Source organism: Pituophis catenifer, unplaced genomic scaffold, assembly GCF_029215685.1.
Source record: "Pituophis catenifer annectens isolate HBS135680 unplaced genomic scaffold, rPitCat1.0.hap2 SCAF_4, whole genome shotgun sequence".
NCBI lineage: Eukaryota > Metazoa > Chordata > Lepidosauria > Squamata > Colubridae > Pituophis > Pituophis catenifer.
This window is the reverse complement of record NW_027256884.1, coordinates 71224492-71346387: the sequence shown is the minus strand read 5'-3', so window position 1 is coordinate 71346387 and position 121896 is coordinate 71224492. Positions and strand designations below refer to the sequence as shown.

General features: G+C 39.9%; 1 protein-coding gene across 2 annotated transcripts; it reads right to left on the bottom strand.

Moving 5' to 3' along the window:
• Positions 1-378: 378 nt before the first annotated feature.
• LOC139316630 (amine oxidase [flavin-containing] A-like) lies at positions 379-51346 on the bottom strand. Of its 2 annotated transcripts, XM_070943454.1 has the most exons (16): positions 51227-51297; positions 50956-51024; positions 37055-37149; positions 35567-35704; positions 32899-33003; positions 29030-29121; positions 26591-26732; positions 12907-13056; positions 10569-10728; positions 10004-10100; positions 8198-8251; positions 7300-7357; positions 5072-5169; positions 3113-3224; positions 2350-2412; positions 379-1224 (listed from the first exon to the last, which is right to left on the bottom strand). In XM_070943454.1, the coding sequence occupies exons 3-16, from the start codon at positions 37145-37147 to the stop codon at positions 1072-1074; spliced, it is 1515 nt and encodes a 504-aa protein (XP_070799555.1). In that variant the 5' UTR covers positions 37148-37149; positions 50956-51024; positions 51227-51297; the 3' UTR covers positions 379-1071. The 2 variants fall into 2 exon arrangements, with proteins under 2 accessions (XP_070799555.1, XP_070799554.1); XM_070943453.1 differs by lacking the exon at positions 50956-51024 and having other exon boundaries at positions 51227-51346.
• Between the last annotated feature and the right edge of the window lie 70550 nt (positions 51347-121896).

Sequence of the window (121896 nt, the reverse complement as noted above, 5' to 3'; positions counted from 1 at the left end):
CGATGGGTGTTGCCATGGGTGAAATGAGCATCAACCCCCATTTCACTCATGGCAACAGTCCAAATCCTTTACACAAAATAAAAGGGAAAGTAATTCTGGAAACAAAATTGGACATATTATATCATGCCATGATGGGTCCTTGGCATTAGGACAAGCTTTTAACCTAGGTTACTGTATCGGGTGCAATATAATGAAGAATCCTGATAATATTCATAGTGACATGATGCATTCAGTATCTTCATCTGCCATAATAACCACATGCATTAGAAATCCAGCTACAGACAAGATAGAGAGAATGCTTTCATTGTACATAGAACAAAGACAAGGAAGAAAACACATGTGAGTTGTTTACTGCCAAAGAATAAGGTTATAGAAATGTATGAGAATATTTGTAAATGTATTTGGATTACAGAATTTAACACCACAGCCCACAACTCCCTTTTTCACATTTTGTATACAAGGTTTTATACAAGGTTTTGAGGGAATGTAATCCTAGCATAAAGCAAGCAAGTCCTTTTTGCAGCATTTACTTTTTTAAACAGAAGCATATGAAATTTAGCAGGCCCTTGACAGAATATGAAGGCAGTTTAACAAGCCACAGAGTACCTACCCATTCCCCACCTCTAGAGCTGAAGGATGTGTTGGCTGCATTTCTCCCTTAAACTACAACAGCACAGAGTGCAGTTCAACACAACCAGAGGACATAAACTGGGGGAAGGGAGAGTTGGAGTAATCCTTCAACAGTAATTTTGTTCGTCCTTAGATTTTGGAAACATGAAGATAAGTGAAAATTTTTCAAAGATTATGACAAGCTTGCTTTGTTCTCATTACAGTATATATTACACAGAAAGATATGATGAGAGGTCTTCATATCATGCCAACTTTTAAGCAGGAAGTTACTGAGGAAAGAAAAGAGAATCTTTTCTGCCTCCCTTTGTGTTTTAAAGGAAGATGAATTAAATTGGCTGGGATGTGTTAACCCAGGTGTTCCAAAGGGCATAAAAGATGGCTTTTTCAGAAACAACATTCATAGCATGAAAGAAATAAATGGAAAATTCTGGCTCAGATACATTATCGGGAAAGAATCCCCTTTTTGTAAGCAAAGAATCCAATTGTAGCCAATGAGGTGATGAAAGTAGACCCTCCAAGAAAGCACAGCAGTCCAGGAACAGATGGCAAATTTCTCTCCCAAAATGTAATGGTAATTGGAAGTGCCGGAACCTCCTAGGATGAAACATATTACAGTAATTGTTAGAGCATGTCCATCTGAACAGCCTGAAGCTGCAGCATAGTGCAGTTTTATCAGGAAGTTACCCTACCTCAATTCAGTGGTATTTAATTCTATGAAAACACATATTTAAATATACTTCTTTTTTTTCAGAAAGTGCATAAGTGCAGTTGAGCACCTATTGTCCACTTCTGAACTGATGCCACCTAAAAAAGTTGGCTATCAATTCCTATGCTTGGTTTATTAATGCAAAACACTGATAAAATTAAAATAAACATTTCATTGAATCGTATTTATAAGTATGGCAAATAGCTTGGATCATCATCACCCATCATAAAAAAAACACACCATTGAGCTTTGGAATACCTGCTGATAAAGATAAATGTATTCATTTTCTATTAATTGGGTTTATTACATCCACACGTTGTGTATTGGCTACCTCATTTAGCAACTGTTGTCAAATATGGTAATACATGGCAGTAATAAAATCATTTTCCAAACAATGTGTGCACTTACAACCAAATTTTGTGTGCTTCACAACAACACACACCAAAGTGAGAGTCATGCTGGCATAATTGAAAGAGAGTAAGAGAACTTTATTTAAATGAGATGGTAGAAACTAGATTTCTTCACAATGTCCCTCTCTTTCTGTATGTCTCTTTCTCAATTACATATTCACTTAGTTACCATTACTCTTTCAAGCATCAGAAATATTGTCCTAATAATCACCCTAAAAACCCATTCAGTTTTTAGGGCATCTCTAGGAGAGTAGAGATAGTCCATTTTACTATTATAATGCATTGTGCACAAGTTGCAATAGTTTCATAAGCACTTAGAGTTACTTCAAGCTATGTAGTTGTATTCATTTTCTATGTATGTGAGATGGTGAAAAAAGTAAAATCAGCAAGATTTTCAACTTTTTTTTTTAAACAGTTTAAACATTCTTTAAATATATTCTCAACAAACTGGGCTAATCAATTTGTTCTTAAGTCTATAGTCAAATTTTTATTAGACAACTTCATCTTCCATTAGGCCAAAACAGGAGTGATACAGTCAAATACACAGGTAATATATGGAGAAATATTCAGAGTTCTTAGAATATCATTTTTGAACACACTTGCCTTTGATTCTGGTTCTGTTACCCAAATTTCATTCTTTGAAATTTTTTCCATGCTGTACAATATCTGGAAGAGAAAAATTATATTCTAGTAACAAGTATCCTTTTTATATCAAGTGCATCATGCAATTGGAATAGAAGAGATTAAAAAAAAACTGTCAGAAGGTCATTTGTCTATAGTATGGACAATACAGGTATTTGTCTTGGGAAATTCAGTCAGGTATCAAAATAGAATCACAGTAACTTGGTATATATAGGGACACGGTGGTGGCTCAGTGGCTAAGATGCTGAGTTTGTTGATTGAAAGGTTGGAAGTTCAGCGGTTCAAATCGCTAGTGCCGCATAATGGGTGAGCTCCCATTACTTGTCCCAGCTTCTGCCAACCTAGCAGTTCAAAAGCATGTAAAAAATGCAAGTAGAAAAATAGGGACCACCTTTGGTGGGAAGGTAACAGCGTTCCGTGCGCCTTTGGTGTTTAGTCATGCCGGCCACATGACCACGGAGACATCTTCGGACAGCGCTGGCTCTTTGGCTTTGAAACAGAGATGAGCACCGCCCCCCTAGAGTTGGGAACGGCTAGCACATATGTGCGAGGGGAACCTTTACCTTTTAGCTTGGTATATATTTCATTGTTCTTTGGTCGTTCTAATTTTCTTTGGTGCAACAATATTGAAAATATCAATGCCAAGTTCCCAGATCATCTTTCAAATAAAACTAGTTTATTTGGGTATTTCATGAAGATGGCCAATAGCAGCGATTCTGTTTACCTCTCTAGCAGCTCTTTCTCCAGCCTGCACAGCTCCTTCCATATAGCCACTCCACTGGGTTGCTGTCTCAGTGCCAGCAAAGTAGATTCTACCAGCTGGCTCACGTATTATTCTTTAAAGAAAATACATACAAATAAAATAGAGAGATAGTAATTCCACTTGTAGCTAATATATTTGTATGAACAAAAAGAGGCACTATCCTACATTTTCTGTGAACTTTGTAAAGTTTCGTTTCCAGGAATGCAAACATTTTGCAACATCCTTCTTTGTGTGGTTCATTTTTTTGTGTGCTTTTCACACACTTAACCAAACTGTATACCAAATATGGCAGTGTTTAAGGAGTAGAAGGAAAGTGATACATCTTTGCCATCCATTTGTTTAACCATGCTGCTACTTGCACAAGTAATAAGACTTTTACCACAACTCAATTCTGTTATGAATAAACTTTTAATCCCAGCTGCCCCTGGGATGCCAGCACTATTGAATACCTGAAGGGTAAATGTATTACTTCCAAACTCCATTTGGAAGAGAGTGAAGCTTTCTATTTACCGTATTTTCCGGCATATAAGATGACTTTTTAACACATGAAAATCTTCTCAAAAGTCGGGGGTCATCTTATACGCCGGGTGTCGTTCTCCTGTAACCAGGCAGACCAGCCCGAAAGGCTCTGACGAGCCAAGCTCTGACCATCCCAGCTGAGTTGCCTGCTAATCAGGAAACTCAGCTTGGATCGCCAGAGCCATGTAAAAGGAAAAAAGTTTTCCCCCTCCAGCTTGCTTACCTTAGCTGCTAGTCGCAACGCTTGCCTTGCTTCGCTTGCCTGAATCCATTCCATCAGCAAGCAACTCCCTGCCTGCAATCAAGCAGGCAGGGAGTTTTGGACTTCAACTCCCAGAATTCCTCAGCCAGCAAAGCAAAGCTGGCTGAGGAATTCTGGGAGTTGAAGTCTACAAGTCTTAAAGTTGCCAAGGTTGGAGACCCCTGTTCTATTGGGTAAGTTTTTTTCCCCTTTGGGAGCTTTAAAAAAAATAGTTAATTGGGGTTTTTTTTAGTTGTTCTTTTTTAGACCTAGCCATTTAAAGTTTAGGAAGTTTTAAATTTAGCTTTCATATAAAAATAAAAATAAAATAAAATAAAATAATATTTGTGCAGCTTTCTGAGATTTAGTGTGTTTCTGTAGTGTTTCACTCTAACTACACAAACACACAAAATCTCACAAAGCTGTATGTGGAATTTTGTGTGTGTAAAGTGTGAAAGTTGAATTTTTGGGCTTTTTGTGGCTGTGTGAGGTTCCTGCTTATTGCAGGGGCCATTTTGGGTCTAGCACAGCTGCTTTTACATTGTGGGTGAGACAGATGTGTGTGTTGTGTGTGTGTAAAGTGTGAAAGTTTTTTGGGGGGCTTTTTGTGGCTGTGTGAGGTTCCTGCTTGTTGCAGGGGACATTTTGGGTCTAGCACAGCTGCTTTTACATTGTGGGTGAGCCAGTTGATGTTTTTTAATTTTTATTTGGTGTGCGTTGGAAGAGGGGTAGTCTTATATGGCGAGTATAGCCCAAACCCTATATTTTAACAGGAAAAGTCGGGGGTCATCTTATATGCCCAGTCATCTTATACGCTGGAAAATACGGTAACTTCCTTCCTTCCCATCTTTATTTTCCCAGAATAGCAAATATGCTACCCTGAGACATTACCACTTGAACAGTTTCCACATAATTCCAAGATCATATCTGCAATTAATAATCTGTAATTAAGCCCTGATTTTACATTTAACTTTCTTCTATTCAACAGTACTAAAGTCAAAGACACAAGCTGCAACTTTATTATTGCCAAATATAGGTTTATATTTTTTATAAATCTTTCTTTCAAATATGAGATTAGCTCATTGTTCTGGTACTTTGTCAAATATCCAATAATGTGGGGAACAATGCCAAGAAACAAGAACATTATTACTTTGTTTTACCTTCCATATTGGGACATAATGCCTGGTGGAAAATATGCTGTATAACAGCCTCCAGAATATTGTTCTGTACACCAATTCTTTTCTTCATAATGCACTGGCTGTAAGAATAAACCAAGATGAGAAATAAAGCAAACTTTCAAAAAGATGTTGGCAGGATTAAAATTGGGATTATTAAATATTGATTACATAGAAGCAGATTCATATCAACTGAAAAGTACTAGTTAAACTTCATAGGCTGCTTGCTGATAGAATTTATCTGAACAATTTGGGTCAGTTAGATGTCATGTTTCTTGGCTACTGAATAAACAAAAGCTTTATTTGGCCTCCCCCCCCGCAAGAATTGGAACATAATGTTTATTGTTTTAACTTTTTAATTAAGCGAATCTGTAATTTTTCAGAACTCACACTCTTTTCACATATTATAGTCCTATGGTGAGGAATCAGAAGTTATATTCAATAAATTCAGCAAGTGTTATTTTCCTCATTAGGGTATTTTGATTTTGAAAACAGATTATCAATGAACAACTTAATCTGTTGTAATCTGAAACCATATTTATTTTAAAAGTAAGCTAGTCTTGTTCAGTGAGTTCAAAAAGAGTAAATAATTCTAGTGAGTTCCCATAAATGTGAGGAATTGTAGACAGGGGGTAAGTAACAAAAGAGAAAGTAGACATGAATAAGCAAGAAAAAGAGGACGCATTTATTGGCACTTTATCTTGTAAATACCAAAATAGCCCAAGTTCCAAGAAAGAACTATTTCAAATAATTCAAAGAGACTCCATCATAATGAAATCATTGTAAATGAGATTGGAAATTCTTGCAATTTGCAAGATTTGGTATTTGCCCTGCCAGAAAAGATACTTCACTGAAGACTGTTTAATTCTAATATCCTGTACTTGCTCATCTCCGAGATGCTTTACAACCAGCAAATGGCTTTAGGATTTTACTGCAAAATATATAATCTCAAAGAGAAGGGGCAGAGATTTATGGAACAGTGAGGAGGAGTGCTATGGACAGAATGTAATTTTGGTGCAATTCATAGCTTTGGAAATGGCATGAATATTACATTTGTTCAACAATATAGTATTGTCCCATATTCTTAAAAGTTTTAAGTATTGTAAAATCCAGGAAAGTTGCTGTAGGATTTAGCTCCCTTTGGAAAGTAGGCAAACTATATTTGATTTGTTCATCAATCTTTATAGAATATGATGATTCACCCAGATTAATTTAGTCAATTTTTGCATAGAATGCTATGAAACCATGAATCCAAAACAATATCAGGGACAATCAAGAAGCAGTTTGAACCCAAACCTTATCAGGGCATTTTTGACTCAGCCAACTACTCTCTAGTCAGCATTTCATGTGAGATGCAGTCAACTAAGGAAGTTGACAACTTAGCGAATCAAACTTCCAGGAAATGAGATGGAGGTGTATAATGATGGAAAACATAAGGCGCTACATTACAAAATGTGCTGCTGAATCCCAGTAACAAAGAAAATGCCTCCCAAACACCTTGGGGCTATGTTGTGCAATGGGGAAGGAACAGTTTATATAACCAAGTTTGGCACAATCCTTCCTAGGGTAGGATTGGAGGAAATGAACAGAGCTTGCATATTTTCCAAAATTACAGCCCTCCACATAGCTCGCATGATTATATACTGCTATGTCTAGGGACAGAGCTATGAAAAAGCTAGTGGCTGACTTAAATATGCTGTATGAATCCAGTCAATGGATGCAAAAAGAAATAGCAAAATGATTAGATAGCTCTCCAAGCTCAAATGCTATCTCCAATGGCTACCTCTCATTTTCAGCAGCCTAGCCAAAGCTCACAATTTTTTTGTCAAACTCCTGTCTCTAAGACATTCTAGACACCACACTACTTTGGTTAAGCCCTGACTTTTTGTTCTAAGTAGGCTTAGTCAATTATCAAAACCTCATAATAAAAAGTTATTCTTTCTGGCTGTCCCAAAGAACCAGTACTTCATTTTTTTGGTCTGCAGCATTAACTTCAAATCCTTCCCCCACTTCTCTATCAGCCCACATCTTCTATTGTGTATATGATGCTTGAGAAAAACATTGCTGCATTACTAGTTCAGGATTTTATTCAAAAGGCTGTATTAAATAGTTTAAATATATTAGGAGCATGCATCCTAAAAATTCATATGGTCTGACCACAATATTGTAACAATCAATACTCCACAAACTTTATATATGTTCTTCTTCCTTACATGTAAAGCTTCTTCTGATCCTAGCACTTTAGCGTACAATTCAGAGATTTTTTTCTTTCTGCGGGAAGAATGAAATGTTTAAACTAACCTAAATTCATAATTAGCTTTTAAACTAACAGCACAAGGCATTCAATTTGGGATTATAGAAATGAGATGAACAAATCATACAGTTAAGCCACAATAGAATACAGTACATAATTCCAGAAATATTTATTCTAAACTACAGCAAAATTCACACATACAAGTAGCACAGTGGTGGGTTTCAAAATTTTTTACTACCGGTTCTGTGGGTATGGCTTAGTGGGCATGGCACGGGAAGGATACTGTAAAATCTCCATTCCCACCCCACTCCATGGGAAGGTTACTGCAAAATCCCCATTTCCTCCCAATCAGCTGGGACTCAGGAGGCAGCGAATAGATGGGGGCGGGGTCAGTCAGAGGTGGTATTTACCGGTTCTCCGAACTACTCAAAATTACTGCTACCAGTTCTCCAGAACTGGTCAGAACCTGCTGAAACCACCTCTGAAGTAGCAGACTTTCTATCATCTTGAGTTGGAGTACTGTTGGGGAGGAGTACATTAGAAACACTTTTATTTTGTCCTCTATCTCTTTACTATAACTCTATGGTTAAGTAGTGAAATTCAGGATTAGGGTTAAGATTAGGGTTAGGATTAAGGTTCTCCAAAAATTTCCCACCATTTTACCTCTTGATCTATTCTGATTCTCTAAGTTTCCTTTTTGGAAACCTGGATTAATAGCTTGTTATGAAAAGTTATTGTCTTGCAAGAAAGGTAGAAAACACTACTTTACTGCTAGATTAACACAGAATTAATTAATCTCAATGAATGAAAAACAAATATTTAAATTAGAAAAACTTCCAAAATCTGTTGATTCTTACCTCTCTTCTTTGCTAATGTTTGCTAGTCTAAAGGCTTTTCTTGCAAGAATAAATCTAAATATAAAAAGAATTTTCCATCAGTGTTACATAAATGAATATAGATCCCCATGGAACACATATGAACAATATTACTGCTCAAAGAAAAAAAATACTGTATCTTGAAAATATCACCAATCTAGTTTTTGCCTGGCACTTATTCAGCTACATATATAGCAGAAAGTTAAATGCTAACCATTGTAGCTGGTGTTCTCAAACTGTATAGTGAGACTCTTCCCCTTTTCCAGGATAATAGACAAATAGTTTATTTGGGCTTGAACACATCAGGTTAAAATGGGTGAGAAGAGAAGAATCAATTCAACATCCATGGTAGAAGGCATCCTTCAGTTGCACCATCCCACTTATGCCAAGCAGCTGCAGAAGGATAGTGGGTTGTGCACATTCCTTTGAATAATAGGTATACAACTGTGAGAGTGAAGTGCCACTGCCAGGATCATGGGTCCTTCATCACTGTCTGCAGGTAGAACCTCTTGCCTCACAGTGGAGCAGCCTGGTGGGTTATGGCTACCCCAATGGTTCTTAACTGAACTTCCACCTCATGATCCCATTCTGGGATCATGAGGTGGAAGAACCTCCATTCTGGGATCAAGACCAGTGGAGAACCTCCAGCGGCTTAATCCAGCAGTTTAATCACTGGAGGCAAGTCAGCAAGACTTTGCAAATCATCCCCACCCCCGCCACTAACACCTCTGAGTCACACAGTCACAATCAGCAAAGGAGTGGCAATTTAGCCAGCAAAGGAGAAGAGGAAAAGAAAGGCCTTCTTCTTTATATCTGTTCTATGGGAGGCCTGTTCTACATACAGTAGCAGTTTTCATGGGGTACTGACTTTGTGCTGCAAAGCAGGGACATCTCTTTGTGCATGTGTGGGATGCATATGCAATGGGAAGGAAAGAAAGTGGGAGAGTCTACAGGGAAGAAAGTGCATACAAGAAGCAGTGGCCTCAGTATCTGGAGGCAATGGTGTGTCTGATTTACAAAGAGACTTCAGAAGAATACCCACTTGAGGGTCCATGATCTCAGCAGCAGAGACCTGTAAGAAGGTGCTACTATTTGGCATGGGGTTTAAAATGATGGTGTTCATTCTGAAAGGACTGTAACATTAGCATATGTATTTTCCCCACTTCCTATGGCATTGATACAAAGACAGATATTTGGAAGCTCCTGTATCTATTTCAGTTAAATATAGCCTATCATGGCTTCAACATCCAATGCACAGTAGCTTAATTATAGTTTGGAACAAGGAAGGTTCAAACCATGAATTATGATGTTGAGTAGTGTCAATAAACCACAATTAAGATTTAGAGTATAATAAAACATCTTTAGAGTTCCTAATCAAGGATAGAAGGAAAGCAAGTGATTAATCTTCTCTATAGGGAAAAAACTAATAAATGCCACAGTAATGTCATGGCATAACATCATTTTGCAGCATGACATGAAATATATATTCATTTCCCCAGCAATGTTAGGAATGGAAGTAGAGAACTTTCTCGCAGGCAGCAGAACAGCTGTTGTATGTTTTATGTAGAGTTCAATGAGTCCAACAAGTGGTAAAAGCTAATATTACTGAAGGAAAAAAGACAGAACTGAGAACATGTATGTAGGAACTGAAATGATATAAATCTGATTTTTTTTTAAAAAAAAAATCAAGATTCTTTCAAGTTTTGTAGGACTCACAGCTATAAGCAAATTTTCAATACAACTTTATTCATATTTGGTAGCCAAACACATAAATCCTGGATTTCTTACCCCATAAGAGCAGGTATGGATCCATCTGGTTTAGTATCATCTAACGTTACTGAAATGGGAGCATCATCATCCAGAATAATTGTGCAACCACAGAAACCTGATAGAAAAATAAAAGGAGGATAACCAACACAAAATTTCAATCCAGAGCATAATTTCTTGGTAAGCATTTTCAGTGGTCCTTTGCAAAGTTTTATTTTCCTTCTTAGCAAATAAACATTTAGAGCCATCCTGCCAAATAACCTTCCAAGCGATTTGTGAAAGCAAATGGGGGTCATTAATCTGATGAAATATAACTAGAACTTATACTGTAATTCATTACATCTTGTGTAGGGAAAGAGTATATTAATGCTGATATTTGTAACTCGTCCACAAACCAAGTCAGGCCTATGTAAAATAATCTCAGTTTATTAGACGTACATTATAGTTTGTCAGATGTTTTGGTGATTAATCCCCTCTACCATTTTTTGCAACAAAACCCATTTTTTATGACTGTTCATATTATGTGGAGTTTGATCGGAAGGTATTAAAATATTCTTAACTGTCATAAAATAGATTCCGTACATACCTAACTTCCTCCAGAAGGCTTCTTTGTAGTACATCATGCATTTAATGACAGAACCCATCGGGAGGCGCTGGATTAATTGGTTTCTTATTGTTGGCAGTTCCGGAGTGAAATGAATCTTTCCAGTCAATATCGGTGGAATGGCACTAATGACATACTTGCCCTGTTAAATACAACAAAGGCAAACCTTTGACACATTTTGAAAATCATTTCTATATTTCAATTTATTTTGAACCTTTTCAAAATCTATAGAGTTTGTAAAGGACTTTAAAACAATGAAAATAAAATTGCAATTCTAAGTAAATGAGCTGCTCCTCCTCTTTCTCTTTCTCCTCCCCCCTCCTCCTCCACAGCCCACACTCATTCTGTATTTAAAAAAAAAAATCCCAACCACTTCCGTATTAAAAAATAAATAAATCCTGTATCAGGCAATGATCTCATATACTTTCATCCTTTCCTTTCTCAGTCTATCTTTCCTAAAACAAAGCCTCAAGTACCAACCAAATTCATTTATTCCTTTAAATAAATTTATAAAGCTGCAACTCACTTTCAGTGGCTTCGGGTGGCTTACAAAGATAAAAACCCAATATAAAAAACAATAGCACCAATGACCCCCTACCTCCCTAGTAACAACAGTTAATCAAATAAGCCATTGGATGGGCTCTATCCCATTTTCCGTTCCCCAGGCCTATTAGCAAAGCCAGACCTCACTTGTTAAAGTGAGGACCAATCTTATCTCTGCAGGGATAACAGAATAACAGAGCTGGAAGGGACCTTGTAGGTCATCTAGTTCAACCCCCCATCCAAGCAGGAGACCCTACACCAGTGATGGCTAACCTTTTTGCTATCGCGTGGCAAAAGCGGGGGGAGCACGTGTGTGTGTGTGTCACACATGAGTGTGCCCACATCCATAATTCAATGCCCCCACACCATGCCCCCCCTGCATGCGCGCATGACCCCCATGTGTTCCCCCATGCATACAGACACGACCCCCTGCACCCTAAAGCCCCTGGAGGCCAGAAATGGCCCATTTCCAGACTTCCGATGGGCTCCGTAGGTCCATTTTTCACTCTCCCAGGCCCCAGAATTTTCCTGGAGCCTGGGGAGGGCGAAAACGGCCTCTCCCACCCCCTGGAGGCCCTCCGGAGGTTGAAAACACCCTCCTGGGAGGGGAGGGGCAGCATGGGTGGGGCAAGACAAAAATCGGCTGGTGCACGCATGCACACTGCAGCAGAGCTAGGGCAATGGCTCGTGTGCCCGCAGATATGGCTCCATCTGCCACCTTTGGCATGCATGCCATATGTTCGCCATCACGGCCCTACACCATTTCTGACAGATGGCAGTCCAGTCTCTTCTTGAAAGCTTCCAGCGATGAAGCTCCCACAACTTCTGAAGGCAAGTTGTTCCATTGGTTGATTGTTCACACTATCAGAAAATATCTCATTTCTAGGTTAAATCTTTCTTTGATCAGTTTCCATCCATTATTCCTTGTCTGGCCTCCAGGTGCTTTGGAAAATAGCTAGACCCCCTCCTCTATGTGGCAGCCCCTCAAGTACTGGAACACTGCTTAGTTTTTCTTGCAGACATTTCATTACCCAAACTAGGTAACATCATCAGGGCTAGAAAGAAGAGGGGTTTGTTCTCAGTTTATAACCTAGTGGCTTGCCCTATCAGTATTGGTGGGAGTGGTCTTAGAAATTTTTTGGTTGGGCTGTTTATTGTTAACTTGTTTGGCAGTTTCTTGACTGGGGTATTGTTTATTTGATTGTTGGTCTGATGTTATTCTTGGAGTTAATCTATGCTCATCTGGGTGCTGATTGATGGTGGAGAGGTGCTTGAGTCTTTTTGTTCCCTTTCTGGCTAGTTGATTGCCTCTTCTGCCTAGTTTGTTGTTGTTTTTTGCATAAATGGCTTCTAGAAACACTCTGACAAATTAGCCATCAATAGATACATAGACATAAACAATACCTATAGACAATGCAAAAGTGACAATCAACTAGCCAAAAAGGGATCAACCAAACTCAGAGAGTAACAAGGATCCCCCATATTACAGCTTTCTGGATATATTTATTAAAGCTTTCATTAATGCAATATTTATACTAGTATAGAATGAAAGCTACAACTACTGTACTGATAATCCAGTGGTGGTGAAATGTCAGAAGCCAATTACAATATCACAAAATCTCTCATATATATATCAATAAAAGCAACTTGAAAAGTATCTTGAGTAATGTGAAATGCAGAGCAACATACAATAATGGGGCCAATTACATTGGGCTAAAAGCTGCATCAAGCATGTTCTTGTTTACATGCCTATGATGCATTTATGCTATTCAATTACCTTATATATCTCATGGTTCACTGTCTTCACAATGATGTCATCACCTGACTGGTCAATATGGACTACAGGACTCTTGAGCTTAACTTTATCTCTGAGTAGTTCCATTATCTTTTCTGTAATTTGTCCAGAACCTCCGATAAATTTTCTCTCCTAGGAACAACAAAGATATCAGCAAAATAAGGACACAGTGTTGAGGCATATAACTGGTACAATTTAGCTGAGAGTAAGATATCCATTAAATAAGATTTTCAAATAACCATTTTAAGGGACTGGACCGCAAAATATAATTCTCTAGTCCAGTGGTGTCAAACTCAATTTCATCAAGGCTGTGGTTGTCCTTGGGGGGGGGCCGTGGCTGATTGGCTGGGTGTGGCTAATTGGCTGGGCATGGCCAGCTTGATGCCATTCCCCAAACTGCTGGCATGTTTCCTGTTTGCACTGATTAGACCAGGCCAAAACCACGCTGGCCTGATGTTTCCTCTTCGCATTGGGTAGGCTGGGCCGAAGTGACGCAGGCCGACCCCTTAAATTTTCCAGGACGGCCTCGCGGGCTGTATCTGACCACATCACGGGCCATATCTGGCCCGCGGACCTTGTGTTTGACACCCCTGCTCTAGCCTATACTAGAGGAATTACAACAAAGAAGTTCTTATATTTTATCTTTGCTTTTATTTGGATATGATTGTTTTTGATATTTTAATACCACTTAGAGTCCTTAGGTGGAGTAGAGAGAAGTATGGTTGGCAAGTAAATAAATATGGAATGGGATATGGGATGAAAAGATATCTATTTAAACCTATAAGGGTGATGAGCTATTAAATTTGTTTATACTTGTGATGAAGATTGGAGATCACTTCGTATATTTCTTTATTATATGGTATTATTTCTCTTTCTTTTCTTTCTCCCCCCCCCCGTATTTTCTATTCTTTCTTTCCATTCTATTTTCTAGCTCCACATTTCGTTTGCATTAGTTTTTTTTTTTTTAAAAATAAATTTTATTAATTTTTTCAAATTACAATCAACACAAAACAGAAACATTATTTATACATACAAACAAAAACCATACATTCCCCTCTCTCCCTCCCCCATTCATAACACTAAACATTAAAAAAAACACACGTCTATCCCGGCAGATATTATTCCTGCCCTCATTAGTAAATAATTATGCCCACAACACAGAATAAGGTAAGTAATCCCCAAATGTGATTTTCATACAATTATCTTTCAATTTACATAAGTATATCTCTCTTCATATTAACATAGACCCTCACTTCATCTCAATTCTTTTATTCAACCACCGATATTAACTGTCTCAACTTTGAAAAAATTCAGAATCCTCTTTTTCTTTCAACATATACATCATTCTATCCGTCTCAGCGCACTCTAATACTTTGTTTATAATTTGGGCACTAGTTGGTATCTCTTTTCTTTTCCACTGTTGGGCAAACACTATTCTAGCTGCGACTAAAATATGTAGACTGAGATACCATTTTTTCTTGCTCAGCCCCTCTGGGCAAATACCTAGTAAATATATCTCAGGTTTCCATTGGAGGTCCACATTAGTAATGTGGCACCTTGTTTGTGGGGTGCCACAGGGGTCGGTCCTCTCACCCCTTCTGTTCAACATTTATGTGAAGTCGCTGGGCAAGATCATCCGTGGTTTTGGAGTGGAATTCCATCAGTACGCTGACGATACTCAGCTGTACATCTCCACCCCAGGCCATCCCAACGATGCCTTGAAGTGATGTCCCGATGCCTAGAGGCCGTGCGGGACTGGATGGGGAGAAACAGGCTTCGACTCAACCCTTCCAAGACCGAGTGGCTGTGGCTTTGGGCATCCCGATATAGCTAGCTGATGCCATCGCTGGCTATTGGGGGTGACTTACTGGCCCCCACGGAGAGGGCTCGCAACTTGGGCATCCTCCTGGATGCACGGCTGTGTTTAGAAGAGCATATGACGGCCGTGGCCAGGGGGGCTTTTCATCAGGTTCGCCTGATTCACCAGTTGCGTCCCTTTCTAGATCGGGACTCCTTATGCAGTCACTCAGGCACTCGTCACTTCCCGCCTGGACTACTGCAATGCTCTCTACATGGGGCTTCCCTTGAGGAGCACCCGGAGGCTCCAAGTGGTGCAGAATGCAGCTGGGTGGGGGATTATGGGAGCGATGGGGTGCTCCCATGTGACACCCTCCTGCGTGAGCTGCATTGGCTTCCGGTGGTCTTCTGGGTGTGCTTCAAAGTATTGGTTACCACCTTTAAAGCGCTCCATGGCATAGGGTCTCGGTACTTATGGGACCGCCTTCTGCTGCCGATAGATCTCCCACTGGCCAGTTCGCTCCCACAGAGAGGAACTCCTCAGGGTGCCATCAGCCAGGCAATGTCGGCTGGCGACCCCCAGTCTGTGGCAGCACCTGCTCTCTGGAACGACCTGACCCTGGAGATACGTAGGATACCAGATCTCCGTGCTTTTCGCCGTGCCCTCAAAACTTTTCTATTTCATCAAGCTGGGCTGGCATAATCCCCCCCCCCTTAGATATTTTTAATTGTAAATGGATTTTAGTCGGGAGGTTTTAAATTTTGGGCCAAAATTTGTTTAATTCTTTTAAAATTTTAAATTTTGTATTGGGATGTTTTTTATTCTAGGCTGTGCACCGCCCTGAGTCCAGCAGGAGAAGGGCGGTATAAAAATTTAATAAAATAAATAAATAAAATAAATAATTTCCTTAATCCAATTCTTGTTTTAACAAATTTTCCCCCTTTTTTACCCCCTCCTCCCTAACCCCCCCCTCCCCCTCCCCTCCCCCTGTGACTTCTTCATAATAAAACCCAAATTCATAACAGATTATATAATACTTTACCATCCCCTTACTCCATCCCCATATACTGACCCTTTATTTCTAATAAAATTATCATATCCCCCTTATACTATACATTTCAAAATGACATTCTATAACATTATATAACTCCTAATTTAGCATAATAATAAATCAAATCTTTTATGTATATTAATCTAACATTTCAAAACAACCTTCCGCTATAAAACTATATAATAAATCCTAATTTAACATTTATTCAGTTCATAGTCTACCCATTTCCTTCACCCTCCTCATTATATCTCTTAACTCAAATCTTTTACATATATTCATATCTAAACATAATATCCCTTTTCTTAAACTAAACAATCAATAAACTAACCTGTCTCCACCCACTTTCCTACAAGACTACCATACTTAATAAATCTTAATATCTTTATTCTTCTGCCCACTCCCCTAAAAATTATTCCCTTATGTAAATAAAATCCTCGTAAAAAGACTTTAGGCTTGTAATCCATATAATATCTTCTGTAATGTCATTCAGCTGGATTGTAAACTCCATCACCCATGTTAGGGTAACATCACATCCTAATTCCAACAGTATGTTCGGTATCTTCAATTACCATCTGCCCCCATCAATAGCAAATATCTTCATATTTAAAAAAAACAACAACCACCCGAGTGACTTTATATTTGTATTCCATATAGTGTCTGTAGAGGTGTCTTTTATCCAAATTATTAATTCCAACCACCGTAATAGGGTAACAACCAGATCTTCTGCATGCCCCAATCCCATAACTCTCTTGCCTTGTAACTCAGCATAAACGTAGTATATTTATCAAAGAATCCAAAAAAAAAAAGATAGTTCCAATCCATTCAATTTAAGGCCCTTTTCACATCCCAAAAGTACAGCACTGCAGAGGTCTGTCACTCTCCTCAGGATAAAATAAACCAATACTTTGCCAATTATCTTTTCATATATTCAATCATCTCTTAAATAACTGGCATTACACTGTTGTTTAGTTTAAAAGTTTTTGTTTTTGTGAGACCTGCTTCTTCTTTTCTTGACTTTTTGTGGGTTGGATCTCCATCCTGAATTCCTTTCTGTAAATTGTATATCACCTATTTGGTTTTCATGCTGATCTATAACTTGATCTTGTTGGTTTTGCTTTTGTGGCTTAAATCTTTCTAGTTCTATAAATTGTATATCAACTGATTGATTTCCATGCTGGTTTGTGACTTGATAAGTTGTTACATTAGAATCCGGAACCGCCTCTCTTGTATTAAATAGTCCAGCTGAGACCTCTGAAAGAGAATCCAAAAGCGGCTCATCTGTAGAGACCTCTGTAACTTGTTGTTTCTTCATTACTTCCATCTCCTTCTGCTTTTCTTGAATTTCTATCTCTTGTTGATTTTGCTTTTTAAGGACCTTGTAGTAAAATTCTTCCGCTTTTTCAACAGTATTTAACTGATAACTTTCTCCTTGATATCTCAATATTATACCCACTGGAACATCCCACCTGAATAAAATATTTTGTTTTTTTAGCTCAGTCACCAAGAGTCCAAATTTCTTTCTATCTTTTAACATCTTAGGCGGCAGTTCTTTATATATCCAGATTTTTCTCCCATACAGTTGTGGAGTAGAATTAAAGGATTTTTGCACAATATCATTTCTTATTTCTTTATCTGTAAAATAAATCACCACATCTCTAGGCAGTTGCCTTTGCTTTGCAATCCAAGAATTTACTCTATAGGCCTTGTCAATTTTACAAGATATCTCCTCAGGATGAACCTTTAAAATCCCAGCCAGAACTTGAGCAGATATTTTTCTTAGATCATCTCTGTTATTTTCCTGTTATTTTCCCTCTCATTCTGACTGCAAATTTTGTGAGCCTGTATTGTATCATTACAACTTCTCTTTCAATCCCTTGCTTTATATCTTCTGCATTGTAAGTCTCGTGACCAGCTTCCTTTTTAGACTTTACTTCTAAACTATTGTCTTGAATATTTATCAAATCATTTTCAATTCTTTGTATTTTATTGTCCAAATTATAAATCTTATCATCAACTTCCTCCATTTTAGACTCTAATAATTTGATATTTGTATCCATCTTTATAACAACTTCTGAAAAAGTTTTAAAAATGCTTTATAAGCATCTAAAAAGAGAAATGCCATCTGTTTGTCCGGATAGTGTTCATAAAACTCAAGAGCATTTAATATTACTCTCAGATTATCTCTCAGTAATCTATGTGGTAAGAAACCATTCTGATCTCTATGTATAAACTGATTTTAAAAAACCTGTAGTCTTTTTGCTAGGATGGATGCAAACAATTTATAATCAGCATTAAGCTAGGCTATTGGTCTGTAATTCGTAATAGAGGTCGTATCGGTCCCTTCCTTAGGAAGGAGAGAGATATACGTCTCTTCCCAAGATTCTGGTATTCGTCCATCATTCAACACTTCATTAAAGACATCGTGCAACTGGTTCCCAATCACTTCCCAAATTACCCTATACACCTCTACAGGCAGTCTGTCTGTTCCAGGGGTTTTACCACTCTTCTGTTTTTTCAGACTTTCCTCTATTTCCCCCTCTGAGATATGTCTGTTTAGCATATCTCTTATCTGATCTGGTACCCCTGTTAAGTTCTCTAGGAAACTGAATTGCTTTCGACTGGTATCTTCTCTTTGATACAACTCCTGAAAAAATTCATACGTCATTTCTTTTTTTCCCCCATTACTGGCCACTAAATGGCCCGATTTATCCCTTAACCATTTAATCTTTCTACTTTCTAGTTCCTTTTTCAATCTGCTTGAAAACCATCTTCCCGCTTTATTGGCATGTTCAAAGTAATTTTGCTTTGCTCTCTGAATTTTTTGCACTAACTCAGCTTGGTCCAATAAATTCATATGGTGTCTCACCAATCCTCTTGCTTCTTTCGCTATCTTATCTGTTGGATCCTTTTGTAATCTCGTTTCCCATTTCTCCAATCTGTCTGCCCACTCTAGTCTCTCCTGCTTATCTTCCTTCTATTTTTTAGCCATATATTTAATCACAACCCCTCTCACCACTGCCTTAGCCATGTCCCATATTATTTGTAACGATGTTTCCTCTCATCTATTCTCCTGGAAAAAGAGAGCCAACTCCTGTTTTAACAGCTCCACAAAATCCTTATCCTTGCATAATTCTGCCCTCATCATCCATCTTCCTCTGCTGTGCTCTCCTTTCCAGGCAAGCACTAAAGGGTTGTGATCTGCCCAACCATTCTCTAAAATTTCAACCTCTCGTACCATTTCTACTAATTCCAACGACATCCATATCATATCAATGTGGGACCATGAGTTATGCCTGTGAGAGAAAAAGGTAAACTGTTCCCTTGTTGGATAAAAGTTCCGCCACATATCCTGTAATCCAAATTCTTCCCTTAATTGATTCCAAGTTACCGGCAACGTCTTCCTACCTTTCTTTTTCACCCCCCCTTTCCAGATTTGTAATCCTTCTCCCTATCCATTATAGCATTAAAATCCCCCATAATACAAATGTGTTCGTATTCTAATTCTACCAATATTTTATATATACCCTTTTATAGAACTTCCTTTGATTACTATTAGGAGCGTAAATATCCACCAGCAAAATACGTCTACCATACATTATTACTTCCACCATTAACAATCTTCCCTCTTCATCAGAGTATATCTTTTTCGATTCTATATAATGTCTTGCGACAAAAAAGCCTTCATTACAGCATTGTAGCTATCTATCCCTTGCGTTCTTTCAGGCAAAAACACCAGTTTCACCAGCTCTTCTCTCATGATGTCACCAACAGCATAACACAAAATTACTGCTAGCCTTACATAATTATTTACATCTGTGTTTTCATCCAAGCACATGGAGTAACAGGCTGCCTTTTGTAAGTCAGTGGTGAGCTGCTGACCAATATCACTTGCCATGCGCTGGACTCTATTTTTAACAATATTTCTGCTAAGTGGCATCTCAGAGATGTGTTTAATAATTTTATCCCTGTTTGGGAAATCATGAAAAAGGGAATTACTCCCAGACAACATGGCCGTTTTGATAATATCCCCATCAGAGAGGGGCTTACCATATTTTGCTATGCACAGTGAAATTTGAAAACTGGCAGCTGTCAGATGATTTGTTCTGGAAAGATACAGTAGTTGGAAAAACTAAGAGACTGGGAATGATATTTCCTCAATTTCCCTTCAATAAACTCTTTGTCAGATCCCTATCGTGATACTGCCATTCAAGTGGGGAGGGGACCCTGGATCCTTTTAATCACTTATTACTCTCATCCTGTTTTCCTATGTATCCTGTAATTCCCTAGTTTATAACTTTTACCCTGTCACCTATTCTGCCCTGTGCTTTGATTTACCTTGGGGGATGTACAAGGTGGGAGGGCCATCTGTTTTCTTTCAGTTTGGAAGCCTCACAGAAGAAACGAATCCTTATCTCTTTCTCAGGACAACCGTTTCCACAACATCTTCGCACCTGTGGATTGGCTCATTCAACATCAAACTGAGAGGAGGGGTTTCTAACCCCTTTATCCTAATGGAATTGCCTGGGGGGAACTCAGACTCTGCTTTTTTTTTTTTAAAAAAAAAATGATCTATATGGCGCCCTTCTCCGGAGACTCAGGGCGGTTTACAATGCGTTAAGCAATAGCCTTCATACTTTTTTTTTGTATATTTATACAAAGTCAGCTTATTGCCCCCACAAACTGGGTCCTCAATTTACCTACCTTAGAAAGGATGGAAGGCTGAGTCAACCTTGAGCCTGGTGAGATTCGAACTTACAGTAATTGCAGACAGCTGGTGTTAATCACAATGCTTTCAGTCTGCTGAGCCACCAGGTTTTGCTTTGTCTTGCAATCACTCGCTTTCAATAAAAGGTTCCTTTTATTGAAAGGACAGTACAGTCCTTTCAGTATTGAAAAGTACAGACTCTTTCTTGATTGGGGAGTAGAGGCAGGCCCTTAAACTCTTTTCTTTCAGTTGCACCAAGTTCGGTAACACTTCTGTGGTTGGTGTCAAAGTGCCATCTGAGACTTGATGTGCAACACACAACACTTTCATTACACATAATACATAATGCTTTCCCACTGCATCCAATCACTCCAAATGACTTTGTCCGGGCCTCTTGGAATGATCTTCCACTATCTGTTTTTGCTGCACTCATTCTTGGGTATTCAAGGCTTGGAGTCTACAAAAACAAACACACACACACACACAAAAAGAGGCATCTAATACAAATCTATCCCTGAACCAAAAGTAGCTAACACTATTAGTTAACACTAAAGAAATGGATATTCCCTGACTCAACCAATCTACAGCAGTGATTCTCAGTTGGGGATTCCTTTTTAATTTGCTGACCACCAGTGCCAGTGGGAGTGGGAGAAAGCAATTTCACAGAAGAGGGGATGGAGAGGGCTGTGGGACAGTTTGTCTGGGGAAATTCAGACCCTCTTGGGATCAACCAGGACACCTGCAGCCCTCCCCTGCCTCCTCAGCTGTTGGAGCATGTGTGTGTGTGTGTGGGTGCTTTTCAAGGAGCAACGGGGGGGCTGAGAGCTGGTTTCTGTCCCAAAGTAAGATTTGGTCCAGAACCAATCCCAACATGAAGGTGTTTTATTTGCTCCTTGTACTCCATGTCTTTGCATTTTTATCAGGTAAGAAATTAAATCTTTTTTTTTAAAAAAAAAATATTTTATTTTATTTTATTGAAAAGACAGTGCCATGTCAGGATAACAATACAAATAAAGAAAAGCCAGAGAGAGATCAATGGTAAATCTTAACATGTATGCTAATAATGTTAACAGTAATTTCAACAATACAACAACAACAACAACAACAACAACAACAACAACAACAACAACAACAACAAAAAGAAATAAAGGAAACTTCAACTAAGTTTCTACCTACATTAGCTTATTTACAAATTTTTCCATATTATATTCATAGTTTTATACATCTTTGTTGTACTGACATTCATAAACTTCCCTTTCATTTCTACCTCTTGTCTCTATCCATTCATAAAATTTATTCCATGTCCTGTAATATTTTGAGTTTTCTTTATCTTTAATTTTTAAAGTTAATCTGTCCATTTCAGCACAATCCCAAATTCTCCTAATTACGTCATCATCTGGTGAGGTGTTCACATTTTTTCCCAATATTTAGCATATATAATTCTAGCTGCCATCAATATATGTAACATTAAGTAAATGGTTGCTTTATCATAACTTTCTGACAATATACCTAAGAGGCATGTTTCTGGTTTGAACTCACTATATTGTTCAGTTATCATTTCTAGCCATTTATGGCTTTTCCCCCTTGCTTTCTTACATGTCCACCACATTTGGTAGTATGTTCCTGGAATCTGATTGCATTTCCAACAATTTGCGAAGGAGTTCTTATACATTTTGGCAAATCTTGATGACAGCAAGTGCCACCTGTAAAGGATTTTGTAAAAGTTTTCTTTATATGCCGCAGCCATCGTTAGTTTGTAGTTTCTCTCCCAAATTTTTAACTATTTTTCTAATTCTATGTTGTATCCAAAATTCTTTGCCCAGGCAATCATTGTTTCTTTTTTTTAATTGGTTTTTTATTATGAAACATAGTAATACAATTCAACATTATTCGGTTCCGTGGTGTTAATATATAAATACATGGGAGACGCTCCTGGTAGGCCTGCTTTCAAAGAAACTCTATCAGCTTTTTAGTTTCTTTCTCCCATATATTTCTTTCTCCCACATATTTCCCCTGTGAAATAATTTAAATAATTTAAACAATTCTGAAAATAGAAGATAGCAAAGAAGTGGGAGTGGAAGATAAGCCGCTGTTTGGAAAGGAGTTTGGTTTTTAACTCCGTGGTGCCTCAGCTGAGACCATCATCAAGGCCTACTTTAACTGCGATTGCCAAAGGAGGATAAATTGTTGCGATATTTAATTTTGCTGAGAGATACTGGATCAATTATCTACCAAAAAGGTAAAGAAAAGTAAGAGGCAGAGATCTTACTCTCTCTCCCCAAAATCTATGACAGAGTTTAACTACTTCAAACCTCTTAAACAGTTTAAATTGGACGACTTTATGGAGAGGTGTAATCCAGAACCCCAAACCGAACTTCGAACTTTGTCTCCGTCGACTGTATCATTGGGAGAGGGAGATACAGAAAGGGAGCTTTTTTCCCGGATTTCAGATTTAAATTCGCCTGCTAGAATGGATGATTTTTCAAGGTTTATCCCCTCTCCTACTTCTAGCTGTTTAAGAGAAGTTCCGACATATTCAGACCTCAGAGAGATGGTCTGTACTCAGAGCATGTTAACTGCGTATACAGTAGATTCAATATATGACCTACTGACATCGATCAAAAGAGACATCGAGAGGATCTTTCAATATTTAAATAACCCTCACCCTGCAGCTAAGGAAGGTGAAATTGCACACCTTCCCAATGCGCGGAGAGAGTGGAAGGATTTAAGATCTCAATCCAGACAACAAAGCATTCCAAGTACTGATGTCAACCCTCATCAAGGAAGAAGGTTGTTAAAGAAACAAATTGCTTTAAGGATAAAGAAAATCCCATGCAATAGAGGACGATGGACTTCAAAGGAAAGGATAATTCTCTCACTTGCGCAGCTATTGAAATCTGATCCTTTATTAACAGATCTACTCAGATACGAAAAACTTCCCCAGCATAGCAATTGTGTTCGACTAATACTGCATTTTGACAGCAATACTATTCTGAATGCTGTAATGAAAAGAAAAGGATCCCTGCTCAGATTTGAAGTCATTCCTACAAGAGTCTTCTCGAGTGGGTCTATTAAACCGCTTTTACAAGGACTCAACCAAACATCAAAAATGGTATCTAGGAACCACTTTGCTACCTCCAGGGTCTTTCCTCTAGAATCCGGAGAAACTATGGAGACAGACCAGACCAGGGAGGTCCCATATATGAAGGCAAGTACCGATAAGCCCGAGGATGTTATAATCAGCAAATTTGTCTCCTTGTCTCCAAAGGAGCATACTGAGCATACGTTATTTTTGCTGCTGTCGTTATATGTATAATTAGGTACTTTTTTTTTTTTTTCATATTCTGTTTTCAGGATTCCCAGGAGAAAGATTTTTGGTTCAAAATCGATATTGTCTTCTATTATTTCTGTGATCCATTTCCAAATCATTTTCCAAAATTTTTTCACTTGGGGGCAAGTCCAGCAACAATGGTAGAAAGTGCCTTGATGATGGCCACATTTCCAACAATTGGAACTCATGTTGGGATAGATTTTGGCAATCTTGGCAGGGGCTAAGTGCCACCTGTACAGCATCTTATATTGATTTTCCTTATAAGCTACCGCCCTGGTCATTTTAAGGTTACTCTTCCAAATTGTGTCCCATTCGTTTAAACTTATGTTTTGTCCAATATTTTTAGCCCATGCTATCATCTGATCCTTGACCACCTCTTCTACCATGTCGTATTCCAGCAAGTAATTATACAATTTGGCTAATATTTTGTTCTCAGTTCCCATCCATATCTTATCAAATCCGTTAATGCCTATCTCTATGCCAAACTCTTCCTTGTCCAGGCAATTATTGTTTAACTATCTCTTCCTCCATTTTATAATTCAGTAAATAATTATATATTTTTTAAATCATTTTTTCATCCATCCCCATTAAAATTTTGTCCAATGCTGTTTATTCTTTGTTTATACCCCATAATGTAACATCTTTTTCGTGCCTTGCTTGGATCTGCAAATACAGCCACCAAGATAAGTCCAACCCCTGCTTCTGCAATTGTTGTCTGGATTTAAGATCACCCCTTTCATCTAAAATATCCTTGTAACATACAATTTTTCCCCAATTTATAAGATTTGGATATATTATTGCCTCCATTGAGAGAGAGCCAGACTGGTATTTCCCTATAGTGTTGTAGTTTAATTTTTTTCCCAAATGTTAAGTAATGCATTCCTCACATAATGCCTCTGGAAATATTTGTGCACCATATTTCTGCCACACCAGAGAAAGGTATGCCAGCCCAATTGTAAGTTGTGCCCTTCTAGTAATAATAGTCTTCTGTTATTCAAGTTTACGCAATTTTTTAGCCAGGTGAGAGCTGCAGAAATTAAATTTCTGATGATGTAAAAATAGCTCATAATTCACCTTTCTAAACAGCTAGTATCATGTCTAAAAGCAAGATACTCTTCTCCATCTCTTGTCTAGAGTACCATTTAATCCAGAGCCTTTTAATTCCAGAAGTCCAAGTTTAAAGAATGGACTTCTGGAATTAAAACTCCATTTTTTAGCTAAAACTTAATTCACACCTGTTAGTTTTGCTTTAAACAATATAGCTTTGAGCAGTCTGAACGATTGACAGTGTAAGCCTCCAAAGGTCTGAAAAATATATCATTGATTTTTCTTGGCATTTAAACTAGATATCCAATGTAAAAAACTGCATCAAGGAGGGACTGGAAAGCTAATTCATACTGAACTGTATTGGGTTTTTTGTTGTTATTTGAATAAAATGAAAAGAAATCCACTATTTGTACCTAGTGTGGAAAAAGAGATGAAATGGGCCATTCTCAACACATACATTCTCTACACTTAAAATGTCTAGATATTTCATCTCTTTTTCCACAATTCTGTTTCTAGATCAGAAAAATTAGTTTTTCCCATGTACCTGCGGGTGCAGCGCCCTGAGCGAGCTGCTGCATTGTTAAAAGCCACTGGGCAGTACGAAAGCAGGCAGGTGAGCAAGGGGTGCCAGCTCCTCCTCCTCGTGCCAACCTTATGCTCTGGGCAGCGTACAGCCAGCCAGCGATGCCTGCCCTCCCCTTGCGACAGCCCACGTGGATCCCAAGCAGCACAGCTTTGGGGCCTTTCCTGGTGGCAGTGTTGTTAAAAGCCACCGGGCGGTGCAGAGGCAGGTAAGCTGGTGCAGGGGAGCGACTGGTGGCAGCGCTCCTGGCTGGCAAGGGGGCGGATGTCCCGGGCTGCATGCAGACACTGACGGCAAGCAAGTGGGAGAGGAGCAGGAGCAGGTGGGCCTGGGCTACGTAGTCCGGGTGAGTGATGACAATAAGCAAGCGAGGGGATGTGTCACACAGTCACACAGACAGCAACTTTCCCAAAATTAGGCAGGCGACGCAGTCAAGCAACCGAGGAGCAGGAGCAGTTGGGCCTGGCCGCATGGTCTGGGCAAACGGCGATGGCAAGCAAGTGAGGAGTGGGTGCAGGCAAGGAACCAGAGAGCAGTCAAAGAACAGTTGGGTGGCGGGTGTGGCTCTGGTGAACAGCCAACGCGGGCAAGGTAAGATAAAGAGGGGTGAGGCAGGGTCAGCCAGTGGTGCAATCAGCCAATTCAATGAACTGGGCAAAAAGTTAAACGGTTCATCCATTTTTTTGCAAATGGGATGGGGGAGGGCAGTGTGATCTATACATGAAGTCTGCTGTCAGCCAGAAAGCAACTTGGCATGGTGAAGGCACATGTGCCCACAGAGAGGGCTCTGCACACCACCTCTGGCACATGTGTCACAGATTTTTGCCATCACGGGAGTAGAATAAGAGTTGTTATATTATTAATCTAATTTCAGGAAAAATCTAAAAATACTGCCAATAAATAAAAATTTCATTAATTATTCCAGATTGAGATGTCTGCAGAGGGAAGCCAATGAAACTCAAGATAGCAGTCACCACTAACTTTTTTGACCTTCCACAATGGGCACCCATTTCCACAACTGAAAAGCTGCTCTAACTGTTGTGAACGTATTCTTTATTATACTTAAAAGCTCTCCCTATTACACAAATGCAGAATCACATTCATTCATTTTGAACTCTCAAAAGAAAGGACAAATGAATCACTTGCTTTACCTGCCCTCCGTTGGTTATAGTAAAAATCCTGGTGGTTCCTCCACAAAGCTTCACATACCACAGGAACCAGAGAGCAGAGACTTCATGTGTCTCTGACGTGACATTGATGTTGACAAAGCTTGCAGCGAAGTCCCTGGCAGCTCTGTATACAATCCAAAGGCAGGCACAACATATTAATTTTATCTTGTTAAGAAATGAAATAAAATGAAAAACCATTTTAAGAGTGCATTTCCTTAGTTTGACAAGGCGAGATATGTTACATAAATGACAGTTTCCGTTACACACTACTTGTGCACTGTCTAACTGTGTAATGGGTGTTTCACAGTATATTGCTGTTACTATATCCCGAGATGCTCCCATTTTGCTAAATGTAGAAGGATTCATGATTCAATGCTTGGGGACACTTAAATTACAGCAGCACAAGACATCATGCAGGAGTAGGTGATATCCCAAGCTCATTCTCCTCTTGAGCAACTGGTTTGTGTAGTAGCAAGAACCCAGAAACAATGGATTCTGCATATACTGTATATTCAATAGCTGCAGTATGCAATGCTCTTTGCTTTGGGGAACATTCTATTTTATATTATTACCAAATAATTATTCTTCTTTTTTCCAAGTGGAGCCTTATAAAGCTTATCATGAATATCATTAGTAGGTGAAAACAATTATTGGCTTCTTCTTGGATGGGTAGAAGAATGCTAGTAAGAAATCTACCATCTTCCTTGCTGAGAGTGCCTCTATTGGAATAGTGTGATATTTATTCTAGCACCACCCTCTTCTTGGTCTTAATGACTTTTTGAACATGGCATGCTGTTCAAAGGTCAATTTACACCTTACACCTTTAGCTTACAGTTTACACCTCCACTGAAAGTTCAATAACTTGATTTAGACCAATCCTCCAAATTTGATTATGATTATAATTTTCCATTTCCATTCTATTTTGCTCCATGTTTAATCAGGTTGCAAACTGAAAAAGTGATAGCAGCTAATGGTTCCTGACTTTTTAATAAAAATGTGTGAATATATTCGGATATTATGGGAAATGCAGCTTTTTATTTCTACTTTGAGTCAGCTTCAAAGTCCTCAAGACTACAGATCTGGAGAAGCCTTATTATTACAAAGGCCCTAAGGAGTTCAACACCCTATATCAAGGTGTGAATAATTATTAGGCAGCTTCTTTTCCTCAGGCAAAATGGGCTAAAAAGGAGATTTAACTGACTCTGAAAAGTCAAAAATTGTAAAAAGTCTTTTAGAGGGATGGAGCACTCTTGAAATTGCTAAGATATTGGGGCATGATCACAGAATCATCAAATGTTTTGTTGCAAATAGTCAACAGGTTTGCAGGAAACGTGTTGAGAAAAAAAAATGCACCTTAACTGCCAAAGATGTGAGAAGAATTAAACATGAAGTTACCAGAAATCCATTATCCTCCACTGCTGTCATATTTTAGAACTGCAACCTACCTGGAGTGCCCAGAAGTACAAGGTGTTCAGTGTTCAGAGACATGGCCAAAGTAAGGAAGGCTGAAATCCGACCACCAGTGAACAAGACACATAAGTTGAAACGGCAAGACTGGACCAAGAAATATCTGAAGACAGATTTTTCAAAGGTTTTATGGATGATGAGATGAGATTGACTATTGACGGACCAAATGATGGGACCATGGGTGGATCAGTAACGGGCACAGAGCTCCACTTCGACTCATGCGCTAGCAAGGTGGGGTACTTGTATGGGCTGATATTATGAAAGATGAGCTAGTTGGACCATTTTTGGTTGAAGATGGACTCAAAATCAATTATTTGATTTTGATTTCGGTTTAACTCCTAAACCTACTGCCAGTTTTTAGAAGACACTTCAAGCAGTGGTATAGAAAAAAGTCTGCATCTTTTAAGAAGACCATGATTTTTATGCACGGCAATGTTCCATTGCATGCATTGAAGTACTCCACTGTATGGCTAAGCTAGTAAAGGTCTTAAAGATGAAAGAATAATGACACGGCCTCCTTCCTCACCCGACCTAAACCCTATTGAGAACTTGTGGGCTCTTCTTAAACGGGAGATTTATGGTGAAGGAAAACCTCTTTGAACAGTGTCTGGGAGGCTGAAACTCAGTAGCTAACTAGATATATAGAAAATCCAATCTATTTTATTGAATAAAGTTATATTATAAATTAGTAAGGGTTGTTTCATTAATCAGGAGTTTTCTTTCTTTCGTCAATGGAAGACCAATGCAGTTACAATGTTATCATCATTTAAGTTTGTATATGCTCTAACATTCTAACATATGATTGGAGATACGATTGTAATACAATTGGTTATCTCCCACTTGAGAAAAAAGAAAATATAGAAAAACCAGTGAAGCATGTTGTATGCATGACATGCAGAAAGCTAGAAAATGGGCATATAGTAGTAAGATTATAACTGAAGATGAATCACTTACTTTGTCCAACAATGTTTGTCAATGAACTGTTTCATTGAAATTTTGTCCAACTCTTTAGCATGTGGTGCATCCCATGGTGCTTCAGCAGGAATCTAAAAACAAACCAAGTGTTGCAAATATGCAGAGTTTATTTGCTGATTTTCTTTTCATGAATCAATAGCCTCAATCCATTGTCCTTGCAATATGGTCATAAAAAGAAACAAGCCCAATCGTGTTGCAAAGTTAAATCACCTATCTCTGCTTTTTTTTTAACAGGGAGAGAGAGAATATTGCATATGAAATGAATGAAATTGTAACACAACAGTTTTTTTTTAAAAAAGGCACAATCATATCTTCAAGCTAATCCACCCTTGTAAGCAACTTGTTCATGAATTGCAAGTGACATCAGGACTTCAACCCACTAATTGGGACCATATAATTCTCTGTCCAATAATGAATAAAAAGTTTTTAGCAAAAAGAAAGCATGGAAAATGTATTTTCATTGTCCATCAATATTCCTGAAATAAATATGTACTGCAATAAGATTTGTACATTCAAAAATATTAAACCTTGTCACAAAGCCCTATATTCAATTACTTCTTCTAGAACATAATAACTTTAAGACATTGCAAAACCTATATTTATTGAAGCATATTTTCCTTGCAACTGTAGTGATTTTCTCATTTGTTTTCTGTACAAAATAATTGGTCCAATGCATCTGAAATATGCTTTATTGATTGAGCTATAATCTAAGATGTACTGAAGATGTTTGATAGTGATACTAAAACAGTTTCCATAGTTTAGACAAAATAGCGATATCTAATTTTTTTTTCACTCAGTTTTTAAAGTGTGTATATCAGAATTAATAATGACAGTTATTTAGAAAGACACTTTTTTTGTCTTGGAAGATTTAAGAATAATTTAAGAATAAGAATAATTTTATTTCTATACCGCCCTTCTCCCGAAGGACTCAGGGCAGTGTACAGCCTATTAAAACAGAAGACAACATCAGTTAAAATAGTTTAAAATTATTAAATGAATTCGGCTCAAATTTAAAATTTAGTGATCATGCTCTTTGAAGCTAAAAATCCATTTAATTGGTTAAATTTATATCCAACCAAGGATCTTGCTGTGATCAATACAAATAATTGATATGTCCAATGAAGATAAATGTTTTGGAATATATTACAAGGCTATATACGCAAGCAAATGCATCTATATTTAATACAAAGTATATTTTTGTGTTGATTACAAAAATCACCTATAGCTGAATTTTTTTGTTATTTTATAAATACAGATGGTCCTTGGTTACTTGGTCAGCCTCAGTCAGTGACCATTAGAAGTTGAATGGAACTGAAAAAATAACTTCACGCGCCCATATCTATGAAGCAGCATCTCTCAGCCATGGGATTGCCATCACAGTCAGTTTTTCCTGTGCCTTACTTGTTTTTCTTTCCGCTCCCTCCCTTGCAGGGTGCAGGAGGGGATTACAAGAGAATCAGCAGACACACAATGGGAAACATACATCAAAAGCAATTACTCCAGGCTTTTTGCATCCTGTGCTTATGGCTGCTGGCCCCAGCACATTGCTTTCAATGCACATTCCTCACTGTGTGCTTTCTTACTCTCTTGAAATCCCTTTTACAGAATAACAGAGTTGGAAGGGACCTTGAAAGTCATCTAGTTCAACCCCCTGCTCAACAGGAGACCCTATACCATTTCTGACAAGTGGCAGTCCAGTCTCTTCTTGAAAGCTTCCAGTGATGAAGCACCCACAATTTCTGAAGGCAAGCTGTTCCATTGGTTGATTGTTCTCACTGTCAGAAAGTTCTCTTCATTTCTAGGTTGAATCTCTCCTTGATCAATTTCCATCCATTGTTCCTTGTGTGGCCTTCAGGTGCTTTGGAAAATAGGCTGACCTCCTCCTCTCTGTGGCAGCCCCTCAAATACTGGAACACTGCTCTCATGTCATCCCTGGTCCTTCTTTTCACTAAACTAGCCATGCCCAGTTTTTGCAACCATTCTTCATGTTTTAGCCTCCAGTCCTCTAATCATCTTTGTTGCTCTTCTCTGCACTCTTTCTAGAGGAGGGGTGTCAAACTCAATTTCATTGGGGGCCACATCAGGGTTGTGCCTGACCTTAGAGGGCCCGGGGGAGGCATGGCTGGGGTGGGCATGGCATCGTGGGTGTGGCTGAGAGTAGACATGGCATGGCAGGCATGACACAGGACTCGTGTAGTAGGCACCTGTGGTGGCCAAGTGCTAAAGCAGGACTTATCTGAGACCCTCCTTCACTCTCATTATAATCTCTTTCCTTCTTTCCTTCCTTTTCTTCGTTTTCCTTCCCTCTTCATTCTCCTTTCTTCTTCCTTCCCCTCTTTCCTTATTTTTCCTTCCTTACTCTCTTCCCATCTTTTTCTTTTCTCTTTCCCTTTCTCCTTTCCTGTCCCTTCTTGGATGCTCAAATGCAAAACGGGAAACATTTCTCCTTTTGTTTTTCTGTTAGTTTGTTTTGATAGCCCTCTGCCAGCGAAAACAGAGTGCACACACTTACCCCCCGAGCTCCATTTTCTCTGGCAGAGGGCTTCAGAAGGCCATCACAGCTGAAAATGGGGCGTGGGGGGCTGCACACACCCCCAGGCTCCATTTTCACTGGCAGAGGCACAGCGGGCTGATCCTTTGTTGTTTCCAGATCTAAGCATCCCGTGGGCCAGATCCGGCCCACGGGCCTTGAGTTTGACAATCCTGTTCTAGAGTCTCAAAATGAATTTCATTTTGTTAGATAGCATCCAGGTACAAGTCTGCCAAGATCCACCTGGATTTTGAGCCTATCATCTAGGGTGTTGGCTATTCCTACCAGCTCAGTACCATCTGCAAATTTGATGAGTTCCCCTTCTACTCCCTCATCTAAATCATTTCTGAAGATATTGAAGAGTACTGGGCCTAAGACAGAACCTTATGGTACTCCACTGCTTACTTCCCTCCATGTAGACATAGTATCATTAAGGAGTACCATACTTGTTGAGTATAGTTTGTCAGCCAGTTACAAATTCATCTGGTGATGATGCTAATCTATCCCACTTTTTTCTAGCTCACCAAGAAGTATGTTGTGGTCCACTTTGTTGAATACCTTCCTGAAGTCTAAGTAAACTATGTCTACAGCATTTCTCTGGTCTACTAATTTAGTCACTTTGTCAAAGAATGGAATAAAATTGGTTTGGTATGATCTGTTTTTAACAAACCAGTGCTGACTTCTAGTTAATACTTTATCTCCTGTCCAATGATTGTAAATTCAAACAAACTCCATTCTTATTAATTATCCCAGTTCCAGGATGAGCATTCCAAAGGATGGGTGAGTGGTTAAGAGCCAAACAAAGTTGGAAGGTGTGAAACTGATTAATCTTGTCAGTTTTGAACTGGCTATCACAGTGCCACAGAGATGAGCATTTCAAAGGGCCAGGGGATGGGGGAAAGGGAAGCATAATCAGGGTCATGTAATTTCTCACTTAGTAACCAATCTGCTTAGTGATGGAGTTGCTGGTCCCAATTGTGGTTACTAAATGATGACCACCTGTATAATCATTTAATAATCTTCCTATTTAAAAAGTAGAAGAATGGAGGTGCTATATCTTACAGAGAAGGAAGGACTAATGTAAATAATTCCTCTATAAAACTGTATGGGACATTGTAATATGTCCGTTAAACAAAACCTTTTCACTATAAAATTGGAGATTTTAATATCTGCACTAAAGGTAAGTAAAAATATTTCTGCTTCTTGAATACTTTTTGTCAGTGATATAAACATTTTCCTTGTAAGCTTTGATGAAACAATGCAAATTTTTATTTATTGTTTCAGTCAGTTGCATACATATTCATTATTCCCAGCATACCTCTTTTCCCAGTCTATCCATTGTTCTCCAGAAATTGATGTAATCTAGATATATGAAAGGGTTCCATGTGGAAGGAAAGATATCATACATTGAATAGGAATTTCCCTAAAACAGAAAAAATTAACAAGATATAACTGAATTGTTGATTCTTTCCTCTCATATTAGTCTTAAGTTTCCATATGTAATAATTAATTTGTAATTATAGTAATTGCAGTCAAATGTCTATTAGAAATACATTCATCAGGGTTTTATATGCAAATCTAGAAATGAATCTAACACATACAGTAGTTACTAAAAAAATGAAAAAATGAAATGCAGATCTTGACTTCTTCATTACCTTTCTTTTCCAAATTTAGAAATGCAAATATAAACTAAAGTGCAAAGTAAAATTTCAACATTAACTTCACATTTTCTTTTACTGCTGTCCTTTTAATTCATTAAATTATAATTTACTTTTATCTGTATTGGAGAGAAAGACATACATTGAAAAAAGAGCATTGAACCCTCATACAGTTGTTATAGGAATTAAAATAAGTGTGGCCCCTTGAATGTTACCATTGCTTCAGAAAAATCAGTGCATTAATTTAATTGGCTATAAATACATGTCTGATCATAAAGCAAAATTCTATGATTACATGTTTCATTTCTATCTATAATCTATAATCTCTCTCTCTCTCTCTCTCTCTCTCTCTCTCTCTCTATCTATCTATCTATCTAGATGAAACATGAATCATGTAATCATAGCATTTTGCTTTATGATCAGACATGTATTTACATTACAGATAATGCAGTTCATCACTTCCACCCTCCAATTACTAGGGAATTGGAGGGCAGAGACATCCTACACTTGCTGTTGAGTAGAAAGGAGCAAAGGAGTAGACAGATATACAAATGACTTGAGACAGAATTGCTGAAAAGCAAAACAGAGTTCTCTTTGAGGATTAGCTTGTTGCACAAGACAAGGTGCTTTTCTGATGTAGATTTTGTAAATTTTGTAAAACCTAAGCAGTATTTTTCTTTCTATTTTTCTCTCTATACTTTCCAGTTAAACTCTCTTTATCTCCATCTATTTTTCCTCTATTCTTCTTTTCTTTTTTCCTTCCTTCCTTCCTTCCTTCCTTCCTTCCTTCCTTCCTTCCTTCCTTCCTTCCTTTCCTTCCTTCTTCTTTGAAACAAAGACTGTGCTGGAAGTGCTTCTCTCATGTGTTAAAAATCCTTTAAAGAATGGTCTATACCACACTGGAAAATAATACGACAAGCCATTCCAGCATCCTTATGACATAAAAATTCAGAAACAAATATACTAACCAGGGAAGCCAACAAATATTACATAAACTATGACAAAAGTCAATTTCCCTTTGCTATATGTCTTCAGATTTTTTTATAGTGTTAAAGAACTGAATGTCTAGCATTTTATAGATTCTCATTCAATTCATGTTGTTCATATATGAACACTTTTCTTCTGAGTCAAATGCAACTGCAAGCAAGAATTAGAAATTCATCAAACTTCACTCATAACATCAATTTAGCCTAGCCTTTTCCAAATCAATGCTTTCCAGAAATGTTGGAGTATACTCTCATCATGATGAAAGTTATAATCCAACAGATCTATCATAACTATATAAGTGTATTACCAAAATAAATAAGGGTCCACTTATTCTAAAGAGATAAAGATTATTGGTATAACCTTCATACAGGCTTTAATCCAAAGAAGCTTGGTCACTTCTGGAGTGTCAAATGAATTTCTTCGCGGGCCGGATCAGCATTGTAGTTCTCCTCCACGGGATGGGGTGGGGAGATGGGACAGACACCTCCTGCAGCATCCTGCCAGCCAAAATGGGGCAGGGGGCCTCACACAGCCCTCCCATGCCACATTTTGGTCAGCAGAGTGCTGCAGGAGGCTGTCCAGGCCAAAAACGAGATGCTGAGGGCCTCATGTGGCCCCCCCCCCGCACCCCATTTTGGCTGCCAGAGGCACTGCGGGCCAGTCCTTTGCTATTTTCAGGCCATCCCCATGGGCCAGATTTAAGCACCCCACGGGCCGGATTCAGCGCACGGGCCTTGAATTTGACACCCCTGCTTTAAGATGTTCATCCAGCTAAAATAAGCAGCAACCAATAACACAAACAAGTCTGCTGATTATATTTTAGATCATAATCAATTTAAACAATGGTGTTATCTATCATATTACTGTATCTGGCCTGCAAAAATCTGGAAGAATTTTCTGTATCTCTCCAATGTCATCAAGTGGTCTTCTAGATTTTTAAAGCCTGGATACAAGAGCTGCAATTTATCCCCCCTTTCTTTTTCTACTCACAAATAAATCTATGAGTCCCAGTCTATAGTGGGACGATGTATACAGGATGTCTTAAACTCTGATTATGGTTGCTGTTGAGGACATTAATCATGCAACGGAAATCCAGAACCACAACTATTAAAATATAAAGTTTTATAAGAAATGGTATATATTTTAACATAATTTTTTTTGTTAAAACATCCGTGAAACCATATCACATGGTTTATTATCATTCTGTATCACACAAAGCTAAATACAGCATGCAATTGGAATAAATAAAGTCCAGCCTAAGACCTAAATCCCTCACAACATAATCCACTCAGTTATGTACTGTATGTTTCCAGAAGTAATCAGAGCAAATGTGATTCTCACCCTTGTATGTAGGAGGGTAGCCTCACGTACATTGACTTTGTAAGTTTCTATGCCAAGTTCTTTAGCCAGTCGCAGAATCCGATTCTGTGTAGGTCCCACATAGGATCCACCAACATCGACATACTTCACTTGCTGGTTCTGCCAAAACAAGAAAAATCATCAGAAATAATAATAGATGTTCCAATCACAGAACAAAAATGCTCAGTCAGGGTTCCGACCGATGCCCTAATTAAATCATGAGCCTCAAGCCAAGTTTCAAAAGAAATCCAGTTATTTATTAGGAGCTTCATGTCGGCATGGACCAAGTGAAGCCAACTCTGACCTCACTTAATTCACACCCCGGCTCTGACCCTATTTCCCCCTTTCCCCTAAGGTGTGTGATCAATCACATTATCCAACAAAGCATTTTCACAGGTTGTAGAGGTCCCTCCCTCCGGCCACTGTGGGTCTGCGTGGAGATGATCCTGAAATGGTTGGCTGGAATGCGCTTTGTTTTGACTGAAGTGCAAGTTCCCCAATGCAGCTGCGATGTTCGATTCCCCATCCCACTGTCTATGGCAACTTGAGAGCAGGTCAAGAATGCTTTGCGAGTTGCAAACTGACACGTTCATTATAAAAAGATGGCTGAAATTTACATTGGAGTCTTCAAGGTATGGCCTATGTTCTATATTATTAAATTAACTTAAACACACAGTTAAATGCCCCTCAGTTCTGCTGTTCCACCTCATTGTGGTGGGCATGTTCCATGGAAGGAGTAGTGAAGACCATTCGGAATGTATGACAAGAGTATATGTTCTCAGCAGGGTCACCCAAGGCACGGAGGACACTCCAGTTGCCCACCCAAAGTAAGTAAGGACCTATATAGGGCAGCAGGTTTTTTTTTTAAAACATATGGCACGTATTAGCCAGGGATCACTGAAGCGGCTGGCTGCCTCTGTGAAATAATTTTTTTCAGGTGGTGTTACCTTACCTGAGGGATGCCTGAATGTCAGTAGGGCAGCAGTGATATAGGAAATGCTAGGGGCAGACAATTACGTAGTGACAATGGCACCAATTCATACTGTATGGGATAAGACAATGGTAAAACACTCCCGTATTTTTACTGAGCAAATCACATAGATGGAAAATATAAAATGCTTGACAATATTGTGCCAGATAATGGGCCGCTCAGCTCAGATGGTACTCACTATGCTACTGTGAAATTTCTGAGGATCTTTCAGAGTACTAATGGTGTTTATGGCATGGCTAGATTAAAGCCCTTGGGACGATGAGTTGCTCAAGTTGCAATACAGAACTACAGTCCAGGGAGTCCTCGCTTGACAGTAGTAACTTAAGTCACCAAGTGTGGCTGTGCCAATTTAAAATTGCAGTTCCAACAGTCCCAGTTAGCATGGTTAGGAGATTAGCATCTCTTTCCAAAATGTTGCAGACTAAAAATTACAAAACTTAATGATTGGTATTTTAACATTTGTTTAAAAAATTACTTACTCTAATGGTGAAAGTCCTTCCCCCAACTCTGTCACGAGCTTCTAAAACCACCACACTAAGTCCAGATTCAAACAACAATTTAGCTGCTGACATGCCTAAAATAAAGATGAATTCATTTTAATTATTTGTTTTACTGTCAAGATTATCAACTGAAATATTTATTAGCAGATAAGCAGCGCTTTCAAATTAACATCCAATCTACAGTAAGCTGAATACATAACAATGTGTTCCTTATACATTTCAATTTTTTAATCTTTTCAACAGAAGTATTTTTACTCTGTTTTTAAAGACAGGTAGTCCTTGTATGGTGAAAATTGGAACTGGCAAATTAATTGTTAAGCAAAACAGTTGCTAAGTGAAAGATTACAATTTTAAATTTTATTTCAGCTTTCCTACACTTTACAGATTGCAAAGATCATAAATGCAAGGATTTTTCACAAGCTTATTTTTTCATCTGGGTTGTAACTGAATGGTTACTAAATGAATCCGTCGACTACCTGTGCGGTGCATTAAATCTGCATACATGTGAACTTTTTATTAATATATGCATTTATTTAATCACTAGATCTACTATAGGCAATTTTCAGGCATTAAAATAACAATAAAATATATTTTATTTTAACAACAAAATTTTGATAACCAAAATCAAATTATTATATATATACAATTATACACACATACACACAGAGAGAAATACACACAAATCCCTCTGAATCTCCAGTCAGTCCCCAAGAAAAAAGCCAAATTCTAAATACTGTATTTTTCAGAGTATAAGACGCACCTTTTCCCCCCTAAAAGGAGGTGAAAATTTAGGTGCATCTTATACACCGAATGTAGCTCTGCCCATCTGGCCCCCACCCTTTGGCCTCTGCCTTGCAGCAGTTACCTCCTTGCAAGCAAACAGCAAGAAAAAACAGCTCCTTTCAGCTTCAGCACAGCCTAATTAGCACAAGTTGATTGGATCGGCCTCCCAACTCTCAGCTGATTTGCTCTCAGCTGTTTTGCGCAGGGCTCTGCTGCTTGCTGCAAAGCGATAAATTGCTGGAGCAGATTTTTTTTCCTTGTGCTAATCAAACTTTGCTGAAAATGAAAATGAAAGTAAAGCAGGCTGTTTGCTGCAAAATTGCTCAAAGGCAGAGGCAGATCTCTTTTTCTTGTTTTCCTCACCAAAAAAGGTAGGTGTGTCTTATACTCCGGTCGTCTTATACTCCGAAAAATACGGTAAGTATCAGGAAAAAAATCAATAGTTGAGTGAATTCTGACAATTAATTCAAAGCAATAATTTTGGAGGCAAGAGAGGTATCCCTTCCAGAATGCCTGATCAAATTTGAAGTCATGTTATCTGTGATCAAGTTCTCAAGGTTATTCTATACTAATGACTGAGCAAATTATTTGGATGGTTTGAGCAAATTATTATCAGTGTAAGAGGTAAGATCCATGCTGAATGAACTAGTTTCTACTATAGAATACAGACATTTTAAAAATTAGCAGGTAATTTGTATTCAGTACTACTTACATCCACAAATATTCAGTTTGTGTTCCACTACAACTGGAAGTTCCTTTTCACATGTACAATTTCTAAGTCAAATATCCTCATCCTATACTTCTCCATTTGATTATATTTGGATATTTTATTAAATTCTTCCATTTCAATTGCATCTTAACGCATCGTAAGCCGCCCTGAGTCTCCGGAGAAGGGCGGCATATAAATCAAATTAAAAAAAAAAATCAGAATGAAAAGATGCAATTGAAATGGAAGAATTTAATAAAATATCCAAATATAATCAAGCCTTATCTTTTTAGTACTCCTAGGCCACAACTGCTGCTTAATATGTTACTTTGTACTTCTTGATTATCACAAAGCACAGTAAATTACAGTACAAGCTGCCTATATTAATGTATCTGTTACATTAAATGTTTACCAAAGCCATGCACAAATTTGCTGTGATTTGCTTACACTGCTTCACTAATGGAAAACCTAATTACTTCTGTGTTCCACTGAGAAATGACATTTGGCAATAGCTCTCAGTTCTCATTAGTCAAATAGAAATCTCTGTGCAGAGAAGTTAATGCAGAGCTGCCAAAATAAACCAGATAACATTTCTTCTATACCCTCAGGGATAAATGTTCCAGCCCATGATTTCCTTTCCCAATATACAGTTGACTTTTAATGATATTTTGTTAACAACAAGAAATAGCAACTGAAGTGTACTTTTAGGGTTTTTCCCCAATATTTCTTCAAACATAAATCCAATTCTCAAAATCTTTCTGTTCTCTGAATTATAATTCCCAAGATCATATTTCCATGAAGACATAAGGAAGCTAAGAAGAACACAAGAATTGTCTGCAGAACCTTTGTGTAATACAGGTAGACCACATTTACTGACTCCCTCATGCAATGATCATTTGAAGTTATGATGGTGCCAAAAAATAACTTTGCAACCAAGGCATGCATTTGCAAGCTTCACAGAGACTCTTTCTCAATCATGTGTTCACCATTACAATCAATACACGTTGTCCTGGCCTTGGCCCATTTTTTCCCTTCTCCCAGAACAAAGAGATTGTTTAAACAAGTGATCTCTTCCTGAACTTTTCTACAGTATGCTTCCCTGAAAAGTGTTGGCCACAAGTTTAGAAGCTCAATTCCATTTCCCAACTGCTGCCTTTAACTGACAAAACTTTAATCACTTTAATACCTTTCACTTGTTTGCCTCCTAAACTGCTCAGGGCTCCAAGCATATTAGACAAACAGTGGATGCTAGTGCATCTTTTCAATATATATTCCTCATTTCAGGTCTGCTTATTCTTTTGTAATCTCTTCCTTTCCAAAGAATGTAAACACAAACATTAATTATCTTTCTTCTAATTATCACAGTTTTGGGATGAGCTGGTTAAAAATGTAAGCACAGTTGCAATCACATGATTTCCCCGGCAGTGACTATGTCACTTAGTAATTGAGTTGTAGTGTCAATTGTGGTTACTAAATGAAGACTACATGTATAAATAGTCACAAAGTTAAGCAACTGTACAGTATGTAATTACTTCAGTAGAGACAATTGCTTATCACACAGCAATAAATGAAGGTCAAACTCAATTTGACCTTTAACATGCACATTTCAAAAACTGGAAGGGGAATGATTAATCTTATTTTCTTATCTGTGGCAATCTTAATGGCACTCTTCCTAGTAATAATTTACATTAATAATGGGAGGATTTTTTAAAAATGTAGTAAATAAATACAAACATATATTTGACAACACTTTTAGTTTGGACATGAAGAGGCCACTGGTGAATAGATGTGATGATAATAAACATAGATATAAGACAAGGTTTGCTAAATACTTGGATCAGGGTTTAGATCCATATATGTTATTATACTGAAATTAATTCTGTCCCATGTTTCCAATTCTAAGGACAGCACTAGAAGCAACGAACATTGCTAAGAGTTACCTCCTGAGGTCCGGACCATCCCCACCCTATTGGCCTTCCGAAAAGGTGAAGACTTGGCTTTTCCAGCAGGCCTGGGGCCGTTGATCTCGCTCTTGTGATCCGGCGAGATCCGGCCATGAATGGTGTGAATGAGTTTTAATGTTTTTAATTTTTAAATGTTTTTTATAATGATTTTAAATGCATTGTGAGCCACCCTGAGTCTTCAGAGAGGGGCGGCATACAAATTGAATGAATGAATGAATGAATGAATGAATGAATGAATGAATGAATAAATAAATAAGAAAAATAATACACTGGGAAACATCGAATAAAAGCAAATGTAAATCAAATCTTTAAAGCAGAAGAATAAATAGTTTCAATCCCTTTCTTTAACTACTTACTACATTTTGTAACAACTATAATATTGGTATTTAAAGACTGTCAATAAATGTCATAAGGCTACTACTAATAAAAACCTTCATAACAGTTTATCTGCCTCTGATAAGTCCCTATTAAACATCAAATGTGGTTTTTTTTTACAATGTGATTGTACAGGTTTTAAAAAACAATGACTGGTATTAATAGCTTATGTATGTGGGAAAATACAACTATTGGTTTCTAATGAGGAAATATATTGCAGGTAGTCCTTGCTTAACAGCCACTATTGGGACCAATAAAGTGGTCACTAAGCAACATAGTTGCTAAATGGAAAATTACATCACCATGATTTTAAGTCCGCCTTCCATTGTGCTTGTCACAAGTGAAAATGCATGCTATTTGAAGTACACAAACAGCAATCACATGACCGAGGAGCTCTGTGATGGTCATAACTGAGGAGATTGGTTGTAATTTTATATTAGCACTTCAAATGATTGATGCCCAAGACAGTTGTTAAACAGGGACTATCTATATTGAAATATATTATTAAAGCTGGCTGGTTCTTCATGTCTGGCTTAGTATCCTATGAATCTCATAAACTAAATTATAATGATATGCTTTCTGCAAATGTCAGTTTCCTTCCAGAGTGTATTTTCTTACTTTAACTAAGCTCAAACAGGTTTGGTTTGAAATGAACATACATAAGATTCCAGTTATAAACACTTAACTGTCCACTTTAAGTCTATTTACTTAAGCCTTGGATACAGGTTTTGCTGGAATACATCCAATATTTGACACATTGGCTCTTGAAATCATGCCAGAATCTCTCAAGCAAAAACATTTCTTTTCCTATGCTATGGGCAGAAGGAAAACCTGTTCCTAAAACTATCCTGAAAACCATCAATCAGTATCTCTGTACTTCTGGGCAACTATCAGACAAATGCAAATGTTTTCCTTGTGATCATCACCAGTAGGGTTGCCAGGTCTGCTTCCAAAAAATAGCGGACAAGCGGGGGGGGGGGGGGGGGGTCTTGAAAAAGTACGTCCACTTATCAAGAGATGAATCGCCCTGCAGATGAATATAAACTTCTTCTAAGGCAGAAATTTCATCGAAGAGAGTGTTGGGTGGAAGTTCTTCTCGCCATGGTGATAATAACCAGATGTTCGTCATTTCTTCTAAAGTTGGAGGATTATTGCGATCAATTAGATTGAAACAATTTAGCGTCTCATACTGAATCAGTGAAATTATACCACTTTTCTAGGTACACTATGGCTCTTTGATACACGTTGATGGCTTCTTTCTTGAACTTTTGCACGGCATTCTCAGGCAAATGTTTTTTACGTAAGGCAAATAAAACTTTCATTCCAAAAAACTGCTCATCGTATTTTTTTTGCAAAGAATCACGCAGCTTACACATGATAATGTGAAGATCACATGCAAGAATTTTCTTGCTTTCCAGCTTCAGTAGGGTGTCTTGCATTATTGACATGAAGAAGTGCGTGAAATATAAATACAATTCTGAAATGGTTGGTTCATCATCCTTTGCGAGTTCATTTTCCTCATCCGAAATAAGGTTCCAGATAACCTTATGGCACTCATCAGATCCAAGAGAAATAAAATACGATTTTAGAGGTATCTAGTTTAAAAGAAGTCTTTCGACCACTTTAAACAAACTTAACCAACGTGTTGGAACATGGCGCAAAATTTCATGGAATTCTGACTCACAAAACTCAAAAAATGATTTCAACTCTTCTCGTTTCTTCGCAGAATTCAAAAATTCAGCAAAAACCTTCAGCACTACATTTTCGATATCAAAAGATAACTGCTTTAATGCATTTTTTGCGCTGTTGTGTAAAATGTGATTATTGCAATGAGCAGCTACAATATTGTCATTTTCCAGCAATAATTTTTGGTAAACAGATTTGTTCACTCCATAATTGACCGATGCATTATCTGCTGAGTAAGCTGAAACATTATTTATTTCCAATTCATTATCACTAAGAACTCGACACAGCTGATTTTTTATTGATGTAGAATCTTTGAAAGAATCCTCATAAAAGTCTAAAATTTTCACACACAGTCCTTCTTCACAAGTAAAATATTGTGCAACAACGGGATACATTTTGCGATTTCCCTTGTTTGATGCGTCAGTGGAGAGAGAAAATGGAATTCCAGTTTTAAGATCATTGAGAACCAACTCAATAGAAAAAGGATACAAAACCTCATTGACAATAGCTGATGATTTGGTTCTTCCACAAGACATCTTTTTTACAATTTCTGAATCATCAAAAATTTGCTTCATTAACTTAATACCGCAATCTTGAGCCAGGAAAGAAATATGGTGTTTGATCCCATGGTAAATTTCAGCCATTTCAGCTACAGTCATTTTCTCACTGAAAGAAGAGTCTTTAACAATGAAAAACGAATTGATTCGCTTGTTGCTGGAAGCTATTTTCTCCTTATCTAAATGATTTTTTATGCTTGCATGCTGTGTGACAGCTTTTATACCATTATATTCAATTGTGAACGATTTCTGACACAATTTACAGTAGGCCGTCATATTTGTTCTGTCGGTTTCGTTGTTGGTAATCCATGCAAAAGTAGCTTCCCAATCTTTGGTGTATTTGTACACTCCTCTCTTTCGTTTTAAAGAATTCGAAATCTCGCCGCTGTCACTCTCATCACCCGACGCCATTTTAGTCAGTCGACACAAGCTACAATACATTTTAAAAATGTGAACTGTACATAATTTTATAATATATTTTTATTTTAATCTCATCATTAATTTTTTCGGAGAATCGAGTTCAATGGATATTTGATCTTTGTCTCATTCTAACTTATGAAAAAAAAAAGACAAAATGCGATTCTCCTATCTTTATTTTCTTAGACTGTACAGCTTTAGATTACGTACCATTTCATCATAAAGCTTTTGAATAAAAAAAATGTCCACTATTTTGTGAAAAAAAATAGTGAACATAATGTGAAAAAAGCGGACTGTCCACTCAAATAGTGGACACCTGGCAAGGGTAATCACCAGACATATGAATACTTCCTGGAATAAAAATAATTATCTTGCTCCTTAACCATTTTGCCTTTAATAAAGAAAAAGGCAGGAAGCACTTTTATTTCTCACTGTCACTAGCAAATCTGAGTAGCCACTTACTTTGACAACAGAATGCTAAGGCAATATAGCAGTAGGGGTCATTTGGAAAATTTGGAAAATCAAAGTCATCTTCATCAAATGAGAATGACTATCAGTAGTAATTATGAGCACAGATGAAAGTTTGTGTACCTGAGATTGATTGAGAGAGATGAATTCAATGTTCTTTTTGATGTTTTCAACCTCTAGTGCACAAAAATCATTAATTTTTTCGGAGAATCGAGTTCAATGGATATTTGATCTTTGTCTCATTCTAACTTATGAAAAAAAAAAGACAAAATGCGATTCTCCTATCTTTATTCTCTTAGACTGTAAAGCTTTAGATTACGTACCATTTCATCATAAAGCTTTTGAATAAAAAAAATGTCCACTATTTTGTGAAAAAAAATAGTGAACATAATGTGAAAAAAGCGGACTGTCCGCTCAAATAGTGGACACCTGGCAAGGGTAATCACCAGACATATGAATACTTCCTGGAATAAAAATAATTATCTTGCTCCTTAACCATTTTGCCTTTAATAAAGAAAAAGGCAGGAAGCACTTTTATTTCTCACTGTCACTAGCAAATCTGAGTAGCCACTTACTTTGACAACAGAATGCTAAGGCAATATAGCAGTAGGGGTCATTTGGAAAATTTGGAAAATCAAAGTCATCTTCATCAAATGAGAATTACTATCAGTAGTAATTATGAGCACAGATGAAAGTTTGTGTACCTGAGATTGATTGAGAGAGATGAATTCAATGTTCTTTTTAATGTTTTCAACCTCTAGTGCACAAAAATGATCACAGCAGCTTGACCATTATTAAAATTGTCTATGATTGAACTCAGATCCTTCTTCACTAGCATTAATCAAAAAGTACCCGCATTCAAATCTTCTCTACCCGAAACAAGGACTTGTTCTTAGGCTATTAAGTGCAAAGAGAGAATTAAGGAAATGTTATTAGGAAATAGATGAGAAGAGTTCTTCAGCAGTAATAAAAATGAAAATTTCTTTTTTTATCTTTCCTTCACAAACTGTTACTCCTTAAAGTTGTAACATTGAGTTGTGACAGATTTAATTTAATATCCAATTAGAAAACATACAATAATTGCAATTAATTAATTTTATTAAGAATACTGGTATGTCAAAGGAACAATGTGGAGAAACTGAGGTTCCAATGTCATTTCAGCTATATTTCCTGTTCATCTTATTAGACTGTTGAAGAGACTATGAAGCAAATGCATGGGAACTTGGAAGTAATTGAGTCCTGAAAAGGCACCACATAGCTAAATGCAATCTCACTTGTTATTAATAGAGATGATCCTTTTCTTCTAATACAGGCTTTCTTAGCCTTTAAAATATGCACTACTGGGAGACAGGGATTTTGAATTAATATAGCACCTCAGCCAACTGCAATTTCCTTCAATGAACTGATACACATGAGGAAAAGTAGGTGAGACTTCTCCCTGTCTTGGGGATATCTGAAATAGTATTAATTTTCCCGATTCTAATCTGCAGATGTTTGAGCTGGCTTTAGAAAAGGCCAAGAAAGAAAGAAAAATTGCTGATGCATGTTAGATCATTGAGAAAGTCAAAAATTTAGAAAAAGAACTCAATACATGTTTCATGGATTGTAGAATTGCAGGGCCATTGACTGGGTCAACAGTATCAAGCTGTGGGATGTGCTTAAGAAACTGAGAATCCCAGAACATTTCATTGTATTCATGCAAAATTTATACTCAGGTAAGAAAGCTACCCTTTAGACAGAGAATGGTGAAACAGACTGCAGGTTGATAAAAGAGTGAGACAAAGCTGCATACTCCCCCCTTGCTTAGTCAACATATATGATGAATATGTATTAAGGGAAACTGAATTGGAAGAAGATGAGTAGGGTTTTAAAATTGAAGGAAAAACATTAATAACTTGAAAGAGTATTGACATTTTTCAAATTTGGTGTTCTGGAAATACCATGGATAGCCAAGAAAAAAATGGATTAATGACCTATTTAGTCCAGAGTTTCATTAGATGCACAAATGACCAGGGTCAAATTACCATACTTTGGAAATATTGTGCAAAGATCTAGCTCTTAGAAAAGGCAGAAGGAAAAAAAAGAGGACAAACAACAGCAAGAGGGATGGACTTAGTTACAGTGGTGATGGGTGCTGGAAGACCTCAAGCACAAGGTTATGACAGAACATCATGGGGGAAAAAATCTATCGACGTGGTCATTAAGAGTTAACACTGATTTGATGGCACACAATCAATTTAGGCAAATGCCATTTTTGAATATAAATTAATCTGTGATTAATTTTCAGTATTATCAAAGATATTGTAGGTTTACTCTCTGTTCTTACACAACACATTGTTCTATCTACCCCTTTGTTGGGAAAAGTTTAATTTTTCAAAAAAAAAAAAAAAGAAAGAGAGAGAGAGAGAGAGAGAAAATGTACACTTTAATAGTCATTTAAAAATAAAATGTCTGAGTATACCTTTTCTAAACAACTTTGGTTATTTATTTAGTGTTAAGAGCATACTTTTTTAAAAAAGAATTATTTTCCTTAAACATATACAATGGCAAAATAACAATTATTGAACTTTTTGGGTGGGAGGGACTAAACTCTAAATATGAAGTTGGAAGGAAGAAAGGAAGGAAGGAAGGAAGGAAGGAAGGAAGGAAGGAAGGAAGGAAGGAAGGAAATCTATATCATGAGTATACTTCACTGGTCTCTTTCAAGAGTGAAAAATGAAAACTGGGGAAATATCAAATAATACTATATTGATCCTATATCTAAAATGTAAACAAGTGGGGCATTCTAACTTGAATGTTTAGTGGAAAAACAGTCCTTTTTTTTAAAAAAAAAAATCTAAACAGCTATAACTCTACTTAAAAAGTGCTGAAAGGTCCTAATACGTTTTTGTAAAATACTGTCTCCAGCATAGTATAGACATAGCCTGATCTTTCTTAAATAATGCCATATAATCCTTAATTTTTAGAAAGCAAACATTGTAAATAAAATATTAATAAAAATAAATATTTGAAATAAATTTTTTCCTGCCTCCTATAGTAATATCCCATATTCAGCTATGATTCACTGCAAGAAAATTAAATCATTTTTTTTGCTGGCAGTTGTACACATCCCAAGTGTGCTCAAGACAACAAAGGACATTGCAACATGCTCACATTTGTTCTGCCACGAGTTTGGTTTTGTTTCACTACATTTTACCTGACATAAACTCTGAACTTGCATTCCTCTAACTGCACATTTCTATTAAGTGCTTTAAAAAAAAATATAGATTGGACATTCTTTAAGAGTTGCTTTCTGGCCATACCCAAAAGCTAGAGGACAAACTCTTTTATTACCTGTTCGAAAGCTTGTTGTAATGATGATGATGATGATGATTCAGAAATCAAACTACTACCGTGTTTCCCTGAAAATAAGACCCTGTCTTATATTTTTTTAAAGCCCAAATTAAGGGGCTTGGCCTTATTTTCGGGGATCTTATTATTTTGGGGCACAATTTGGGGGTGGCAGGTGGAGAGGGATGGAGATGAGAAGCAAGGGGCAGGAAGCCCTGCCATGCCCAGTGAGAAAAGAGACAGCAAGAATCATGGCTGCTTTTCACCCACTTCGTCTCCCTATCTCTGTGTGTGTGAGCGACAGAGAGAGAGAAAAAGAGAAACGGTGCAGGAGGATCGGGTAGATGAGAAGTCGGGCAGTGAGGGCAGCGTCCGTCACCTGCCACGAGTGAAGCACTGGGTGGAAGTACCCACTGTGCAGGGGCGGCTGAGCCTGCATTGTGCGGCTGACTGTGGCAGGCACAGCTTCTCAAGTGCGAGCCTTTTCCGGTCGCTGGACACTGGGCCCTCCCTGCCCTCCACTTCTGAGCAGGGAGGCTGTCCTTGGTGGGCGGAGTGGCGGCTTCCTCCTCCTCCTCCCTGAAGGCCTGCCTCTCTTAAAGGCCCAGCGTGACACTTCCCCTAGCCTGGCCACCCGTTTCCAAGCGCTCCGATCGCGCACCCTCCCCACCCCTCAAGCTAAACCAGTCAAGAAGCACACACAAATTTGCTCACAGCAGCGAGCCGAACCCATCCAGAGCCTCGCCACTTTTGATCACTGCCTCCCTGGCCAAGGCTGCATGTTGCAAAGAAAAATGAAGCAAGGCAGGGGTGTGTGTGGAGGACAAAGCAAGGCAGGAGCTGTGGAACTGCCCCAAGGCCCATATCGGCTTACCTGAAGGCCCTTCAGCCAGGCCACCCATGCCAAACCTTCCCCCTCCCCCCCTCCCAGGGCAGCCACATCCCTTCACTAACCTGCTTTTCAGCTCTGTTTTCTGCTGTGCTCAGTCTGTTGGACTATGGTAAAAAAAAAATACCAGTAGTTCAGACCTTCCAACTTCTCATGAAGAAAAAAAAATCTCGCGAAGCTGGAAGGTGCTTTTACCATAATCCCACAGACTACTTTTCTTGCCCTGCATGTGATGGTGGAGAACGGAGCTGGAAAGCAGGTTAATGAAGGGATGTGGCTGCCTTGGGAGGGTTGGGGGGGTGAGGGACCTCTATGTGTGTGTGTGAGAGAGAGAGAGGGAGGGAGGGGAAAGGAGAGAACATTGCTGCCAATGGATAACTCTCCGAGGTTGGATTGGATCTCTCTCTTTCTCTCTCTCTCTCTCTCACACACACACATACACACCATTCTTTCTTTGGATTGCAACGTAGACACCCCTTCCAGGATTGCAAGGTTAAAGGCTTCGGATGGAGCATTTTGGGGATGTGCATCTGTGCTGCGATCCCAAGTAAAGAAAAATCGGCAGGAAAAGTGGGAGGAGGCCGGCAGTGGGGGAGGTGCTCTGGAGATCTGGATCGAGTTGCATAGTCCTCGCTGGCTCAGCTGATCAGCGGGCAGCAATTAAGGGGCTGAACCTCCAGGTGGTGACCTGGGAAGGGAAGGGCTGCCTCCTGTGCTGGCCATGCCCACCCCTTTACTAGGGCTTATTTTTGGGCATAAATATACACTAGGGTGTATATTTATGCCCACCCCAAAAATCAGGTTTGGCCTTATTTTCGGGACATGTCCTATTTTCGGGGAAACACACTATATTTTATATAATATATTATTACTGTTTATGACTAGTATAGTAATAGTATTTATTACTAGCATTTATGACTGGCTTTCATTATTGTTAGAGAGCCCAACTTTTAAAATTAAAATATCTCTATGTCTCTGAACAGTACATCTGTTTACTAGAGCTTTAATGACACTGAATTGTAGAATGGTTTTCCGTATTCACTGATTGTGGCAATCTTCCAGAGTGGTGTGGTAGCCTAGTGGTATAGATGCTCACTTCCCATTCAGAAGGTTGAGAGTTCAATCCTAGGCTGCAGCAGATATTTCTCTCTCAGGGCACAAAGAGAAAATATTTGCTGCCAACTCCACACCTGGGATCCAGCTGTTAAACACTCAGCTCTGTTCGTCACTCTGATTTTACACGAATTAAGGGATTAAAGAGATGTAAAAAGAAACTGATTGTGGCAATTTTCAGAAAATAATATTATGTTTTTATCCTGCTATTAAAATACAAAGTTGACAGTAATGTTTGTGATCTGGAGGGCTTATGGAAAATGATGAAAATTAAAAGCTGAAAGAGGATTAGTTAACTAAAAAGAATTTACAATTCAATTTCAATGTTTTATCATTTTTTTTTGAGGTTAAAAAGTGTTAGTAAGTTAAATTACTTTTAAAATTAACTTGAAAATATTTTTAAAAAACTGTTTAACTTTTGGGTGGACTACAAGCACAATTAATAAATAAGTCTAAAATGGACTCTCTTTAAAAATAGTGTGTCGAAAATTGTAAATAGTGCAATTCTATGAACTTTAACTCAGAGGCAATTTCTACCAAGTTCACGAGGATATACCCCTACAATGCACAGCAGCTTTCCACAGTCTGTGACCCTGTAGATGCACTGCAATTCAATTTTAGAATTTCCAGTCTGTACAGCTTGTGAAACTGAAGTCCAAGACATCTAGATAGGAGCATCCATAGCAATCGCCAGTGACTTTTCTTTTCATTGCTCTTTTAATAGTTTGCTCCCATTTCAATATTGCCATTGCTGACTTTAGTAAAACTTTATAATTAATAACTAAGAAACAAATAAAATAGAAATTCATTTCACTTGTTTGAACAGTTCTTCAATAAAAACTTTCAGAGCACTGCAACAGAAAACAAATATTTAAATAACCCACAAGGTCTGAATGGCACATGGGTTTTTCTTTGTTGCAACTATCATGTTTGAATATTTTTGAAAACATTATATAGGAGCAAGAGGCAAGCAGAGAACAGAAGTCTTTGTGCCTACACTTAGTTTTTGCAACCAAAGGCAGAGGTTACTCAACTCTGACAGTACATTTCTAAATGACACCTGTGATTCTCCTGAATGTTTCATGAATTTGATACGGTCAAAGGAACAACTCCAGAAGAGCATAGGATGTATTAAATGAATTTGTAGAAAGAGGTCTGGTAATGAAATATATGTTAGCAAACATGTTTTATCTCAAACTGCAAGAATGTGTCTTATATATGCTATTCTTAGATAAAGAAAAAACAAACTCTATAGTTTTCCTGAAAAAAAAATGTACCAAGACAATATATTTAAGATATGTAAGAGTCCAAGAGTCCAAGGTAAAAGATAAATGAAATCAAACGGCCCAGTAGGCAATTCACACTTTGTATTCTCTCAATCTGAAAGAACTTTGGCAAACCTCCCCCCCCCCTTTTTTTTTTCTGGCAACATTCCTGCAGTTTTCTGGCAAGGTTTCAGAAACCGTTTGCCCTTGCTTTCACCCTAGGGTCGAAAGAGGGTGCCTGACCTAGGTCACTCCAGCTCGCTTTATGCCCAAAGTGGGACTAGAGCTCGCGGTTCAATTAACCACTATACCAGGCTGTCTCTGTACCTCGGCAATCCAGCAGAAGAAAATCCTGTCCCTGCGATCTCGTCCTGAAATCTATCCTCCGTTGTCATCCTGACCAGAATTTAAAAGCAAAACAACACAACATATAACGAAACAACACGAGCGAGCGAAGTTCCCAATCAGGCGAGCGCCCGAGTCGCAGATCTGCTCGCCTGAGCCCCCCGTCCAACTTGACGGAGAACTTTGCCGCCTGTTGAGACGGGGAGCGAGAGGGCGTCGGGGTCAGCAGAAGGTGCCGCGGAAGCTCACTGACCTGAGATGCCTCCCCCAACCACGATCACGTCGTAGCTCATAGCTGCGCTATCGGCGGGGGCGACTGCCGTGTCTTCCATGCCTCTGGGCTAACTTTGCCGCCAGTTTTGGGCGTCCGACGGCGAAGGTGCTATTTTCTCACTGGCCAGCTGGGCGGTGCAGCAGCACATTTCCCAGCTGGGTCTCCTGCTGAGACGCCCCGCCTTGCCCTGTCAATCATCTCCGTTAGAGATTAGGAAGCTGGCTGCGGAGACAAATCGGGCGAGGCAAGAGCTGGAACGGGAGGAGAAGTGCGCAGGTCGGAAAGGGCGGGTTGCGTACAGTCGAGAGCCGGGAGGAGAAGAAAGCGATGATATCCAGATTCATCGTGGCGAGAGGCAGCCCTGCTTCCTGCTCGCGTTGGCCAGGTGATGGCAGGTCACCTGGGAGAACACAATGCGTGGGAATTCATTATTCCGTCTTGAATCTTCCGAGATCACCTCCGCCGAATAGGTTGATGAAATGGATCAAGGCATTGGGGGTTGCTGGATAGCTGCAAAAACCAGACAAATCCCAGGATAATTCAGCAACGAACTATTAACTTTATGTGGAAGCTAAATTTTGGTCCCAGGTTTTTTATGTTTATGGCAGGGGTCTGCAACTTTAAACACTCAAAAGAGCCATTTGGACCCGTTTCCCACAGAAAACAAAACACCGGGAGCCAATAATTTTTAATAACCGGCGTGACTGGGTGGATGTGGCCAACTTGAGGTCACTCACTCCCACCCAGTCATATGAACACACCCAGCCACACCCAGCCGGTCATTAGGGCAGAGAACTGCTTGTTAAATTATTGGCCCCGCCCGGCACCGCCCCACCCCTCCCAGCCAACTCTTGCCACACCTGGCCTCGGGTGTGTTGTTCATCTCTTGTCTTTCTGTGTCTCTCTTTCTGTGTCTCTCTCATCAGGGGGAGTGGGCCAGGGTTGCATTGTGGCTCCGCATCATAATGGGCTTCAGGAGGAGGTGGGGACTCCATCTCCCCCATTGTGAAGTGCACTAAATTTCACTGAGGTACTGTGAGAGCAGCAGGCAGGCCATGGAGGCAGCAACAGCTCCGAGCCTGAAGCAGCGGGAGGCAAGGGCTGCCTTGAGCGCAAATGTACCGCAAAGAAGGCCAAATGCTGTTGCCGTGCAAAGGCAAGTACAGGGGCGCTTCGCTTCAGATTTGGAACATGGAGTGAGTCTCCATCCTCCGCTGTCGCCCTTACCTTCTCAGGCCAGGTGAGGAATGACTGGGAGGGGAGGGGCGGGGCCAGCCAGTGGTGGAATCAGCCAACAGGGAGCCACAGCAGAGGACCGAAAGAGCCACACGTGGCTCCAGAGCTGCAGGTTGCCAACCCTTGGTTTATGGTTTTAATAGGTATATGTATTATGTGTTATTATTGATGATCTAATTATTGGTTGGGAGCCACCCAAAGTTCAGTATAAGACAGGCAGCTATATAAAGATTTTAAATAAAATAAAATAATAAATAAAATAACTGGTTATTATTATCATAATGACCACTTCATGAGGCAGCTTCTTCTGGGCATATTTTGGTGTGGCAGCTCCTACTGCGGAATGCCTGAAATCCAATTGAAGTGGGACTCAAAGAATCGGGGAAATTCATCTTTGAAGTGGAAAATTTTTCATTTGCTTAAACTAAAAATAAAAATATTAATAAATTTTAACCAGCTAATCAAGGGTTTTAAAAAATAATTTTTAGTAGAGAAAAGGAAGGTAATTAAAGATAGTTGTTTTAATTTCCTTAAGAATTGACTTCAATCAAAACTGCATGGTATTTGAAAGCAGCTAGAGCATCAGTTGCTGACTTGAATGTAATGGTTCTTGGCATGTGGCATTTAAAAAGATGAACTGTATTTGATTATCACTAAATTACAGCAGCAGCTCTATATTTCTGGTTTATCGAAGTTCCTGATAATTATTCCTTCAGGCTGTCCTCTGATAAGTGCCTAGGCCAGCAGGAACTGTTTGCAAAACTGCTGTGCTTCCATTTGGTTAAGCTTGGTTACTGCTGGCCTTTTGCTTCAGCAAGAAGGCAGAATAGAATTCAAATGAAATGAAAAAAACAGCACCCAAAGAGCTGTTCACATTTCCCCTCAAAGGTAGGACCTTTGGTCATATGATTCAGAAACTTTCCAGATTAAGAAGACTACTATGTGGTGACCTATCAGTAAGACTGGATTGCATGTTACTGTTTGTCCTGATAAGTTTTGAAAACTCTGTATATCATCCTTGCTTGGTATTCAGTGTTTTGTCATCATGCACCAGTTCCTGGAGTAAAGAGACAGAGATAATCATGATGACTGGCTCAGAGAACTGGATATTTTAAATAATAGCTGTCCCATAGTTCAAGTATCCATCTGGGCCTCTGATGGAGGCTAACTACCTAAGAGCAGTTTTCAAGATCATGATCAAAGTCTGCTTGGAAAAGTGCAGTCAACAGATCTGTCATCCTAAGAAATGCCAGTTTTATATATGGAGTTTTCTTAGGTATACTATAGTTCTGGATTATACTGACTTGTGCCAAGCAAAATTAAATTACTTGAAGCATTTTTTTCTTTGAGTTACTGGCTTGATTGTACTATGTTGGTTCCATCAACGTACTTGATTTGATCTTAATGTTATGTATATTTAACAACTTTTGTAACCAAGAAGGGGAAGTCAGATGCAAGTTGTACCATTGTAGGATATTCTTTAATTAATGAAAGCACAGTGACTATAGGGCTCATCATAGTTCTATAAAGGACATTAACTCATCAAACACAAAGATTTTCTTTAAGACCTTTTCTTCAAGGCAATTGATGTGATGTCTGTATGCACAGTTCTAATTATTCATTTCACCCCTTGTTTTTAGAAAGTTTTCACTGTTAATATTATTCTTCATTGCTCCTCCTTTTGTACCAAAGAAATCAAGGTTTTACTAAAGACTGCTAAACAACACTTACAGTATGCATTTGGATTTTTTTCTTTATTTATAACTAGGATGATTATAGGAGCAACCAATAGCAATTTGTTAAAATAAAATAAAGGAGATCCATTTGCCAGACCTATACTTGAATACTGTTCACCCGCCTGGAATCCTCACTGTATTTCAGACATTAATGCATTAGAGAAAGTCCAGAGATATTTTACTTGAAGAGTATTCAAATCTTCTGCTCGAAATAACATTCCGTATACCATCAGGCTTGAAATTTTAGATCTGGATAGCCTCGAACTATGCCGTCTATGTTCTGACCTATGCTTAGTTCATAAGATTATTTACCAAAAAGTCCTATCTGTAAATGAGTACTTTAATTTCAACCGTAATAACACAAGGGCTATCAATAGATTCAAACTCAATGTAATTCGCTCTAATCTTGATTTTAGGAAATACGACTTCTGCAATAGTAAATGTCTGGAACACTCTACCTGATCCTGTTGTTAGTTTCGCTAATCCCCATACCTTTTACCTTAAAGTGTCTACCATGGACCTTTCATGTTTCTTAAGAAGTCCCTAAGGGGGTATGCATAAGCCCACCAGCGTGCCTACTGTCCCTGTCCTACTGTCCCCATTTAGCCCACACCCAGATAATTAGAGATTAACACCAGACAAGAATCAAGAAGAAAAGGGCACCGGGGTGGGGTGTGTCGTGCACGCCTTGTATTATAGTCATCACTGCTATAGATGCATTAATACACCATTTTCTAGGCTATTTAGCAATTCATTTCTGTTTTTCTAACCCTGTAACAATTAGTAACTTCAATTGAGTTAAAAGAGCCATAGTTGTTCTTGCCACTTTCTTGGATCTTTGGATTTCATTAATTGGTTTAGATGCCAATGCCTGTTTTATATTTGAAATCTAAAGCTAGTTTAAAATAGAGTGCAGGACAAAGAGACCCAGTCATGTTTCTGCCCTTTGTGCAAACTGAACTGGGATGCAAGATTAGAAGCAAAGAACAATGTTTCTTTCCCCCTAGATTAGATTAGATAGATATTCCAAAGTAGTTACATACTGTGGAAGCTAGATGTCAGCCTAGTGGGAGGCTTTGGAGGGCCATATTAATTTTTTCCTACTTTGGTTGCAAGCCATTTCTATTGAGACCTTTGCAAATTGCGCTAAAGAGACACTTAAAAGAGCCATAGTTATTCTTGCCACGCTTTGGATTTCATTAAACACTGCTGGAATTGGTTTAGTTGCCAATGCCTGTTTCAGATTTGAAATCTAAAGCTAGTTTAAAGTAGAGTGCAGGACAAGGAACCCCAGTCATGTTTTTGCCCTACAAAATATAAAGTTCCAGGACATTTCACAAGCTTCATATATGCAGTAAAAGATTATCTGTTCTAAAAGAAGTATGTCATGTGACAGTGGAGGAAGGAAGGGGACTGTTGAAAAAATCTAGTTCAAAAGTCTTTTGAATACACAAACTGATTGTGTACTTCTTTGGATCCTAGCCAATAAAATTGCTGGTCATGCTAATGACTCAAACTGCTATCATACAACAGGCAATGGTACAGTGCCAACTTGAAAGGCAAATCCTATCTTGCCTTAATTCAAAACTGGCACACTGAACATTCAGGGAAGGAAAACAGACAAGGATCAAACAATCTGTTATAAGAAAGAAATGCAAAGTTAGGCTGAAGCTGCAAATTGATACTGCAAATTTGGACATACTTTTTAAAAATAATTATTTGTGTTTGCATGCACACAATTAGTATGCAGAAAAAGGCACCATTCTTAAAAGAGCTTCATTTTTATTGTGTTTTGCACTCCTCATATACAATCAATATTTTAGGCCATTTAAGTGCATCTATGAAGTTCCTTATTCTATTCAACAAAACATTTATGCAATGCTATTTCAGAACAAACAGACTGTACAAAAGCATAATATATTCAAGAGCATTATAAGAATAGCAATAGGAACCTAAGTTAGAAACATAGGGTCTTTGTACAATCATAATCTGATGATAGATATAAAATTGCAGACCAGGAGCACTATTCAGGTGACCCTGAGGACACCGATAAACCTCCAAGTGCTTCAACAACCCTCTGTCATAGGAAAATTCTAATAAAAAATGAAGACAAACCACAAGCAATAAATCTTACTTTAAGGTCAGAGGTTTATTGTTTCTAATAATTTGGAACAAAGACAGAAGCAAAAGATATAATAGATATAATAATAGTGCACTTATATTAACAAGCTATTGCAATGGGGTCAGTGGCGGGTTCCTCCCGGTTCGGCCGAACCAGTAGCGGTGACGATATGACATCACCAAACTGGTTCTGCCCCCCGCCCCCGCGTTATTCTTACCTTTTATTTGGCCTCACCCCCAATCTTTTGCTGCCTCCTGAGTCCCAGCTGATAGCTAGAGGGAAAAAAAACTGTTTAAACTCTTGCCGCGGGGCTTCAAAGGGCCGCCCTACAGCTGATCAGTGTTAAAAGAAAACAAATGAATAGACCGGTGCCTGCAAAAATACATGGGTAGATCGGTACAGCTCTGCAAGCAGTTAAAAGCCTGGTAGACCAGTACCTCTGCTAAATCCTAAATAATTGTCACATGACCCTCAAGCCACGCCCACAAAATAAGCCATGCCCGCAGAACCGGTAGTAAAAAAATTTAGAACCCATCCCTGAATGGGGTCCAGAGATATAACAGTTCCTTCAAGGATTGCTATTAGGCAAAAAACACCATTCTCATCTCAAGCCACATTTCTTATACCTTTTTTACTGACATATGTGTCACTTTCTGTAAACACCCGTGTACATTTGAAGCTTTCAGATACTTGTTACTTTCAGTTCTTCATTTCCCACTGTCTCATTCTTCCTGCTCTAAATATATCTGTACAAGTACATACTTAGCAGAAAATGCAGCACACAAGTCAGCACATTAGAAATATGTCTGGTACATTTTGCAATTACCATATTTTTTGGAGTATAAGACACACTGGAGTATAAGACGCACCTACCTTTTTTGTTTTGTTTTGTTTTTAATAATTTTTTTTTTATTTTTTAGACAAACACACATGCAAACATACAATGTATTTTCTTTGAACAGAGTATTTGGCTGGTTCACAAATTTAAGCAGTGTTTACTCATTTCAATTAAATTTACAATTTCTATATTTCCTTTTTGCCATATTTATTCCTCATCTATTTTTTTTAAAAAAACAATATTACCCTTCATCCTCATCTCTAATCTTAATCAATTTTATTATACCCCTTCCCATTGTCATCTATTTTTATATCTATCCTCATGTTGGTTAATTATGTAATATTACAATTGTTTAATACAAATTCAACATTTTAATATAAATCAGTTATATAACTATCTTTTTTTGTATATTAATCAATATGAACATGAATATTCCAATTATTTCCATGCAATCCAATTTTTTACAAATCAATTATATTTACCAATAATAATAAACCAAATAATTTCCCCCATATATACCTCCAAACCACAATTTAACCATTTCTGCTTTCAACACAATATACAATTAATAGTATCTCAATTATTACAATGCCCTAGTTAAATAGAGCTTTCCCCTTATGTTACTCATTTTCACATCTTAAACTCTCCCAATAACCCAAATAGTTTTGCCCATATAATCCTCCAAAACACAACTTAATCATTTCTACTTTCATTACAATATATAATTAAAAATATTTCCCCAGGGAGAAGGGCGGTATACAAATTCAAAATAAAATAAAAATAAAAAAAATAAAATGTCTCGTGTATTAATGATGTGGTGGCTTTCTTTCCAATTCTTAATAGCTACTTTATGTTTGATTGATTTGTTGATGTGTATGTGAGGTTTTGATTGTGTTTGATTATCTTTATATGTGTGTTTATCTAATATGATTTCGTTTGAATGTATTTTGCTCCAATTAGCATTTTCATCAAAATTCGCCGATCCTGAAATTATTATTTTATGATTATTATATGCTTTGGTTTTGGACTCATAACCTATGAATCTTAGCCTTTTTGAAATTTTATCCCCCTTTCTTCTAAGTTGTTTAGGAATATGTATGTTGGCCATTACTCCAAAGACATGAAGGTGAGATAATTTGGGTTTGCTGTTATACATGATTTCATATGGGGTTTTTTGAATTACGCTAGACCATAATCTATTCAATGTATAATTTGAATATAGAATGCCCTCTCCCCAGTATGAAAAACTTAATCCTGCGTCTTCCAAAACACACCTAACCATAGTCTGTAAAACACCGTTTCTGTGTTCAGCTACGCCATTTTGATATGGCAAAAATGGCAAAGTTTTGTAATGTATCAAACCATTTTTGTTAATCCAATTACTAAATTATTTGCACATGAATTCAGAACCTCGGTCTGTCATTATCTGTTTGACTTTGATATTATGTTGAGTTTCGACTCTCTTATAAAATTCTTTGAATTTTGCAAATGTTTCGCTTTTGTGTTTGAGAGTGTACATGAAACCATATCTACTATGGTCATCAACAATAGAAAAGAAGGAACGTTTGTTGCCAATTGAAGGCTTCAATGGGCCAACTAAATCCATGTGCACCAGCTGAAAAATGTGTGTGGTGCTCCTTATAGATTTCTTTGGGGTCTGTTTTTTTAATTTTGAGCTTTTACAAATAGAACATTCTAAATAATTATCACAGTTGTTTACTTTAAGACCTTTAGAACAGTTTAACATCTTTTTTATAATCGGGAAACCAATGTGTCCCAATCTTCGGTGTAATAGGTGGGCACAATTATCATGTATAGGTTTACCGATAGAAATACATTTGTTATTGATTGGTTCAGTTACAACATGTTCAATATCAATGTTATTAACATTGTTACTATTATCCCCTTCTATATTATATTCATTAGTATTACTATCATCATCTATATTCTCTTCCCCTTCTTTTCCATAGTCATCAGTATTACAATTGTCATCTATGTTCTCTTCCCCTTCTTTTTTCTCTACACCATCACTATCATCATCTTCGTTACTAAAACTAGCACTTATCTGTTCAATAGATTCGTGAGATGGTATATAGTAAGGTAGTCCTCCTGATATAACTACGATTCCTACTTCTTTTCCATCGTTAGTTAACAATACATTACCATCTCTGAATAATACTTCTATTTTTGTTTCTTTACTCAACTTTACTGTAGCAAGAACATTGTAAGGTATTTCTGGTACGAAAAGAACATCGCTTACATTGCCAATACCTGAAATATGAACATTTCCTTTCCCATCAACTTTTACAAGTTTTTGATTGGCTACTTTAATGTTGAATGACATTTTAGTGAGGGAGGTAAACAATTCTTTGACACATGAAGTATGTGACGTAGCCCCAGAGTCTAATAACCAGTAATTTCCTTTCTTACCCCTGTTAAGGATGGGATCAATATCCCTGAATCCGTTTACATATTCACTATTGTTCCTATCTTTTTCTCTTTCGGATACTCTACCCTTTCTTGGACTAGGTGATTTCTTGCCCCTTGAGTTAATACTTATTGTTTGATTACTATGAGTCCTGTCATAATATCTCTGCCCAGAATTAGATCTCTTTCTATGGGCATTGATATTGTGTGTTTGGACATATTCATTAATTGGTCTTTCTCTAAAATTTCTTGGGCAATCTTTCTTAAAATGATTCTTTGAACAACATGTATAGCACCCTTGTAGGACATTTACTTGCTCATCAAAATCCACCCTCCTTGTATTTCTGTTTTCCCTATGCATTAATGCTCTATCCCTTCTGAGGTTATCCTCAGCTATTAATCTTCCAGATAGACTTTGAAGCGATAAATTGCTGTATTCTGGGTTATCTAACTGATTAAGAAAGTTGTCCCAGGATGAATCGAGGGAATTGATAATAATACTAATAAAACTCTCTTCAGATATAATTTCTCCCCTTTCTAATTTGATTTGATTTGATTTTATTATATTTTTATACCACTCTTCTCCCGAAGGACTCAGGGTGGTGAACAGCCTTAATAAAACAATATACAAGACAAATTTAAAAACCATATTAAAATAATTCAATTTTGGCCGAATTTAAAATTCCCATTCTAAAACCCTTATAAAACCACATTAAAAACCCATATTTAAAACCCAAATTAAAATTATTGTCCCATCAGACCGGCTTGCTGGAATAACAGGGTCTTCAGTGCACGTAATAATTGATAATAATTTTGATTGATTGAGTTTGAAAAGTCTGTTGCTCTGAAAATGGCGCCTTAGCTTCGTTATCAGGTTCCGACAACATCAAATTGTCTCCTGAGGGGCTCGTTGGGTCAGCATCATTAGCTTTGATCTAATCTTCTAAAAGCGATTTTATTTCCGCTTTTGAATTTTTATTTCTTTTAGATATATTAATTATTTTAGTTATAGTAGAATCTATATCGTTACCTTTAAAAGGTGTTTCATCTTGTTTCTCAATTTCTTCAATGGATGTATTTATATTTTCTTCATCCGGAACAGCTCCTGTTATTGTCTTTATGGGAGTCAATTGAGCTGCTATTTTGTGGGTGAAGGCTCTCGTGGTAATTCTTCTTTTTTCTGATTCTGACATCTTTTTTTTTTTTTTAGTGAGTTAAGTTTGGCTAACCATCCTCTGCTACCAAATTGTTATATTAAAAATGATCAAGCCAAACAACTCCATATGATTAGAATCAATATATATGTTTTATTTTATAACTAAACTAATAAGTCAATCCTTAAATATTCTATGTCAGTACATTACATCACTGAAACACAGACGAGAGTGAGGGAAAAGAGAAGGTGAGTACATTTTAAATCAGGTGGGAGGGGGGAGTGGAACATTGCATTATGGGACGTCTAGTTTAAATAGAACATGTTGTATTGATGATGTTTATACCAGATTAAAACACTCTGGTATTTCATCTCAACACTTATTATATGTCATTGGATCCCAGTGCAATGGCTTGTTAATGCAAGTGTATTATTGCTATTATATCTTTTATATCTATTCATTTCTTATGTTTCAAATTATTAGAAACAATAAACCACTGATCTTAAAGTAAGAATTCTTGCTTGTGGTGTTGTCTTTGTTTCCTATTGAAATTTTCTTATGACACTTCCATTCCCCACTATCCTGTCATAGCTGAAGAAGCTTCTTGCATGAGAAGCAAATATTTTCAAAAGAAAAAACAAGAAAGTCCAGTTGCCTCCTGAAAAAAAGCACCTTTGGGACAACCATGACCTGGATGACTGAGAATCTCTACAGACAGATAGATATAAAAGCAATGAAATGGGTTTGTTGAACAATTTAAAGCAGAATTGTTCCTTTTCCCATGGACAATTAAATGTTCCATTTAAAATATAACTCTGGTGCACTGAAAGAATTAGAAATACTGTGTTGTTTGCATAGATGATCCTCTGTTATCCACAAAATGTATGTCTCCATCTCTCCTAGTGCCCTCCTTTTTACTTATTTGGCAATTTTATGATTTTTTTCTTACTTACTGATTCTTCTTCTTGATATTAGAAATACATATTGATTTATATATCAGAAGCTTAATAAATGGGTTGCAAGATATTCTGTCGTGAAATATATTTGTAATATAATCGAACATGCATCATTTATACATTCCTCATTTTGAAATAGCTATTTTCTTATTTTTTAATAGTATGCATGTACAGTCTTCTATTTGTACATTGTACCTCTGGAAAATAGCATCATGTTTCTGTATTTTTCAGAAATGAATTCCTATGCACAAACTAATGAAAACAAATAGTAACAGCATTTAAGGAATAGTTGAGTTTAAAACATGTTATATGAAGCAAGAAGTTTTTACTTAGCAGTCATAAACCATATGAAATTAATCTGGACTTTATAAGAGATTAACCATTCCATTCCTGTGGAAGCATTTCACAGAAATGTGAAGCCAGTTAATAGAACTTGAATTTAATATCAAGATTTAACACTTGTTAAATAATTATGATCGGGAATAGAAGGGGAACCGATCAAATTTGCAGATGATACTAAACTGGCAGAAATAGCCAACACCCCAGAAGACAAACTCAGGATCCAAAAAGATCTTGACAAACTTGAACAATAGGCCCTGTCCAACAAAATGAATTTTAATGTGTAGAAAAGCAAAGCTTTACATTTGGGCAGGAAAAATCAAAGGTATAAGTACAGATTAGATGAGACCTGGCTCAAGAACAGTGACTGCAAGAGGGACCTCGGAGTCCTAGTGGATGATCATTTGAATATGAGCCAGGAATGTGCAGCAGCACACAAAACAGCTAATACAATCCTGGGATGTATAAACAGGCATAGAATCAAGATCATGTGAAGTATTAGTGCCGCTTTACAAAACCCTAATAAGATCACACTTGGAATACTGCAACCAATTTTGATCACCATACTATAAAAAACATGTTGAGACTTTGGAAAAAGTTCAGAGAAGAGCAATTAAGATGATCAAAGGCCTGGAGACTAAATCATATGAAGAATGGCTGCAGGTTTTGGGTCTAGCTAGTATAGAGAAAAGAATTAGGGGTGACATGATAGCAGTGTTCCAGTATTTGAAGAGCTGCCACAAAGAAGAAGGGGTCAAATTATTTTCCAAAGCACCAGAGGGCAGGACAAGAAATAATGGTTGGAAACTAATCAAAGAGAGAAGCAACCTGGAATGAAGGAGAAATTTCCTAACAGTGAGGACAATTAACCAGCGGAACAGCTTCCCTCCAGAAAATTGTGGGCCTGCATCACTGGAGGTTTTTAAGAAGAGACTGTACAGTCACTTTTCTGACATGGTATAGGTTCTCCTGCTTGAGCAGGGAGCTGGACTAGAAGACCACCAAGGTCCCTTCCAGATTCTGTTCTGTTCTGTTCTGTTCTGTTCTGTTCTGTTCTGTTCTGTTCTGTTCTGTTCTGTTCTGTTCCGTTCCGTTCCGTTCCGTTCCGTTCCGTTCCGTTCCGCTCCGCTCCGTTCCATTCTATTCAGCTCTTGAACATTCAGACACTTCTAACTTCCAGGGTTACTGTATTGGGATCCAGTATGTCTGTGAATGATGAATCACTTTAGAGCCAGGAAGTTGTAACAAGTAATAAAGAATTAAAATTGGTTCATGAAGTGAGTAGTGGTTTTTAAAAAGGAAAGGATGGGTTTGCTAGCTAATTTGTATCGAAGAAAATGACAAGTTCAGAAACCATACCTAAGTATCAGAATGAGAAATCAGAATAATTAGCATTCTGGGCAGCTCTCTGCTCTTCTTGGCATCTTAAATTTGTTTTGAGGACTGAACTCTGGTTAATGACTAAAAGGAAATAGGAGTCTATAATAAAGTTCTGGAGAAAAGCCTCATTGTTGCCAGCTCTTTCTTAGGGATAGAAAGATATACAGTACGTAGTACTGTAGTGCTCCAGACTATGTATCATTAGTGCTGAATTAGAAGATTGTGTATACGTCATTTTTTTTTTAAAAAAGAATTCTTAACTTAGACTTGAAAAGCTTTCAGAAATGCAGCCAATTACCATTATGTACAAACTCTACAGTTTACTCCAGAAGGTAAACTAATAATTTATAGATTAATGGGAATATCTTCATCAATGTTTGATTTGATATCTTGTATCAAATCAAGCATTGCTTACTCTCATTTAAGAACTGATATTGTCTCCAAGATGCCTTTTTGTTTGGTCTTCCTTGCAAAATCAGATTTGAAAATGAATTTGTGTTTTCTTATAGAGTAATTCTCCCCCACCTCCATATCTTTCCATTATTTGTTAGCTGATCAGATGGTTAGGCTATGATAGAAGTAACAAGGGCATTGTACTAATTTACATTAGCTTTGTTATATGGTAATTTTGTCAAGATGAATAGGAAATTAAGGGTGGGAATGGGGAACATAGCAAGAAAGATAGCAATGAAATGGAATTGGTAGGCTGGCTAGAATGGCTTGCCACATTGCAGATAGACCAGGTTATAAATGTTAACTGGCTGTGGTGGGAGTAGACTTGTTGAAGAGAGGTGACATGGCTCAAGGTGATTAGGCTCTTAGCCTCTAGGAGTTTGACCATCTTTGAAAGGGGAGATACAGCAGGGGGATGTAATTGGTGGTGAAGGAGAGCAAGCCATTACAGGAGCCATTACAATTTAGTGCTAGTTCTTTCTTCCTGTCCCATGTCTTTAATCTGGGTTGACATCTGAGATGTTGTGGACTTTTGTCTCCAGTTTCTAATGTAAATGGCATGTTTGTCCAGAATAAGATGGTGTTCATTCATGAATTGGTAATGGATGAAGAGACAGACATGGGAAATATTTCCAAGACCTAGTTAGGAGAGTGTGATGCCACCCTCTTAGAAATTTGTCCCCCGGTTTTGGATCTTGTAGCACCTACAACAATTATGAAGGAGAGAAACAAGTGTGGAGCAGTGGATTGTATCTTTGAAAATAAAGAGGTAACTGTGAATCATGGATATTTTTTCAATCAAAAATGAAACATTTTCCAATAAAAAATTAAGCACTTTTCAGGTTGCAATCAGTACATGTTTATTTTGAGAGTAGTCTCCTTGAGCTTACAGGACCACACTAAAGAGTAAATCTGCACTGGATCAGGTGGTATATCTAACTGATTGTAATGGAGGGCATCCTTTGGAAGCAAGCCTTCACTTTCTCTTACAATCCAATGGGATTTAATGACACCGAACAAAACTTCATTACAAGTGAGTGTAATGGAGTGAGGAGGAGTGCTAGAGGAGTAATACCTCTCTAAAAAAAAAACCTTGGTCCAGCTGGCCCGGCTGGTAGCACCTTGTAAGGGCCCCTATCCAGGGTTACAGGAGAAGATGGTCAACTGTTTTGAAGGCGGAAGAGGGCTTTATGCCCCAACGGCAGATAAAACAGCAGAACCATCTTCTAGGAAAAGGGAAACTCTGATTACAAACCTCCACTGCCTTGGGGCTATATCTACTACTGGAAAAGACTTCAGGAGTCAACCTCAAGGCAAAATCCAGAGCCGGAGTCCCGGAAGCAGTTCGTGACTGTGTACAATCACGTTCTGGTAACTTCTGCGATGCAGCTGGAACTAATCTTATCAGCTTTGTCAGGAGCGTTGATTAATCCCATTCTGCTTTTGGGATAATCGCACCTGATTACGAGGGGAAGATCGAGACCTTTCCTTGCAAGTATACTTTAAGAAAACAAAACCTGAAGATATATTCTAAGAAAACTCATTTATTTGTTATAAAGAAAATAAAACACCTCACTAACTAAGAAAATTAATTGTTACATTTTGAATAAAAATTCCTGCCAGCTGCTTTCTCAGCAGCCGGACCTTCCTGGCAAGAGAACAAAGGAAAGAGTGTGAAGCAAGTGAAAGAATGCGGACATGCGTAGTATCAGTTACTGATAAGAAATTTTGGCAAGTTACGGAAAGTCTGACAGTCCAGAAATAATGAGCTCAGCTGGTAAATAAAAGAACGCAGTGACAATCCCCTTCTTTTGCCAGTTAAGCGAATATCAGGTACATCATCAAATAAGGCACATCTTCTTACGCAGATACTCGTGTTGAGCTGCTGGAAGTGGTTTGTTGAGCATATCAGCAATTTGATCATGTGTAGATACATACTGCATTTTAACAAAACCTTTTTTCACTAAATGTTTTATGTTTTGATAACGGATGTCAATGTGTCTGGACCTAGAACCTGTGAAATGTGATTCAGAAATATAAACCATCGATTCATTGTCTTCCATCACTGTGATCGGTCGGATCGGGTGTGCCCAGATATCTCTGACTAAAGCATCAAACCAAGTTAGAGAATTACATGCATCTGAAACAGAAGCATATTCAGCTTCAGTAGATGAACAAGAAACAAAATTCTGTTTACGTACTTGCCAATAAACAGGACATCCATTTAAGAACATCATATAACCTGAAGTACTTTTACGTGATTTCTTATCACTTGCCCAATCAGAATCTGCATAACAACATAATTCTGCATAATCAGTATGTGTTGGTTCTAACAATAATTTCATGTGTTTAGTGTGTTTTAGTTATCTCAATAATTTCTTAATACATGTCCAATGAAACTGTTTTGCCTTACCTATGTGTCGAGACAAGAGATTAACACTAAGTGCAATGTCGGGTCTGGTCCAACTACTAATATACAACAGTGACCCAATAACTGAACGATAAAGTGTTTGATCCTCGAACTCAGGACTTGCTTCTTGTGTCAAGTTATGAAAATCTGTTTGCATGGGTGTCTTTGTTGTGTTAGCATCTTTCATGTTGCAATGATGCAAAATTTGTACAATTTTATCCTCTTGTGAAAGACTAAACCCCTTCTGTGTTTTTTCAATCTGAACACCTAAATAAGTGCTAATATGACCTAATGATTTCAATGTGAAGTATCTCTGCAAAGCTTTGGCAAAAATCTCACTCATTTGCTTATTTGGACCAATATAAACAATATCATCAACATAAACAAGAACTATCTCATATGCATTGTTGGATCTTTTTGTGAACACGCACTCATCAGTTTCGGACTTAATAAAGTCCATTGAATTTAGTTTGTCAGTAAGACATAAATACCACATTAAACCAGACTGTTTCAGGCCATAAAGACTTTTGTTTAGGAACCAGGTATCCCCTTCTTGCTGTCGGAATCCTGGAGGACTTTTCACGTAGATCTCTTCATCTAGGTCTGCATGTAGATAAGCTGTGTCAACATCGAGCTGGAAAACTTCTAAACCAAGGATAGTTGCAGTTGCTAAAGCAATTTTTACACTCTCAGTTCGAACTGTCGGTGAGTAGGTATTTGTGTAGTCCTCAGGATAACGTTGAGCGAAACCCTGAGCTACAAGTCTGGCCTTGTACAATGACTCACCATTTGGCTTCTTTTTGATTCTGTAGACCCATCGAGTGCCAATGAACTTTTTGTTTGCTGGAGGTTTTGCAGATATGAACACTTTAAGTTTCTTTAGACTGTCCATTTCAACCTGCATTGCTTCATACCATTTGTCTTGCTCTAAATCAGGAAGCTGCTTGATTTGTGTGAAATTATCAGGTGGAAGTGTAACATTGCAAATCAAAGGCAAGGGTGCTTTTGTCAGTTGCCAAGAATATCGTTGTGGAGGGATTCCTTTTGTGGCCCTCTTGGAACGTCTCGGGACAACAGTCCAGTCTTCTTCTGCTTCGTCCTCATCCTCACATTCGTCACTAGTGTCAGCATCCGCGGCTTGCGAAGACGGAACATCGGGTTGAGAAGAACCAGTGGAATCTTGATCATCAATCTGCGTAGTATCAGCAGTATCATCTCTAGGAAAATAAACTCCAGGATCATTGGAATGAATCCTGGACCAGTCAACATCTTCCTCAAAATTAGCAGATTGGGAAATCACAATTATATGTTTAGAGTCAATAAATTTGCTCCATTTTGAATTAGCATCAATACCCATAAATCTCAGTCTTTTTGCTGCTGGACTTCCTTTTCTTTTTTGAGCTAAGGGAATGTTCACCATAGCATATGAACCAAAAATATGGATGTTTTTAAGATCGGGCTTGTAGCCGTACAACATGAAGAAAGGAGTCTGATTCATTACACTGCTCCAAGTACGGTTGACAATGTAATTTGCATATTGTATATCATATCAAGGTTGGCGTCTTCTAGGAGACAACGCATCATGGTTTGCAGTACCCCTTGTCTTCGTTCTGTGACCCCATTATGAGCTGGTGTGTAAGGGGCCAAAGTCTGATGAAGAATTCCATTCTTACACATCCAGTCCTGGAAACGCTGAGACATGAATTCAGCACCACGATCACTCTGGATTCTGGCGATGCGAACTTGGTGTTGGGTAGAAACAAGGGCTGCAAAGTCTTTAAAGATCTGAAAGTCTCAGATTTTTCTTTCATAGGATATCCATATCCATATCTAGAGTAATTATCAACAATTGTTAGAAAATATTTTGTACCACCGAATGATGGCGGAAATGGACCAACTATGTCAATGTGAACCAAATCAAAAATACGTGTTGACAGGCGTGTAGCCCGTTTGGGAATGGCTGCTGCTTTGGATTTGGCCCTTTTGCATACAGCACAATCCAAAAACATCTTATACCCCTTTAGATCCAAACTTTTGCGAACTCCGGCATCTTCCTAAGAACACGGAAACTGGCATGCCCCAATCTTCTATGCCATTTATGGATACACCTAGAATGCAAAGGTTTACCAGTTAGTGAATTCTCAACATTAACAGTTTTATGAGGAACCTCAGGCTTGCTCTGAGCAACCTGTTTCCCAATTTTCTTTTTGTTGGCTTTAGGAACCTTTGGAGCAGCAACAGGATCTCTCACTGGAGCATCTCTCTCTGGGCCTGTGCTCTCTCTTTTTGGAGTTTGTAAACTTGCCTGTGTTTGTGTTTTAGGCTTTGGCTTTAAGTAATAAACACCACCAATTAATATGGTTCCAGCAACAATATCTCCATCTTTAACTATGTAACTTGCATTTTCAAGGTGGTGAACCTGGAATTTTAACATTCTAGATAAGTGACTCTGGCTAAGCAAGTTACTGGTTGCTGTTGGTATAATAAACATCAGGAATGAATGCATCACGCTCTTCAACATAAACAGTTCCTTTTCCTTTGACCTGACAAGGATGATTGGAAAAAGAATAAAGTTCACGTAGTTCAGGTTCAGGTTCGTGCATCTCTGTAAAAAGTTCCTTTCTGTAGGTAACATGCAATGCTGCACCACTGTCCAAAGTCCACAGGAGTCGTCTGTCGTACTCTGGTTGAGGTTGTGGATCATTGGTTAAAGCCAATGTGGCGAGTGGAGCTTGTAGATCATGCCGGGGACCACGACGACCTTGTCTTCCGCCTCTGCCTCTGCTTCTGGAATCTGTTCCTCTGGGCTGGTACGTGATGGGAGCTGGAACTCGTTGGGGACAATCCCAGGTGGTATGTCCCACACGATCACAGATGTAGCATCTTGGCATCCTTGGAGCATAGGTCCTTCCTTGGAAGGGACACCTAGCTGGAGCTCTTGATGCGGTGGTCGTCTCAAGTGTGGCATGGCTAACATGAGTGCTTCTTCTTCAATTAAAAGTCTGCATACATTGTCCACTGTGCATTGAGCAATAGGGACTTGGTTAATCTTTGTAATGGCATCTTTCCATTCATAGTTCAAAGAATTAATGATAATGCTAATCATTTGAATATCATCAATATTATAGCCTCTTTCTCTCAATTCTCTTCTCAGTCCTTTCAGTTTGGTCAAATGTCCACCAATTTATTCACCAGGTTTCAATCTTGAACCATGGAATTGAGACATGAGCAAACATGAAGATTCAATTGAAACAGGCCTGTAGCAATTTTCCAACTGGCCCAAATTTGTTGGGCTGTTGCATCAGGCGAAAAAGTAACCTGCAGTTCAGTATCCATGGACATCAATAATGTTGTGCAAGCTCTAGTCTCTAAGTCTCTTATTGCAGGAGACCAAGGCTGAGCAGGCGGGTTAAAAATCATACAGTGAGTGCCTTCTCTACGAAGTAGCAATCCAATCTCACTGACCCAGGCCTTATAATTCTGTCCTGACATCTTTAATTTTGACTCACCAGCCAGTGGAGCAACAGAAGATGCCTGTTGAGGAATGTGCATTTGAGGTGCTGGCTGTGGAAGTAAAGGCACTCGTTGCACTGGAAGTGGACCAGGAGCTGGCCCTGGTTGTACAGCTGGAGGCACTTGTGCATGCATTTGTGGTTGAGGCTGTTGCACTGGAATCTGCTGTGTTCCAGCTGCCGTCTGTGCTTGAGCTGCAATATTAGCATGACCTGCTGGAGATGCAGTCATTTGCCTTTGCTGCATTAAGCTTTGTTGTGTTCCATCTAAAAGGACACCAGCACCACCAGGAGGTGCTTGAGTTTGGGCCTGCGGAGACACTTGTGGGATTGCAGCCTGAATCTCTGAGTGAGTTAGAGACAGGTTTGCCAGGGTCTGCTGTAATAATTCAAAATGTTCATGTAGACTACGTTGCCTTTCAGCTTTCTCTAGTAAATTACTTTTGCCAGCAGATGGTGCTGCACCTTTTGTTTCGGGCAGCTCAGCTAATCTCTCTGCATACGTGGCACTTGGAACTTTAGAGTAGGAGTGATCATCATGTGACAAATGTGACATGTGCACAGCTCTCTGTTCTGATTGGCCTGACACAAAATCCACCAGGGGGAGTGTCTTTGGCTTCGAAGAAGAAGGAGCCAAAATGGCGCTTTGAGAGGTTTTGAAGTCACGAGATTCTCCCTTATCTTGCTCAAACATAGATAAAGCCATTTTTGCCTGGGATAGCTCCTGTTCATAAAACTTTATATGGTTATGATAGGCTTTTATAGTTTGCTCATCCAGGGTGAACTGAGAGCTTCGAGGAGAATAATGAATTATTTCTCTCTCTGCGTGGGGGTGGAAATGCTCGGCCGTTTGTAAAAACTTTGGCCTTGCACCAAGCGTTACAAAATCAGAAGGCTCTGGGAGGACTGTTTGAGAGCATGCATATTCAGAAGGAGACGCTACTGACCTCAGTTGTAGCACGTTATCTTCAAAAGCAGTTTCTCTCTTATCTCTCTCCTGATGCCTTTTTAAGAGCATTTCATCTATTACTTCTCCCACGGCTTCTAGTTCCAGGCGTGTGGCTGTAGCAAGGGGCTGGAAGCTTGAAATCCTCCTTTCTGCCTCTTCTTCGTAGGAGAGGTTGAAATCATTAATAGGGAATGCTCTGAGTTTCATTTTTCCCTTTTTCTTCTTTCTCGGCATTTTAGCAAAAATAATTAGCGTACCTCAGTAGCTAAAAACTAATTGCCTATGCGCTTATCATCAAAAGTAACAAACAAGGAAAAAGCCATAAATTTCGATTGCCCTCTGCTACCAGTGTCAGGGGCGTTGATTAATCCCATTCTGCTTCTGGGATAATCGCACCTGATTACGAGGGGAGAATCGAGACCTTTCCTTGCAAGTATACTTTAAGAAAACAAAACCTGAAGATATATTCTAAGAAAACTCATTTATTTGTTATAAAGAAAATAAAACACCTCACTAACTAAGAAAATTAATTGTTACATTTTGAATAAAAGTTCGTGCCAGCTGCTTTCTCAGCAGCCGGACCTTCCTGGCAAGAGAACAAAGGAAAGAGTGTGAAGCAAGTGAAAGAATGCGGACATGCGTAGTATCAGTTACTGATAAGAAATTTTGGCAAGCTACGGAAAGTCTGACAGTCCAGAAATAATGAGCTCAGCTGGTAAATAAAAGAATGCAGTGACAGTTCCATTGGACTATTCAGCGACGTGGAGAGGGGGAAATCTGCTGCTTGGGTAACAGTCTATCCTCCATATTAATCTACCCAGGCCTCGTGCTCTGGAGAGGACACTCCAGTTTTGCCTACAGCATTGAAACAACATGGGAAGTGCCAGTTACTGGTTATAAGTCTTTGCTTGATTGGCATAGAGCATGACACCAGGGGCCACTTTTGTTGGTGGGAGAGGTCATTGTACCTCATTGGGTAGCTACCGCCTGCCTTAAACTGGGCAGCCCCCAGCCAGTAAGGTGCTGCCCCGCCATGGTCTGTTAACCTCACAGGGTGCGTGGGGTTTAGGGTCAAAGCCGACAAGCAGATCGATAACTTTGCACCATGCAACAAAGATAAGAAAACTTTAGCCCTAAAGTTGGGCACCTGGAATGTTCGGACAATGACCCCCAGCCTTTCTGATGATTTACAAGAGATAGATGATGTACATAAGACAGCTGTCATTGACATGGAGTTGACTTGAGATGGACATCATTGCCCTTCAAGAGACAAGACTGTTAGACTCAGGATCTATTAAGGAGAAAAACTTCTCATTCTTCTGGCAGGGAAAACCATCAAACGAATCTAGGGAATATGGGGTTGGCTTCGCGGTCAGAAACACCCTACTAGGATCCATTATTCCATCTGCTGCAGGAAGTGAAAGAATTCTCTCCTTGCAGCTCCACTCATCAGCAGGGCTGGTTACTCTTATTAGCGCATATGCTCCGACATTATCATCTTCAGTAGAATCCAAAGATAAACTCCATGACGATCTGGCTGCTACTATCAAGAAAATCCCTGAGTAAGAACCACTGTTTATCCTTGGTGATTTTAATGCCAGAGTTGGAGCTGATTATAGTTCTTGGCCCACTTGTTTAGGTCAGTTCGGTGTCGGAAAGATGAATGAAAATGGCCAACGACTGCTGGAGTTTTGCTGCTACTATGGTTTTTGTGTTAGCAATACATACTTTAAAACACAGCCTCAACATAGAGTCTCTTGGAGACATTCAAGATCGAAGCATTGGCACCAGCTCAACTTGATTCTTACCAGGCGCTCCAACGTTCCCAATATTATAATCACATGCAGCTATCAGGGTGCTGATTGCGATACAGACCACTCCTTGGTGTGCAGCAGAATAAAACTGCAAACAAAGAGATTGCATTACTTAAAGAAGGAAGGAAGACCACGAATTGACATCAACAAGACCCGCAATCAGGGCAAAGTGGAGGAATTTGCATAAGCACTCAAGGAAACTCTCCCAGGCCCAGCTGAAGTAAATGCATCTGAACAATGGAAATATTTCAAGAATGCTGTTGATAATACCGCCTTGTCAGTATTTGGTAAGGAGATCAGAAAGACAGCAGATTGGTTTGAAGCCCATTCGGAGGAGTTGACACCAGCCATCGAGGAAAAAAGGAGAGCTCTAATTGCATATAAAGCCTGTTCCAGTGAGCGCAACCTACAGGTTCTGCGAGCTGCTTGTAGCAAAGTCCAACAGACCACCAGGAGATGTGCTAACGATTATTGGCTGCAGCTTTGCTCTCGGATCCAGATAGCAGCTGACACAGGCAACATCAAGGGGATGTATGATGGCATCAAGCAGGCCTTAGGTCCAACACAGAAGAAATCTGCCCCTCTGAAGTCTGCTACAGGTGACGTTATCCAGGACTGAGCACAGCAGATGGCACGCTAGGTGCAGGACTATTCTGAGTTATATTCCAGAGACAATGTGGTAACTGAAGAAGCATTAAATAACATTGAGTGCCTGCCTCTCTTGGAGGAGCTTGACAGTGAACCAACTTTAGAACAACTTTTTCTAACAACGTTAGAAGAACTAAATGCGGCCCTGGACTCCCTTGCCTCTGGCAAGGTACCCAGGAAAGATAACATTCCTGCCGAAGTTCTGAAGTGCTGCAAAGAGAACATCTCCACTGAACTGCATGAAATCTTCTGTCTTTGTTGGAGGGAAGGTGGAGTACCACAGGTCATGAAGGATACAAATATCGTCACACTGTACAAGAGCAAAGGTGACAGGGGTGACTGTAACAACTACTGTGGCATCTCTCTTCTTAGTGTTGTAGGGAAGCTGCTTGCCCATGTCATACTGAAGAGGTTCCAGGTGCTTGCAGAGAGAGTCTATCCAGAATCACAGTGTGGATTTCGAGCCAACAGGTCCACTACTGACATGTCATTTTCCCTTAGACAGTTGCAGGAGAAATGCAGGGAACAAAGATAGCCACTTTTCGTAGCCTTCATAGATCTTATGAAGGCTTTTGACTTGGTTAGCAGGGATGGCCTTTATAAAATTCTCCCCAAGATTGGATGTCCACCTCAGCTCCTCAACATCATCAGGTCCTTTCATGAGGAAATGCACTGTAGTTTTTGATGGCTTAACTTCAGATTCCTTTGATATTCGAAGTGGAGTGAAGCAGGGCTGTGTCCTTGTGCCAACTTTATTTGGGATCTTTTTTGCTGTCATGCTGAAACATGCTTTTGGAACAGCAACAGAGGGTATTTACCTCCAGACCAGATCAGACAGAAAACTCTTTAATCTCTCTAGATTGAGAGCAAAGTCTAAAGTCCAGCTGAAATGCTTACGGGATTTCCTCTTCGCTGATGATGCTGCCATTACTGCTCACTCTGCTGAAGACCTTCAACAATTTATGGATAGTTTTAGCAAGGCCTGCCAAGACTTTGGACTAACAATCAGTCTGAAAAAAAAACACACAAGTCATGGGTCAGGACATGGATTCACCTCCCTGTATTACAATCTCTGCACAAGAACTGGAGGTCGTCCATGACTTTGTGTATCTCGGCTCAACTATCTTTGACACTCTCACTTTAGATACTGAGCTGAATAAATGTATTGGTAAAGCGGCCACTACATTTTCCAGACTTACAAAGAGAGTATGGCTTAATAAGAAGCTGACGGAACATACAAAGATCCAGGTTTATAGAGCCTGCGTCCTGAGCACACTCTTGTACTGCAGTGAGTCTGGACCCTCTACGCACAGCAGGAGAGAAAGTTGAACACCTTTCATATGCGCTGTCTCTGACGAATTCTTGGCATCACCTGGCAGGACAAAGTTCCAAATAGCACAGTCTTGGAACGTGCTGGAATTTCTAGGATGGATACATTATTGAAACAGTGATGTCTACACTGGCTGGGGCATGTCATGAGAATGGCTGATGGTTGGATTTCGAAAGATCTCCTGTATGGAGAATTAGTGCAGGGAAAGTGCCTCAGAGGGAGACCACAGCTGCAATATAAGGATATCTGCAAGAGGGACCTAAAGGCCCTGGGAATGGACATTAACAACTGGGAAACCTTGACCTCTGATCGTTCAGCTTGGAGGCTAAAGATGCAGCATGGCCTTCTCCAATTCGAAGAGACACTTGTTCGGCAGGCTGAGGCAAAGAGGCAGTCCCAGAACCAGCGAAATCTGGGGGCTGGGCAGGGGATAGAATGTATCTGCCCTCAGTGTGGAAGGGATTGCCACTCTCGAATTGGCTTTTTAGTCACACTAGATGCTGTTTTAGGTCCTCTTTCCAGAGCACGATACCATAGTCTCTTGAGACTTAAGGATGCCAATGCCAATGATTCAAGAATTAAACCAAATGAAATGTTTTACTTCTTTGTACATTTGACTGTGCAGCGAAGTTGCACAGATTTGTAACTTTCTCTAAACTTAACAATTATGAATCTTAGACCTTGGAAGTAACATTTCTAGTATCCAAGGAACCATAAACAAAATAAGATCAACTTTCAATTATTGTAAACTGTTGTTCATTGCTTAAATAAACAGCTTATATCAGCAGTCATTTGTGACTAATACTTTTGTGTGTATATGTATGCTGCCAGCCTAAGAACCAGATGGATAATTTAAAAGTAAATGTCAACTTGTCTCTTTGTTTAATACAATATAACCGACTAACCAAAATAGGACAATAACTACAACTACATTACTGAATATGATGGTGTTGTTACTTACTAGTAGCATTTATGTTGAGTGAGTGGCAGCTGGCTCATCAGTATCGACTGAAGGCGGAGACCACATTGGCCAGAATGGCTTCAGAAGAACAGCACATAGTGTGGTGGAACCCACTTGAACAGCTTGTGCACAGTGGTGTAGAAAGCAAAGGGAAGACTATTACACTATGTATTTTCCAGGAAAATAATGTTAATGGTGGTAAAACCTAACAATGACCCCGAGTATGGGCGCCCCTTAAATGGGGCAGGGGTGCTAAGAATCTCCCAGTCCACTAGAAGCATGATAAACCCAAAACTACAAATTGGAACGTGGAATCTGAGAAGCCCAAATGAATCTGGGGAAACAGACAACACTATCAAAGAAATGTCCAGATACAATATCTCTATATTTGGAGTGAGTGAAATGCGCTGGCCTGAAAATGGAGTGTGTAGAATAGGAGATTATACTATCTACTACTCTGGTGAAAATAGTAAACATCATTGAAATGGAGTAGCTATAATAGTAAACAATCTTGTAAATAAATGCATCAAGTCCTTTATTCCTATATCTGATAGAGTGATCATGATCCAAATAAATAGTACTCCAGTAAATATGAATGTTATACAAGTTTGCGCTCCCACAGCTGACAGTGATGAGGAGGATTTAGAGAAGTTCTATGAAGATAAAAGCAGTGTATTGAAAACCCTAAAAAGTAATGATATCACAATACTCATGGGGGACTTCAATGCAAGAGTGGGAGAAGGAAGTGATACTTCTGTAGTTGGAAACTTTGGCTTAGAAACCAGAAATGGTAAAGGTGACAGATTTGTAGACTTCTGTAAGGAACATAGGCAGTATGTGATGAATACTTTTTTCAAGTTACCAAAAAGACGCCTCTACACTTGGAGATCACCAACAGATACACGAAATAATATAGTAAGGAACCAAATTGACTATTTCACAATAAACAAAAGATTTAGAAACTCAGTAAAATCAGCGAAGACATACCCAGGTGCAGATCTACCATCTGATCATAATCTACTACTTGCCAAAGTCCAGCTAAAAAAGATGAAAAATCTGAATCCTTCTAAACCAAGAATTGACAGTGACTTCATCATTAAACATGGAGATAAGATAAAAGAAGAACTAGAAATTCATTTAAGTGAAACCAACAACCTAAATAATGAAGATCTAGAAGTGAATTGGAATAAATTTAAAAATGCAATAATAGAGGTAACAAACTCAAAACAAAGAGAGGTACCACAAGAAACAACAGTGGATGATGGATGAAATTCTTCATCTCATGGATGAAAGACCCTCTTATAAAAATAAAAACAAAGACAAATACAATGAATTGCAGAAAACAGAAGAAAAATTCGACTGGCAAAAGAAAAGTGGTTGAAAAGAGATTGAACATGCAATAAAAATAGTGAAAACAAGAAAAGCCATAGGACCTGATGATATCCCAGTAGAAATTTTAAAATGTTGGAAGACAATGGGAAGAAATTTTTACTGCAGCTCTTCAATCGAATATATGAAACAAAAAAGCTATCAAATGATTGGCTAAAGGCAACCTTTGTGACAATCCCCCAAATACAGAACAATAAGCTTAATGAGTCATGCCCTGAAAATATTCCTGAGAATAATTCACACAAGAATATACAACAAAATTGAGGAGCGTCTAAGTAACAGACTATTTGTTTTCAGAAACAATCTTGGTACACGAGATGCCCTATTTAGCATTCAAGTTCTTGCATAGCATTGTAGAGATGTCAATCACAGTGTTTACATGTGCTTCATTGATTTTGAAAAAGCATTTGATAAAATAAGACACAACAAACTATTACAAATCCTGAAACAAGTGGGACTAAATGACAAAGACATCTGAATCATAAAGAATCTATATTGGCATCAGGTAGCAAATGTGAGACTAGGCCAAAAATACTTAGATGCTGCAGAAATACAAAGAGGGGTCAGACAGGGCTGTATTCTGTCTCTGCTGTTGTTTAATATCTACTCTGAGTCAATTTTCAACGAAGCACTGGAAAACATTGATGCTGGCCTCAAAATAAATGATGTTAGGATCAACAATTTAAGATATGCTGATGATACAGTTCTGCTTGCCAATAAGCATGAAGACCTTCAGCTCCACATCAACAGAGTCACAGAAATATCGGAAAAATATAGCTTGAAAGCTTAACACCTCAAAAACCAAGATCATGGTCATCAGCATACAACTCATTAACTTACCACTGATAAATTTGGAAGGAATCGCACTAGAAAAAGTTTAAAGGATCATGTACTTTGGTTCTAATTTACATGAAAGCTGGGACATGATCACTGAAGTAAAGACAAAGATAGAGAAAGCTCAAACAGCATTCTGTTGAAATGCTGAAAATAAAAATGAAAAAGTCTTGTGCAGTCACAACATAAGCCTAAAATTGAAAATCAGGCTTGTCAAATGTTACATCTTTTCTATCCTGCTCTACAGAGTGGACAATTGGTCTCTGATAGAAAGCCACTTGAAGAGACTAGAAGCATTTGAAATGTGGATTTACAGATGGCTGTTATGTATAAGCTGGGCTGAAAAAAATCAGAAATGAGTAGGTGATAAGCCATCTGGAAAAGCCAAGGGAAAATATCAAAACCATTAAAAACCAAAAGTTAGAATATTTTGGACATGTGATGTGGCACCCAGAAAAATACACTATACTTCACTTAATCCTCCAGGGAAAGATTGAAGGCAAACGAGGTCCAGGCAGAATAACATAATGGCTTCAAAATCTAAGGGACTGGTTTGGACAAAACTCAGCAGCACTTTTTCATGCGGCTAATGATAAAAATAGGATTGCCAACATGATCATCATCTGATGACGGATATGGCACAAGAAGAAGAAGTAGCGTTTAACACAGGAATAACCTGGTTAGTTAGGCAGTCATTTACATTTGGTTGCTTATATTTTCCATATTATTAACAATTAGTAGTGCAATATCCAGATATAGTGGTGGATAAGAAACTTTCTGTAAAAGCAATTACTACAATTTTTCTGCTTTAGTTCAGTTTATGGATTGTTTGCTAATTTCCAGAAGCAAATTTTCTTTTACATATCTTTCCTGTTAAAGAAGTACCAATGTAATCATATTGTTTGTTGCAGTTATGCTACTATTATTATGATATTGCAGTTAGTACCACCTTTTAATCAGTTCCAAAAGGCGAGCTTCCATTCTTCTTTTAAGATCAGTTTTCTATTATTGAATCAGAGCAGGGGTGAAATGCTCCTGGTTCGGACCAGATTGCCCGATCCGGTAGCGATGGCAGCTGGTGGTTCGGAGAACTGGTAGCAAAAATCCCTGCCCCCCCCCACCATGCCCAGCTGAGCACACGATCATCAGAGGTTTTTTTTTTTACTTTTAAAAGCATTTTTTCTACAACCTCTTTCGAAGAAAAAATGCTTTTAAAAGTAAAAAAAAAAAAGCCTCTGATGATCGCGCGGCTCAGCTGGGATCAACAGAGGCTTTTCAAAGCATTTTTTTCTGCAACCTCTTGGCTGAGGAGGTGGTAAAAAAAATGCTTTGAAAAGTCTCTGGCAACTCCCAGCTGAGTTGCCCGATTGGCAGAGGCTTTTCAAAGCATTAGAAAAAATGCTTTGAAAAGTTAAAAAAAAAAAGTTGCCCACGCCTACGCAGTCACATTAACTCCCACCACCAAGCCATGCCCACAGAACTGGTAGTAACGAATTTTACATTTCACCCCTGAATCAGAGCTTTTACTGATTAAGACTTGTTCAGATATTAGCCACTGCAAAACTCCAAGTAGGAACTAGGACTTTTACTCTATTAGAAATTTGTTTAATAAGATATCCTTTTTTTCTCCTGAAGTCAGAAATTGTTCTGCTCATTATTAAAGCTGAAAGAGAAGGACAATTTGAAACAGAAAGATGTAATGATCAGGAAGGTTAAAACCAGTGGTGAAATCTAAAATTTGTTACTACTGGTTCTGTGGGTGTGGGTTGGTGGGGGGGGGGGGGTAATGTGACTGGGTGGGTGTGGTCAATTTTTTTTTTACTTTTAAAACCATTTTTTCTACAACCTCTTCAGCGAAGAGGTTGTAAAAAAATGCTTTCAAAAGGCTCTGACGATCCCAGCTGAGTTGCCTGATCGGCAGAGGCTTTTTTTGATTAGGCAACTCAGCTTGGCTCGTTAGAGGCTTTTAAAAGAAAAAAAGCCTCTGCCGATCAGGCAACTCTGGAAAAGATGCCTAGAGAGCAGTTGGAGGACCAGCTGCTCCGAATCCGACCAAACACTGGTGAGGTCTCATATTAAGACCTACCTAGTGGTGATAAAAGCGGCAAAATCCAGCTATTTTGCTGCTCTTATCGCATCATCAGATAATCGCCCAGCCACCCGGTTTAGGGTGACCCACTCCCTCCTCCATCTGGGAGCGCAGGATGACCCCTTGCAGGGTCGAGCTGAAGATTTTGTGCAGTATCTGTATGACAAGATCGCTCAGATTCGGGAAGGGCTGGCCTCTGACTGGGTATGTCCGGACGGGATGACTGAGGCAGGTCTTGAGAGCGTTATCTGGGAGGAGTTCAATCCTGTGGCTCCCGAGGACATGGACAGGATCCTGGGATGGTTGAACGCGACCACATGTTTATTGGACCCGTGTCCCTCCTGGTTGGTACTGGCTTCCCGGGAGGTTACACGAGGCTGGCTCCAGAGGATTGTTAACGCTTCTCTGAGTGAGGGGGTCCTGCCGGCCGCTTTGAAAGAAGCGGTGGTGAGGCCCCTCCTCAAGAAGCCCTCTCTGGATCCGGCTGTTTTGGCTAACTATCATCCAGTCTCCAACCTTCGCTTCATTGCGAAGGTTGTTGAGAGTGTGGTGGCGTGGCAGCTTCTACAGTACCTGGATGAAGCTGTCTATCTAGACCCGCTCCAGTCCGGCTTCCGGCCTGGGCACAGCACGGAAACGGCATTGGTTGCGTTGGTGGATGATCTCTGGAGGGCTCGAGATAGGGGTTGCTCCTCTATCCTGGTCCTGTTAGATCTCTCAGTGGCTTTTGATACCATCGACCATGGTATCATGTTGCACCGGTTGAAGGGGCTGGGAGTGGGGGGCACCGTTCTGCGGTGGTTCTCCTCCTACCTCTCTGACCGGTCGCAATCTGTGTTGACAGGGGGGCAGCGGTCGACCCCGAGGCACCTTGCTTGTGGGGTGCCACAAGGGTCGGTCCTCTCGCCCCTTCTGTTCAACATTTATGTAAAGCCACTGGGTGAGATCATCCGTGGCTTCGGGGTGGAGTTCCATCAGTACGCTGATGACACCCAGCTGTACATCTCCACCCCAGGCCACCCCAACGATGCCCTTGAAGTGATGTCCCAGTGCCTGGAGGCCGTGCGGGCCTGGATGGGGAGAAACAGGCTCCGACTCAACCCTTCCAAGACCGAGTGGCTGTGGCTTCCGGCGTCCCGATATAGCCAGCTGGTGCCATCGCTGGCTATTGGGGGCAAATCACTCGCCCCCACAGAGAGGGCTCACAACTTGGGCATCCTCCTGGATGCACGGCTGTCTTTAGAAGACCATATGACGGCTGTGGCCAGGGGAGCTTTTTATCAGGTTTGCCTGATACGCCAGTTGCGCCCCTTTCTAGATCGGGACTCCCTACGCACAGTCACTCAGGCACTCGTCACCTCCCGCTTGGACTACTGCAATGCTATCTAATGGGGCTCCCCCTGGGGTGCACCCGGAGGCTCCAGCTGGTCCAGAATGCGGCCGCACGGGGGATTATGGGAGCGACAGGGCGCTCCCATGTGACACTTCTCCTGCGCAAGCTGCACTGGCCCCCGGTGGTCTTCTGGGTGTGCTTCAAGGTGTTGGTGACCACCTTTAAAGCGCTCCATGGCTTAGGGCCAGGGTATTTACGAGACCGCCTTCTGCCACCAATAGCCTCCCACCGGCCAGTACGCTCGCACAGAGTGGGCCTCCTCAGGGTGCCATCTGCCAGACAGTGTCGGCTGGTGACCCCCAGGGGGAGAGCCTTCTCTGTGGCAGCGCCCGCCCTCTGGAACAACCTCCCTCCAGAGATACGTACAATATCAGACCTCCGGACTTTTCGTCGGGCCTTGAAAACTTATTTATTTCACCTAGCTGGGCTGGCTTAATCCCACTGTTTTTGGTTAAATTTAATTGATTTTAATTGGGTTTGTTTTAAATAATTAAATATTTAATTATTTTAAACTGTTTTTAAATTTTGTATGTTCTGTTTTTATTCTGGCTGTTCACCGCCCTGAGTCCTGTTGGAGAAGGGCGGTATACAAATTGAAACAAACAAACAAATAAATAAACTCAGCTTGGATCATCAGAGGCATTTAAAAGAAAGTAAGCCTCTGCCGATCAGGCAACTCAGCTGGGATCATCAGAGGCTTTTAAAAGCATTTGATGATCCCAGCTGTGCCGCGTGATCATCAGAGCCTTTTTTTTTACTTTTAAAAGCATTTTTTCTGCTGAAGAGGTTGTAGAAAAAATGCTTTTAAAAATAATAATAAAAAAGCCTCTGATGATTGTGCGGCTCAGCTGGGGGGGGCAGGGATTTTTGCTACCGGTTCTCCGAACCACCCGCCGCCATCGCTTCCGGATCGGGCAATCCGGTCCGAACCGGGAGCATTTCACCCCTGCTCTGATTCAATAATAAAAAACTGATCTTAAAAGAAGAATGGAAGCTCACATTTTGGAACTGATTAAAAGGTGGTACTTCCGGTTCGGACCGGGCGATCCGGTCCAAACCGGGAGCATTTCACCCCTGGTTAAAACATATTGTGTAATTGTATAGGAAGACACAGTATAACCCTAACTGAAATCTAAAGGAGCTCTCCAATAGTTTTTTAAGACTGCAAAGCTAAATTTTACTTCGGTATAGATAGGTCTGCAATTTAACAATTCAGATAAATTTATAGGTTCAAGCCTTTTCCCAAAAATTATATTATCAGGATTTTTCATGGACTTTTAAATAAATGGATCAGTTGTTCATAACCTACATTAGCAGCAGATGATGAAGAGAATATACAGAAATGCTCTAAAAAGGCATTTAAAATAGAAATAATGCATAGAGTTTTTAGCGAGCTCCACAAATTAAACTGTAACACTTTATGTAAACCTACAGTATTATCTAAAAAGCTTTCACATTTTCAGTGAGCTGTCACTAGGAGCATAGCGATGTTGGTATAATTGTAAGCTTCAAGTTGGTACTTTTGCATTCCTTTGGCCCCCCCTCTCAATATGTTCCTTGCATTCCCATCATCCCCTTCCTCCATTGCTTTTTGTCTCGCTATAAGTGAGGTTTGCACTGCGAGCCATGCTTCAGCCATGACAGGTGTTGTCTACATACTGGATCCACACTTTTGGTTCTATGCATGGGAATGCTTTAGTTTCTAGACACCGCATTGCAATCTCTGCAATGTGTCCTGAGAGTAGTGATCCCATAGGTGTTCTGCATGGCTGTTATGCTGATTTGTTGGTATATTTTTCCATTAAACTGAAAATAGGCAGTGAGGCAGAGGTTGTTAAGGTCCATGGCTGTTGAGTATTTCAGTATTAGTGTATTTGGTTAGGTTGTGTTCTGCTGTGTAATACTACTGCTTTAGTTCTTTAGTTAGTTCTGGGTCTATGAATGTATGCTGTGGCATCAAATGAAACCATAATCTCATCTTTTTCTTTTATTAGGTCTTTGATATTTCTGGAGGAACAGTAGTGGTGAGTTGATAGCATACCCATTCTCCTGTGTCAGATGTCCAAGCTTTTTTAAAGTACTTTAGCTATGTTATATATTGGACTTTCTGAGCAAAGTGATATGTTGGGCTTCTTTATTTTAGGGTATCAATAAGATCATGGGAGGATGGGTCCCCTGCTTTTCATCCACCACTGTTCTTTTGTGGTTTGACCATTTCTGATTAGGTTTTTAAGTATTTTCTTGATCTGGATGTCTAATTTCTATATTGGGTTGGTATTTACAGGGATATAGATTTCCTTGTCTTCCAGTAATTCTTTGGCTTTTTATATGTGTTATGTCCATGATAACCATGATACAGTCTTTGTCTGCTTGGAGGAGGAGGATGGTTAGTCTTTCTTTAGATATTTGAGGGCTGCTTTGTCCTCTGCTTTGAGTTGGTTCTGCTTTTGTGTTCTAGTCTAGGGAGTGATTATCTGCTTTTTACAGTATTTTCTTGGGTTTCTGTGTCAGGTCCTGTGGTTTTAAATGCTGCTTCTAAGGCTGCAAAGAGTTCTAATTGATTAGCAATCTCCTAGTCTGAGGAAAAGGATAATTTGTATATATACTAGATTGTATTTATAATGCTGAAAAAAAAGTGAAATCTCCATATCCTGATATATTTTGCTGGCCACTTAGATATAGTAATTGAAAATTGTATGCATTTTTATTCATATTTCTATCAAATGACTTGACAGAATATAGCTTTTTAACATACACAGATTCTCTGATAAATTCCACAGAAGTTCTGACTGAGCTGACAATTTCCTATTGCACCAACCTATCAAGCCATAAAATAAAGTTGCTATATGCAATAATAGGTGTTATTCCTTAGAATTTTAAAGGGCATATTGTTAAAAAAAAAAGTAAACTGCCTGCTTCTGGGCAGCAGATATTTACATTGTTATTGTAAACACTGGTGGCACAGTGGTTAAAGTGCAGTATTGCAGGTAAACTCTGCCCACAGCCTGGAGTTTGATTCTGATGGGGCTCAAGGTGGACTCAGCCTTCCATCCTTCTGAGGTTCATTAAATGAGGTCCTAAATTGTTGGGGGCAATATGCAAATAATGCTCTAAGTTGTAAAATGTCCAGAGAGTGCTGTAAAGCTCTATGGAGTGGTATATAACTCAAAATGTTATTGCTATTGCTATTAAAGCAACAGGTTTCATATATTTAATTTACCATTATGTAGTTGGTACTATAAATGAAAGGGAAAAAAAGAATGTAGGTTATTTCCCAGAACACTTCCCTGGAAGGATGTTTTGAGCCCCCCCCCCCCCCCGCCCAAAACACTATATTTTCCTTGTTAGTTTTCAATGTAGCTGGATCTGTCAGTTATTGTTCAGGAAACTCCTGAATAAATTCCATCAGAGGGCGACAAAAGCTTAGAAAAGAATGATTTTGCACACTGCAAGTTCAAGGAGGAAATTAAATAATATTTTTATACAGAGTAGCAGAGATTGGCAGACTAAACATCAGTGCTCTTTGGAGGCTGCAGTGACAACAAGATGGATGTTTTAAAATTCCCCATTTCAAGAACTGAGCAGCTCTTGGCATGATACTGCATTCCCCCTTCCATTCATCCCGTCCCCCGTCTTCCCCATATATTCAGATATCGTTATTTAGACTTGGCAGGGAACAAGCCATTCTTTTTCCTCTCTCTAGTGGCTTTGAATGTTAAACATGTCTACTACTATCAGAACATGATGTATGTTTCTCAATGTCCTGTGTCAAATCATGAGGAAGTGTGGCTGCTCCTTCTACAAATACAATAACTTTCTGCATTCAAGGGAAGGGGTGGCAAATCCTCATGTCAGATTTGTTATCATGCAGAAATACAGAATTGCAGATGAATATCTTGCATATCATTACCATCAATCTTAACAAGTTTCCTTTGTGTTAAAAAGATACTTTCTGAAGTAGCAAATCATAAAGTAACAAACCTATTAGAAGAATTTGCACTGAACCACAATATAAATAGGAAACGTTAGAAGAGAACCAGTCTCCATTTGATGTCTTATGAACAAAATGCACCTTTAAAGGTATTTGTTTGGAGGGTAACTGTTAAGTGGGGTGAATGAGGACGCAGCAAGCCAGAGTAGTTCGTGACAACAGCTCTTTATTATATAGTGAGACTCCAGCAACTGACCAGGGGAGCCAGCTCCCTTTATATACCTTGCAGCTGTGGTGGTCAGCCAATCAGCTGAGGGTCAGTTAATTCGAACTTCCCGCCAAACAAACCTATTTACATAACACTCCTCCCCTCCCAGAAGTCACTTGGGGTGTTATTTGCATACATAGTCTCTCAGGTGACTCGGGCGTGTGCGAGTCCTAGTTGACCTGCGCAGTTCAGTCGGAGGGGCGGCGTTGAGCAGGTCGGAGGGACTTTCTGTTTCTCCCTGCTCTGCCAATGAGGCCTCCGGGACCTCCTCGTGGGCGGCGACTTCTCCGGCTGTTGGGACTACCTCGACGGGGCGGCGCTGGACACCAGAATCCTCAGCTAAGTCCTCCGCTCTACTCGGGCTAGTGGTTTGTGCTTCTGGTTGGTAGTCGTGGTCGGAGATGGGGTCGTCTAATGTACCGTCGGTGTCTGTGATTACTCGTTTCTTAATTGGTCAATGTGCCTGCGCCAAACTCTCCCGTCCCCCATGTCTACCCGGTATGACTTGGGGCCTGTGATTTCTGTGATTGTTCCGGCCTCCCAGAGTGGGCCCTGTCCATAGTTTCTAGCGTGTTCCGGTGTTCCTATGGTGAACTCTCTAAGTTTCCTCTCCCCCCCCCCTTGAAGACCTCTGGGGAGTAATTGGGGTTGAGTCTATCTAGTATTCCCCGGAGTTTCCGCCCCATTAATAGTTCAGCCAGACTTCGGCCCGTGGCTGTACAGGGTGTGGAGTGCTGGGCTATTAGGAACTTGTCTGCCCTTTCCTGCCAGTCCCCGGGGCTTAAGCGTGAAAGGGCCTCCTTTGCTGACCTAACAAATCTCTCAGCCTGTCCGTTACTAGCCGGGTGAAACGGGGCAGAAAGGACATGTCTGATCCCCAGTCCCGCTAAGTAACCCTCGAACTGTGTTGCGGTGAACTGTGGCCCGTTATCTGACACTAGGATGTCCGGTAACCCATGTGTGGCGAATAACTGTCTTAGCTCTCTGATGGTTGCGTCGGTGGTAGTGGCCTTCATTAGCTTGATCTCCAACCATTTGGAGAATGCGTCTACGACGACCATGAAGGTCTGTCCATGGAATGGGCCTGCAAAGTCAATATGTATTCTGGACCAGGGTCCCTGGGACCTTTCCCACTCTCTCACGGGTGCCGTTGGCGGGTCTGATCTGGACTCTTGGCAGGGCTGGCATCTCCCCACCCACTCGGTAATGTCTGCATCCATGCTGGGCCACCAGACGTAGCTCCTGGCTAGCCCCTTCATTCTTACAATCCCAGGGTGCCCCTCATGCAACAACGTTAAAACTTTTTCCCTTAAACGTGAAGGAATAACAACCCGATTGCCCCATAGTAAACAACCCCCTTGCATTGTCAACTCATCCCGTTTTCCCGCGAATGGTTTAAATTCCCCGCTCCCAATCCTTTCCGGCCACCCCCTCATAACCCAACTTGCGACTGTCCGGATCACGTGGTCTTTGGTTGAGGCTCTCGCAACCTCGGCTGATGTGATGGGCCCAGAGTCCAAAATGTCTATCAGCAGGATGGGGATGCCGGGTGTGGGGTCTTCTAAACCGTCGGGTAGTGGGCATCGGCTGAGTGCGTCCACGTTGCCCATGTCCGCCCCTGGTCGATGTACCAGGCGATAGGAGTATGCTGCGAGGAAGATGGCCCAGCGTGTCATCCTGGGCGAAAGTGCTGCCGGGGTTGGTCGGTCTCCCGCGAGGAGGCCCAGGAGCGGTCGATGGTCTGTGATTAACTCAAAGTCCCTCCCGAACAAGTACTCGTGGAATTTCTTTACTCCCGAAATGGCGGCGAGGGCCTCCTTGTCGAGCTGGCTATAATTTCGCTCGGCACTTGATAGAGTTCGGGAGTAATATGCGATGGGCGCCTCTAGGCCATTCGGGAGTCTGTGGCTCAGGACGGCTCCCACCCCGAACGGGGACGCGTCACATGCTAGAACAAGGGGAAGCGTTGCGTTGTACTGGATTAGAAAACTCTCGGCTGATAGCAGTTTTTTAATGCCGGCGAATGCCCTGTCTTCAGCCTTCCCCCATTTCCAAGTGGCTTTTTTGGTTAACAGTCTATATAGGGGTTCTGCCACTGTTGCCTTGTCTTTAAGGAAAATGGCATAAAAGTTTAATAGTCCCAGGAAGGCCTGTAACTCTGCCTTGTCTTTGGGGGTGGGTGCTTCTCTGATTGCCCTGATCTTGCTTTCTGTGGGGTGAATGCTGGTGCCATCTACCCTGTACCCTAAGAATTCGACTGAGGGGACTGCAATCATGCATTTGTTACGCTTTACTCTGAGTCCTGCGTCCCTGAATTTCCTTAGAACCTCCCTCAGTCTTCCTCTTAGCTGTTGCTCATTGTCGGCGGTGATGAGCACGTCATCGAAATAGGGTACCACCCCGGGATCCCTTGTAGAAGCCGCTCCATGGTACTTTGGAACAGTCCGGGGGCCACGCTTACTCCGAATTGCAAACGGGTGCACTTGAAGGCCTCTCTGTGGGTTACGATAGTCTGTGCCTCTGTGGTAGCGCCATCTACCAGCAGTTGCTGGTACGCCTGCGCAAGATCGAGTTTTGCGAAGATCTTGCCGGGGCCCAGGGAATGCAATAAGTGGTGAACGACGGGCACTGGATAGGCGCTCTGCTGCAGGGCCTTATTAATTGTGCATTTATAATCAACGCATATGCGCACTGACCCGTCCGGCTTGACCGGTGTAACACTTGGGGTCTCCCATTTGGCGTGGTCGACTGGAACGAGCACCCCTTGTTTGATTAATTTGTCCAGTTCAATGTCTATTTTGGGCTTCAGGGCAAATGGTACCCGCCTAGGCTTTAAACGGATGGGTGCAACATTGGGGTCTAGATTAAACGAAATCGGGGTCCCCACATACTTGCCAAGCCTTTTGTCGAACATGTCCTGGAACTCCTGCATCAGGTCTTCCTTCAGGGTGCTTCGAACGTTCCTTACTCCGGTGAATCCCATGCCTAGGGCCCTAAACCAGTCCATGCCCAGGAGGCTGGGGAGGTTGTCGCTGACGATGGTGAGGGGCAGTTTCTCGGTAAACTCCCCATACTGGACTTGGAACTCGCCTCTGCCTTCGACGGGTATGCGGTTCCCCTGGTAACCCTTCAGTCTGCGTTGCTGCGGCTGGAGCTGTCGCTTGTGTACGCTGGGGATGACTTTCTTCAGATTCTCCCAAGACATGATGGATATTGGTGATCCCGTGTCTATCTCCATCTGGCACTCCCGTCCCTCGATCTCGACCGTGGTGTAGGCCTTTTCTCCGGGCGAGGTGCAGGTCTGTGCGATGCATATGGTGTAGGCCCCAGCGTCTTCAAATTTCGCGCCCTTCCGGTTTCCGCCATCTCTGTTGGGCCTTCGGTGTGGTGCCGGCTCTGATTGGAAGGTTTGGCCACGTGGTTTGTAGCTCTGGTGTGCCTTGGATCTGCAGACCCGAGCGATGTGGCCCCTCTTCTCACAGGAACGGCAAATGGTGTCCCTGAACTTACAGTTTTGTCGTGAGTGGGACCCTCCGCAGCTGGCACATCCGTCTCTGGGCTCCCTGCGGGCTGTGCGTGACTGCTCGGTGCGGTAGACTTCTTCTTCCGACTCCCCTTCACTCGTGGTGCTCGTGGCCTCTCTGTGCACCGGTGCCGTCTTTTGCGTTGTTCTGGTTAAATGGGAGCTCTTTAGTCTCTCTGCAGCCTTTGTTGACGATTCTTGTGCCCTGGCCTCGTCTAACGCGATGCGTAGGGTCAGGTTTGATCTCGCAAGCAGCCTTCTCTGGAGTCGACTATCCCTCACTCTGCAAATTAGTTGCTCTAGGAGCATCTCATCCAGGTCTCGGTACTCACATTGGGTTGCGGCCTTACGCAGGGCAGCGATGTACTCACTGATCGATTCGCCCTCCTGCTGTAGCCGTTGCTGGAAATCATAGCGTTGGACGTACTTCGATGGCGTTGGTGCATAGTGGTCTTTCAGCAGGGTCTGTAGCATTGACCAGGAAATGTTGTGGACCGAATTCGGCTCCGACAATGCTTCGGCTGTGTTGAAGACCCTTGGCCCGCAGTGGCTCAGGAACAGGGCTTTCTTCCGAACGTCCGGTAGTCCTTGCATGTCGTTTGCCACCATGAAGCACTCGAACCGAGACATGTAGGACCCCCACTTCTCTTCCTTGGGGTCGAAAGGTGCTGGCGGGGTGTAGGCAGACATCGTTTCGGGGATTCTCCTGTGCTCCGCTCGCTCGCCTGGCTGGATTCGATTGCAGTCCCTTCTCCGAACGTGGCTTCAGCTCTTTTCTCGAGTGTGGCTTCAGCTCTCCTCTGCTTCTGGCCTCAAAATCCCACCTTCGTCGCCAATGTTAAGTGGGGTGAATGAGGACGCAGCAAGCCAGAGTAGTTCGTGACAACAGCTCTTTATTATATAGTGAGACTCCAGCAACTGACCAGGGGAGCCAGCTCCCTTTATATACCTTGCAGCTGTGGTGGTCAGCCAATCAGCTGAGGGTCAGTTAATTCGAACTTCCCGCCGAACAAACCTATTTACATAACAGTAACCCTGCCAAAATTGCATCCGATGTTAATGATTTGTACACCAGAACACAGGTCTGTAGCTTAACCTCATCTCAAATCTAAACACTACCTCTGTCCTTCCTACTCAATTTGGATTCCACATCACATATTTTCTTCCCATAATGCATTATGTTCCCCAGTGAATTAGGCAGAGCTAACTCATCCAGTCTGAGAGAATCCAGATGACCACAAGATGGCAAGAGGGGGAGGGAGAGAGGTGGGAGAGTTGTTTTGTTTTTGGGTTGGTTTTTTTTTGTTTTTTTTTGTTTTTTGTTTGGTATCTGCTGCCATTTATTAGTTGCCTGGAGTTAAGCAACCTAGATCTTCTGGTCCTAAATTAGGACAACAACTGAATTTAGGTTTAGAACTGGGAATTGTCTCACCTTAGAAACAGAGAACATTAGTATAAAGTATAATTGCATTTGTTGTACCCACAGGAAGAAAAAATAGGATTGAAGTTATATTGTACAGTTGAGTTATTTTTCTTGTGTCTTGTGTTAATTTAACTAACATGGTTTTGCTATCTTCTTTTCACAAAATTTTGCCATTTTCGCGGGGGGGAAGGAATCTGGGCTACCAAAATGTTACAGCTAAAATCATTATTATGTTAATAATATTGTAAAATAATTGATTGAGGTATCAGAATTAGAAGCTCAAATTCAAGTGAACATTTGTTTTTCTTTTCTAAACTTGGATGGATGGATGGCATGATATTGCTACGATTATATTTCATATGAATAATATCAGGCACTGGGCGTTCTGAAAGGAATTTGATAGACCTTTCAGAAGACCACATCTTCTGAAAACCTTGTATTTATTCTAGTGCAGCTAATAGAAAAACAATAAAAAAAATTTTTTTTAATGAAACAGGCAGAAGTTTAGGTGCTATGCTTTAATTTACTTACAAAATCTTTATGCTTTGTGTTATCAGAAATCAGGTTTGGCTCTCCTAATATCTGAGTCTGGCAAGCAATGGAGTATACTGTATTTCAAGCCTGACAATATTTAACATTAACTACCACAGATTATAGCATGCTGACATCAATGTCATAATCAATGATTATGGGAATCCTGCTATAATATCTGCCCAAGAAAGAATAGTCTCATGACCTTGGGTGTATTCACAAAATGCAAACCACTGGCAATAAAGCACTATTTGTATTTTCATTTTTGGTTTGCCTTGACTCCAGCAAATAAATTGACAAATCCATGTAATTTTCTTGGCAATGTTTTCAGAAGAAGCTTGCCATTGCCGTCTTTCTAAGGCTGAGAGAGTCACTAGTTTAGTCACCTAGCTGGTTTTATGTTTAAGGTTTCTCCCCTTCTAATCTAACACCTTAATAACTGGATCAATCTTGTTCTCTTTATAATCATTTAATTATTAGATTTATGTGCCGCCCAACATCCAGTGACTCTTGCTTTTGATACAGCTTTTCATTTTGGTTATCTCTTTCAGTTGATAACCTTAATTCCATTCAGTCATGCTGAGAGGTGAAATGAGGAAATATATTTATCTTATAATGTTAATCTTTCCAAAAACTGGGTGTTAGGGAGTCAATTTATAACATTTCTATGTTTCATGACTCACAAGGATCCTTTCAGGATAAGTCACGGTCAAAACGACCCCCACGTCGTTCTGCCCCTCCATCTTCCTCAAAACAAACCCCCGCTTGCGGTCCTTCATCAACCAAGGAGGAACAGAGGCGTCATAAGGCACTAGAACGTCAATTCCTGGTTGCGCAACAGAAGGCCTTGGCCGCAGACCTCACTTCATCTCCGGCTGACCATGCTACTGGTTCTGACTCGCAACCCCAGATTGTCACTGAGACCCAACCAGCTTCGGGAAGGCCTGGCTTATCATCTGTTTCAGACGGGGCCACCTCCGTGACCTCCCATCCTCCATCAGGATCAACTAGTCACCGATCCCTTCCCCGGGCCGCTCCGTCGTCTACTTATACTCCAACAGCGGCCGGTCTCAGACATGGCGAGGACTCCCGTTCTGATACACCAATGGATGTTCAGTCCATTGTGGCGGCCACCATCTCTAACCTCATGGCTGCAGGCGCCTGGCCTTCTGCTCTTGTCGTGAGTTCTCACCATAATACCCGGAATCCGACGGCAAATGCCTCCAGCCATTACCATGATTACGAATCCTATCAGGACTCGGCCCACAGTGAGGACTCAAACTGGGAGGATGATGAATTTCGAGATTCGGAGTTTTCGGAGGACGACAGCCTCCTGCCAGATAGAACCCCGGTCACGCGACTCTTTCGCCCGGCTTTGTTCAAATCATTATTACACAAAGCAAAGGTCTCCACTAATTTGGTGGATCCTCCAGAACAGCAAGTAGCATCTTCATCGTCGCTGCCTTCTGACGGTCTATTCAATGTCCAGACGACAGCTCAGGATATGATTCCCTGTCCTCAATTATTTTTGGAAGTAATCAAAGACCCTGGGACCTACCAGCTTCCTTGCCGGCTCCTAATGGCCTGGAATGGAGGTTATACTGTGCTGCTCCTAACCTCGAGGAGATGCTGCAACTGCCATCTGTGGACGCCCCAGTCGCTCACCTAACGGCATCCTCGGTCCTCACTGGCGATGTGGCGGACGGACTAAGGACTGAGGACCGGCGGGCGGAGGTCCTCCTACGCAAGAATCACCAGGCAGCGGCTTGGGCAGTCAGGGCGGCAACATCAGCGTCCTTTTTTAATCGGGCCTCCATCATATGGCTCAGACAGTTACAGGACCGTCTTCCTCAGGACGATAAGCGTTTACACCAAGATATTAATAAGATCGTTGCGGCTGCGGAATTTTCCGCTGATGCATCCCTGGATGCCGCCAAGTTCGCCTCTCGATCTCTTGCCACAACTGTAGCCTCGCACCGCCTCCTGTGGTTGCGGCAATGGAAGGTGGATAACAAGTCCAAATGGCAGCTGACTTCCGTCCCCTTCAAGGGGTCAAACTTATTTGGTGACACGCTTGACCCCATCCTCATTGAGGATAAAGACAAGCGAAAAGTGATGCTGACCTCCTTCCGACGGGGAGATCGTCGCTATTCACCATACCCTCAACGGCCGCCTTTTCGGAGGGAGTCCGGGACCAGTGGGTCCTACCAGTTCCGATCATCCTCCCAGGGAATCTACAGACCGCCCGACAGGTCTAGCTTTCGGGACTGCGGCCGTCGACAGCCCTCCTTCAGGAAACCCTCGAGGGGCTCGGGCAACCGCCCCTTCCGGAGGGGAAAGTGACGCCCACCATTCGGCTCCCATTGGCAGCCGCCTTCACCTCTTCGCGGAATAATGGGAGTGTACCACCACAGATGCGTGGGTCCGCCACACCATCGGCTTGGGCCTCACCTTAGAATTCAGTTCTCTCCCTCCTCCACGATTTATCAGGTGTCCTGTTCCATCCAACCCGACGAAACGGGACTTGTTCGAGACGGAGATTCAACATCTCCTGGACATTCGGGCCATAGAGCCGGTTCCCCCTTGTCATCACGGGACCGGCTTCTACTCCGTCTTTTTCCTAGTGGCCAAAAATTCTGGAGGGTGGAGAGGAATCCTGGATCTGAAGGCACTCAACCAGTTCATCACGTATCGTCAATTCAAAATGCAGACGCTACGATCAATTGTGGACTGTATTCGTCCCGGGGACCTGATGACTTCCATTGACTTGAAGGAAGCGTACCTGCACATTCCAATCCATGCGGCACATCATCGCTTCCTACGCTTCTCCTTCAACGGCCAGCATTTCCAATACCGGGCAATGCCTTTCGGCCTGTCATCAGCCCCACGAGTCTTTACCAAGGTGTTGGCCGCGGTGGCAGCCTCTCTCCGGCTGATTCCCATCCGGCTGTATTGTTACCTCGACGACATCCTCATCCTTTCGTCGACGCCCGGCCTCGCCCTGAGGGATCTCGAGTTGGTAACTTCCACTCTTCGGTCTCATGGCTTCACGCTGAACGAGAAAAAGAGCCATCTCCATCCCACTACTCGGATTATACATCTTGGGGCAATCCTGGACTCTCAACAGGGTATGGTTTTTCTGTCGGAGGATCGCCACCTCAGCATTCGTTCCCTGGTACTCCAGGTCCTGTCGCTGACCCGGGTGCCATTGCTGCTCCTGTCGACTCTTTTAGGAAAAATGATATCCTGCATTTTCATCGTCCCTTGGGCCAGGTTCCACTCCAGACCTCTGCAATGGTTCCTGCTACCCTTTCAGAAGGCACATTGCAGCAACTCCAGGTCTCGGGTCTGGCTACCTTAGTCAGTTCGTGATTCCCTACTTCGGTGGATCTCGCCATCCATGCTCTCCGGGTGTTCGTTCCAAAGCCCCCCGGGTGTGACGGTGACCACAGACGCAAGCCTGCTGGGCTGGGGTGCCCATCTCCTGAACAAGGTCACGCAAGGTCAATGGTCTCCAGCAGAAGCAGCCAACGACATCAACTGGCTGGAGCTTCGCGCAATCAGACTCGCGCTGTCGCACTTCCAGCCACTATTAGAAGATCAGCATGTCCGCATTCTCACGGACAATGTGACGGCAAAAGCGCACGTAAATCGTGAAGGGGGAATGCGATCGGCTCCCCTCATGGCGGAAGCGACCATACTATTGACTTGGGCGGAACTGCACACTCGGTCATTGACGGCAGACCACATATCCGGGACCGACAACCGCCAGGCGGATTGGCTGAGCCGTTAGCAGATCGACCATGCCGAGTGGCGACTCCATCCATCTCTATTCCAGGAACTGTCTGTCAGGTTCGGCCGTCCCATTCTCGACCTTTTTGCTCATCCGACCAATACACAACTACCGAGATTTTTTTCCCGGTTCCATTGTCCCACGGCAGAAGGCACCAATGCCCTTCTATGCACCTGGCCTCGAGGACTTCTCTATGCCTTTCCCCCCTCCCGCTACTGCCGAGGGTGATCCGGAAGATTCTACTGGAATGAGCGGACGTCCTCCTGGTCGCTCCCCACTGGCCGCGCAGATCCTGCTTCGCCGACCTGGTGGACCTGTCGGTGGCCGCCCCGTCGCGGATTCTGGACCACAGGATTTCTCTCAGCCAGGGGGTCATACTGCATCCAGATCCTCAATGGTTGCAGTTGACCGTCTGGCACTTGAGAAGGTCCTCCTGACCAAGGACAACTTGTCCAGAGGGGTTGTTTCTGTTATCCAGGCCTCCAGGCGACCTTCCACAACCAGGATTTACAATGTCACCTGGCGATCCTTCTCGGCCTGGTGCATCGCCAAACATTCTGACCCCACCTCTGCTTCGGTCTTCGACGTGTTGGAGTTCCTACATGCTGGCTTCGACAAAGGTCTGGCGGCAAACACTCTCCGCAGGCATGTGGCTGCCTTGGACACCATCCTTTCTACTGATTCAGATGTTCCTCTTTCTCGCCATCGATGGATTAGATCCTTTTTGAAAGGCGCATCTAATCTCCGTCCTCCATGTATCCATCGATATCCTTCATGGGATCTACCGCTGGTTCTTCGAGCCCTCATGGCTGCTCCCTTTGAGCCCTTGGCCTCCGTTGGAGTGCGCTTCCTGACCCTTAAGGTCGTGTTTCTAATTGCGGTGACATCAGCTCGACGAATCTCCGAATTGGCTGCCCTGTCAGTTCGAGATGATTTATGTATATTCCATTCTAATCGAGTCATCCTCAGGATGGATCCATCTTTCCTCCCGAAAGTCAATTCCATTTTCCACCGCGTGCAGGAGCTGGTCCTTCCGGATTTTTGTCCAGACCCTAGACACCCGTTGGAGGACCAGTGGCACACCCTTGATGTTCGGAGGGCCCTCTGTCGATACATCAAGAGGACCTCGGCATTCCGTCGTTCTGAAGCTCTCTTCGTTTCTTTTCTCCCAGCGTCTCTGGGCCAAAAAGTTTCATCTACTACGATTGGTCGATGGCTGAAAGCCTGTATCTGTAAGGCCTACTCCGCGTCAGGCAAGCCTCCCCCAGGCAAAGTGCTTCCTCATTCTACCAGGAGTGCCTCCACCTCAGCTGCGTGGGCAACTCAAGCCTCGGTTTCGGAGATTTGTAAAGCAGCCACCTGGACCACCTTATCACCGTTCATTAGGCATTATAAGATCGATGCCTTTGCGGCTGCTGATGCCTCCTTTGGCCGACGGGTTTTACAGTCAGTCACTGCTCCAGTACCTACTCCGGACCTGTCTGAGGGCCCCCCCTGACTAACTTGCTTGGGTATATCCCACGCTTTGGATTCTCCAAGCAGCGCACTGGAGAACGAACGTTGCTTACCTGAACGTTCCTTCTCGGCGCGCTGATGGAGAATCCAACCCTCCCTACTTTGTGCATTCAGGTCCGGGGTTTTTGAATTGGGACTTCCGTCTGCTTCTTTCCTGTTCTTCGTGAACTAAACTGACACCAGTCAAGCAGAGGAGGCGGAACTGAGGCAGAAAATTTAAAGTGATACACTCAGTCTCTGACAAGCTCAATGTGAACATTACCTACGCTTTGGATTCTCCATCAGCGCGCCGAGAAGGAACGTTCAGGTAAGCAATGTTCGTTTCTGTTCACTGTTATTAATGATGAGAAATGATAGCTGTATCAAGACATTGCCAAACCAGAATGTAAGCAATAAAGAATAATGAAATTATACAATATATACTATCTCCAGTGCATGGGGTCAATGCTAAGAGGTTAATTGATAATTTGAACATTAATCTTTGCTAAACTAATTTGTCCATTCAATGAAGGTTATAATATCAATAACTATTCTAGTTCTCTTTTTTCTGATCTATTTTTAGAACAGAATGTCTGAGTCACTTTTAATTCCTGTGTATCAATAGTCAATTGTTTCATTGAAGAATGACTGTATTTGCATGTACAGTACTGTAAACTGGAATATATTGGAAAATAAAGTGTTGGAAATTGATAATATGTAAATGGAAACAGATGATGTAAGGTAGTAGTGGTATTCACTTACCTTCGCTACCGGTTCGCAAATGTGAGCGCTTGTGTATGCCACCTCTGTGCATGCACAGAGCCTTCTGAGCATGCGCAGAGCGTCCATGATGATGTCCGGCTAGGTGGGTGGAGCCTCCTGCTGCCGACACTGCTATCGGTTCACCCAAACCAGGTAGAACCGGTAGAATCCCACCACTGATGTAAGGGATGCTATAAATTCTGCCCACTCTCACTTTTTATCTCTAGGATAAAAAATCCTAGAGCCAAGAGGACAGCTCCTAGAATTTGGATGTAAACATTCCTAGTTTCCCTCTCATTTTCATTCATGTGTTATTTTATCTGCAAGTGAAAACTTACATTGAGAGTAATAAGGAGGATGAATGGACCAAGAAATGTTGTCTTGAAGACTGTTACATTAGACCCTGGCCTTGTCAGAGTTGCATATACATATGCATATGACTACTCTCCTTCAGATTTCCCCATTTTGTATATTTATTTATACAATTTATATAACTGCCCATTTCACAGTAGTGACCTTGGGCAGTGCATAGAGGACTAAGACAAAAAAAAAAAAAAGAACAAATATATAACTTGAATACCAAGTTATTGATACTGATCCATAGTATTAGTAATAGTATTAATTAATAGTAATAATAAAATAGCAATATAAAATATGCCTAGGGTTTCAGTATTGCAAGGTTCTGTTACTGTAACCCTAAATAAAAGTAGTATTAATATTGGTTTTTAAAATCTGGTTTACCTGGAAACCAATTTTGTTTACCAATTTTACAAGTCTGAAAATCTTTTTGTCCTTGCCTTTATCTACAAGAGAAACAGGAAAGGTCAAGTCTGCTGAGACATTTTCTCAAACTGCATTTCCATTTTGGCAGTCAAATTTCTTTTATCTAATCATTGTCTTAGTGGTGGCTCTTCCTCCTGTTCCTCAAGGTTATTCTCAAACCCCATTATAATATATGTCAGATTCCATGGGACATAAAGAAATAGGAATCAACAATTACAACAAACTTTTAAAAGAATGTCTATTTCAGCAATAGGTAAAGGTAAAGGTTCCCCTTGCACATATGTGCTGGTCGTTCCCAACTCTAGGGGGCAGTGCTCATCTCCGTTTCAAAGCTGAAGAGCCAGCGCTGTCCGAAGCCATCTCCGTGGTCATGTGGCCAGCATGACTAAATGCCAAAGGCGCATGGAACGCTGTTACCTTCCCACCAAAGGTGGTCCCTATTTTTCTACTTGCATTTTTTATGCGCTTTTGAATTGCTAGGTTGGCAGAAACTGGGACAAGTAATGGGAGCTCACTCTGTTACGCAGCACTAGGGATTCGAACCGCTCAGCTGCCAACCTTCTGATCGACAAGCTCAGCGTCTTAGCCACTGAGCCACTGCGTCCCTTTCAGCAATAATGTACAGTAGTCTAACCCTAAATTGTGTCTAGGTAAAAGAATCAGTGAGAGACTCATTCATATAACAGAGGAACATGAATGGAGCTTCTTGAAGACACATTTGGATAATGGAGCATAATTTCTTAAAGTTCTTCCCCAGGTCACAAATTATATGTAAGAAAAAATAAATGGCAGACAGATGAAAGAAGAAAAGGGATCAGTCTGCCATTTTGAATTCAGTTCTATCTCCATTTACAAATGGTTCTAATCTCTGGTTGATTTTTCTATTCCTCAATAAGCTATCCTCTAAAACAGCTGCAAACAGTGAGGTTTCACAGACTCTATCTATTTTGAAGCCAGTATTATTCAGAATTTTTATTAATGGTCGGTAAAATGGGTTTGATAGTCTGCTTGTCAAATTTGTGAGTGACACAATATTGGGAGGTCTAGCCAAAATCTTGGATTGTAAAATGAGATTGCAATCTAATCAGGACAGAGTAGAAGATTAGGCTGAAGGAACCAGATGGTTTCCAGCATGGAAATAAATGTAAAATATTATATTAGGGAGAAAAAATATAGGTCACACAGACAACATGTGGGCTACTTCTGCTGCCTGCCAGCTGCCTGCAATTTGGCAGTTTGAATCTCACCAGGCTGAAGGTTAGCTCAGCCTTTCATCCTTCTGAGGTGGGTAAAATGAGGCCCTAGATTGTTGGGGGCAATATATTGACTCTGTAAATCACTTAGAGAGTGCTGTAAAGAACTGTGAAGTGGTATAAAAGTCTAAGTGCTATTGCTATTGCTTCATAAGAGAAGGTACAGTCACTGTCAACAAGCTGAATTTAATCTAGCAGAAACAAATTCTAGAAAGCTAAATGCAGTTTTAGGCTGCTTTAAAAGAAGAATTGTATCAAGAACATATGTAGTCCTTACCACCCTACTTTACCCTTGCAGTGGAAAAGTCATTCCCGAAGTATTTCTGGGCACCACATTTCCAAAAGCATATTGACTGCAACATGTTCAGTGAAGGGTAACAAGGATGACTCGGGCCTAATATTGTGCTTTTGAGGAAGATTGAAGAAAATTGGAATGTTCAATCTGGAAAAAAGCTAACGGTATGTTTCCTTGGGATTTAACTGATGGAGGCCATCAGAACAGCTATAAATTGCTAGAATGATGATTGCAGAATTAAAGATAGAAACCCACCTTCCTCCAGCACATACAAGCATATACACTGTTTTGCCACTTCATACCTCAATAGGTTTTCCTCTACTTTGAAAAAGATTCTGAAAGTATTATTGTTTCTTTATAATAAATGAGAACTTATTTTTAAAATGGTTCCTGCATGGCAACATTTGTTATAGCAGTAAAATCCACATATTACCAAGGCGGGGTTAAGTTAAAAGGCTTATTATTTATTTATTTACTTATTCAAAGCAACTTTTTAATTAAGGTGACCAGACGTCTCGCTTTTGGCGGGACAGTCCCGCTTTTGAGCAATTTGTCCCGCGTCCCGCGGCGTTTCAAAAAAGTCCCGATTTTTCTTGAGCCCCAGCTGATGGCTAGAAGAAAAAAAAACTGTTTAAACTCTTGCCCGGGGCTTCAAAGGGCCGCCCTACAGGCAATCAGTGTAAAGCAGTTTTTTTTTCCCCTAGTTAAGCTTCAGAAACGAAACTGAAACCAGGGTCTTTGGTGCAGCGTGACAAAATGAGGCAGAGAGAGATTTATTTTTATTTTTAATTTTCCTCCCCAAAAAAGGTAGGTGAAAAACTGCAAACATGGGAAATTTAGGAGGAGAGTTCAAGATTTTAAAACACAAAGGAAAAAAAGCTGTATTTAACTAGGGAATTGTAATAATTGAGATACTATTAATTGTATATTGTGTTGAAAGCAGAAATGGTTAAGTTGTGGTTCGGAGGAATATATGGGAGAAATTATTTGGTTTATTATTATTGGTAAATATAATTAATTGATTTGTAAGAAATTGGATTGCATGGAAATAATTGGAATATTCATGTTCATATTGATTAATATACAAAAAAGATAGTTTTATAACTAATTGATTTATATTAAAATGTTGAATTTGTATTAAACAACTGTATTACATAATTACATAATTAAACAATGTGAGGATGGATATAAAAATAGATGACAATGGGAAGGGGTATAATATAGAATAGAAGGGAAAAATTGAATTTGATTAAGATTAGAGATGAGGATGAAGGGTAATATTGGCTTTTTTAAAAAATAGATGAGGAATAAATATGGCAAAAAGGAAATATAGAAATTGTAAATTTAATTGAAATGACTAAACGCTGTTTAAATTTGTGAACCAGCCAAATATTCTGTTCAAAGAAAATACATTGTATGTTTGTATGTGTGTTTCTAATTATTGCTATTTATTCATATTTGTTCTCTTTTATTCTTTAAAGTTTAACAATTCATTCTTTATCTTAATATCTTTATATTTGCTTGGGGTTGGCTTTCTTCCCTTTCATCTTTTTTATTGTACAGCAATCTTTCTCCTCAAACCTACCACCTCTCTCTTTTCTTTCCTTCTTACTTTCTTTTCCCCCCACCCTCTTTTTCTCCTCCCTACTTCCTCTTTCTTTCTCCTTCTCCTCCTCTCTTCCTCCCTCTCTTACCCTCACTCCTACTCTAATTTCCATTCCTTCATCCCTCTCTATTGCTGTAATCCTTTAATGCATATGGACTACTCAGAGGGCTGAAAAAGTTATTTTTGACTGGTCCTCACACTTTTGACCAGTCCTCGAACTTATGACTGTCCTCACATTTTACATTTTTGCCCTATCTTGTCATCATGGTGAAGAGAAGCAGTTGTGAAATGAGTGACATGGTTGTTAAGAATGCTGCATGGGCATAAATGTGAGGATGGTCATAAGTGTGAGGACCAGTCAAAAGTGCGAGGACCTGTCAGAAATGATTTTTTTTCAGCTCTCTGGTTAGTCCTTTTGTGCATATGGACTACTCAGAGGGCTGAAAAAGTTATTTTTGACTGGTCCTCACACTTTTGACCAGTCCTCGAACTTACGACTGTCCTCACATTTTACATTTTTGCCCTATTTTGTCACCATGTTGAAGAGAAGCAGTTGTGAAATGAGTGACATGGTTGTTAAGAATGCTGCACGGGCATAAATGTGAGGATGGTCATAAGTGTGAGGACCAGTCAAAAGTGCGAGGACCTGTCAGAAATGACTTTTTTCAGCCCTCTGGTTAGTCCTTTTGTGCATATGGACTACTCAGAGGGCTGTAAAAGTTATTTTTGACTGGTCCTCGCACTTTTGACCAGTCCTCGAACTTACGACTGTCCTCACATTTTACATTTTTGCCCTATCTTGTCATCATGGTGAAGAGAAGCAGTTGTGAAATGAGTGACATGGTTGTTAAGAATGCTGCACGGGCATAAATGTGAGGATGGTCATAAGTGTGAGGACCAGTCAAAAGTGTGAGGACCTGTCAGAAATGACTTTTTTCAGCTCTCTGGTTAGTCCTTTTGTGCATATGGACTACTCAGAGGGCTGAAAAAGTTATTTTTGACTGGTCCTCGCACTTTTGACCAATCCTCGAACTTACGACTGTCCTCACATTTTACGTTTTTTTCCCTATCTTATCACCATGGTGAAGAGAAGCAGTTGTGAAATGAGTGACATGGTTGTTAAGAATGCTGCACGGGCATAAATGTGAGGATGGTCATAAGTGTGAGGACCAGTCAAAAGTGTGAGGACCTGTCAGAAATGACTTTCCAGCCCTCTGAGTAGTCCCTATACACATAGCCATGGCCACCCGGTCACATGACCAGCTAGCCACGCCCACCCAGTCACATGGCCTCCAAGCCATGCCCACAATAAGCCACGCCCACAATGGTGTCCCTCTTACCAATGTTAAAATCTGTTCACCTTACCCTATACACATAGCCATGGCCACCCGGTCACATGACCAGCTAGCCACGCCCACCCAGTCACATGACCAGCTAGCCACGCCCACAAAATAAGCCACGCCCACAATGTCCCTCTTTACCAATGTTAAAATCTGGTCACCTTATTTTTAATGTAGTTGAATATTCCACAGCCTGTTGAAATGCCACTGGGTTTTGTGATGATATATTATAGTCCTACTCAAATATGTATTTATTATTCATAGAAACTATTACAAAGAGGGGGGGAGGGAGGGAGAGAATCAACCTTTTCCACTATTCCATGAATCACTGCTCTTTCTTTCTAAATTGTCAAAATGGCACATTTATCCTGCCATACCCTTCGATCTTATTATCCATCTCTGTAATAATCTCTGCTCCAGATCATCATCCTCTCTTCAAATGGATTGCTGTGTCTTATGCTGCTGATCTGAGCTGTTTATGGGAGATAATTCATTACTGTATCATTCCAAGTTGTACTTGATGCCTTTTATAAATTCATAGATTAAGGCAAGAGGTTTTAGAATTATTTCTGCAAAACTTTGCCCCAACTTTGCCGCAATGACACCATTAAAGGAATTAATTGAAGGAACAAGATAGGTTTCCAACATTGACTCACAAAACTAAAGTTGGTAGGTAAAAAGTTAAAAAAATTCAACATGTGTATGGTGCACAGTCATTCATTCTTTCTACAGAAATGATTCCCATTACAATTGTGATACCGCAGCATTTGATAACATAGAGATGTTTTATGATATGAATGGATTCTATCATATAAATACTTTCCGCATTAATGCTTCCTCTTCTTTGGTGCTACCTCTAGCATAAGTAAAGTCAAATCCAGGGTAACTACAGGGAAAAACAAAACCAAGAGGACAGGATATGAATGAATTAGCTTTGCAATAGCAGTCATAGTACAAAAGTAAGCTCTGAACAAATAGGTTTTTTAAAAATTCATTTATTTATTTTTAATATTAAACATAAAAATTCAATGTCTATATGAACAGTGTGTTGTCTGAGTACAGTTATTTTTGAAAAATAGTATTAATAACAATATTCATAACAATGATAAACATTAATGATAACATAACATTAATGATCACATAATATTTACATTTCCTTATGCTTTTAAGTTTCTAACTTCTGTTTCTGCTAGTTAGCAATTGATAAAACAAATCCCATGTTAAAACTTCCTCAAAGTTTCTTCCTTCTCCTTAATTTTGAATGTTAATCTATCCATTTATGCACATTCTAATATTTTTTTAAATAACATTTTCATCTGTAGGGATCTCTTCGTTTTTCCATTGTTGTGCAAACACAATTCTAGCTGCAGTTAACACATGTAAAATTAAATATGTATTCCTTTTATTATATTTTTCTTGTAGAATACCCAACAAAAATATTTTTGGCTTTAGATCTATGTGTTGCTTTATTATTTTTTCCAACCATGTGTGTATTTTTGCCCAATATTTTTTTGCCTTTGGCATGTCCATCATATGTGTGAACCCAGTATCTGATTACATTTCTAACACTTAGTAGACATATCCTTAAACATCTTTGCCAATCTTTGCTGGTGGAAAATACCATCTATAAAACATTTTATATAAATTTTCTTTGTATGAAGTTGACATTGTTAGTTTATAATTCTTATCCCACAATTTCTGCCATTTATCTAACTCTATAGTATAACCAAAATTTTTGGCCCATACTGTCATTGTTTCTTTTACTTGCTCTTCTTCCATTTTAATGCTCAATAGGTAGTTATAATTTTTTTTAGTTTTTCATCTGTCCCTGTTAATATCTAATATCCAGTTTTGTTAGTTCTTTATAAAAACCATACATTTTAGCATTTTTCTCATATCTTGATTGTATTTGCAAATGTGGCCGCCATGCCAGATCAATCCCTTGACTATTCAGTTCTTGCTTAATTTTAAATTCCCCTTTTTCATTCAAGATATCCTTATATCTTGTAATGATTTCCATGTTAATAACATTCTGATGTATCAGTGCCTCCATCATGTACATCTCCACCCCAGGCCACCCCAACGATGCCCTTGAAGTGATGTCCCAGTGCCTGGAGGCCGTGCGGGCCTGGATGGGGAGAAACAGGCTCCGACTCAACCCCTCCAAGACCGAGTGGCTGTGGCTTCCAGCGTCCCGATATAGCCAGCTGACGCCATCGCTGGCTATTGGGGGCAAATTACTCGCCCCCACGGAGAGGGCTCGCAACTTGGGCGTCCTCCTGGACGCACGGCTGTCTCTAGAAGATCATTTGACGGCCGTGGCCAGGGGGGCTTTTTATCAGGTTCACCTGATACGCCAGTTGCGCCCCTTTCTAGATCGGGACTCTCTACGCACAGTCACTCAGGCACTAGTCACTTCCCGCCTGGACTACTGCAATGCTCTCTACATGGGGCTCCCCCTGGGGTGCACCCGGAGGCTCCAGCTGGTCCAGAATGCGGCCGCGCGGGGGATTATGGGGGCGACGAGGCGCTCCCATGTGACACCTCTACTGCGTGAGCTGCACTGGCTCCCGGTGGTCTTCCGGGTGCGCTTCAAGGTGTTGGTGACCACCTTTAAAGCGCTCCATGGCTTAGGGCCGGGGTATTTACGAGACCGCCTTCTGCCACCAATAGCCTCCCACCGGCCAGTACGCTCGCACAGTGGGCCTCCTCAGGGTGCCGTCCGCCAGACAATGTCAGCTGGCGACCCCCAGGGGGAGAGCCTTCTCTCTGACGGCGCCCACCCTCTGGAACAACCTTCCCCCAGAGTTACGGATAATAACAGACCTCCGGATTTTTCGTCGGGCCCTGAAAACTTATTTATTTCAACTAGCTGGGCTGGCTTGAGTTAAATTTTAAATTGATTTTAAATTGGGTTGTTTTAATTACGGCCAAAATATTTAATTATTTTAATACTGTTTTTAAATTTTGTATGCTCTGTTTTTACTTAGGCTGTGCACCGCCCTGAGTCCTATTGGAGAAGGGCGGTATAGAAATTTAATTAATTAATTAAATAAATAAATAAATAAATGGAGAGCCAGACTGATATTTTCAAATAGTGTTTTTCTTTGATTTTTGCCCACACTAACAATAATGCATTTCTAACACAATGTCTTTGAAAATATCCATGTATTTTATTTTTCCCATACCATAAAAAGGCGTGCCACCCCAGTTGCAGATCATGTCCCTTCAGTGTTAATAATCATGTATGCCTCAAATTTATCCATTCTTGGAATGGACATTATCCATTCATGCTCAAATAGGTTTTTTTAAAATCTACTGTTGGTACTGTCAATTTCAGTCTAAAAGTAGATTAGATAATATGTTGAGCCAGCTAGCATAAAACTGTCAGGCCATTTAAAATTGCTAAGTGACAGCAATTATTTGATTTCCATGATAAGGAAAGGAAGGCAACAGAGGCAACCATGAAAATGATCTGCAAAAAGGATTGGTATGATAATATGTTAAATAGATTCTGTTAGCAAATAATGCAATTTGTTTTGTATTATGATTGAAATAATTCTGAAATCAAAATGACAACACTGGATAACCAAAGATAGAATTTATTCTAGCAAGACGTATTTTGATCCTGTTTTCAAGAATGCTGTTGTATGAAAAACCGTCTCTGGATTACCTTAACCATGGGGACCCTGGCAAATATCAAAGTCACTTTTTCTAAGTGAAACATTGTAATCATAAATATTATTTATTGTATATTCTAAAATAAATGTAACACATTTCCCTTTCAAAAATATTCTATTGTGCATCCATCAGGGCTAAAACATTTAGCTATTTAATTGGTTAATTTATTAGAATGGGACCCTGAACAAAGTTTTAATGCATAATAAAAAAAAACAACCATTGATCAATCTCAGTGTACAAGAGACATTTCAGTATCCTATAAATGTGAAAAATGTTTCTTCTAAATAAAGCTATTGTATCCATCATTATTTAAGAATAAATACATTTTTTCCTTTAAGTTATTGCTTTTATTTCTTCAAAATAGCAATAAGTTGTTATCATTCAGTTTTCCTCCAAGCAGCATAAGGATGAAGTCTCCTTAGAGACCGGAAGTTGATGTCGCGGCGAAATGGATGGGAGATTCTGGGGCTCCAGGATCCCCGCCGATAGCCCCGCTGCAGGGCGGTCCTTTTTGGACCCCACAGACTAGCTTTGACTGTGGTAGGGAGGGCACATCCTGTTGATCCCAGGGACACCGCAAAGTCCCTGGTTGATCCAGGAAAGCCCTTTTTCCTGCAGCGGGGGTAGCAGCCATTGCGGCTGCCGAGGCTGGGACAGCTTCAGGAAGAAGAAAGAAGAATGACAGTCAATCAATGCAGTGAGAGAGCTTTATTTTTCAATTAATACAAAGAACACTCTGAGGGTTAAGAGTTAAGAGACTTGGAGAGTAAGAGCAAGAGAAATTAAGCTGCAAATTTAATTTGGAATGGTTTTTTCCCCCCAATTATTTAATTTGGAAAGATTTTAAAATTAGTTTTTTTTACTTCTGACTGAGACTGGATTGAAAGAAGAGAGATTAATATTGATATCATTTGAGCCCTGCCTTTTTAAAAGGACTGTTTGACTTGAGTTTGATTTTTGGGTGATTGAAGCCTTTCCTCCTTTTTTCTTTTTCTCTAATTTTTTATTAATTTTTTAACAAAGAAATTCTGGACTTTAAAGTACAGGAAAGACAGGAGAGAGTGCACTGCTGCCATCTGCTGGAAAAAAAAACTTTGTTGTTATGTTTATATAAGTAACAAGCTAAGAGATATATTGTAGTCAGAATAAAGGGACTCTGAACTCTCAGATTGACGAATGTGTAATGAGAACATCTGAGGAAGTGAAACTATCTGTATTGTTTACACAGGTGCTCTTGGTGGATTTATTTGAAGTAGGAGTCTAGAAGTACTATAGAAGGAATTTTTTTCCCTTTCTTCTGGGCAGTCACTGTTTTTTCCTCTATTTGTGGCTTGGCTAAGAGATAACTCTCTGTATGCTTTCCGGGTACAATGTGTTTGATGAATTTTCCTTCTTTTGAGATTTTTATATAATCGAATTGGACTAGGGCACTCAAGAGCCTGAAGATTTATTGCCGATTTTAAATTTGGATTTTTATTTTTACTTAATTTTTTTCTTTTTTCTTTTTTTAAATTCCTTCTTTTTAATTTTGGCTGGCTTGTCCTTTTCTTATTCCTCCTTTTTTCCTTTCTCCTGACTTACACTTGATGGATTAGGGTTTGGAAGAACCTGAAGAGCTGTTTTATTTTTTCCTTTTGGCATTTAAAAAAAATTATTATTATTATTTGGCTTTGGCTGATCACTGAATAAAATGAGCAGAAAAGTTGCAAAAGTGGGAGCTGCTGCATCCATGCCTTCCTCATCTCCATCTGGAGGACAACGCACCATCCAGGCGATGCTTCAGCAAGAGAAAGAGAAAGACAAAGACACATCGATACAGACGATACTTCAAACTGTTCAAAGGATGGAACAACAACTACTTAGAACAGATGAAAAGGTCCAAAGAATGGAACAACAACTACTTAAAACAGATGAAAAAGTAGTCAGCATTCAGCAAACAATGTCAAAATATGAAGAAAGATTGTAAAAATTGGAGAAAAAGGATGATCAAAAAGAGGAAAAAATGAAAGATATAGATAATAGATTGGGAGAGGTCGAACAAGACAGGAGTGGCTTAATTGGATGGGAAATGGACAAAGCAGAATTTTACCTCAGATTTCAAAATGTGGAGGAAGAAAAGGGAGAAAATTTGGCTGATATTATGATTGGGATGTTGGCTGATGCATTAGAAATTACCCAAGAGAAGATGATGGACGGTGTGGACGAGATTTATCGAGTCTACACTAGCTTTGCAATGCGTAATAATTTGCCATGAGAAGTACATATAAGATTTACTAAGAAATCAATTAAAGCACAAATTCTTCAAGTGGCTAGAGAAAAAACTTTGAAATACAAGGAGAAAGAAGTGGTGGTTTTGAAACAAATACCAAGAAAAGTGAGAGAGATGAGAATACCAATTTTTGACCAAAATACTAATCCAAAAAGGAATCAACTACAGATGGCTGATACCAGAAAGGTTAATTTTAATGTGGCAACTTCAAAGATATAGATTGAATACAATTGATAAAGTGAGAGCTTTTTATGAAGAATTTCTTAAAGAAAAGGAAGTGGAAATGGAAACGGAAACCCAAACTACAGTAGTGCCATTAAAATTTACAGAAGAGGAATTAGCAATGATAGAATCAACAAAAGGCACAATAGGCGGGATTGTGGAACACAAGGAACAACATGAAGTAAGATCAACTAGAGCAACAAAACCTACATATAAAGTATGAATATGGAAGGAACGAAATTAATTTCAATAAATATAAACGGACTCAATTCACTAGTGAAAAGGAAAAAGGTATTTCATAAATTACAGAAATTAAAATTTGACATAATCTGTTTACAAGAAGTTCATATTAAAAAGCAACACAAACAATTATTGATACAACCTAAACTTGGAAAAACTTTTTTATCATTGTCACAAAGTAAAAAGAGAGGAGTTGTTTTATATATCAGAAATTCAATATTGGCAGAGCAAATATATGCAGATCCAGAAGGTAGGATTTTGATGGTGGAAATAATTGATAATAATATGAAAATTCTTTTGGTAGCAATATATGCTCCAAACAATAATCAAAGTGACTTTTATCGAAAGTTGCATATGAAAATGATTGAAATGGAGTATGACAATATAATGGGTAATTTTAATGGAATAGTGGATGAAAACTTAGTGGACTATAAAATAGTGGACTATAAAACACTTAAAGCAATAAGACATAACAGAAAGACACTACCGAAATCTTTCTTTAATATGATAGAGGAAATGAATTTTAAAGATGCATGGAGAGATAGAAATGTGAAAAACAGACAATGTACCTTTTACTCCGATAGACATTCATCTTGATCTAGACTTGATATGATATGGACAACAATGGACTTGACTTTAAAAATAGAACACGTGGAAATAGAAACAAATTTATGGGCTGACCACAATCCTGTGATAGCTACCTGGAAAGGTCGAGAAAGAAAATCCAGATGAACTCTAAATAATACAATTTTAAAAGAGAAAGATTTTATACAGAAAATGGAGAAAGAGCTGGCCTTTTTCTTCAAGGAAAATAAGAAAGAAGATACATCAGCACAAAATCTTTGGGATACAATGAAGGCCTACGTTTTTTTTTTTTTTTTTAATTTGATTTATATGCCGCCCTTCTCCGGAGACTCAGGGCGGCTTACAGTGCGTTAAACACGTTAATAGACAATACAAGGAAAAGAAATGTGAAGAAAAGACAAACTTCTAAAATATTAATTGATGAATACAAGAGATTTGAAAAGGAACTCCAGAAGGATCCATGTAAGAAAGATATTAAAATGAAAATGGATATAATAAAGCACAAAATGGATCTACTGGAGAAGGAAGAATTAGCCCCAAAAATAAGAAATGCTAAACAGAATTATTTTGAAAATGTGAACAAACCAGGAAGATGGTTAGCATATAAATTGAAAAAAGAAAGAGAATCAAGAAAAATAACACAACTAATTGACAATCAAGGGCAAAGTAAATTTGGAAATAAAGAGATGGGAAAAATAATACAAGAATATTATAGACAACTCTACAAGAGAGAGATGATAGAAGAGGAAAAAGTGGCAAGATATTTACAAGATGCAAAATTACCTCGGATTCCCAAAGATATTGAAGAGATGCTGGAGGGGAGCATTACGATGATGGAATTAACAGAAGCAATTAAGAAACAGAAAAATGGAAAGGCACCAGGGCCAGATGGCTTATCTGTTGAATATTATAGGACTTTACAAGAATCTCTAAGTCTCCCATTATTGGACATTATGAATGAAGTGATGATAAAGAAGAAAATACCCAAATCATGGACTGAGGTGTATATTACATTAATTCATAAGGAAAACACAGACCCACAACAAATCAAAAACTATAGGCCTATATCCCTGCTAAATTCAGACTATAAAATCTTTGCTTCAATATTGGCAGAAAGACTCAAGAGATATCTGAATAATTTTATACATACAGATCAGAATGGATTCCTCCCAAAAAGACAAATTAGAGATAATATAAGAATAATACTGGATACTTTAGAATACTATGAAGCACATCCTGAAAAGCAGATGGCTTTGATATTTTTAGATGCACAAAAAGCTTTTGACAATGTAAACTGACAATTTATGATACTTCAAATGGAAGAGATGGGCTTTGGTAGGAAATTCATCCAGGCAATTGAAGCTATATATTTTAAACAGATGGCAAAAGTAATGATAAATGGAGAATTGACTGATCCTATCGAGATAGAAAATGGTACTAGACAAGGATGTCCATTGTCCCCACTGTTGTTTATATTGACTTTAGAAGTTTTAAATAAAAATATTAGAGAAGAAAAAGAGATAAAAGGTATGAAAATTCAAAAAGAAGAATATAAATTACAAGCAGATGATCTGGTCTTTATCATTGAAGAACCATTAATATCAATAAATAAATTGATTGAAACTGTTGGAGAGTTTGGGAAAGTAGCTGGATTGAAAATCAATAAAGATAAAACGAAGATAATGGCTAAAATATGTTGAAAAAGCAAAAAGAGGAATTGATGGAGATTTCAAAAATGCAGGTTACAAATAAAGTAAAATATTTGGGGATATATCTAACAGCAAGATGTAGCGCACTTAAAGAAAATAATTATAATAAGCTTAAACAACAGATAGGGCAAGATTTGGTGAAATGGGGAAATTTGCAGCTATCTTTGATTGGTAGGATCTCAACTATCAAGATGAATATTTTGCCTAGAATTTTGTACCTGTTCCAGACAATTCCAATCAAGTTGGGTAAGGAATTTTTTGTAGATTTAAATAAAATGATATTGAAATATATTTCGCAGGGAAAAAAGGCGAGAACAAAATTAAAGTTGTTACAAGACGCTAAAATTAGGGGTGGTTTTGGCCTGCTTAACTTTGAATTGTATTACCAAGCAATAAGTTTAATGTGGATTAAAGAATGGATAACTTTGTGAAACACCAGATTATTGAATTTGGAGGGACATGATTTGTTGATGGGATGGCATGCCTTTTTATGATATAAAAGAACAAAAATACAAGGGTATTTTAGAAGGCATCAGATATGTGAAGCCTTATTGTTGAATTGGGAGAAGGTTAAAAAACATTATTATTTGAAGATTCCAGTCTGGGTATCTACAATTGAAGCTTTTTCATATCCAGTAATATTTAAAAGGGAATAGATATGAATAGATAATTCACTAGATATAGTGAATTATTGGATGAAAAGGGTGAACTTAAATTAAAGCAGGAATTGGAAGATCAGGGATGTAAGATGGACTGGTTTTCATATATGCAAATATTTTCTAGGTATCGACAAGATCTCCAACAAGAAGGTTTTTATAATGTTTTGACTAATTTAGATAAGATTTTAATGGGTCCTGATGACCATGTAATTAAAAAGTTATATGGTTACTTGCTAAAGGTAAAACTGGAAGAAGAACAAGTTAAAGAATTAATGATAGCATGGGGGAAAAAATTTGGTCATGGTATTGATTTAGAGAAATGGCAAAAATTGTGGTTGCATAATTATAAAATGACAATGTCTACAGCATATAAGGAGAATTTGTATAAGATGCTTTACAGGTGGCATCTACCCCCGACAAGGATAGCCAGAATGTTCAAGAATAAATTGGAGAAGTGTTGGAAGTGTCATCAGACTCCAGGATCTTATCACCATAAGTGGTGGACATGCTTAGAAGCAAGGAGATATTGGACTAGGATACATTTGTGGTTGGAAAAAATGACAAAGAGATATATTGACTTTAAACTAGAGATATTTTTATTAGGGATCTTACCAGAGACATATAATAAAGAATTGCAATATTTAATCGTGAATGTTTTAACAGCAGCTAGAATTGTATTTGCTAAAAACTGGAAAGGAGAAAAGATACCTACTGATGAAGAAATTATTAAGAAAATGATGGACTGTGCTGAAATGAGTAAACTGACATTTGAAATAAGAGAACAGGAAGATAAACAATACTATTTGATATGGGATTTATTTTATCAATGGATAGATAATAAAATATGGAAATGAATATGAAATATGAAGTGGAAGTTGAGATAAAATAAGTGAAATATTTCTTTATGGAAATAAGCTTTGGTCATATATTGATACTTTGAAGATGGAATTGAGCACAAAAGGTTGTTAACTGATCAATACACTGTCTGTGATTGTTTGGAATGATTATGTTTTTATGTTTTATTTTTATTTTAAAATATAAAATTGATTTAAAAAAAAGGATGAAGTCTCCCTTGACTTCCCACAATACATCCATGTTTTCTTGACAATAATGTGCAAGTGATTTTCTCTTTTCTTTTCTCCGATTTTTAATTCATATTCAATCTACTCTAAATCCTGGAATATCCAGCTGCTCTGCCAAACAAGTATTTATCAGTTCTATCTCTGCTTAGTATCTCCAAATTAGCTAGGAGATCAGGAAACACTAGCACCTGCTATATATGACCATAAATATATATTGTATATGCCCACATATGCATACAATGAAAGTGGTAATGGAAAAGATAAAATATATTTTATAGGTTATTTTATAATAATAAAAAAAAGAGGTAGCTCAGTCAATCACACCTCAATGAGCATTCAGATGTTCGCAGTATTTGTCTAAGTTGTCACAAAGCTAACAAATGCTTCATAACTAAGAGAAATAAGATATTATCTCTCCCACTTTCTGAACAGTATCCACTGTTCTCAACTGCAGATTCTAGAAATAAAATAAATGTGGAGCCATCTCTTTTCAGTTATAGAAAATTTTATTTGCTGAACACAAAAATCACAGAATGTTTATCTATTGCTTATATGTATCTTTGAGCTGCATTCCAGTTGGTTTTGTTTTGTTCTTTGTTACTCTACACAGGGCTGAAATACTCCTGGTTTGGACTGGATCACCTGATCCGATAGTGATGGATGCGGGTGGTTTGGAGAATCGGTAGCAAAAATCCCTGCCCCCCCCATTGCCCAGCTGAGCTGCGCAATCATCAGAGGCTTTTTTTTTAATTTTTAAAAGCATTTTTTCTACAACCTCTTTGGCCGAAAAAATGCTTTTAAAAGTAAAAAAAAAAAGCCTCTGATGATCGCGCAGCTCAGCTGGGATCATCAGAGGCTTTTAAAAGCATTTTTTCTACAACCTCTTCGGCCGAAGAGGTTATAGAAAAAATGTTTTTAAAAGGAAAAAAAGCCTCTGCCGATCAGGCAAGTCAGCTGGGATCATCAGAGGCTTTAAAAAAAAAAGAAAGCCTCTGCTGATTAGGCAAGTCAGCTGAGATCGTCAGAGGCTTTAAAAAAAAAAACACAGCCTCTGCTGATCAGGCAAGTCAGCTGGGATTGTCAGAGACTTAAAAAAAAAGCCTCTGCTGAACAGGCAACTCATCTGGGATCGTCAGAGGCTTTTAAAAGCATTTTTTAAACAACCTCTTCAGCCGAAGAGGTTGTAGAAAAAATGGTTTTAAAAGTAAAAAAAAAAAAGTTGGCCACGCCCGCTCAGTCATAGTACCCCCCACCCCACCAAGCCACAGAATCGGTAGTAACAAATTTTACATTTTGCCACTGCTCTATACCCCTGCCTTTCTCCTCCATACAGCTCCAGTAACAAGACAAATCTGAAGCACTCATTGGCTAATTGTTCACCCAACTCCCAGGTACTACCAAGAAGTTTATGACCTAGCAATGAAGACTAAACTTGGAATTGCCTGGCTTTTGTTTTTCTATTGATTACAGCAGCGGTGTCAAACTGGCCTGCAGTGCGCTTAGATCTGGTCCGTGGGGCCACCCTGGAAACAGCGAAGGACTGGCCTGCGGTGATTCTGCCAGCAAAAATGGAACTAGAGAGGGCCACAGGGCTTGGTTTTCACTGGCAGAGGGTTGCAGGAGGCCATTGCAGCCAAAAACAAAGCTCGGGAATCTGTTTTTGCTGGCAGAGTGCTTGGGCTGCCACAGGCGCCCCCAACATGAGTAACATTGAGATGGCCCCCCAAGGTCAAACACAACCCTGATGTGGCCCTGGCCTACAATCAGCAGAAAATCAGGTCCACCTCCTTAAATAAATGTAAATATATGATTATATATGATCACATATGAATATGTGTAAATATGTGATTATATACGAGGCTGGCTCCAGGGGATTATTAACGCTTCTTTGAGTGAGGGTGTCTTGCCGGCCGCCTTAAAAGAGGCGGTTGTGAGGCCCCTCCTCAAGAAGCCCTCCCTGGACCCGGCTGTTTTGGCTAACTATCGTCCAGTTTCCAACCTTCACTTTATTGCGAAGGTTGTTGAGAGTGTGGTGGCGCGACAGCTTCCCCAGTACCTGGATGAAGTGTGTCTATTTAGATCCGCTCCAGTCCGGTTTCAGACCTGGGTACAGCACGGAAACGGCATTGGTCGCGTTGGTGGATGATCTCTGGAGGGCTTGGGGTAGGGGTTATTCCTCTATCCTGGTCCTGTTAGATCTCTCAGCGGCTTTTGATACCATCGACCATGGTATCATGTTGCGCCGGCTGGAGGGACTGGGAGTGGGGGGCACCGTCTTGCGGTGGTTCTCCTCCTATCTCTCCGACCGGTCGCAATCTGTGTTGACAGGGGGGCAGCGGTCGATCCTGAGGCGCCTTGTTTGTGGGGTGCCACAAGGGTCGGTCCTCTCGCCCCTTCTGTTCAACATTTATGTGAAGCCGCTGGGTGAGATCATCTGTGGTTTTGGGGTGGAGTTCCATCAGTACGCTGATGATACTCAGCTGTACATCTCCACCCCAGACCATCCCAACGATGCCTTGGAAGTGATGTCCCAGTGCCTGGAGGCCGTGCGGGTCTGGATGGGGAGAAACAGGCTTCGACTCAACCCTTCCAAGACCGAGTGGCTGTGGCTTCCGGCATCCCGGTATAGCCAGCTGGCGCCATCGCTGCTTATTGGGGGCGAAGCATTGGCCCCCACGGAATGGGCTCGCAACTTGGGCATCCTCCTGGATGCACGGCTGTCTTTAAAAGAGCATATGATGGCCGTGGCCAGGGGGGCTTTCTATCAGGTTCGCCTGATACGCCAGTTGCGCCCTTTTCTGGATTGGGACTCCCTATGCACAGTTACTCAAGCACTTGTCACTTCTCGTTTGGACTATTGTAACGCTCTCTACATGGGGCTCTCCTTGGGGTGCACCCAGAGGCTCCAACTGGTGCAGAATGCGGCCGCGCGGGGATTATGGGAGCGACGGGGCGCTCCCACGTGACTCCTCTCCTGCGTGAGCTGCATTGGCTTCCGGTGGACTTCCGGGTGCGCTTCAAGATGTTGGTGATCACCTTTAAAGCGCTCCATGGCTTAGGGCCGGGGTACTTATGGGACTGTCTTCTGCCACCAATTGCCTCCCACCGGCCAGTTCGCTCCCACAGAGAGGGCTTCCTCAGGGTGCCGTCGGCCAGACAATGTCGGCTGGCGACCCCCAGGGGGAGAGCCTTCTCTGTGGTGGCACCTACCCTCTGGAACAATCTACCCCCAGAGATACGAGTGATCCCAGACCTCTGGACTTTTTGTCGGGCCCTTAAAACCTACTTCTTTCAGTTAGCCGGGCTGTCCTGATTTTATGATGGGTTTTTAAAATTTGAAATTGGTTTTAAATTGAAATGTTTTAAATTATGGGCCAAATTTATTTAATTATTTTAAATCTATTTTAACTTTTGTGTATAAAGTGTTTTACTTTTTGCTGTTCACCGCCCTGAGTCCGAAAGGAGAAGGGCGGTATAGAAATCTGAAAAATAAACAAACAAACAAACAAACAAACATATATACATACATACATACATACATACATACATACATACATACATACAGCTATACTCCAAAAAAGGACAGAGAGGCAGGATAAAATTTATTAGTTAATTAAAGCTTACTATTTTTCTCATTTATAAAATTGATCTCCCATTTACATATACCAATTATTTTGGTATATGTATATACAGAAATATATTAGTACACCCACATTTAAATTCAGTATGACTTCACTAAGGGGAAGTCTTGTCTAACTAATCTATTAGTTTTCTTGAGGATGTTAATAAATATGTAGATAAGAGTGAGCCAGTAGATGCTATCTACATAGATTAAAAAAAAAACTTTAACAAAGTCCCCCTTAAAAGACTTATCAAGAAACTTAACAGCTATGAAATGAAAAAAGCAGATTCTTTTTATGGATAAACAACTGCCTGAAGAATAGAAAGAGTAGGAATAAATGAATGTTTCTCACAATGGAGTGGTGTCAATAGAGAAGGAAAAAATAAAACTTACAAAAAGGGGTGACTAAAAACTACTAGAAATTTGTCATGGATAGAGCACACATCTTTAAAAATTCAGACTGTCCATAATCATCTTATTACAATGGAGCTCAAAAATCATTTTGAAAATAAACGCACCATCTGTTATGTTTGGTTTAATTCAGTACAAGTAATGCAATCCTATCAAAGATGAGCAATAAATAACAATTTATGAATTTTAAAACAAAATTAGGGAAAACAAATTATTTGTGTTTCCGTCTTCTCACTTTTGCATACTTTTTTGTGCAACAAGGTTTTGCAATAAAAAAAGAACAGAAAGAACACATTTCTACTGTAGAAACAGAAGTTATGTTGAAATTTTATAATGGATACACTGACCTCCAGCAAAAGTCATTTGTCTTGCAATTATATAAGCAGGAATTAATGAAGCCTTTTAATGTAAAACTCCCAGGTCAACATCTTTGGTCAACTATTGTTAAATCTCCAATCTTTTATATACAAATTTGCCTTAGATTTTATGCACAATTTTTAAAATGTTCCCATTACTTAGTCTGTCAAAATGTTAACAGAATTATCAACCATAAAATATTTAATATCTGTGTGGATGGAGGTATATGCAATGCTGGGTTTGTATCATGTTTTTTTCCAGTGGTGGGATTCAAGTAATTTAACAACTGGTTCTCTGCCCTAATAATTTCTTCCAACAACCAGTTTGTCAAACTGCTCAGAAAGTTAACAACCGGTTCTCCCAAAGTGGTGTGAACTGGCTGAATCCCAACAGTGGTTTTTCCCCCCTTTTAGTTCAACTATTGAGTTTGGCAGACAATGCTAGGCTAAAATGTGAGTTGCTAAGGTATGCTTTCTGTGAAGCAGCTGGTATGGTTATTTTATATTTCCAGTCTGTTATGTGAAATCAATTGTGAATTAGTTCAGGAAACCATGATTAAATATAAAACAGAGTCAGTACATTGTGGAAAATCTTCCTAGAAAAAATTGTTTTTATTCTATCATAAGGACACTTCCAGGTTTATTTTTACTTGGAATTATTTAGCACTTTAAAGTAAGGCAGCAATTAAATGCCAATATCACAAACTGTTGTGACTCTGGCCCCGGAGGCTGATTTATCTTCGCATGCTGAGTCGGAGGATGATATGGAGGAAGCTGGCACGAGCTATGTGCTGGAGGGGCTGTCTTCACTGGTGAGTCAACAAGAACTGACAGTTGCTGACGTGCTTCTGGACAGAGGCCGGTAATGAGGAGAGGGAGCCCCTATTGGATGCAAGAGAGAGATGTAGGAGATGTCGTAGAGAACAGCTATTGCCACGTCCTGAGAGGTGTGGTCAGGAGATGTAGGGCCACACCCTACAAAGTATAAAAGTGGTGTGGCTGGGCTGGAAAGGTGTGGTGAACAATTTGTTGGCATTTTGGATGCAGTGGAGTTTAGAACTGCTAGTTTTGTGTTTTGAAAAGGAATCTGCATTCCTACATTAGCCTGCTGGCCGTCTGCCAAGACCTTTAGAACATTGCCCGGTAATTACTGAACTGATAAACTTTTGAAAGAGAACTGTTTATTAAAGGGCCAGCTTCAATCTCTCTAGCCTGCGTTTGTTACTGCCGGGCTATATGAGCTTCTGCAAGACCACTCGTGGGAGGGGACAGAACACAAACAGGAAAAATATGAGTACAGTTGTCTACTTAAAATCTGAGAAACAAAGAAGATAAAGAAAACAATCCATATTGATAGAAGGGTGGAGATTTTAAATCTCCTCTCTCAGAAGCCCTCTGAAGATTTGCATGCTGGCCTTGCCCTCAGCTGGGCAGAGTAGCCTGGCTGTTCCTGTTGCCACCATCCATCTGCCAAGGGGAAGGGAAACTCTCCCCTTAACAATTTGTGTCTGAGAGAGAGGGCTTCCATAAGCCATGCTGCCTTTCTCATGCTTAAGATTTAAAAAGGGGGAACATGAAATGATTGGCTGGCTATATAGCACAGAGGCAAGTGATTAAGTAATTCAGCACCTTCTGACCCTGCTCGGAAATTGACTGTGAGTCATTGGTCCTGAACCTTCTGCAATGCAAGGTATATACATTCAGTTTTTCTGCCATTCCGTATCCTCATTGAGCATCCCCTAATCCCACTGCTATCTAACAATCCAACCACCCAAATAGTTTTTTGCTTCAATTATACAGATAGTCCTCAGTTAATGGTGGTAATTGGGATTAGAATTTCTGTTGCTAAGTGACACGGTCATAAAGCACATTACATGACCACATTGCTTAGCAACAGCAGTTCTGGCACTTCGGTTGCTGTCATTAAGTGAACCCCACATTGTTATTAAACTGACTTCACATGATCACAATTTGCAACCTCCTGCCAACTTCCTTATTGATTTTGCCAAGAGTAAAGGTCCCAAGTTGCAATGTGATCATGGAACACTGCAACATCATAACTGGGAGCCAATCACCAAGAACCTGGATCGTGATCATGTGACTACAAAGATACTGTGATGGCTGTAACTATGAGGACCAGTCATAAGTACCTCTCTTTCAGTGCCACTGTAAATTTGAACAGTCATTGAATAAGCAGTTGTTAAGCAAGGACTACCAACATTTTTTTTCAAACATATCACCAATTCCAGACACCAGGAATATATTTGCCTACTTTACTTTTCCTTTTATTCTCTCTTTTTTTGAAGATTAAAGTCTCCTTTATTTGAAATCCAACACAATTAAATTCAAACTGGATCAAATTACATGGGGAAGAAAAGAAAAAATAGTGGTCTGTCTGAAGTGGCTAATAGAGATTATACATACTAATCATGATTTAATGCAAGTTATTAAAACAGACATATGATAGGGAATGGTTGTCTGAGCAGTTTTGTTTTGTTTGCAAAACCTAAAAACAAATGCATAATTAATATTATATAGAATTAATAATCATTAACACCCTTTTGTTCAAACCGCAAGTGAGTCTTTTATTGCTGGAATACATCTTATTATCTTATATCCCTAGATGATTCTTTATATTTCTGAACTGGGAAATTAACTTTCCTCCTCATTGTGCTGACATTTGCAGTTTGTGAAAGAGAAACAAATCATGCAAACATATCTATTTAGCTGTTTCTCTTTTTAAATTTCAACATTTCAGGTTAAGAACACTACAAAAAAAATTGCTTCCTAAAACAATGAAGTTGCTGATATGGAAACAGTGTCTCATTAGAAATATTTTAGTAGACAAGACATCTCACTGAATTGCATTTCTTTATTTGTGGAATTAAATGTTACGAAACTTGAAAGCAAAGCTGAATATCCAAGTTTTCTGCCAGGCAGAGTTCTGAACATCCCAAGGCAATTGTAGGAAAGAGCAATTCCTCACCAAGTCAATTCCTCTCTGTAAAATTTATTTATTTACAAACATACAACTGAATTCAGAAGTACTGAAAAGAAATTGATAGGAATTGCAATGGAAACTCTTCAACAGCATTTCTTTCAGTTACAAAAGGGCACCATTTTATTCTAGTAAATTGCAATTAATATTTATTTCCAACTCTACTCCATTATAGCCCATTATACAGTTGTACTCAGTTTTACATTCTTCTGATATAGTGGTAGTTCATACACATTCAAGAAAGCTGCCCGGGCAAGTAGAGATACTATTGACAATTCCCATTTTTGTTTACAAATTATTCGAATTCCTCCCCCCATGGTTCCTCAGGCCACCCCCTCCATACCCAGTTCAGAACTCTTGATAGCACTCTGTCATTCGCCGATTGTCCCACTATTTCTGCTGCTGTGACCGGGCTGGCTGCAAAGTCCTCGATGAGTAAAACGGGTGTGACGGGTGCGGGGTCTTCTACAAGGTCTGGGAGGGGGCACCGGCTGAGTGCGTCTGCGTGTCCAATGTCCTTTCCCGGCCGGTATATTAATCTGTAGTTGTATGCAGCTAAGCAAATTGTCCACCTGGTCATTCTTGGAGATAATTTGTTTGGAGTCAGGTGGTCCCCAGCAACAATGCCGAGTAACGGTTTATTGTCAGTAATCAGATCAAAATCCCTTCCATAGAGGTATTCGTGGAAACATTTGATGCCCGCTACAGTGACCAACACTTCCTTGTCCAGTTGTCCATACTTTCTTTCTGCTGACGATAGTGTCTTAGAATAAAAGGCAATTGGAGCCTCTGTCCCATCTGGCATTTTTATGGCTGAGGACTGCCCTGATCCTGAAAGGGGATGCATCACATGTCAATACAAGGGGTAATGTCTCATTATATTGTATAAGGAAACTTTTTGATGATAATAAATTCTTGACTGCAGAGAAGGCAGAGGCTTCCTTCCCTCCCCACTTCCAACTGGCCTTCTTATCTAACAGCCGGTGTAATGGTTCAGCAATCATCACCTTCTGTGGCAGAAAAATACTGTAAAAATATAAAAGTCCAAGAAATACCTGTAGATCCATTTGATTTTCTGGTGTGGGGGCTTCCTTTATGGCTTTAATCTTGCTTTGGGTCAGATGTATCCTTGAACCATCAATGAGATATCCCAGGAATTTGACCTTTGGCACAGCTATTATACATTTTTCTTTATTCACTTTAAGCTCTGCTTCCTGGAATCGCCTCAAGGCTTCCTTTAATCTCTTGATTAGTTTTTCTTTGTTGTCCCCTGACATGAGGACATCATCGAAATAAGGCACAACTCCTGGGATGCCTTGTAATAGGTGTTCCATTATACTTTGGAACAGCCCTGGGGCCACGCTTACCCCAAACTGTAACCGACAACATTTAAATACCCCTTGGTGTGTCACGATAGTCTGAGCTTCCGCCGTGGTGTTATCTACCAGCAGTTGCTGATAGGCTTGTGCCAAATCAAGTTTAGCGAATATTTTGCCTTGCCCTAGTGAGTGCAACAGATGTTGAATTATGGGGACTGGATACAAGTACTGCTGTAAAGCCTTATTTAATGTACATTTGTAGTCTGTGCAGATGTGGACTGACCCATCTGGTTTTGTTTGGATGACTATTGGGGTCTCCCATTTAGCGTGATCCACCGGCTCCAAAATCCTTGCGCAATTGGTTTGTCTAATTGGTTGTCTATTTTGGGTTGGAGAGCAACGGGGACCCTCTTTGGTTTCATTCTAACTGGGGTAACATTGGGATCTAGATTAAAAGAGATGGGTTTCCTCATGTACTTGCCCAAAGTTCCATCAAATACATCTGCAAACTCCCTCATTAAGTC

Excerpts from the sequence above, each read along its gene's own strand:
- LOC139316630 (XM_070943453.1), bottom strand. The coding sequence starts at position 51,305 with ATGGAAGACACGGCAGTCGCCCCCGCCGATAGCGCAGCTATGAGCTAC. Across the intron at positions 8,252-10,003 it reads TCCATACCTGCTCTTATGGG|ATTTATTCTTGCAAGAAAAG; the intron begins GTAAGAAATCCA and ends TTTTATATTTAG. Across the intron at positions 1,225-2,349 it reads TAACAGAACCAGAATCAAAG|GAGGTTCCGGCACTTCCAAT; the intron begins GCAAGTGTGTTC and ends GTTTCATCCTAG.